General features: G+C 43.2%; 2 protein-coding genes across 6 annotated transcripts; one reads left to right on the top strand and one right to left on the bottom strand.

Annotated features, from left to right (window-relative positions):
• The first annotated feature begins 35,080 nt into the window (after positions 1-35,080).
• BBS4 (Bardet-Biedl syndrome 4) lies at positions 35,081-90,345 on the top strand. 2 transcript variants are annotated; one of them, XM_010340257.3, is made up of 17 exons: positions 35,081-35,136; positions 37,013-37,064; positions 54,697-54,776; positions 55,976-56,039; positions 59,315-59,426; positions 61,112-61,184; positions 67,165-67,218; positions 68,874-69,001; positions 72,164-72,218; positions 73,512-73,580; positions 75,168-75,320; positions 75,417-75,588; positions 78,919-78,988; positions 79,586-79,727; positions 80,226-80,427; positions 80,908-81,013; positions 82,130-90,345. In XM_010340257.3, exons 1-17 carry the CDS (start codon positions 35,113-35,115, stop codon positions 82,200-82,202), a joined length of 1,629 nt encoding a protein of 542 aa, XP_010338559.1. In that variant the 5' UTR covers positions 35,081-35,112; the 3' UTR covers positions 82,203-90,345. The 2 variants fall into 2 exon arrangements, with proteins under 2 accessions (XP_010338559.1, XP_010338560.1); XM_010340258.2 differs by lacking the exon at positions 82,130-90,345 and having other exon boundaries at positions 80,908-81,883.
• Positions 90,346-96,595: 6,250 nt separating this feature from the next.
• On the bottom strand, positions 96,596-138,868 carry ADPGK (ADP dependent glucokinase). 4 transcript variants are annotated; one of them, XM_074392696.1, is made up of 7 exons: positions 138,849-138,868; positions 128,668-128,893; positions 125,395-125,457; positions 105,921-106,041; positions 101,817-102,013; positions 101,070-101,168; positions 96,596-98,170 (listed from the first exon to the last, which is right to left on the bottom strand). In XM_074392696.1, the coding sequence occupies exons 2-7, from the start codon at positions 128,758-128,760 to the stop codon at positions 97,616-97,618; spliced, it is 1,128 nt and encodes a 375-aa protein (XP_074248797.1). In that variant the 5' UTR covers positions 128,761-128,893; positions 138,849-138,868; the 3' UTR covers positions 96,596-97,615. The 4 variants fall into 4 exon arrangements, with proteins under 4 accessions (XP_074248797.1, XP_003929705.1, XP_010338558.1 ...); XM_003929656.3 differs by lacking the exon at positions 138,849-138,868 and adding an exon at positions 138,247-138,557; XM_010340256.3 differs by lacking the exon at positions 138,849-138,868 and adding an exon at positions 138,247-138,557 and having other exon boundaries at positions 96,596-98,167.
• Between the last annotated feature and the right edge of the window lie 5,311 nt (positions 138,869-144,179).

The following is a 144,179-nucleotide window of genomic DNA, read 5'->3' as shown; positions in this document are numbered from 1 at the left end:
ACTGGAGTGCAGCGGGGCGATCTAGGCTCACTGCAACCTCTGCCCCCTGGGTTCAAGCGATTCTCGTGCCTCAGCCTCCCTAGTATCTGGGATTACAGATGCCCGCCACCACGACTGGCTCATTTTTGTATTTTTAGTAGAGACGGAGTTTTACCATGTTGGCCAGGCTGGTCTCAAACTCCTGACCTCAGTTGATCCACCCACCTCGGCTTCCCAAAGTGCTGGGATTGCAGGTGTGAGCCACTGCGCCTGGCCTCATTAACTCTTTTTAAAATTAAAAGTACATGGATAATACAATGTTAAATTTTGTAGAATCCTAAGTAATGAAAAGCAACACCTTCTCATCTTAAGTCCCGTAGTCCCTCTGCTCCCTCCACAGAGACAAATATCTTACCAGTTTGTTGTGTCTTCTTTTCCAAATTGTATTTCTAAACTGTGTCAATATAGCTTCCTCATATTTTTTATTTTTTATAGAGACAGAGGGTCTCACTGTGTTGCCTAGGCTGGTCTCAAACTCCTGGCCTCCTACATTGGCTTCCCACAGTGCTGGCATGAACTACTGCACCTGGCCTCCCCCTTAGTATTTTTTTTAAACATGAATGGAAGCATACTATATTTTCTACAGTTTATTTCTTTCTTGTAACTCTTTTTTTTTTTTTTTTTTTGAGACGGAGTTTCGCTCTAGTTACCCAGGCTGGAGTGCAATGGCATGATCTCGGCTCACCGCAACCTCCGCTTCCTGGGTTCAGGCAATTCTCCTGCCTCAGCCTCCTGAGTAGCTGGGATTACAGGCACGCGCCACCATGCCCAGCTAATTTTTTGTATTTTTAGTAGAGACGGGGTTTCACCATGTTGACCAGGATGGTCTCGATCTCTTGACCTCGTGATCCACCCACCTCGGCCTCCCAAAGTGCTGGGATTACAGGCTTGAGCCACCGCGCCCGGCCTTTCTTGTAACTCTTTTAACATCTTGAGGACTTTTACAGGCTGCATAATATGTCTTAGTATAGATGTATTTTAGTTTAAACAGTGACTATTGATGGACATTTCCATGTTTCCAGTATTTTTTTTCTCACAAACAATGCAGTATTATGCCTCTGCCCACATATAACATTGATTGCTATTGAGTGTATCTGTAGTATCAAGAATGGGCATGGTATTTCCTAAAGTGTTGGCTGGATTCTCAAGACTTTGTGGTATAGGTTTTGGAAGGACTGGACTCTTCCAAAGAGGCATAAGGTGCTAGAGACTTGCTTAGCAGGTGGCATCAGAACAAAGCTGACTATGGACCTTATCAGTACAAGTGATCAATTAAAACATTAAAAATGTAGAAACTCAACTGTAGCTCCTTCTTTATACATATATTGGGGATGTTAAAAAGCTACAGATGCCTGATTCCTCTTCTATGTCCTCAGCCCCCACCATAAAGATAGATAAATGGCCATTTTTTATATGTGCAGCACAGCTATATGATTTGAATGGTCTTGATAAGCAGGGTCACATTTGAGGAGATTTGCTAATGGAAATGAAGATCCATCTGTGATATAAGAAACATGTTCTATGTGACCTCTGGGATTTTCCTGTGAAGATAGTTTTCATTTGTTTGTTTTAGAGTGGCTCTCACTCTGTCACCCAGGCTGGAGTGCAGTGGTGCAATCACAGCTCACTGTAACCTTGAATTCCCAGCTCAAAAGATCCTCTTTCCTCAGTCTCCCAAGTAGCTAGGACTACAGGCGCATGCCACTATGTATGGCTCATTTGAAAAAGAATTTTTTTTTTTTTTTTTTGAGACAGAGTTTCGCTCTTGTTACCCAGGCTGGAGTGCAATGGCACGATCTCGGCTCACTGCAACCTCCGCCTCCTGGGTTCAAGCAATTCTCCTGCCTCAGCCTCCTGAGTAGCTGGGATTACAGGCATGCACCACCATGTCCAGCTAATGTTTTGTATTTTTAGTAGAGACGGGGTTTCACCATGTTGACCAGGATGGTCTCGATCTCTCGACCTCGTGATCCCCCCCCACCCAGCCTCCCGAAGTGCTGGGATTACAGGCTTGAGCCACCGCGCCCGACTAAAAAAAAAAAAATTTTTTTTTTGAGACAGAGTCTCACTCTCTTGCTAGGCACCAGGCTGGAGTTCAGTGGCACAATATCGGCTCACTGCAACCTCTGCCTCCTGGGTTACAGTTGTGCACCACCATGCCCAGCTGATTTTTGTATTTTTCGTAGAGACTGGGTTTCACCATGTTGGCCAGGATGGTCTTGATCTCTTGACCTCGTGATCCGCCCACCTCGACCTCCCAAAGTGCTGGGATTACAGGCATGAGCCACCGTGCCCAGCCAAAATTTTCTGTAGAGACAGGTCTCACTATGTTGCCCAGGCTGGTTTTGAACCCCTGGGCTCAAGCAATCCTCCTGCCTCAGACTTCCAAACAAGTGTTGGCTGGACTCTCAAGAGTTTGTGGTATAGGTTTTGTGAGAACTGGACACTTCCAAAGAGGCATAAGGTGCTAGAGACTTGCCCAGCAAGAGACATCAGAACAAAGCTGTTTGGGATTACAGGTGTGAGCCACGTATCCAACCTATTATGTTTTTTAAAAGAGATTGTTCTAATTATGTATCTAATTAAAGCGCATTATGTTTAGTGATTGCAATTTGAGTCCTTTCTTATTGAAAAAGGCCCTTGTGCCGGGCATGGTGGCTCACGCCTGTAATTCAAGCACTTTGGAGGCCAAGGCGGGTGGATCACCGGAGGTCAGGAGTTCAAGACCAGCCTGACCAACATGGTGAAACCCCGTCTTAAAAAAAAAAAAAAAGAAAAAGAAAAAAACCCTTGTACAGAAAGTGCTCTACCTTCCTCACAAGATCTGGGGTCAAAGGAGAGGTTTTGAAACATGTAACAATGGCTTCTAGTTACTGAATAAAGAATGTCATTTGCTCCTCAGAGGACCCCTTTCAGGGAGATTTTATATATTGGGAAACAGGCTCATGAGCTTTCTACAAACATCTTTGTCCTTAGGTCTTCCTATTTCAGTAATTGGCTATGCCACTCATCCAGCAGCCTTTAAAGCTAGAAACCTGGCAGTCTTCCTTTCACATCCATTTCCCTTTCCTTCGTTCCCCCATTTCCAATTCTGTGCTACTGGGGTTTTCTCCACTTCTAAACTTAAGAATCCATTTCCTTTTTCTCCATCTCCTTTGCCATCACTCTAGTCCAAGTGAAGTGTTTCATCATCTCGTTTGTAGTACCTTTTAGTTGACCCTAGATTATCAATTTTGTCACCCTCCCAATTCAGTCTCTACTCATGAGCTAACATGAGCATGTTAAATGTTCATTCTGACCATGCCATTCCTTGCTCAAAACTCTCTAGTGCCTTCCCAGTGTCCTTACAATAAAATTTCTCATACGGCCTGTGTGGATCTGCACTCCTACCTCTTCTCCTATTGCAACCAACTCTGTTACGTTTTTCTCTTTTCACACTGATCTTCATTCTGTGCTGCAGACTGGCTGAGTTTCTTCTATCCTCAGGGCCTTTGCACAAGTTCTTCCCTTGCCTTAGAATTCTTTCCTGGCCTACACATGTCTTTGTCCCCTTTCCCTAAGCTAATGCCTTACCCTTTAGGTCTCATTTGAAACATCTCTTACCCAGGAAAAACTTCCCTATCCAAACACGTCTAGATTGGCTCCCTGTTATTTGTTCTAACTGTTGTGTATTTCTCCTTCTTAGCCTCACAATTCTTGATATGTTGTACTCTTCATTTTCTTAGTTTCTATTATTGGAATAGATAACACATCCATATAGTACAAAATTCAAAGTGTACTAAAAGTATAGGATAAAAAGTCTTCTCTTCCCTGTCCCCTGCTACCCAGTTCTCCTCTTTAGAACCACTTTTAGCATTTTGAATATCCTTCCAGAAATGTTTTCTAAGTATTCAAGCAATTATGTGTATAATATTCCTCTTCATTTTTGCCTTTTTATTGATACAGATACTATATGCATTTTCTGCACTTTATCTGTTAATAATGTATCTTGGCAATTATTCTATATTAATATGTAAATAGTTGCCTCTTTTTCATGTGCCATATAGTATGGACTTATAATTTATTTAACTTCAATCTAGATTGGTTTTAGGCATTGGTTATTGCAAATAATGCTGCATTGAACACCTTTGTATGTAAAAGTCATTTCCCACATCTATGCCTATAAAATAAATTACTAGAATTGAAATAATTGAGTTAAAGATTATGTGCATTTTTAATTTTGGTAGTTATTGCCAAATTGCTCTCAGTGGAGGTTTTACCAATTCCCACTAGTGAATGCATGTGTCCTCACAATTATGTCAGTAAAATTTTTGTTCTTTGTCAATGCAAGAAATGGAAAGTATTCTCTCGGAAACTAACTTGCATGGTTTTTTTTCCTTGCACAATTATATTTTCATATGTTAAAAAGCCATTTGTATTTTTTGGTGAACTGTTCATAAAACTTTGCTTACTTATTATGTCTAACTAATTTGCTACACTCTAAACTCCCAATTCATACTTAAGTCTAGCCCTTGCAATTTAGACAGACAATCTGCCTCTTCAGTGGTTTCCCCACCAAAAAATCCACAGGCTCCTGAATTTCACATGGGCCTAGCAGTCTTACTGAAAATTGAAGTCTTAAGGTATCATTCATTTTATGCAGTGTGAGGCCTTTCACACTCTGAATTGTACCACTTTTGACTGACTTTTTCTTCTTTACTCTGTTCAGCACTGTGCCCTTATTAGCCAGAGAAATGTTTCCCTTTCTCCCAGGAAATGTTCTGACCTTACCCTGATCCCTCAAGGACTCTCCTTCTCTCCCAAATTAACTTTCAAGGGGTTTCTCCAACCTAAAATGGCACCCTTCCTGAAAAGATTTCTAGTGGATACCATTTTCTGTACCTCACTACAGATGTATTATTCTCCTTGGCTCCCCTCTTTCCACTTTGCTATGGCAAACCTTTTTTTCCAGAAATATATCAAATTAAATGAATGTCCCTTTTGGTGATTTTTGTTGGGATCCATGGTATTGATTCCTTCTAGTTTAGATAATTCCAGTGTGGCAAGCTTTTATTCCTAGCATACAGCTCATGAGGAGAATGTTATAGTCACTTGGTATTATTAATGCTAAAATAGTAAACAAGAACATAAAATTTGTTAGATTACAAGTAGATTTTTTTTCTAGGCCGGGGGCAGTGGCTCATGCCTGTAATCCCAGCACTTTGGGAGGCCAAGGCAGGCAGATTGCTTTGAGCTCACGAGTTCAAGATCAGCCTGGGCAACATGGTGAAACCCCCTCTGTACTGAAAATACAAACAAATTAGCCAGGTGTGGTGGCACCTGCCTGTGTTCCCAGCTACTGGGGAGGCTGAGGTGGGAGGATGGCTTGATCCTGGGAGGCAGAGGTTGCAGTGAGCCCAGTTCATGCCATTGCACTCCAGCCTGGGTGACAGAGTGAGACTCTATCTCAGATAATAATAATAATAGGAAGTAATGAATTAGCATGAATGAGAAAGGCATGATCTGCAGTCAGTCATCCCATGGTCAAAGACAGTGGATACCAACTCACTCTCAGAGTGAAGTACAGTCAGCCCAATGTGGGCAAACTGTGGTTACCACCCTATCATTGTCATCTGGGCTCATCGTGGCTTGCCCTTCAGGCCTTTCCTCTGACCTTGCCATCTCCAGGGAGCCCTCTTTGCTAGCCCAAGCTTGGGCTCCCCATCTCAGAACCATGTGCATTCTTGTCCTGGAGGTGTTTTTTTTTTTTTTTTTTTTTTTTTTTTTTTTTTTTGCCTGTGCCTCTTGGAGGGCAGGGGCCATCTGGGACACACCTGCATCCCAGCAGTTGCTAAATTAATGAACAAACAAATACCAAGTCTTTCACAATGTAACTTGAGAGTGGTGGTAGTGGTAGTGGCAGCTCCGTCTGGGGGATGAGACAAGGTGGAGTCTTAGTTTTGGGGGTGGCTTGCAAGAGAAGAGGAGAGACTATTAGCAGCTAAAGGAGTGGCCAGGGTGAATGCCAAGCATTTTCCTGATTGGGAGCTGTGGGTTTGTTTAAAGGTAGGGCTAGGAAAGGGGTGAAACCAGTTAGCAGGAGAGGTAGCTAGTGCTGGACTGGAAAGACATCTGCGGAGACAGGAGACAGGATGGCAGGAGAGGAGTTGGCCTAGGACAGAACAGGACAGCACTTTTTTGAAGATGGGCAGGCAGGAGGACAGGAAGAGGAGGGACTGAGAAACGACCTGAAGGTCCTCAGTCAGCTGAGAGAAGACCTGAAAGAGGGCCAAGTGGGGATCAGCTGCTGTTGGGAGCGGCAGTGACTCACATGGAGGGAGGATCAGGGATGGGGACTGGGCAGTGGTGGGGGAGTGGGGGATGAGGGGTGAGGAAGACATACTCACAGGGGATTGAAAGGCCCAGTGGCAACTTTGGGAAAGTGCTGGTTCCATCCTGGAGAGGAATCCGAGGGGAAAGCCTGATTGGATCCACAGCCCACTCAGAGGAAAGGGGTGCTACGGGGGTGCAGGAGGAAGAGCAGCTGGGAAGTGGGAGTGCCCGGGACTGGATCCAGCTGGAAAGGGGCAGATATGCTTCCACGATCAGGGTAGGGACCCTCTAGGAAGGGGGCATTTCGAGAGGGAGGTTGTCTGGAGCACTGGATGGGAGTCCTGGAGGTGATTTCTGGGAAGGGAAAGTCTGGGGCAGGGTTGTGAGGAGTCAGAGAAGAAACTGTGGGGTCCATTCCTCCCCTACAACCTGAGCCCTGGGTTCTGAGGACCCCAGGAAAGGGAGTTCAGTGGCACAGGAGGGTCCAGGGCAGGAGACAGAGAGCAGCCTCTCAGGTCTTCCTGGAAAGGAACTCTGACCACCAGTGTGAATAGTTATGCAGAAAGCTGAGCAGGCACCCAGCGAAATCTGGCCCCTCTCCTCTCCTGGAGTAAGCAGCCCCTCCCCTCTCCCGGGATGGGTGGGGCCAGTGGGTGTATGGGCAGCTTTCCTTGTGATGCCACAGGTCCCTCTGGACAGGCTGCTGCCTGGCCACACCTCTTTTCCCTTTCATCTTTCTCATCAACCAATGGGCTTGGAGCATTGAGGCCACGCCCCTATCCTGTGTTCAAATGAGGCCCTGTTACCCCTCCTCTGGCTCTGTCACACAGCTGCCTGGTAGGTGACTGGAGGTGTTTAGCAGTCCCGCAGGGATTGCGGTGATGTGGCCCCAACCCCGCCTCCCTCCCCACCCTACAATGTTAGAAGAAACCCCACAGAGCAAATTGGCTGTGGCCAAGAAAAAGGTAAAACGCACTAGGTCGTGGCCTCCCCTGCCCCACCCAGCTGCAGACCTCCTCCCACAGCAGGAACACTGCCAGAGTTCGTGCCACTCCTGAGGCACACCGGGTTGGGCCTCCCTGGTGCCTCTGGGGGGCTCCCTCCACCAAAATCTTGTCAGCTAGCACTGTGTCCCCTCACTAGCTAGCCCCTGCCCTCAACAGTCATCCCAGGGCGACTTTGGGCAGGTGACTCCTGGGGCTCCCTGCTTTAGACTCACCCCTCACCTCTTGCCGCCCCAATTCTTACCCCCTTGGGGTCTTGGGGCTTGTGTCTCCAAGGACCTGGGTCCTCCAGCCCCTGCCCTTGCCAGTTGCCCCTGGGTATCTTTGGGCCAGTGACTCCCAGGGCTCCCCGCTGCAGACTCTGCTCTCACCTCCTGCTGTCCCAAGCCTGACCTCCCTGGACTTGGGTCCTGGCCCTGCACCCACTCCCCGACTGTGGAGCTCAGTGCTCCAAGTCCATTTTTTGATAAGAAAGACTCAGGCATCATGTTGATGTGGCCCCCACCCCCAGAGAGTGGTGAAGTGTAATAACATCACAGACCCCTGTCATTACTGCCACGGGACTGGCCTTTGATCTTACAACCAGTCCCCTATGCGTTCTCATCCCATTTCTGGTTCTTCTGGTTGCAGCACAGATTTCCAGCTGAACGGGGAATAGGAACTAGGGACCTAGGAGTGAGTGGTTTCAGGCTGCCTCACTCCCTTAACATAGACATTGACAGTGTGAAAAGCTTACACTTCCCCTGTGAGCTCAAAACGTTAACAATGTCTCTGGGTGGCAATAGTAGAATGGGTTTGGTTTGGTTTGGTTTTCTCTCAGGCTTCTACTCTACAGAGAGACTTTAACTTTTTTTTTTTTTTTTTTTTCTGAGTTCTCCACCTCATATTCAAATTCTCCATGGTTTTTGGGACCAGACTGCCCTTTAGTCAGTGGTCTCTGGAATGAGATCTGCTCATCTTCTGTGGAACAGATCTTGGGAAACTGAACTTGACAGCTTGAATCTTCCTCATAATCATCTCAACCTGGGCTACTTTGAGTGCCACAGGATAAATGTGGGACGTCTTTCTGAAATGTCAGTTTCCCTTGATTCTCTTGAAAGAGAAAAAACACTAATGTAGTTAGGCATGACCGTTACATAGGGTGCTAAAAGAATTCTCTCTGAAATGAGGCTTGGGTTGTCCTCTTTCTGATAAATTCCCAGATTTAACAGAAAGGCTACCTTCTGCCATGAGGATACATTGATGTAAAAGTTTGAGAAGTGACCAGGCATGGTGGCTCATACCTGTAATCCCAGCACTTTGGGAGGCTAGGTGGGTGGATCACCTGAGGTCAGGATTTCAAGACCAGCCTGGCCAATCTGGTGAAACCCCATCTCTACTAAAAATACAAAAATTAGCCGGGTGTGGTGGCAGGTGTCTGTAATCCCAGCTACTTGGGAGGTTGAGGCAGGAGAATCACTTGAACCTGGGAGAAGGAGGTTGAAGTGAGCTGGATCACGGCACTGCACTCCAGCCTGGACAACAGAGCAAGATTCCATCTGAGAAAAATTTTCTTTGAGAGGTACTAGTGCACTTCTTAACACTAACAGATGTGTGAGGATGTATGGCTCTAAACTATACAGTGTATACTTCCTGCCTACTTAATATTTACTTTTCTACTTCTGCCTTTGAGTTTAGTCCCTAGCAGCTGCTGGTTCATGGCAAAACCCGAGCTTGGAGTCAGAAGACTGAGTTTAAGTTCCAGTATTGCTTTTTTTTTTTGTAAGTGATGATGTCAATCCCTGTCAGTCGCTAAGTGATTGTGACAACACCTCCTGCAGTTGGTGGTGGCATTAAATCAGATGGTGTATGAGAGTGTTTTGTAAAAACTGTAAAGGAGGATGTGGCTGTAGGGGCTGGTGGTCCTCATATTCCTGCTCTTCTTTCCCATAGTTAAAAGAATATCAACAGAGGAACAGCCCTGGTGTTCTGGGAGAGCATAGAGGAAAAAGCAAAAGAATGGCAGTAGCCCTGAGATAACCACTTCTGGTAGTTGCTGCTCACCTGGGGATGTGAGTCTTGGCTGGCCAGGCTCCGGGAGAAAGGGGGCTCAAGGGGCAATAGAGGGTAATTGTTAAGATTGTGGAAGAACTACCAGGTACTGGTTACGAATTCTGGGTTTGAATCCTGACTCTCCATCTGCTAGGGATATGATTTAGGGCACGTTGTTTGAGCAACTTTCACATCTGTAAAATAGAGGTCGTATTGTTTGACTTGCAGTTGAGACGTTTAAATGAGATTCGGTATTATTGTTTTTACGTTAATTCCTAGTACACCACCTGCTGTCAACACTCAGGACACCCAGGAAATGGTTGCTGCTGTTTGATTTTCCTCATCCCAGTCTCAAGGGGAAGCCAGGCCAATGAGAACTGCCACTTGCCATCAGCCTGTCCCTTTAGGAGTCACTGAAAGGGCCCCAGGGTGTGCTGAGGATAGCCCCAGGCACTAGGATTAAGAGAAGATCTAACTAGCTACCAGCTTGCTGGGTGACCACAGAAAAATCGCTTCTTCCCCTTGGCCTCCTGTAAGATGATACTGGATAAGATCAGTGTTTTTCAAACTTTTTTTTTAGTAGAGACAGGGTTTCACCATGTTGGCCAGGCTGGTCTCAAACTCCAGACCTCATGATCACCCGCCACGGCCTCCCAAAGTTCTGGTATTACAAGTGTGAGCCACTGCACCTGTCCTCAAACTTGGTTTTTAGCTGGAGCCCCCTTTGTTCAAGTGAACCCTTACTCAGAAGTCTGGTGTGCGTTTTTTGTTTGTTTTTGAGACAGAGTTTCACTCTTGTTGCCTGTTTTTGAGACAGAGTTTCACTCTTGTTGCCCAGGCTGGCATGCAATGGCTTGATCTCAGCTTACCTCCGCCTCCCAAGTTCAAGCAATTCTCCTGTCTCAGCCTCCCAACTAGCTGGGATTACAGGCATGCGCCACCATGCCTGGCTAATTTTGTGTTTTTGGTAGAGATGGAGTTTCTCCATGTCAGTCAGGGTGGTCTCAAACTCCCGACCTCAGGTGATCTCGAACTCCTGCCTCAGCCTCCTAAAGTACTGGGATTACAGGTGTGAGCCACCACGCATGGCAGAAATCTGTTTTTTTACATGGAGGTGCAGGTCTGGAGCTCTACCAGATTCAGTAATAAAACTATGCAAGTGTGTTTATTAAAAGAACACAAACTAAAAAATAGTTATGAGATTAAAAGAAGTTATAGGATGAGGCCCAGCACTGTGGCTCATGCCTGTAATCCCAGCACTTTGGGAGGCCAAGACGGGTGGATCACGAGGTCAAGAAATCGAGACCATCCTGGTCAACATGGTGAAACCCTGTCTCTACTAAAAATACAAAAATTAGCTGGGCGTGGTGGTGCCTGCCTGTAATCCCAGCTCAGGAGGCTGAGGCAGGAGAATTGCTTGAACCCAGGAGGTGGAGGTTGCGGTGAGCCGAGATCGCACCATTGCACTCCAGCCTGGGTAACAAGAGTGAAACTCCGTCTCAAAAAAAAAAAATAAATAAATAAATAAAAGAGTTCGAGAATAGCCTGGCCAACATGGAGAAACCCTGCCTCAAAGAAAAAAAAATGTTATGGGATCAAAAATGTTGTGGAAAAGTCATGGCAAAAAAATGGTGTGGCAAAAATGTAGAAAAAAGTTTTACGAAAGGTTATAAAAAAAGTTATGAAAAATTATGGGATTAAAGAAAAGTCATGGGATAAAATAAAAATAAAAGCAGGCCCCTGTCAGCAGGGCCTGAAGAAGTAGGCCTGGAATCTCCACCCCACCATGTCCCTACCACCCCTTTCCAGTCACCCCTTTACCATTAGGCAAGACAAGACCCCTGTCTAATGGGGGGAGACAGACCCTGTGCTACTGTGACCGGGGCTGAGTCCTTAAATTGCTGGATGATGATGATTGTTATTTAAGAGCTAGAGGCTGGTGAAGTTGGTTGATTTGGAGGAGGCCTAATGGCCTCCTTGCTCTCACCAAAGCATCTTTTCCCTCTTGGCTGGGGGGCTCCCATCTTCTTATTCAGAAAGGCATTTGAGGCAGGACAGTGGTGCTCACTGTGGACCAGGCGAGGGTACGGGCTGCTGGGGTGGCCCCCCTTCCCCAGTGTGGATATTGTATCTGTGTAACATTTTGAATATTCTGGGGGGAGGGGGAAGCCTGCCCCTCCCCACCCCGGTATCTACCTAGCCATTGTTGGAACTGGCACATGCGGAGAAGGTTCTAATAATTATTTGCAGCTGGGAAACTTATTTATTGATAGCAGAGGACAGAGGAAGGAGGCGGGATGGGTTGTGGCTCCCTGGTGATGTGACTCCTGTTTATTTTGCTTTTTATTTTGGAATAAATCGATTAAGCCACACTGCTGGGCCTGGTATAGTCCCGTTTCCCTCACTGGGTCCTGGAGTTTGTGCCCCTGAATGAGGAGCCCCAGAGTGTCTGAGCGTGTCCAGCCGGGTTGTTGGGGACCTTCCAGGCTGTTGGGGACCTGTGTGCTGCCTGGTGACACCTGGGGGACTTCCCGGGGACTGCGGTGGCACGTCCGGCCCTGACAACCAGCAGGCTCAGAAGCCTGATCCAGCGGTGGCCAGGAAGGCAGGTACCGGCACCCAAGGGCGCTGACTCCCGCCCACCCCCGGCGTCTGTCTCCCACCCCCCGCCTCCCTCTCCTGTCTGCGCCTGGTGGCCTGCGCTGTCTGTCCCTCCAGAGCGCCGGCTGCCCCGCGGGCTCCCTCCAGGCTGAGTGCGTGGCCCTCCTGCCCCCTCGTGGCCAGAGCCGGCTGCACGGGACAAGACCAGCTGCGCTCCAGGGGCTTTCCGGGAACAGTGGCCCTTGGAAAGGGTGGGGCCTTTTCACCGTGCCCAACAGCACCCCAAAAATGGCTTGGCCTTTTCCTTCCCCTGAACTCCACAGAAAACACAGCCAGCAGAGGACACATTCCTCGTCATCCAGAAATGGGTTTGATTCTCAGAGAAGGGACAGCAGGACTGGTGGAGACCATCAGCCACATAGCTGCCTACATAGCACCCTATGCTTGGCGGGGGCGGGAGGGATCGGGGGGCCTGGCTGTCCACACGCGGGGCATGACAGGGAGGCTCACTGGAGGTGGTGCACTTTGGAGGTGCGATGTCAGGGGACAGATACAGGTCTCAGTAAAGAGATTTGCTCTTTTAAAATTTCTGCACCAATTTGCCTATACCCAATGATGACATATAGCAACTTACTTTTCACTTTCTAAAGACAGAATATCATGGAAAGAGAACAAGCTGCCCTTCTATGAATATAACTCAATTGCCTTCTAGCCATAGGCTGCATGCTTCAAATTATTTTCAGAAATAAGAAATGAGTTGAGTTGAACCATCTATAGCTGTACACTGAAAGTTCCCACCGTAACCTCTAACACATATGAATCGACTTGCTTAATGTATGAAACCAGTGGAAATGGGATGAAAAGTCCTATTTTCATGCAAACCGTTGTGTTATGCACACAGTAGTACAGACACAGCCCTAACTACAGCCTGCCCTCCAGAAAACACATGTCTCTGTTCATATGGAAATGACACAAGGCTAGTGCCTGTCCAAATGTCATACAGCAAAACAGAAATGTCTCTGCAAAATTGGGAAGAGCTTTTTACAATGACTTTAACTTTGAGTGTGCTCTTTAGCAGAGGCTCTTCTCTTGATGAAGGAAGAATTCTATCAACCAGGATCACTGGGTAGAAGTGAATTTATAACTCCCTTTTTTAAGGCCAGAAGGGGCCTTAATTACATTGCTTCTATTTACAAAGGAGAGAACTAAAGTCCAGAGATAGTGAAAAATTTGGCATCTTTAAAGGATCCATCTAGCCCCTCCATGAAAAGAAAATACGCCAACATTGAGTTTCGTTCTAAACTTTTAGAAAGTGGTTAAAATGAAGGATATTAAACAAAAATACTAGGGTTTTTTTTTCCTATCTTGTTCAGTTAGTGTCAACATGCTACAAGTTTTTCATAATGGTTATTTATTTAGTTATTGTTTAAGAGATGGAGTCTTGTTCTGTCGCCCAGCTGCAGTGCAGTGGCGCAATCTTGGCTCACTGCAATCTCCGCCTCCCGAGTTCAAGCAATTCTCCTGCATCAGCCTCCCAAGTAGGTGGGATTACAGGCGCACACTGCCATGCCCGGCTAATTTTTTTTGTATTTTAGTAGAGACAGGGTTTCACCGTGTTGCCCAGGCTGGTCTCAAACTTCTGAGTTCCGGCAATCCACCTGCCTCTGCCTCCCAAAGTACACGGATTACAGGTGTGAGTCACCGCACCTGGCTGGATTAATTTTTATGATGATAAAAATTAACATACATTCTCATGGTATGACATTTGGGAAATTCCGAAACCTATGGAGAAGAAAATTTAAACTATCCTTAATCCCACAGTTTATTCATTTACTTATTTGGGCAACAAATGAAAGTGCACACCTTATTAAGAGCAGCGCATATGCCATGGCCGACTATTCAGAAATGACAGCCTCTAACTGATTCCCTTCCAACCCGTTTCTCAATGCACTACTAATAATAATTTTAAAATCATATTATTTACACTTTTGAAATCTCTTTTTCACTTAATATATCACAAGCCTTTTCCCAGGTTATCAAATAATATCCCAAGCTCTGATTTTAACAGCTGGATAGCATCACATTACATAAATTTACACTAATTTATTAAACCATTCTACTTGGGACATAAAAAGATGATCAATTTTTCAATATTATAAATAATGTTGCATATAATACTATAATACTCTTTGGCCACATATCTGATTATCTTTGAAAACTTTCCTAGAATTCAGATTGTTAGCTCAAAAGCCTTAAATATTTTAAAGATTTTAAATACACAATACTCAATCGCTTTCTTGAAAGAGTGTAATAGTTTTTTGTTTTGTTTTGTTTTGTTTTTGAGACGGAGTTTCACTCTTGTTACCCAGGCTGGAGTGCAATGTCGCGATCTCGGCTCACCGCAACCTCCGCCTCCTGGGTTCAGGCAATTCTCCTGCCTCAGCCTCCTGAGTAGCTGGGACTATAGGCGCGTGCCACTATGCCCAGCTAATTTTTGTATTTTTAGCAGAGATGGGTTTCACCATGTTGACCAGGATGGTCTCGATCTCTTGACCTCATGATCCACCCATCTAGGCCTCCCAAAGTGCTGGGATTATAGGCGTGAGCCACCGCGCCCGGCCAAGTGTAATAGTTTACCTCTACCAGCACCAAGAGTGTCTTTCAGTCATACAGCAAGGCCCACCCCTCAAAACAATGAGTATTAGCTTAAAAAAGAAAGTCATTGTCAACTGAGTCCAAATGGTTTTTCTTTTAATTTGCAATTGTTACTTGACAATGTAAATCAAACTTCCAAAGACCATTTTTTTCTCTTTTTCCGTAAATTATATATGCATACTTTTTGTCATTTTCTATGGAAAGGTAAATATTTCTTCTTAGCATTCTAGTCTTGATATTTCTCAATAAGGAATTTTTCTGACTGCATTCTGAGATCTGGCCTCCTGGCTAAGGCAGCAGGAGGTAGGATGGAGAAAGGGCGGGCGTCAGAGCCAGGCTTGTTCTTAGTCCTTCCACAATCACCGACGTGTGACCTGGGCCAACTCTTTTCATATCTCTGGGCTTCAGTTCCCTCCTCTGTAAATAGAAGGGTCTTAATTAAGATCCCTTCCAGTCCTATAAAAGGGAGTTATAGATCCATAGTTTAAAAGTTTCTTTCACTGTCATGATTTGTGATCAGCTTTGAAGGATGTAGTGCTAGTGGGTAAACATCAAACTTAAGCTTTTTCCCCAGTTCTAATCTACCACTCCCACCTACCACTGAGAAAGTCACTTCAACATTCTTAGCTTCCTAATATGTAAATGGAAACCTTGTTTTACAGATTTGTTGTAAAAATTATGTGAAATAATAGAAATCAGGCCAGGTGCAGTGGCTCACTCCTGTAATTTCAGCACTTTGGGAGGCCAAGGCTGGAGGATCACCTGAGGTCGGGAGTTCGAGACCAGCCTGACCAACACGGAGAAACCCTGTCTCTACTAAAAATACGAAATAAACCGGGCATGGTGGTGCATGCATGTCATCCCAGCCACTTGGGAGGCTGAAGCCGGAGAATTGCTTGAACCCTCGAGGCGGAGGTTGCAGTGAGCAGAGATTGTGCCATTGCACTCAAGCCTGGGCAACAAGAATGAAACTCTGTTTCAAAAAAAGAAAAAGAAACATTGATCAGGCTGATAAAAGAGAAACATTGGCTGGGCATGGTGGGTGGCTCAAGCCTGTAATCTCAGCACTTTGAGAGACCAGTGTGGGCAGATCACAAGGTCAGGAGTTCAAGACCAGCCTGACCATCATGGTGAAGCCCCGTCTCTATTTAAAAAAAAAAAGAAAGAAACATGGATCAGCTGCAGTTTCATGTTATTGTATAACTAGTTGAGAGTTGAAAGAATGGAGGCAGTAAAATGGATAAAGGAGGGCGTGGAGGGTTATAGAAGGACAAAAGAAAAAAAGTTTCAATAGCAAACTAGGGAACACTCATAATCCACTCCATTGTAGAGATGTTGGACTGACTCTTCCTTACCCTATTCATCCTTTCTCCTGTGGGTCCTATCACTGGGAGGGCAGTGTGAACTGTCAGTATCTCATAGCTAACCTCCTAAGACATCACCTCATGGTCAAACCCACAACGTTGAAGTAAATAAGACTGAGGACATTAGGAGGTGGGAGAAGACCCTGCAAGACCGGGAGTCAGGAGCTGCCCATTGAGATGCCTTTGAATTTGACTGGAAGCTGCTTTGCATTAATTCAGGCAAATTTCTTCCTTCCTTCCTTCCTTCCCTCCTTTTTCCTTTTTTCCTTCCTTCCCTCTTTCTTTCTTTCTCCTTCCTTCCCTCCTTCCTTCCTTCCTTCCTTCCTTCCTTCCTTTCCTCTTTCTTTTTTTTTTTTCCTTTCTTACTGTTTTCAGATGGAGTCTCCCTCTGTTGCCCAAGCTGGAGTGCAATGGTGCTGTCTCAGCTCACTGCATCCTCCACCTCCTGGGTTCAAGCAATTTTCATGTCTCAGCTTCCCTAGTAGCTGGGATCACAGGCACGCACCACCACACCTGGCTAAGTTTTGTATCCCTAGACATTTATGTATACATAAGTTGTCCACAATTTCCCCAGATACAGATGGAGAAATCAGAGGTCACTTACAATCAAGGTTGCCTTGTATTGATGCATATATACTCACCAAAGGAATTGGACTCTACCACCATAACTTTACAACTAAGGAGTAAAAGGAGAAATAATTTAACATCTATGAAGCACCTATAATATCTCAGACCTTGCACTATCAGCATTCACATAATAATGTCATTTAATTTCCACTCGATACTGTGAGGTGGGCGTTTGAGGATTTGCCTATGGTCATAGACTAGTGTGTAGCAAAATATGAACTGAAACCTAATCTCTCTGGCCCCGGAGTCTACTTTCATGCTACTACAGTATTAGTAAGCTTCACTTTGGAAGAAGCTCAATTTCCCCCAGCACACCTGGAAAGATGACATTGATCTGTCTACCTGAGTATGGCCACTTCGCTTTGTTAGCTTCACTCTAGTTTGGTCCAGGCAGGGCACATCCCCATAACGATTCTTCTCTAGGTTTCCTGAGACCTGAAGGAAATGAAACAAACAAGCAAGAATAAAGAAAAAGTGGGAACAGTATGTATGTACAAAGTCTGATCATGCAAAAGGAGTGTCAGTTACTCCAGGGGTGGAGATAGGGAAGTTTTTCAATCTCTAGTCCATACAGTTCCATATCATTTAATATTTTTTATGGATAAGTACATGTTACTTCTAAAAATAAACGTCTCCATTCAAAAGACAGCAGGAGGCCAGGGGCGGTAGCTCACACTTGTAGACCCAGCACTTTGGGAGGCCAAGGCAGGAGGATTGCTTGAGGCCAGGAGTTTGTGATCAGTCTGGGAAATGTAATGAGACCCTATCTATACAAAAAAGTTAAAAAAAATTAGCCAGGCATTGTGGTACACGCTGTCGTCCTGGCTTCTCAGGAGACTGAGATTCGAGGATTGCTTCAGCCCAGGAGGGTAACGCTGCAGTGAGTTAAGATGATGCCATTGCACCCCAGCCTGGGTGACACAGAGAAAACCTGACTTTAAAAAAATAGGCGAGAAGCCGGGCGCGGTGGCTCAAGCCTGTAATCCCAGCACTTTGGGAGGCTGAGGCGGGTGGATCACGAGGTCGAGAGATCGAGACCATCCTGGTCAACATGGTGAAACCCCGTCTCTACTAAAGATACAAAAAAAAAAATTAGCTGGGCATGGTGGCATGTGCCTGTAATCCCAGCTACTCAGGAGGCTGAGGCAGGAGAATTGCTTGAACCCAGGAGGCGGAGGTTGCGGTGAGCCGAGATCGCGCCATTGCACTCCAGCCTGGGTAACAAGAGCGAAACTCCGTCTCAAAAAAAAAAATAGGAGAGAAAAAAAGTGGGGATGGGAGTCTCAAACGGCCAAGGCAGAAATTGGTACTAAGAAGTGGGGTGCTGCTGTAACAAATAACTAAAACTGTGGAAGCAGCTTTGGAACTGGGTAATGGACAGAGCTGATAGAATTTGGAAGTGCACGCAGAAAAAGCCCACACTGCCATAAACAGGCATAAAGGGCAATTGTAGTCAGGGCTCAGAAGAGGAGAGCTGTAGAGAAAGCCTCAACCTTCTTAGAAATTATCTAAGTGATACTGGTCAGAAAGCTGGTAGAAATATGGATGCTAAAAGCCACTTTGATGAGGTCTCAGACAGAGATGGGGAGCACATTAGTAAAAAAGAGAGGGAGAGGTGGGGAGAGAAATGGCATATACCACCAAAAATACTCTAGCTGCAGCTGAAAATTTCTACTGCTTATTGGTCAAAAGGTGGTCAAACCAAATCTCTTAAATTCTAATTTGTTTTTCTTTTTGAGACAGGGTCTCACTGTCACTCAGGCTGGAGTCCAGTGGCACAATTACAGCTCACTGCAGCCTTGACCTCCCTGGGATCAGGTGATCTTCCCACCTTGGCCTCCCAAGTAGCTGGGACTACAGGTGCACACCACCATGCCTGGCTGATTTTTAAATTTTTTGTAGAGACCTGGTTTTGCCACATTGCCAAGGCTGGTCTCCAACTCCTGGACTCAAGCAATCCACCTGCCTCAGCCTCCCAAAGTGCTGGGATTATAGGTGTGAGTCACCATGCCAGGCCTTAAGTGCCAGTTTAAGACGGTAGGTTGACTACACATGTTGACTCCACTCCATTCATCCAGTAGCATCACTAAAATGATGATAAAGGAACTATTCACTACAAACCCAAAAAGTGGCAATGGAGACATCAGCAGACAGAAGGCGTTCAATCCATTTTGACAGAGAAAAAGCAGATAGGAGGATTTTGGCTGACTTGGCCAGGTGCAGAAGCTAGGACCAAGGGAGGTACCTATAGAGAGACAAAATGATGTTCTCGGGGCCAGGTGTGGTGGCTCAAGCCTGTAATCCCAGCACTTAGGGAGGCCAAGGCGGGTGGATCACGAGGTCAAGAGATCAAGACCATCCTGGTCAACTTAGTGAAACGCCGTCTCTACTAAAAATACAAAAAATTAGCTGGGCATGGTGGCGCATGCCTGTAATCCCAGCTACTCAGGAGGCTGAGGCAGGAGAATTGCCTGAACCCAGGAGGCGGAGGTTGCGGTGAGCCGAGATCGCGCCTTTGCACTCCAGCCTGGGTAACGAGAACGAAACTCCATCTCAAAAAAAAAAAAAGAAAAAGTTTGTCAGGCCAGGTATGGTGGCTCATGCCTGTAATCCCAGCACTTTGGGAGGTCGAGGTGGGTGAATCACGAGGTACAGAGTTCAAGGCCAGCCTGGACAACATGGTGAAACTCCACTTCTACCAAAAATACAAAAAATTGGCCAGGTGTGTTGGTGCATGCCTGTGGTCCCAGCTACTCAGGAGGCTGAGGTGTGAAGATTGCATGATCCTGGGAAGTGGAGTTTGCAGTGAGCTGAGATAGAGCCACTGTACTCTAGTCTGGGTGAAAGAGTGAGATCCTGTCTCAATTAAAAAAAAAAAAAAAGAGGCCGGGCATGGTGGCTCATGTCTATAATCCCAGCACTTTGGGAGGCCGAGGCGGGTGGATCACGAGGTAAAGAGATCGAGACCATCCTGGTCAACAAGGTGAAACCCCGTCTCTACTAAAAATACAAAAAGTTAGCTGGGCATGGTGGCACGTGCCTGTAATCCCAGGTACTCAGGAGGCTGAGGCAGGAGAATTGCTTGAACCCAGGAGACGACGGAGGTTGCGGTGAGCTGAGATCGCGCCGTTGCACTCCAGCCTAGGTAACAAGAGCGAAACTCCGTCTCAAAAATAAAAAAAAGAAACTAAAAAAAATGAAAAAAAGGCCCAGCATCTTTGCTCACACCTGTAATCCCAGCATTTGGGAAGTCAAGGCAGCCAAATCAATTGAGGCCAAGGGTTCAAGACCAGCCTGGCCAACATGGTGAAATCCCATCTCTACTAAAAATACAAACAAACAAAAAATTTGTTTTTCTAAGCTATGTTAATAATAAAACAAACAAAAAAGATTATTTAATATATTTGTTCATTTCATAGTAGCCCATGTAGCTCTCCAGTAAAAATAATTTACATAGTTATAATAGTGTACAGTGACTACTGATTCAATTTAAGAATGTTACATATAATTACTGTATACTGGAAGAGTAGTCAGAAGGGAAGTGGAGACATAGTATAAGAGCTAAATTCCCACCTGCAATAAAACTCAGTGAAGAGTATTATAAGCATTTTTTTTTTTTTTTTTTTGAGATAGGGTTTCACTCTGTGGCCCAAGCTGGAGTCCAGTGGCACAATTTTGGCTCACTGCAGTCTCCAACTCCTGGGTTCAAGCAATCCTCCAGCCTCAGCCTCCCAAGTAGCTGGGACTACAGACATACACCACCATACCCAGTTAATTTTTCTATTTTTGGGAGACAGGGTTTCACCATGTTGCTGAGGCTGGCCTTGAAATCCTGAGTTCAAGTGATGCACCTGCCTCAGCCTCCAAAGTGCTGGGATTACAGAGAGTTACCATGCCGGCATATGATAAGCATTTTGATTTAGAATTAGGGATGAAATACCAGGGGAAACAGCTACAAGAGCTGAAAACATGATTATAGGCAGTAGAACTGAGGGTGAAACAGGAGTTTGCTATTTATTTTGTCATTGCTTTTTCTTCCTTGGTACTTTCTGGTTTTGAAAAAAATTATTTGCGGCCGGGTGTGGTGGCTCACACTTGTAATCTCAGCACTTTGGGAGGTCAAATTGAGCGGATCACAAGGTTAGGAGTTCAAGACCAGCCTGTCCAATATGGTGAAACCCCATTTCTACAAAAATTAGCTGAGCATGGTGCCACATGCCTGTAATCCCAGCTACTCAGGAGGCTGAGGCAGGTGAATCACTTGAACCTGGGAGTCGGAGGTTGCAGTGAGCTGAGATGGTGCCACTGAACTCCAGTCTGGGCAACAGAGTGAAACTCCCCTCCGCCACGCCAAAAAAAAAAAACCACCAAAAAAACCATATATATATATATATATATATATATATATATATGTATATATTTGCATATATTATTAACCAAAAGCAAAGAAATTACAAGCAGAATCTGAGAAATAGAGCTGATCAAAGGGTATGCACAATGGTGATCAAAGGGTATCACCATTGAGCTTCAAGAAGTTGAGGCTGCAGTGAGCCATGATCATGCCACTGCACTCCAGCCTGAGTGACAGGGCAAGACCCTGTCTTTAAAAATAATATTATAATAGTAAAATAATAAATAAAATGAAAATTAAATAAAAATAGGGGTCTAGAGCTGGTAGAGAATAAACAGAGCTGTTTGGGAGAAAAGACCGGTTTCCCTTGTTGATACATGATCTGTGTGTCCCCTTTTCCTCCTCTTATTTTCCTTGGCATGCTTGCTCTGATGGACCTCTTCCTCAAGTGCCTCTTCTCTCTTACTTTCCCTATCTCATTATTTTCCTCAACTCATTATTTTCCCTCTTTCCTTTGCTAAAAGACTCTATCCCTGCATCTTATTCAGAGCACACTGACTAAGCTGGACAGGACTTACAAGAGAGAAGAGGTACTCACAAAATCCTGGATTCCTAAAACATTTAAATTACAGAGGTAGGTGAATATCAGAGTCCAATAGTCACATATTACACAGAGGAAAACTGAAGTGCCGAGAAGGGAGATAACTTGTGTCACTCATAGAAGGAATTTGTGGTTAACTTGGAATATGAACCTGCGACCCACTAGGACAGTTTCCTTAATTTTCTTTTCTTTCTTTCTTTCTTTTTTTTTTCTTTTGGCAAGTTCTCACTCTGTCACCGAGGCTGGAGTTCGGTGGCATGACCATAACTCACTGCAGTCTTGACCTCCTGAGCTCAAGTGATCCTCCTGCCTTAGCCTTCCAAATAGCTAGGACTCCAGGAGTGTGCCACCATGCCTGGCTAATTTTTTTGTTTTTTTATTTTTGTAGAGATAGGATCTCGCTGTCTTGCCCAATCTGGTCTCAAACTCCTGGACTCAAGTGATCCTCCTACCTTGTGCTCCACAAGTGCTGGGATTAGAGGTGGGAGCCACTGCACCTAGCCCTCGTTTCTGTAATTAACAGACCGAGCTCACTAGTTGGAGAGAAAGAGATTCCTGAAGCAGCCAATTAAAACACAGTAAGAGAAAGTAGAGCAACATGGTAAGAGAAATAATCTGACCAGGTGCAGTGGTTCACACACACCTGTAAAAGTTGTGGTTCCCAACACTTTGGGAGGTCAAGGCAAGAAATTCACTTGAGCCTTGGAGTTTGAGACAATCCTGGGCAATATGGTGAAACCCCATCTCTACAAAAAATAAAAACTTAGCTGGGCATGGTGGCCCATGCCTGTAGTCCCAGCTACTCAAAAGGCTAAAGTAGGAGGATCAGTTGGGCCTAGGGATTGGAGGCTACAGTGAGCCATGTTTGTGCCATTGCACTCCAGCCTGGGTGACAGAGCAAAACCGTCTTTAGAAAAAGAAAGAAAGAAAGAAAGAAAATAGGCTGGTGCAGTGGCTCACCCCTGTAATCCCAGCACTTTGGGAGGCCAAGGCGGGCAGATCACAAGATCAGGAGTTCAAGACCAGCCTGACCAACATGTTGCAACCCCGTCTCTACTAAAAATGCAAAAATTAGCTTGTGTGATGGTGCGCACCTGTAATCTCAGCTACTTGGGAGGCTGAGGCAGGAGAATTGGTTGTATCTGGAAGGCAGAGGTTGCAGTTGAGATCACGCCATTGCACTCCAGCCTAAGTAACAAGAGCAAAACATCATCTCAAAAAAAAAAGAGGGAGGGAGGGAGGGAAGAAGGAAAGGAGGGAACGATATAGTTATCAAGTAATTATGAGCCAGAGTTATAAACTAGCCAGATGGTTTTGGATTTGGGTAGAATGAAAATCTCAAGAGGTTAAAATTTTAAGAGGCAGCTCTTCTTTCTTACTACGGATTTTTTTTTTTTTTTCTTTTTGAGGTGAAGTTTCACCCTTGTTGCCCAGGCTGGAGTGCAGTACTCAATCTTAGCTCACTGCAACCTCTGCTTCCCGGGTTCAAGGTGAGTCTCCTGCCTCAGCCTCCCGAGTAGCTGGGATTACAGGCATGCACCACCACACCTGGCTAATTTTGTATTTTCAGTAGAGAAGGGGTTTTACCATGTTGGTCAGGCTGGTCTTGAACTCCTGACCTCGTGCTCTGCCCACCTCAGCCTCCCAAAGTGCTGGGATTACAGGTGTAAGCCACCTCGCCCGGCCTGTGGATTATTTTAAATGCACCAGATACTCCTCAAGATGTAATGTTATACTACAGATGTTATGGGGAGAAACTACTCAAATGAACAGACCAGTTCTCACACTGAGAACAGGAATAGAGAGTAGCCTATTTTGAGCCTGCCTTTTTAAAGAACACTTACATTTCAGGAAAATATCCAAAAATATGTTCAACAGGGCAACCCTGTTGGTATCAAAGACCTTCAGAAATTTCAGAGCGTAGGATGATGATAAGAAGCACCAAAGCAGAAAATACCTCTTTCTGCATGAGAGAAACCATCATTTCAGTGAGAGTGATGTTCCTTAACACGAGGAAGGGTCTCTGTTAAGCAAGTGAGGGGTAGAAGGAGCTGTTGCCAGCGCCCGCCAGAAGCATCTTGGTAACGAACTGCTGGCCCAAACCTTTACTACTTACATGGAACCGTGGACAGTGCCATCAGGGTTATCATGACGAATGTCTTCATATTCCTCATAGATTCCCTGCTTTTGCCTGCCATTGATATAGTCCAACCAAAGTTTAGGCTTTCTGCTCTTCGTTCCACTCTTACCCAGCAAGGGGAGTCTACAGCTTAATTCAGGTTTGACCTCAGCAGCTAGAGGAAAAGTGGTTAAACAAAATGAAGAAATTAGAAGCTGGGCCGGGCGCAGTGGCTCACACCTATAATCCCAGCACTTTGAGAGGCCGAGATGGCTGGATCATGAGGTCAAGAGATTGAGACCATTCAATATGGTGAAACCCCGTCTCTACTAAAAATACAAAAATTAGCTGGACTTGGTGGCGCACCCCTGTAATCCCAGCTATTCGGGAGGCTGAGGCAGGAGAATTGCTTGAACCCGGGAGGCGGAGGTTGCGGTGAGCCGAGATCGCGCCATTGCACTCCAGCCTAGGTAACAAGAGCGAAACTCTGTCTCAAAAAAAAAAAAAAAAAAAAAAAAAAAGAAGCTGATTTACCTTTAAAAATAACAATGTTAAGTTCTTTTCTACCGCAAGCTTTATAAATCAGAAACCATTCTGACTTCTCATCTCAACAGAGAGCCTACACATATCACACATCAGCATACATATATGTCTCCTAGAAAAGTTCTGTTATTAAAACTTGAAGGAAATAATGAGATCATGAATAAAGTGAACATTAAAAAGCATTTATCATTGATAACTTTTTTTTTTTTTTGAGACGGAGTTTCGCTCTTGTTACCTAGGCTGGAGTGCAATGGCGCGATCTCGGCTCACCGCAACCTCCGCCTCCCGGGTTCAGGCAATTCTCCTGCCTCAGCCTCCTGAGTAGCTGGGATTACAGGCTCATGCCACCATGCCCAGCTAATTTTTGTATTTTTAGTAGAGACGGGGTTTCACCGTGTTGACCAGGATGGTCTCGATCTCTCGACCTCGTGATCCACCCGCCTCGGCCTCCCAAAGTGCTGGGATTACAGGCTTGAGCCGCCGCACCCAGCCATTGATAACTTTTCATTCAGTCTAATATCTGTGTATGTATAGTCATTTATTTTTTTCATGTACTAATTCATCTATATATTTGTCAATCAATAAATATAACCTGACATGCACTATGACAAATTAGGTCTAAAAAAAAAAGGGATATCCTGATCCACACAAAATATAAAGATGAAGGGCCGGGCACAGTGGCTCATGCCTGTAATTCCAGTACTTTGGGAGGCTAAGGCGGGTGGATCACCAGAGTTCAGGAGTTCAAGACCAGCTGGGCAAACAGGGAGAAACCCTGTCTCTACTAAAAATACAAAAAATTAACCGGGTGTGGTGGAGGGTGGCTGTAATCCCAGCCACTCCGGAGGCTGAGGCAACGAGAATCGCTTGAACCCAGGCAGTGGAGGCTGCAGTGAGATGGTGCACTCTGGCCTGGGTGACAGAGTGAACTCTGTTTCAAAAAAAAAGAAGTGCAGGCCGGGCGCGGTGGCTCACGCCTGTAATCCCAGCACTTTGGGAGGCCGAGGCGGGTGGATCACGAGGTCAAGAGATCGAGACCATCTTGGTCAACAAGGTGAAACCCCGTCTCTACTAAAAATACAAAACATTAGCTGGGCATGGTGGTGCGTGCCTGTAATCCCAGCTACTCAGGAGGCTGAGGCAGGAGAATTGCCTGAACCCAGGAGGCAGAGGTTGCGGTGAGCCGAGATCGCGCCATTGCACTCCAGCCTGGGTAACAAGAGCGAAACTCCGTCTCAAAAAAAAAAAAAAAAAAAAAAAAAAGAAGTGCTATATGGAGGGCTGAGACCTGAGGTAGTGAGAGGCAGCAATGTATAACTTGAGTCATACTGTGGACTGACAGGATGGGAATAGCTAAGGGATTGATGTGGGGATGCTTGTCTGGTTTACTTGTTACTGCATTGTTTATGTGACTTTTCTTTTTTTTCTTTTTTTTTTTTTTGAGACGGAGTTTCGCTCTTGTTACCCAGGCTGGAGTGCAATGGCGCGATCTCGGCTCACCGCAACCTCTGCCTCCTGGGTTCAGGCAATTCTCCTGCCTCAGCCTCCTGAGTAGCTGGGATTACAGGCACGCACCACCATGCCCAGCTAATGTTTTGTATTTTTAGTAGAGACGGGGTTTCACCTTGTTGACCAGGATGGTCTCGATCTCTTGACCTCGTGATCCACCCGCCTCGGCCTCCCAAAGTGCTGGGATTACAGGCGTGAGCCACCGCGCCCGGCCTGTGTATGTGACTTTGATAGTACGTAGCTTCTGCTGTTGATGCTCAGTGAGAGAGATACCTTCAGCGCACACACACATTCTTCTGAAAAGGAGTAAGTTGGGGCGGGCGCGGTGGCTCACGCCTGTAACCCCAGCACTTTGGGAGGCCGAGGCGGGCGGATCACGAGGTCAAGAGGTCGAGACCATTCTTGCCAGGATGAAACCCCGTCTCTACTAAAAATACAAAAATTAGCTGGGTATGGTGGCGCGTGCCTGTAATCCCAGCTACTCAGGAGGCTGAGGCAGGAGAATTGCCTGAACCCAGGAGGCGGAGGTTGCGGTGAGCGGAGTTCACGCCATTGCACTCCAGCCTGGGTAGCAAGAGTGAAACACTGTCTCAAAAAAAAAAAAAAAAAAGAAAGAAAAGAAAAGAAAAAAAGAAGTTGCCGGAGAGTGTGTGAACCAGGACTCTCAGTGGCGCTGTACTCTCCAAGCGGAAGTGTAGACTTCTCAGCTCTTCTTCCCTGTGACCGGCTTTCAGGTAAATTTCCACCATATGGGTTCCTTAGAAATTCTGTAGCTCAGGAGAATAAATGCAAGGCTCCTATCCCGTAAAATCCAGTATTGGTCTTCCTCCGTGGGAGGCTTAGAGTCAGAACTCTCATGCAGGCACGACAGGGTGCATGGAGGAGGCCACATCATGCTTTTTCCAATCTGAGTTTTAGATCCCCTAAGACAACTGCACAGCTAAACATAATTAAAATTTAGGTTTTATGATTTTTGTTCCTTTCCTAAAAACCCTCAGTGACTCCTTTTTATCCAGAGGAAGCATATAAGCTGAATAAACATGAACTCTTTTCTCCAAACAAAACATTCTCCCCGGTGAGTAGAAAATCTTGTTTTCCTGTGTTACCTTGAACCAGAATGGTCTTTTGTCTTTTTTCTTTTTCTTTCTTTCTTCTTTTTCTTTTCTTTTCTTTTCTTTTCTTTTTTTTTTTTTTTTAAGGCAGAGTCTTGCTCTGCCACCCAGGCTGGAGTACAGTGGTGGGGTTTTGGCTCACTGAAACCTCCACCTCCCAGGTTCAAGCAATTCACCTGCCTCAGCCTCTGAAATAGTGAGATTATAGGTGCCTGTCACCATGCCCTAGTAATGTCTGTATTTCTAGTAGAGATGGGGTTTTGCCATGTTGGCCAGGCTGCTCTCGAACTCCTGACCTCAAGGGATCCTCCTGCCTCACCTCCCAAAGTGCTGGTATCACAGGCATGAGCCACTGCAATCAGCCTCTTTTAAAATTATTATTATTATTTTTTGAGACAGAGTCTCACTCTGTCACCCAGGCAGGAGTGCAGTGGTGCCATCTCAACTCACTGCAACCTCCTCCTGCTGGGTTCAAGTGATTCTCATGCCTCAGCCTCCCAAGTAGCTGAGATTACAAGCATCTGCCACCACTCTCGGCTAACTTCTTTTTTTTTTGAGACGGAGTCCTGCTTTGTCACCCAGGCTGGAGTGTAGTGGCATGATCTTGGCTTACTGCAACCTCTGCCTCCCTGGTTCAAGTGATTCTTTTGCTTCAGCCTCCTGCAAGTAGCTGGGATTACAGGCATGTGCCACCATGCCTGGCTAATTTTTGTATTTTCAGTAGAGAGGGATTTCACCATGTTGGCCAGTGTGGCCTTGAACTTCTGACCTCAAGCGATCCGCTGGCCTTGGCCTCCCAAAGTGTTGGGATTACAGGCAAGAGCCACTGCACCCAGCCCCCCATGTCTGGCTAATATTTGTATTTTTGGTAGAGACAGGTTTCACCATGTTGGCCAGGCTGGTCTCGAATTCCTGATCTCAGGTGATCTGCCCGCCTTGGCCTCCCAAAGTGCTGCAATTACAAGCCTGAGCCACTGCACCTGGCCTTAAATTATCTTAAGAAGCTGTTTCTGGCCAGGTGCAGTGGTTTATGTCGGTAATCCGAGCACTTTGGGAAGCTGAATGGGGTGGATCACCCAAGGCCAGAAGTTTGAGACCAGCCTGGCCAAAGTGGTAAAACCCCCTCTCTACTAAAAATACAAAAATTAGCTGGGTGTGGTGGCGTGTGCCTGTAATCTCAGCTACTCAGGAGGTTGAGGCAGGAGAATCGCTTGAACCCAGGAGGTGGAAATTGCAGTGAGCCAAGATCGCACCATTGCACTCCAGCCTGAGGAACAAGAGCCAGACTTCATCTCAAAAAAAAAAAAAAAAAAAAAAAAGAAGCAGCAGCAGCTGTTGCTAAGACTAGGATTATTTGGCTAAAAGTAACGAATATTCTGTTTTTTTCAGACAGGTCTCTTCACCTGGGCTGGAATGCAATAGTATGATAGCCTCAAATCCTGGGCTCAAGTGATCCTCATGCCTCAGTCTCCTGAGTAGTTGGGACAATAGGCACACACCACCACATGCAGCTGAATTTCATATAGACAGGGTCTTGCTACGTTGCCTAGGCTGGCCTTGAACTCCTGGCCTCAAGCAATCCTCCCACCTCAGAGAAGGATTAGGAAAGAAGCTGGGTCCAGAGACTCGCAGCTTTACAGGTTTCAAAGTATTATTTTTATTTTATTTTATTTATTTATTTATTTTTTTGAGACAGAGTTTCGCTCTTGTTACCCAGGCTGGAGTGCAATGGTGCGATCTCGGCTCACCGCAACCTTCGCCTCCTGGGTTCAGGCAATTCTCCTGCCTCAGCCTCCTGAGTAGGTGGGATTACAGGCACGTGCCACCATGCCCAGCTAATTTTTTGTACTTTTTTTTAGTAGAGACGGGGTTTCACCATGTTGACCAGGATGGTCTCGATCTCTTGACCTCATGATCCACCCGCCTCGGCCTCCCAAAGTGCTGGGATTACAGGCTTGAGCCACCGCGCCTGGCCTCAAAGTATTATTTTTAAATTATCCAAAATAAATGTGTAGTAAATAGTCTTTTTATAAATCTTTTTTTAATTGTTTCCTTAGCATATAATCTCAGAAATAGAGCTGATCAAAGAGTATGCACATTTTTTAGATTTAAAATGCCAGATGTCTTCCAAAAGGTGTTAACAAGTTACTGAACTGACAGTATATGACGGTACTATACAATCATTTATTTGTAAAACAAATCTTTATTGTCTAGAAATTATATATATGTATATGTGTATACACACACACACACACACACACACACACACATATATATATATATATATATATATATATATATATATATATAAAATCCTCCAGAAAAGATGCTGTTCTCTCATTTCCCCATTCTCTTCCTCTTCCACACCTCTGATAAAGGATATTATTATATCTTATTAAAACTTCATCCATCCAACTGGGCGTGGTGGCTCATGCCTGGGTGTGGTGGCTCATGCCTGTAATCCCAGCACTTTGGGAGGCCGAGGCAGGTGGATCATGAGGTCAGGAGATCGAGACCATCTTGGCCAACATGGTGAAACCCTGTCTCTATATTAAAAAAATGTGTGTGTATATATATATATATATATATATATATGTATATGCATATACATATATATATGTATATATATATGAAAAAAAGAGAAAAAAAACTTCATCCACACTGCATATGGTGGCTCATGCCTCATTCCTGGCACTTTGGGGGGCTGAGGCAGGCAAATCACTTGAGCTCAGGAGTTTGAGACTAGCCTGGCCAACATGGTAAAACCCAGTCTGTACTAAAAATACAAACATTAGCCAGGCATGGTGGCTGGTGCTTGTAATCCCAGCTGCTTGGGAGACCAAGTCATGAGAATTGTTTGAATCTGGAGGTTGTAGTGAGCTGAGATCGCACCACTGCACTCCAGCCTGGGTAACAGAGCGATGCTCTGTCTCAAAATAAGAAAAAATAAAAATGTTGGATGCAGGGGCTCACACCTGTAATCCTAGCACTTTGGGAGGCCAAGACAGGAGGATCACCTGAGATTGGGAGTTGGTCACCAGCCTGACCAACATGGAGAAACTAAAAATACAAAATCTACTAAAAATACAAAATCAGCCAGGTGTGCTGGTGCATGCCTGTAATGCCAGCTGAGGCAGGAGAATTGCTTGAGCCCAGGAGGCAGAGGTTGTGGTGAGCTGAGATCATGCCACTGCACGCCAGCCTGGGCAACAAGAACAAAGCTCTGTCTCAAAAAAAAAAAAAAAAAAAGATAAAGCCAAGCATGGTGGCAAGCCTGTAATCCCAGCACTTTGGGAGGCTGAGGCGGGTGGATCTTAAGGTCAAGAGATCGAGACCATCCTGGTCAACATGGTGAAACCCCGTCTCTACTAAAAATACAAAAAAAATTAGCTGGGCATGGTGGCACGTGCCTGTAATCCCAGCTACTCAGGAGGCTGAGGCAGGAGAATTGCCTGAACCCAGGAGGCGGAGGTTGCGGTGAGCGGAGATCACGCCATTGCACTCCAGCCTGGGTAACAAGAGCGAAACTCCGTCTCAAAAAAAAAAAAAAAGATAAAATGGAAACTTCATCCAGGTGTCCAGACAACACTTTAACGACGTATTCTCCTGTATTTTCAAGTTACGCGTTTATATAGCCATCTGCAGATACCAGTCAGCCTTTGTAAACCATTCCCCACTTAAGTTTCACCATCTACTGGCTTTTCTGTTAATCTCTTGAGGAAAGGTTTGGGATTGAGGGGTAATTCCTTTGTAATTTACAGAGGATAACGCCCTTGCAGGCTCTTCACTGCTGACTAAGCTTCCACTGGGCCCTCCTGACTGCAGCGGGTAGCACTAGACAGTCGTGTAAATGGACTGAGTCTGTAGAAATTTGCTCCAAAAAAGATGTAATGGCTTGTACTTTCTATACATTGTTTTGTGGACATAATAGGAGTTTCTCTAGAATATTTTTTGATCTGGTGGTTAAAGGAACCTTGGACATTTAGGCCCTGAAATAAATTGCTACTTTTTTTTTTTTTTTTTTGAGACTGAGTTTCGCCCTTGTTACCCAGGCTGGAGTGCGATGGGGCAATCTCAGCTCACCGCAACCTCTGCCTCCTGGGTTCAGGCAATTCTCCTGCCTCAGCCTCTTGAGTAGCTGGGATTACAGGCACGCGCCACCATGCCCAGCTAATTTTTTGTAGTTTTAGTAGAGACGGGGTTTCACCATGTTGACCAGGATGGTCTCGATCTCTTGACCTCGTGATCCACCCGCCTCGGCCTCCCAAAGTGCTGGGATTACAGGCTTGAGCCATCGCGCCCGGCCTAATTGCTACATCTTTGAAGGAAAAGATGAAAGTAGTTTCTTACACTTCAGCAAAGAGGACTTTGGATAATTTTGTTCTAGAAGCTGTATAGTCTCTGTAGAGGAGTGCTGGGGATTCCCCAAATCTGTATAACTAAAAGGCAACTGAAGAGAACAGAGAGTGACGTGTCAGATTGAGAATCAGTCTTTTGAAAGTGGCAAAAAGAATAGGTGTAAAAGAATAGGGTTGAAGATATTAGCTCTAATTCCTCTCTCTCTCTCTCTCTCTCTCTTTTTTTTATTGCTTGGGAATGATTTCTTCCTACTTAGACTGCCGGTGTTGCATGATAACCCTGGCCATGAATAGAGCTGGAATACTGAAAAATTGCATGAATCTAAGCATTGTGGGTCGGGCAGGGTGGCTCATGCCTGTAATCCCAGCACTTTAGGAGGCCAAGGTGGCTGGATTGCTTGAGCTCAGGAGCTTGAGACCAACCTAGTCACACGATGAAACCCCATCTCTACAAAAGATACAAAAATTAGCCGGGTCTGGTGGAATGCAGCTGTAGTCAGTCCCAGCTACTCGGGAGGCTGAGGTGGGAGGATCACTTGAGTCTGGGATGTGGAAGTTGCAGTGAGCCATGACCATGCCATTGCACTCCAGCCTGTACAACAGAGTGAGACTCTGTATCAAAAACGAAAAAACTAAGCACTGTGGATTAGAAATGAATAATTTTTCATCTTTACATCTGTTTTTTTTTTTTTTTTTTGAGACTGAGTCTCGCTTTGTCACCCAGGCTAGAGTGCAGTGGCACAATCTTGGCTCACATAGGCAAGGTGTTTAATGAATCCCTGAAAGGTGGAGAATTTAGCACCAGGCATGGTGACTGGTGCCTGTAATCCTAGCTACTTGAGGGGATGAGTTGGGAGTGTTAAAGGTGGGGGATGTCCAGGTTCTTGGTGTCTCGAACAAAAGATTGGACAAAATGCACAAACACAGTAAGGAAGGGATGAAGTGATTTATTGAACATGAAAGTACCCTCCACAGTGTGGGAGGGGCCTGAGTGCAACAGTTCAAGGGCCCTGTTACAGAATTTTTGGGAGTTTAAATACCCTCAGAGAATCCCATTATTTCTGGTATGCCTTATGTAAATAGAGAGGCTGAAGTAGACTTACAAAGTCATTTACAGCCTATGCCCTATGGAGAGAATATTTTCTGTTATAGCTGAAGTGTGAATAGGTCTTATGTTCCCTGGATCCAAACCAATTTTTTTTTTTTTTTTTTTTTTTTTGAGATGGAGTTTCACTCTTGTTGCCCAGGCTGGAGTGCAATGACGTGATCTCGGCTCACTGCAACCTCTGCCTTTTGGGTTCAAGCGATTCTCCTCCCTCAGCCTCCCAGGTAGCTGAGATTACAGGCACCTGCCACCATGCTCAGCTAATTTTTTGTATTTTTGGTAGAGACGGGGTTTCATCATGTTGGCCAGGCTGGTCTTAAACTCCTGACCTTAGGTGATCTGCCTGCCTCAGCCTCCCGAAGTCCTGGGATTAGAGGCATGAGCCATCTCACCTGCAAAAAATTTTTTTAAATAAATAAATGAAAGGCAGAGTATTTATCTGAAAAAACTTGGAGACTGACAGTCTCATGGAATTGTTATAAAGATTAAAAGAGAGAGTGTTACTGAAGTACTTAGAAGAGCTGTTATTTTATTTCTGTTCTTTCTCCTTTTATTTGGATAGATTATCATACTTGTTTCTTCTATGTAACTGTAGGGGTTCAGTCAGGCTGGTGGGAGATTGTAAAATTATAATAGTCACAAACCTTCTTGGAAGGCCAAATGGTTTTTGCCTTGGGAAGGAGGTTATGGCTGAAGGCAGCTTAATCCCCTTTCCTTGTGCAAATAACATAGAGTAGACACAAAAGAACGTAAGAGAGTTACAAGTTTATCTAAATAATTTGTTTACTCAAGTGGTGCTAAAAGTAACCTTTAATCATTCATGGCTGGATGGCTCTCCGGGAGGAAGAGGAGAGGAAGGTCCACCAGGGAAATTACCCTCTAATGGTGTTGACTCAAAGCCTTTGTCATTTAATGTGTGCTCAATAAAGGCCAGGCAGCTGCTGCAACTCTTTACAGCACTCTACCTGAGTGTCTGAGTGCCACAGACACACTAAGGGCACTTTTTCACTGAATATTGGTGTTTGAGTACATTATTCACTCCTTGTGCAGCTGGGGTCTGCAGGATGGACCCTGGCAGGTGGTGACCCCGATGTGATATGTAACTATAATTGTCAATGGGGTTCTCCTACCCTTAGAGGCCTGGAGAAACTTGCCTCAAATGCATTCCCAATTCATGAATTGGGAGAGGCAGATTTTATGTCTAAATTGCAAGGGCCAGACTTGAAGGTATGAATTGGGAGTAAAGTGAGTGCTCAGGTGCAGGGATACTCTGTTTTGCTCCTCACACAGCTCCCAGCACTTGAATGAATGAGGCTCAAAGAAACGACAGGCATAGGTCGTGCAGTAGTGTAATCCAGAACGCATGTTTTATTACAAAGCCCACAAGCTTTCCTAGTTTAGAAACACTAAGCATTTAATTCACTGCACCGGAGGCAGGCAGGTAATGGAAAACATCTGAAGTATGTTGGGAACACTGTGGTTAAAAGGTGAAGGAGCCGGGCGTGGTGGCTCACACCTGTAATCCCAGCACTTTGGGAGGCCGAGGCTGGGGGATCATAAGGTCAGGAGTTCAAGACCAGCCTGGCCAACATGGTGAAACCCCATCTCTACTAAAAATAGAAAAATTAGCTGGGTGTGGTGGCCCATGCCTGTAATCCCAGATATCCAGGAGGCTGAGGCAGGAGAATTGCTTTGAACCAGGACTCGGGAGGCGGAGGTTGCAGTGAGCTGAGGTTGCGCCACTGCACTCTAGCCTGGGCTACAGAGCAAGACTCCATCTTAAAAAAAAAAAAAAAGGCGAAGGAATATTTATCTACAGTCGCAGCCGCTATTGAGAATTGTTTCACTGCCTTGCAGAAACGCAGGCCCATTGTCGTCTCTTTATCTCAAGGCCGATTTCTTTTTTATATTTTTTTGAGACGGAGTCTTGCTCTGTCGCCAGGCTGGAGTGCAGTGGTGTGATGATCTCCGTTTACTGCAACCTCCGCCTCCCGGGTTCAAGTGATTTCCCTGCCTCAGCCTCCCGAGTAGCTGGGACTACAGACGCGTGCGACCAGCCTGGCTAGTTTTTTTTGTATTTTAGTAGAGACGGGGGTTTCACCATGTTGGCCAGGATGGTCTCAATCTCCTGACCTTGTGATCCACCCGCCTCGGCCTCCCAAAATGCTGGGATTACAGGCGTGAGCCACTGCTCCGGGTCTTATCTCAGGGCCGACTTCTTGTGAAGTCTCTCAACTTTTAAATATTTCCAATCAGAAAACCGGCTCAAATGCAGCCCTCAGGGAGTGTTTGCAAACTCTGGCGTCAACAAGAGCGGGAAGCTGCTAAGGCGAGTACCTCAATTTCTATGATAGCCAAGAATCGGGGAGACTTGCACCTAAGGCAAGAATGGGATTCTCCGCCCAAGGGTCCCGGAAGGAGGACTGAATTAAATGCAGATTAGAGTCAGGTCAGGGCACCGTGGCGGGAAGACTACGCGGCCATCCCAGGTCCAGCCAGCGCAGCCGAGGTACAGACCATGGACAGACCACGGGGTCGGGGGGGCGGTGTTAGGGGCTTCTCGGCATAAAGGCAGGGAGCGGCTGCGCATTTCCTCCCTGACTCTTTCAGAAGTGAGCCTTCTGTGGAGCAAACCCTAGCCCTCTCTCGATTCCTTAAGTCACTCCGCGATCCACTTCCTCCCCCGTCTCCCCACCGTCTTCCACAGTCCTACGACTTCCGCTTCCCTAGTCGTCTGGGAAACCGCCGACTTCCGGCCGCGCCGTGGTGGGCGGAGCCAAGATGGCGGAGGAGAGAGTCGCCACGGTGAGTGCTGAGATTCTCTTTAGTTGCCAGGCCCTGCGGGCAGGGCACGGGGAGGCGGCCAGGCAGCCTGGCGAGTGTCCTCTGTCCCAGGCAGCGGTTCCTGGAGAGAGGCGGAGCTGGGTGCCGAGCGGCTCAGGGTGGGCGGGGCGGGGCGGGGCCGTCCCCTTTCTTCTGTCCCGGGACCTGGTCGCCGGGGGCCGGTCTGGATCCTGTGCAGCGAGGATCCTGTTCTAGGACTGTGGTCCCTCTAGGGGTGCGCTGGACAGGGGAGGGAGACTTTTCACCCGTAATGGCTCTTACCCTAGTCCCATCTTGTCTCGGGGGTTTGGAAGTTAATCACTAGCACTTGTGTAGACAGTTTCTGTTAATCCCATTTCACGGGATTAACATGACCACAGCCTGGAAGCTTTCAGCCTAACTGCCTTCTGCCTGTGGAGCAGGGACCATGTTTTTTCTTTGGTGATTAAGTTTACGAAAGAACGGTTTTGGAATTCAGCTGGAGTCTGAGTTGGGCGGTAACTCCACAGAACTGCTAATACAGAGTAACCCCAATGAATGCAGGATGACCTGCTAGTCTCTATTTTTTTTTTTTTTTTGAGGTCTATATCTATAATTGGATCTAATTTCGGTGAAGTCCCAAGTGTGGAGCCTTGTTTACCTTGCTTTAGAATTGGGTTTCAAAGCCTGTTCTGTCCATTTGTTAGAATGATTTTAGTTATTCGGAATTTATTGTCTTTAGGAAAACGTCCTGGAAAACAGTAAAGTAGCAGCCTTTGGCTCATTTACAACTTAGTTTTGGCTAAGCGGCAAGTTAGTGTTATTGGCTAGAGCCTTTTGTTTGTTTTCTACTTTCATTTGCAGGGTAATCACGTTAGTCTAACTAGAACACTCTGAATATAGAAACTTTTTTTTTTTTTTTTTTTTTTTGAGACGGAGTCTAGCTGTTGTCAGCCCGGGCTGAAGTGCAGTGGCGCAATCTCGGCTCACTGCAACCTCAGCCTCCCAGGTTCCAGCAATTGTGCCTCAGCCTCCCGAGTAGCTGAGATTACAGGTGCCGACCACCACGACCAGCTAATTTTTGTATTTTTTAGTAGAGATGGAGTTTCACTGTGTTGGCCAGACTGGTCTTGAACTCCTGACCACAGGTGATCCTCCCGCATCGGCCTCCCAAATAACTATCCTTTCTTTGTTGGTAATCTGGTGATGTATTTTCTTCTTTGACTGCTTTTAAGAGATTTTTCTTGTCTGCAGTGCAGTTCTTTATGATGTATCTAAGTATGTATGTATTTTCATTTAATCTGGTCAGAAGTATTCCAAAATTAAGGATCGGTGTTGGGCATTACATCTGGAAAAATTTGAGTCATTATTTTTGTCTATGTCATGGTATGTCATAGGAAGTTGATGTAAGAAAAATCCATCTGATGGTTTTCTACGAAGTTACAGTGTAAAATAACTATCTCCCTGTTAGAACTGAGTGCTAGACAGGTTTTGTGTAGATGACCTCATAAGCTTCCTTTTTCCAAACAGTGATCACTTTTTTGGTTTGGCTGCTAAGGAGTATGGCATCAAGTGTAATACTAATAAGAGGGTTCTCAGAACTTAGTATATTTCTTATGCACATTTTACTATATACTATAATTATACATTCAAAATGCCCATTGTAAATATTATAAGTATGCATTATACATTGTTAGTAGTTTGGATAGCAAAAGTATTACCTGACAGTTGTTTTTTAAACTATATTCAAAATAACAGAGTGTGGATTTAATGGATTAATTGCATAATTGGTGAGCTATTGATTATTCTTGTTATTTGGATGTTTCTTTAGCAAGTTTATATTGTGGTGCTTCAATATAGACTATTTGTTTCGTTTCAGAGAACTCAGTTTCCTGCATCTACTGAGTCTCAAAAACCCAGACAGAAAAAAGGTCTGTATGCAATTTCGTTGTAGGTGTATATTTGCACAGATTTCTCTCTCTCTCTTTTTTTTTTTTTTTTTTTTTTGGGAGATGGAGTCTCACTTTGTCACCCAGGCTGGAGTGCAGTGGTGCGATCTTGGCTCACTGCAACCTCTGCCTCTGGGGCTCAAGTAATTCTGCCTCAGCCTCCTGAGTAGATGGGATTACAGGTGCAGGCCACCACGCCTGGCTAACTTTTGTATTTTAGTAGAGACGGGGTTTCAGCATGTTGGCCAGGCTGGTCTGAAATTCCTGACCTCAGGTGATCCTCCCAAAGTGCTGGGATTATAGCTGTGAGCCACTGCACCTGGCCAGATTTCTTTTTTTTGTTTTCTTTTTTCCCCTCTGAGATGGAGTCTCGCTTTGTTGCCCAGGCTGGAGTGCAATGCGCCATCTTAGCTAACTGCAATCTCTACCTCCCGGGTTCATGCAGTTCTCCTGCCTCAGCCTCCTGAGTAACTGGGACTACAGGTGAGTGCCACCACGCCTGGCTAATTTTTTGTATTTTTAGTAGAGATGGGGTTTCACTATGTTGGCCAGGATGGTCTTGAGCTCCTGACCTTGTGATCTGCTTGCCTAAGCCTCCCAAAGTGCTGGGATTACAGGTGTGAGCCACTGCGCCCAGCCAATTTCTGTCTCTTGTTGATTCTTTTTTATATTCTATATGGTTTCAGAATGAGTGTTGGGAAAAGAAGTAATAGTCTAAATCAGGCGTCCCCAAACTTTTTACACAAGGGACCAGTTCACTGTCCCTCAGACCGTTGGAGGGCTGCCACATACTGTGCTCCTCTCACTGACCACCAATGAAATAGGTGCCCCTTCCTGAAGTGCGGCGGTGGGGGGCCGGATAAATGGCCTTAGGGGGTCACATGCGGCCCGTGGGCCGTAGTTTGGGGATGCCTGGTCTAAATGTTCTGTCACATCTAGCTTTTATTTAATAGTTATTAGATGTTAGGAGTTTGGTTTGATCTGGAAATTTATTTAAATGGGGTTTGATTATTACATAAGTGTGTACTAATTTTCTGCTTCTGGAAAAACCACTCTGTGAAGTTCCAGGTATCTTTTTGCTGTTGGTTTCTAGTTTAATTCTATTGTGGGTAGAGAACTTACTTTATATGGTTTGTTTTATGGCCCACAGTGTGGCCTGTGTTGATGAATGTCCCATGTATACTTGGAAAGAATGTATATTCTGCTCTTGTTGGAGGTAGTGTTCTGTAAATGTCAGGTCAAGTTGGTTAATAGTGTTCTGTATGCTTATAGTTACAGATATTCATATTCTTACCTACGTAGATACTGACTGGGAGAGTGATAGAAGAGTGTTGAAGTATGCAAATGTAATTGTGGATTGGTTTGTTTCTGCTTTCAGTTCTATCAATTTTTGATACGTGTGTTTGGAAGATCTGTTGTTGGATGCTTATACATTTAGGATTGTTTGATTTCTTGGTAAATTGACCCTTTTGTCATTATGTAATATTCCTCTTCAACTTCTGATAATATTCCTTGTTTGTCTGATAGTAACATAGTTATTTTAGTTTTGTTTTGGCCAGTCTTTGAATGGTATCAATGTATAATTTTCTTTTCTTTTTATTTTTATTTTTTTATTTTCATTTTTTTCAATGTATAATTTTCATATGGTAAAATTCACTTTTTTTAGTACAAATTTTGAGAATTTCGACAAATGAAAACAGCCATGTAACCACTACCACCACCATAATCAAATTATAAAAGTTTAATTACTCCCCCCAAATTCACGTTTACTTTGTAGTAAACCACTTCTTTCATTCCCAATTGCTGGAAGCCATTAATCTGTTTCTTTCTTCCTAGTTTTGCCTTTCTCAGAATGCCAAATAAATTGAATCATACATTGTTGTTATTATTTTGAGAGAGAGGGTCTTGCTCTGTCATCCAAGCTAGAGTGCAGTGTTGTGATTATAGCTCACTGTAGCCTCAAACTTCTGGGTTCAAACGGTCTTGCCTAGTAGCTGTGTCTATAAGTGCATGCCACCATTCCTGGGTAATCTTTAACATTTTTTTGTAGAAACAGGGTTCTGGTTTGTTGCCCAGTGGTTTTGAACTCCTGGCTTCAAGTAATACTCCATCTTTGGCCTCTCGAAGTGCTGGAATTACAGGCATGAGCTGTTGAACTTGGCTCATGTAAGTTTTTCAGTGGCTTTTTAAACCTCATATAATGTTTTTTGTCTGTTTGCTTTGTTTTGAGATGGAGGCTTGCTCTGTCGCCCAGGCTAGAGTGCAGTGGCACAGTCTTGGCTCACTGCAACCTCTCTCTCCCAGGTTCAAGTGATTCTCGTGCCTCATCTTCCTGAGTAGCTGGGATTGCAGTTACCTGCCACCACGCCTGGCTAATATTTGTATTTTTAGTAGAGACGGGGTTCCATCATGTTGGCCAGGCTGGTCTTGAACTCCTGACCTCAAGTGATCCACTTGCTTTGGCTTCCCAAAGTACTGGGATTATAGGCATGAGCTACTGCACCTAGCCCAATGTAGGCAAGTATTAAGAAAACAGGAGAAATATCATCCTTCAGGATGAATGAACTTTAATTAACTAATTAAAAATCAAAGTAGAATTTTGAATACAAAGCTGTCATATTTTACTGTGAAATCGTTAAAACCTCTAGTTCAGGTTTTTTCAGCTTTGCCATGAATGATATTTTGAGCAAGATAATGCTTTGCTGGGGGAGTTGTCCTGTCTGTTGTAGGATGGTTAACAACATCCCTGGCATCTACCTAGTAGATGAAAGTAGCACTTAGTTGTAACAACCACACTTGTCTCCAGATGTTGCCAGTTGTTCCTTTTGGAACAAAATTGTTCCCACTTGAGAACCACTGCTCTGGTTAAGTAGTATAACACTTGAAACTAGAAAGCAGGAAGTTGGTAAGTGCATGAAGAATTCACATAAGAAGTTGGATTAGCAAGCAGAGAGACTTTGTTTGAACAAGTAGCCATTGGAGGCATTTTGACTGAGAATGGATGTTGCCCCTCCCCCTCCTCCTTCCCTCCTAAGCCTAAGAGGTCCATATCCTAGTTTGACTCTTTAGCCTTGAGAGTGGTGAGTGCCAACTGTGGAAGGGATAAACAGATTTCTATTTGGTATTTTTGTCCAAATATATCAGGTCGTTTTTTCAAGAACAGGCAGTGGAATTGTTGATCAGAACTACTTGATGGTTCTGAGAAAATAATATCCTACATGAGGCTACTGAAGCCCTCTTCCTCCCCATGGTGTGACCTTAGGTGACTTTCTTCTGGCTTTCAGTTGAAGATCTTACCCATCATTGAGGTGAGTGCATCGATTTACTGCTTGAGTCTATTTCCTTCCTTAAAGGAGTCTTCATTGAAAACTTGACCCATTTTGGGATGGCCATAGCTAAGGATGGGTTTTGTCCACAGCCTGAGACAATGTAGTCACTATGTGAGAAACTTGATCTCAGCTTGATATCTGCTATTAGAGTAATTTTTTAATAGAATAATTTAATATGGTAAAATATATATAAAATTTACTGTTTTTGATTGTGTAAGTCAGTGGCATTAAGTATATTTACAGAGTTGTACAATCATCACCACTATCTGTTTCTAGAAGTGTTTCATTAGAACTGTCTATTTCTAGAAGTGTTCCAAACAGAAACACCGTACCCGTTAAATAATAAATCTCCACGTCCTCTTCCCTCCCCAGATCCTGGTAATCTCCATTCTATTTTCTGTATCTATGAATTTGACTATTGTAGGTTTTTCATATAAGGTGAGTCACACAATATTTGCCCTTTTCTGTCTAGCTTATTTCACTCAGCATTTTCAAAGGTTCATTCATTTTTTGGAATATGTCAGAATTTCATTCCTTTTTAAGGCTGAATAATATTCTAGTATATGTATAGATCACATTTTGTTTATCAGTCTGTTGATGGGCATTTGGGTTGTTTTCCTTAGAATTTTTATATGTCAGTAATTCTTTTATTTATTTTTCTTTTTTACTTTAACTTCTGGGGTACATGTGCCGATCTTTCAGGATTGTTACATAGGTATACACATGGCCATGGTGGTTTGCTGCCTCCATCCCTGATCACCTACGTTAGGTATTTCTCCTAATGTTATCCCTCCCTAATCTCCCCACCTCCTGCTGTCCCTCCCCTAACCCCTCACCCACCAACAGACCCCAGTGTGTGATGTTCCCCTCCCTGCGTCCATGCGTTCTCATTGTTCAACATCCACTTATGAGTGAGAACGTGCAGTGTTTGGTTTTCTGTTGTGTCAGTTTGCTGAGAATGATGGTTTCCAGATTCATCCATGTCCCTGCAAAGGACATGAACTCATCCTTTTTTATGGCTGCATAATATTCCATGGTATATATATGCCACATTTTCTTTATCCAGTCTATATTTGATGGGCATTTGGGTTGGTTTCAAGTCTTTGCTATTGTAAACAGTGCCACAGTGAACATGCGTATGCATGTGTCTTTATAATAAATTGATTTATAATTCTTTGGGTATATACCCAGTAATGGGATTGCTGGGCCAAATGGTATTTCTATTTCTAGATCCTTGAGGAATTGCCACACTGCCTTCCACAATGGTTGAACTAATTTGCACTCCTACCTATGCCAGTAATTCTTTTTTTTTTTTTCCTGAACATCAGCCCTTGAGTTCCAAGTAATTTTTTTTTTTTTTTTTTGAGATGGAGTTTCGCTCTTGTTATCCAGGCTGGAGTGCAATGGCGCAATCTCGGCTCACTGCAACCTCCGCCTCCTGGGTTCAGGCAATTCTCCTGCCTCAGCCTCCTGAGTAGCTCGGATTACAGGCATGTGCCACCATGCCCAGCTACTTTTTTGTATTTTTAGTAGAGACGAGGTTTCACCATGTGGACCAGGATGGTCTCGATCTCTTGACCTTGTGATCCACCCGCCTCGGCCTCCCAAAGTGCTGGGATTACAGGCTTGAGCCACTGCGCCCGGCGAGTTCCAAGTAATTCTTTGTTTTTGTTTTGTGTTTTTTTGAGATGGAGTTTCACTCTTGTTACCCAGGCTGGAGTGCAATGGTGCGATCTCGGCTCACCGCAACCTCCGCCTCCTGGGTTCAGGCAATTCTCCTGCCTCAGCCTCCTGAGTAGCTGGGATTACAGGCATGCGCCACCATGCCCAGCTAATTTTTTGTATTTTTAGTAGAGATGGGGTTTCACCATATTGACCAGGATGGTCTCGATCTCTTGACCTCGTGATCCACCTGCCTTGGCCTCCCAAAGTGCTGTGATTACAGGCTTGAGATACCGCACCCGGCCAGGGTTTCACCATGTTCACCAGGATGGTCTTGATGTCTTGACCTCGTGATCCACCCGCCTCGGCCTCCCAAAGTGCTGGGATTACAGGCGTGAGCCACCGCGCCTGGCCTCCAAGTAATTCTTAAAGAATTTAAAGGTTGTAGAAATTGGGAATTTTGTAGATATGCTAGAAAGATGTCATTTCCTGTACTGTATATAATTTATTCTACAGACTAGTTGCTGTGTATATATTTGGTTTTCAGAAGTGATTTTATAGATTCTGTACATGCTCTTAATTAATCTTTTCCTTTTGCTAATTTTTGTTCTTGGGTATACAGAATTGTAGACTTACAAGGTAATTTAGTTGTTACCAAATTTACCCTACAGTCTACATGAAACCATTCTCACAGTCTTTGATAAGTAGTTACCAAATCTCAGTATTTTTACTGTAATAGTGAATGACTTTCATTGATTTGCTTTTTGAAAGAATAGTTGATCTTACTTGTCTCAGTATCCTTATCTCTGAGTCTCTTTGTCTATTGTAACCTGGCTTTTGCCCCACCACTCCTCTGATTAAATTGATGAGCTAAGCATTTCTTTTTTTTAAATTGAGGCGGAGTCTAATTCTGTCACTCAGGGTGGAGTGCAGTGGCCCAATGTCGGCTCACTGCAACCTCTGTTTCCTGGCTTCAGGTGATTCTCCTGTCTCAGCCTCCCGAGTAGCTGGGATTATAGGCGCACACCACCATGCCTGGCTAATTTTTTGTATTTTTAGTAGAGATGGGGTTTCACTATGTTGGCCTAAGATGGTATCGATCTCTTGACCTCATGATCTGCCTGCCTCGGCCTCCCAAAGTGCTGGGATTACAGGCATGAGCCACTGTGCCTGGCCCAATTCTGTTTAATTTTTGAGGAACAATGTTAACTTTTAATTTAATTTAAATGGTAGATAGTATGTATCTAATGTTTCCCAATTATTTTTAATTTTACTGCTTGTATGCCACATCTACCACCTCAAGTTGTGAATTAAAAAAAAAAATTAATGCTGGTAAATCTATAAATCTGAAGCATACACTCTGGAATTCTGACAAATATGTATTCTTGCGTAAATTTATTCATGTAATCATCAGATCAAATTAAACATTTTTATCACCTAGAAAGTTTCCTCACACCTCTTCCTAGTAAGTCTTCTGCTTCACTTCCCCAGATGCAACCACCATTCTGATTTCTGCTCCTATAAACTGATTTTGAACTTTCCTATAAGTTGTGCATGAACTTCATCAAAGGGAACCATGCAGTATTTACTGTTTAGCATTTGGCAACTCTTATACAATGTGGTTTTTGAGGTTCATCCACGTTGTTATATGTATCAGTAGTTCTTTTATTTAAAAACTGCTGTCTAGTATTCACCTGTATGAATATACCACCGTTTGTTGTCAAGTTTCCTGTTAATGAACATTTGCAGTGTTAGTAGTTTTTGAGTTTTGTGAAAAAGTTTCTATGAACATTTATTTATTTATTTATTTATTCGTTATTTATTTTGAGACAGAGTCTTGCTCTGTTGCCCAGGCTGGAGTGCAGTGGCGTGTCTGCCTCCTGGGTTCAAGCAATTCTTGAGCCTCAGCCTCTCAAGTAGCTGGGACTACCAGCGCACGCCCCCATGCCTGCCTAATTTTTGTATTTTTAGTAGGGACAGGGTTTCACCATATTGGCCAGCTGGTTTCAAACTCCTGACCTTGTTATCGGCCTGCCTCGGCTTCCCAAGGTGCTGGGATTACAGGTTCCAGCCACTGTGCCCGTCCTGAACACTTATTTACTGGTTTTTTTGTGTGTGTGCGTGTGGCATGTGTTTTCACTTGAATTAAGTGCTTAGGGAGTGGAATTGCTGGGTCATATGTGGACTGTTTGTTTTAACTTCATAACTGCCAAAGTATATTCCAAAGTGGTTGTACAATTTTATCCTACCACGAGCAATGTGTGAGGATTCTGTTTGCTATACATTCTTGCCACCATTTGGTACTGTCAGTCTTTTTCATATTAGACTTGCTGGTGAGTATATTGTGTTTTATTGTGATTTTAATTTGCATTACCCTAATAACTAATGATGTTGAACACCTTTTCATATAGTTATTGGTCATATCTTTTGTGTTGTGCTTGTTCAAGTTTTTGCCTGTTTTTAAATTGTTTTTTCCCCCTTATTACTGATTTGTGAGACTTCTGTATATATTCTGAATGTAAGTCCTTTGTCTGTTACATGTGTGGTAAATATTCTTCCAGCCTGTGTCTTAACACTTTCGTTGTATTAAGGTATCTTTTGATGATCAGAAGTTTTAATTTTGATGAATGCCAATTTACTATTTTTTTCTTTTATGATTAATGCCTTCCATGTCTTGTCTAGAAGTTGTGATCCTTACCCCGGAGCTGAGTTATGTGTCCCCTCCCTTTTCTGCGTTAATATTGCGGAAATTAATTTTTTGGTTTTAGAAAATGTCTAATCTAGCTTAATCAGTAATTTTTGATACCTTTCTATTGAAATATAGTATATATATAGAAAAGTACATACATAAATCATAACTATACTGTGCAGTGAATTTTTACAAAGTGAACATACCCATGTAATCACTATCTGGATTAAGGTGTAGAATATTATCAGTACCCTCCAGGCCTCCTCCTTATTCCCTACCAGTCATTAACCGTCCCTCCCAAAGGTTACTACCTTGTATTGAAATTCTGTCTTCTAGATCAGTTTTGCCTGCTGTTGAATTGAATTCAAATGGAATCATGCAGTACTTACTTTTTACTATCTGGCTTCTTTGCTTAGAATTATGTTTGTGAGATTCATCTATGTTGTTGCATGTAGTAGTGGTTGGTTGTTTTTTCCTTGTTATATATATTCCAGTATGAGACTCTACCTCAGTTTATTCATTTTATACTTGGTGAACATTTGGGATATTTTTATTTTGATGTATTCTGAATAATGCAACCATGAAGAGGTTGTACATGTTTTTGGTACACATACATACTTAGGAGTAGGATTTTCAGGGTCACCAGGAAGGCTATATTTAGAGTCAGTAATAAATATTAGCAAGCAATTTTTGAAATGTGGTTAATATAATCCCCATGTGTAAAATGAAGGTGTAGACACACACACACACACACACACACACACACACACACGCTCATATGCTTATATGTACATAGAAATTCCTTGAAAATACTCAAATTCTTCACCTCTGGTGAGGGGTAGGAATGGAGTGGGTCTTTTGTTTAATATCCTGTGTGCCCTTTGAATTTTGTTTGACTGTAAGTATGGTTTTTTTTTTTTTTTTTTTGGAGACAGAATTTTGCTCTTATTGCCCAGGCTGAAGTGCAATGGTGTGATCTCAGCTCACCGCAACCTCTGTCTCGCGGGTTCAAGCGATTCTCCTGCCTCAGCCTCCTGAGTAGGTAGGATCACAGGCATGTGCCACCATGACTGGCTAATTTTGTATTTTTAGTAGAGACAGGGTTCCTCTATGTTGGTTAGGCTGGTCTGGAACTCCTGACCTCATGATCTGCCCACCTTGGCCTCCCAAAGTGCTGGTATTACAGGCGTGAGCCACTGCACCTGGCCAGGTATTTTTTTTTTTTTTTTTTTGAGACGGAGTTTCGCTCTTGTTTCCCAGGCTGGAGTGCAATGGCGCGATCTCGGCTCACCGCAACCTCCGCCTCCTGGGTTCAGGCAATTCTCCTGCCTCAGCCTCCTGAGTAGCTGGGATTACAGGCACGTGCCACCATGCCCAGCTAATTTTTTGCACTTTTAGTAGAGACGGGGTTTCACCATGTTGACCAGGATGGTCTCGATCTTTTGACCTCGTGATCCACCTGCCTTGGCCTCCCAAAGTGCTGGGATTACAGGCTTGAGCCACCGCGCCCGGCCCAGGTATGAGAAAACCAACTGGTTATTTTAAAAAGTCATTTGAGGGCTGGGCATGGTGGCTCATGCCTGTAATCCTAGCACGTTGGGAGGCCAAGGTGGGTGGATCACCTGAGGTCTGGAGTTCAAGACCATCCTGGCCATCATGGTGAAGCCCTATCTTAAAAATAAAATAAAATAAAATAAAATTAAAAATCATTTGAAAATCTTGCTACTTTAGTATATTAAAAGCACTGCTTTAAAAAAAATAGAAAAGCTTTAAAATTATTATTATTATTATTATTATTATTATTTTTTTTGAGACAGAGTTTCGCTCTTGTTACCCAGGCTGGAGTGCAATGGCGCGATCTCGGCTCACCGCAACCTCCGCCTCCTGGGTTCAGGCAATTCTCCTGCCTCAGCCTCCTGAGTAGCTGGGATTACAGGCACGTGCCACCATGCCCAGCTAATTTTTTGTATTTTTAGTAGAGACTGGGTTTCACCATGTTGACCAGGATGGTCTCGATCTCTCGACCTCGTGATCCACCCGCCTCGGCCTCCCAAAGTGCTGGGATTACAGGCTTGAGCCACCGTGCCTGGCCCTAAAATTATTATTATTTTTGAGACAGAGTTTTTGTGTCAGACTGGAGTGTAGTGGTGCAATCTCAGCTCACTGCAGCCATCCCCCTCCCTGGTTCAAGAGATTCTCCTCCCTCAGCCTCCTGAGTAGCTGGGACTACAGGCATGCGCTGCCACGCCCAGCTAACCTTTTTTAAAATATTTTTGGTAGAGATGGGGTTTCATCATGTTGGCCAAGATGGTCTCGATCTTTTGACCTCGTGATCTGCCCCCCTCAGCCTGCCAAAGTGCTGAGATTATAGGTGTTAGCCAGCACTCCCAGACACTTTACAATCATTATAAATTTTGTGTTGCTCAGTTATATCTAATTGACAGCCCAAATATTTACATTTTAATATTAGAAAATTCTTTATCATTGGGCAGAAACTTGGTGTAGTTTAGTGGGTAACCTTGGATACTTGGGTTATAGTCCTGCCTCTTCCACTAACTACTTGTTGAATGTGGACAGTTTACTTAACCTTTAGGGTCTTTTTCTTTTTTTAAAGATGTGGTTTCACCATGTTGGTCAGGCTAGTCTTGAACTCCCAACCTCAGGTGATCCGCCCACCTTGGCCTCCAAAGTGCTTGGATTACAGGCATGAGCCACCATGCCCGGCCAACCTTTAGGGTCTTAATTTCCTCTTTTGTCATGTGGGAATATTTTCTGAATTGCATAACTCACTGGCCTTATGGGAATATTCAGTGGAATAATAAGGGGGAAAACACTTTGAGATACATACACACACACACACACACACACACACACACCCCTTTAACAAGGATATAATGTAATTATTAAATTTTGATTTGAGGAAATAAAATTTTAAATAATTTAAGATATAAAGTAAAACTGTTATTAGCTGATCTCTTTTATGACTTTTTTCTTCCTCATGACATTTTAAGCTAATGAGAAGCAAACAAACTGGATAGCAGCAATATAATTAAAAAATTAAAGCCAATTTCCAGCATGTATCCTTGAGTCAATACTGATTCAGCCCAGTCTCTTCTTCCTCCTCCATCATCGTTTATGTCCCTGAACAGAGTGGATGTTCCTCTTGATCCTGGGCCTGTTTGCCCTCAGATCCATTCCTTGCCTTCTTTTCTCTTTTTGGTCAGCGAGGAGCTGACCCTTGCAGGCTCCTTTTCTTCCCAGACTTCTGTGTCGGCAGTTTTCTGACTGGATTAGCAAGTGGAGGAACTGGCAGGAGATTAGAAGGCAAGAGGAAGGAGAAGGCAGGGCTTCTCTCCGCGACCTTCAGGCCTAAGAGCAGTAGTGGCTTTTTGCTCATGCAGACTTCTGATTTGTCTCACCATTCCCTGTTGGGCCTCTCGTTTCTTCCGTTGCCTGTGCTCTACATTAAAGTCCTTGTGTTTTAAATCGTCAAGTGGTTTTTTGTTAGGCTCTGACTGAGACAGGGCTCAAAATGATAGTAATGAAAATGTCTTATACTTATATTCAAGATTTGTTATATCTTTTGATGCCCTTCATATCCTACTGAGGTAGAAAAGTGTTATAATACCTATTTGGCATGAGGAAGTTAACGTTTATCGAATGACTGTTTTCAGATTCTTTGTTATTTTCCGGTGAAAATTATAGAGGGGATAAATGAGGCCCAGAGAAGTTAAATCACTTGCCCTAGGTCCCATAGAAGACTGGTATTGAATCAAGATTGAAATTCTCCATGTGAAAACTTTTATGTGCTACATTTCTTCTAGTTCTGGAAAAAAATCCTTTACCTGATAAGTATTTTTTTTTTTTTTAAGAAGGCTTTACTTGCAATGTATTTAGAAAAGCCTTAGTCATTTAGTAAACTTTTCAACTAAAAATCTGAATTATAATAGTTTTCTGCTTAGCTCTTAATATAGCTAGCATACCGTCCCTAGCATTAATCAAAGTGTAATGTAAAGGTTTGATTTTGAGCCTTAGCAGAATTTGAAATTCTTCTAAGAGAATTTAGCACCTAGGGCAAAGTACAGGGGAGAATTCTTGAGTTGTCATGTTGATTCACTTCTGGAATTGTTTAAAATATGTTAGGTGCGTCTTTAAAGGGGGAAAGAAGGGGAAGAGATGTCACAAAAGAGTAGAATGAGGCAAGAGAAGTGGCAAGGGAATGTTGTTGCTAGGTTGCCAGCCTTCCGCCCCCACTGTCTTGGTGATGGCGTAGGGGTAGTGTGGGAGCTGGGATATGAGAGAGGTCTTTTTTACAACTCACGAAGAGCCATTACCTTGTCTTCATCTGTCAGCTGGCTACGTGACCTCTGTGGTTACATAGGCTCCTGAAATGTAGCATTGGAGATGATCACTCTGCTTTGTTGCAAAATAGGGGAGATTGCTCTGCATTTACATGCCTATATTTTTTGGAGGATCTTTCAACTAGTGATTTTCATACTTGTGAAAGCATGTAAGAGCCAGTATCCCCATTTTTAGGGGGAGTTGGAGTGAGCAATGATTTGGAATGCCAGAAATTCAACTTGTACATTTACAGGTAAAATTCTAATTGTAAATTCAGATTCATAGACTCTAGGGATTTTTTTTTTTTTTTTTTTGAGACGGAGTTTCGCTCTTGTTACCCAGGCTGGAGTGCAATGGCGCAATCTCGGCTCACCGCAACCTCCGCCTCCTGGGTTCAGGCAATTCTCCTGCCTCAGCCTCCTGAGTAGCTGGGATTACAGGCACGCGCCACCATGCCCAGCTACTTTTTTGTATTTTCTGTAGAGACGAGGTTTCACCATGTTGACCGGGATGGTCTCGATCTCTCGACCTCGTGATCCACCCGCCTCGGCCTCCCAAAGTGCTGGGATTACAGACTTGAGCCACCGCGCCCGGCCTAATTTTTTGTATTTTTAGTAGAGACGGGGTTTCACTATGTTGACCAGGATGGTCTCGATCTCTTGACCTCGTGATCCACCCGCCTCGGCCTCCCAAAGTGCTGGGATTACAGGCTTGAGCCACCGCGCCCGGCTGACTCTAGGGATTTCTGAGGTATCCAGAATTCCTTCATCTTTGAGAATAAGTAGATGATAATAATAACAAAAATAACAGCAACAGGGCCTGGCACATGGCCCACACCTGTAATCGCAGCACTTTGGGAGACTGAGGCAGTTGGATCACTTGAGCTCAGGAGTTCAAGACCAGCCTGGCCAACATGACAAAACCCAATTTCTATTGAAAATAACAAAAATTAGCTGAGCATGGTGGCGTGTGCCTCTAATCCCAGCTACTCAGTGGGCTGAGACATAATCACTTGAACCTGGAAGGTGGAGACTGCAGTAGATCGGGCTCCAGTCTTTATGACAGAACCAGATTCCATCTCAAAAAAAAAAAAAGACCCAGCAACGATAATAGGTAACATTTCTTTAAGGCTTACTATGTACCAAGCACTATTTGAACCTCTTTATTTGGTAGGTAATTCAATCCTCACAACTCTATGAGGATGAATATTTCACTTCCCGACCCTTCTATTTAAAAGTAAAACTCCCCACCCTGTACTCAGTTTCTCTTTCCTGCTTTATTTTTCTCCATAGAAAAATAGCACTGATAAGTATAACATATTTTAGCTGGGTGCAGTGGCTCATGCCTGTAATCCTAGCACTATGAGAGGCCGAGGTGGGTGGATCACCTGAGGTCGGGAGTTAAAGACCAGCCTGGCCATCATGGTGAAACCCCATCTTTAAAACAAAACAAAACAAAACAAAACATATTTTATAATCTATCCTGTGTAGTAGCAGCCCCTGCCCTCAATTATAAGCTCCATGAAATCAGGGAGTCTGTTTTGATCACTGCTATATTCCCAGTGCCTAGAACATGCTAGGCACCCAGCAAATATTGGTTGAATGAATGAGTCTTAGTTTTACAGATGCAGAAACTATAAATTTCCCATGTCACACATTTGGTAATAGGACAATTATGTACACTGAAATGTTCTTTAAAATCTTTGATGGAGCTAAAATTCTTTTAGCTTTTGGACAACTACATCTCCAGGAATGTGAAATTACCTTTAGTACTTGGATTTGGTGGATTTTCCCTCTTCTAATCCCTAGAGTTCCATTTAATGAATGTTTGGGCCCTTGAGCTACCTTACAAATTGAACATTTTTTTCTCCAGTCTTCACTGAGGAAACACAAAATGTGGCTCGTCTTTCTTTCTTTCTTTCTTTCTTTCTTTCTTTTTTTTTTTTTAGACAGTGTCTCACTCTGTTGTCGAGGTTGGAGTGCAGTGGCACAATCATGATTCATTGCAACCTCTGCCTCCTAGGCTCAAGTGATCCTCCCAACTCAGCCTCCCAAGTCACTGGAACTACAGGCACGTGCCACTACTTCTGGCTAATTTTTTTGTAGAGATGGGGTTTCATCACATTGTCCAGGCTGGCCTCAAACTCCTGGACTCAAATGATGTGCCCACCTGGGTCTCCCGAAGTGCTGGGGTTACAGGCGTGAGCCACCATGGCTAGCCATGACTTGTCTTTTATTGTGAGATTTTAATAACAGGCAAGACTTGAAAATTAACATTTTATAAATTTTCTTTTAGACTACTTAGTGATATTATACTAAGTATCTAAGGTTTGTAATACTTAATGATAGTATAAACTCAAAAGGGTTCAGTGCCTCATTCTCTTTTACTCTTCCCTTTAGTAGATAGGTGACAGAGGAGTGGGTCATGCAGTTGAGACTTGGTCCAAGATTACTGAGTAAGTCCTCCTGTCCCAGAACTGTTTATTTATTTATTTATTTGAGACAGAGCCTCTGTCGCCCACGTTGGAGTGCAGTGGCGTGATCTTGGCTCACTGCAGCTCTGCCTCCCGGGCTCAAGTGATTCTCCTGCCTCAGCCTCCCAAGTAGCTGAGATTACAGACGTGTGCCACCATGCCCAGCTAATTTTTTGTATTTTTAGTAGAGACGGGGTTTTGCTGTGTTAGCCAAGATGGTCTCGATCTCCCAAGCTTGTGATATGCCTGCCTCAGCCTCCCAAAGTGTTGGGATTACAGACGTGAACCACTGTGCCTCACCCCCAGAAATACTATGGTATACTTCTTTATGTATTTCACACACACACACACACACACACACACACACACACACACACACACATCTTTAAGCTTGGTGACTCGTGCGGCTTTTTCAAAGGAAATTTAATTCTGGAAGCGGTTAGGCAGAATATGAATAACCAAGAGATCTGCTTTTTGGTGAGGCATAGGGGAAGAGAAGAAAGGAAACAAAAGTCTTAGAAGAATCTCAAATAGGCCTTGAAGACCAGAAGGGTGGTTCCACTAAGAGAATATGTATACTCAGAAGATGAAGAGTCAGTTGCTTAAAATTTTACTCTTTTTCTTGTTCCTGGTTTGTAAAATCATATCCATACTTTCTGTTATAATTTGTTCTTAAAAATTCCATTGATACTTCATATTCTTGGATAGCAGTGAGAACATTACTTCTTTTTTATTTAAAAAAATTTTTAAATTTTTTTTGAGATGAGGGTCTTCCTATATTTCCCAAGATGGTATCAAATTTCTGGACTCAACTGATCCTCCTGTCTCAGCCTCCCAAAGTGTTGGGATTACAGTTGTGAGCCAAGGTGTCTGGTCATACCTTTTAATTTTTGTGTTCAGGCAGCATTAACTCTGAATCACAGTAAGCATTTTTTTTTCTCCCTGGACATAGAAGTTTTTTTTTTTGTTTGTTTGTTTTTCTTTTTTTTTTTTTTCCAGATGGAGTCTTGCTCTTTCGCCCAGGCTGGAGTGTAATGGCATGATCTTGGCTCACTGCAATCCCCACCTCCTGGGTTCAAGTGATTCTCCTGCCTCAGCCTTCCAAGTAGCTGAGATTATAGACACCTACCACCATACTCAGCTAATTTTTGTATTTTGTAGTAGAGATGGGGTTTCACTGTGTTGGTCAGGCTGATCTCCAACTCCTGACCTCATGTGATCCAGCTGCCTTGACCTCTCAAAATGCTGGGATTACAGGTATGAGCCACTGCGCCTGGCCGTTTTTTGGTTTTCTTTAGGTTGTTTCTCCTTAGATTGTGGAACATCAAGAAATAGGTTACAATCATTTTCCTCTCTTCCCCTTGCTCTTCCCTTTCTTTTTTTTTGGAGGCAGAGTCTTACTCTGGCCCAGGCTCGAGTACAGTGTCATGATTTCAGCTCACTGCAGCCTCCACCGCCCTGGTTCAAGTGATTCTCATGCCTCAGCCTCCTGAGTCGCTGGGACCACAGGCATGTGCCAGCACACCCAGCTAATTTTTGTATTTTTGGTAGAGATGGGGTTTCACCATGTTGCCCAGGCCAGCCTCAAAGAAATAAGATGATTGGCCTCAAACTCCTGGACTCAAGTGATCTGCCCACCTGGGTCTCCCAAAGTGCTGGGATTGCAGGGATGAGCCACTGCACGTGGGCTCTTTTCCATTTTTAAAAATCAAGGACTGTCTCCAGCATATTAAAGTTCACAAAAGTAATATAAACATGTATGTCCTCACTGGCTAGGCTTAATAAGTAAAAAACATTTAGTCATGTTTACTTTAAAGCTTTTTATTTTTTTGAGAAATAAGCATTAAAGAGTTGAAGTCTCCTTTCTTTTTTTTTTTTTTTTTTTTTTCTGAGACGGAGTTTCGCTCTTGTTACCCAGGCTGGAGTGCAATGGCGCGATCTCGGCTCACCGCAACCTCCGCCTCCTGGGTTCAGGCAATTCTCCAGCCTCAGCCTCCTGAGTAGCTGGGATTACAGGCACGCACCACCATGCCCAGCTAATTTTTTGCACTTTTAGTAGAGACGGGGTTTCACCATGTTGACCAGGATGGTCTCGATCTCTCGACCTCGTGATCCACCCGCCTCGGCCTCCCAAAGTGCTGGGATTACAGGCTTGAGCCACCGCGCCCGGCTGAAGTCTCCTTTCTATCTTTTCATAATTCTGTTCTTCCCTCTTCCTTCCTTGAGATCTTCACCATTCTGGGGTTAATTTGGATCTTTCTACTCTTGTTTCCACAGAAAAGTAACTTCTTAATGAATTTTTACTGTATTTTAAACTTGCGTTGTTGGGGAGCCCAAGGACAGAACAAATTAAAAGCATGAAGGAGAGAAAAATAGGGGTCATGGCTTGAGAAATCCCAGGCCCTACCTATCGTCTGCCACCTTTGCGGGCCTGGAACGCCATAGCACAGTTGATTTCATTTCCCAGCTGCCTGCCCTCCGCAGCAGATACTTAGGTCCAGCTCTCCGGATTGTCGGATTGTCGGGGGACTCAGGACTCTTCGAGGAAAACCAGCCAAATGAGATCAAAAGTTGGGGCTGGGGCAGGGAGGCTGAACTTAACGGGACCTGGTGGCCCACCAGAGGTGTTACCGGGTTTCCTTTCTGTTTCGTATTCTATATTCAGCACATATTATCTATCTATATAACTATAACCACACGCCGTGCACACACCCGCTGCCACACACTATAGGAGTCAGTAAACAAGGTGCAATATTTTCATACTGTTGGCCAGCTACAGGAAAAAAAAAAAAAGACAAAGGAAGATTTTATATTTTTTTTCCTTTGAAAAGACAAAGGAAGATTTTATGTATTTCAGGTCAAGTCATCTTTTGATGAGAAACTGACATGACAAGCTTCAAAAACTTGAGATATATATTGAATGTGTAGTAGTAGGACAAATACCTCTTTGTTTGATAATCTATACATTTTTGATACAGTATAATATATTCTTGTAGTAAATAGCATGAAAATTTTCATGTGATATTGCCGTATGTTTATGGTTAGTTTAGACATGAGGACAGTGCTAAAGGAGAAAATCTAATAACTGTGTTGTTTGTTTTGTCAAAATATGCTACCTAGCTCCAGAGTTTCCTATTTTGGAGAAGCAGAACTGGTTGATTCATCTTCATTATATCCGGAAAGATTATGAAGCATGCAAGGTAAGAGATTTCCATGATAATGAAAATGAGAGGCAGGATGCTGGGTAAGCAGCTAGCAGTTGCCTTCTGCACAGAGTGTGGCAGTTTATATCTCAGTGATGAAATATGAATTCCTTTTTCCCATACTTCATCTACTGCTTATCTTTTGCTGTTTTAGTGATGCTTAGCATACAACTTCAAAATTTCAGTGGCCCCCAACAAAAAGATATTAATTGCTCATGGGCTTTCAGATCAACTATGTGTTGGCTGGGTTTGACTGCAGGCTGTGGATCAGTTTCAGGTGTGTTCCGTGTGTCGTCTTAGGTCAAGACCAAACAACTCTCTGCCTCTGGTGGAGGCAGATATTCAACTCAGCATATTATCTTAACTTTTTTATCTTTGGATAGATGAAAAAATGGTATTTTGTTGAGTTTTATTTTTAATTTTTCCTCTTATTGCAAAGTTGATCATCATTTGTATATTTAAAAACCATTTGTATTTTCCTTTCTCTATATCTTTGGTTACATATCATATATGTCACAAACTTGCAGGCAGACAGTGGTAGTACTAATACACAGAAGGTATCCTTGGTGTCATCTTTTTTGGCATCTAGAGCTTTGTGACCCATCTAAAGTTTTTAATTTATACCGGTGGCACTTATACCTATGGCAGTTCACAGAACTGATTCATACTGGTATGACAAAGATTCATAGTAGTTTAGTTTTGACACCACTGACCTGAAGGCGGATACCAGTATGAATCTTGAAAGGTTCTCTTTCTTTTTCTTCTGTGATATTACTTGGAAATCTTTTCATACTTTTCTTAGCTTGTCTAGTTAAATTTTAGACAGGGGTTGGCAAACATTTTCTGTAATGGGCCAACAATATTGTAGGCTTTGTAGGCCACATACAGTCTCTACTTCATATTTGTCATCATCTTATTTTTTATAACCCTTTAGAAATATAAAAACCACTCTTAGCTTGAGAGCTGTACAAAAATAAAAAGTGCCTGTAGGCCCCATAGTTTGCAAATCCCTCTTTTAGAATAAGTAATCATAACAAGGGAGTTGACATTTTAAGAAACTGAATGAACTCGTACTTTACTAGGCATTATTAATACTCTAGATTTTTTACATATGATTATTGTCCACATCTACTTTTTCGTAAATACACCTGAATAATCTTAACCACTGCTCAGAAGCCTTTTCCTTCCTCTTTCAGGCTGTTATCAAAGAACAGCTTCAGGAGACTCAGGGATTGTGTGAATATGCTATCTATGTCCAAGGTAAGACACATACTTCTTGTCTTCTTGCTAGAGAAATACACTTTTCCTAGATTCTTGAAAAAGAGCAGGCAATTTAAGAAATAAATTCAAATACAGCCACATACCACTTAACACTGGAGATACATTCTAAGAAATGTGTTACTAGGCAATTTTGTCATTGTGTGAACATCACAGAGTTTACTTACGCAAATGTAGATGCATGATACTGTACTATATACATAGGCTGTATGATACAGTCTGTTGTTCCTAGGCTATAAACCTATATGAGCATGTATTGTACTGAATACTGTAGGCAGTTGTAAAACAGTGGTAAGTGTATGTAAACATAGAAAAGGTACTATTAAAAATATGGTATGAAAGATAAAAAACAGGCCGGGCGCGGTGGCTCAAGCCTGTAATCCCAGCACTTTGGGAGGCCGAGGCGGGTGGATCACGAGGTCGAGAGATCAAGACCATCCTGGTCAACATGGTGAAACCCCGTCTCTACTAAAAGTGCAAAAAATTAGCTGGGCATGGTGGCACGTGCCTGTAATCCCAGCTACTCAGGAGGCTGAGGCAGGAGAATTGCCTGAGCCCAGGAGGCGGAGGTTGCGGTGAGCCGAGATCGCGCCATTGCACTCCAGCCTGGGTAACAAGGGCAAAACTCCGTCTCAAAAAAAAAAAAAAAAGATAAAAAAACAGTACACCAGTATAGAGTGCTTACCATGGATGGAGCTTACAGGACTGGAAGTTGCTCTGGGTGAGTTAGTGAAGGCCTACAATGTTATTGTATACTACTGTAGACTTTATAAACATTGTACACTTAGACTATACTAAATTTATTTAAAAGTATTTTTTCTGCAATGGTAAATTTTTACTTTATAAAGTTACTTAATGTAACTTTTTACTTTATAAACTAAAACTTTTTGGTTTTTTTGTAGTAATACTTAAAACACACATCAGCATTGTACAATATGTACAAAAATAGTTTCTTTATGTCCTTATTCCATATGCTTTTTTCTTTTTCTTTTTCTTTTTTTTTTGGTAGAAACAGAATCTCACTCTGTTGCCCAGGCTGGTTTTGAACTGCTGGGCTCAAGCAGCCCTCCTGCCTCAGCCTCTCAAAGTGTTGGGATTACAGGCATGAGCCACACATCCGGCCCTTTATGCTATTCTTAAAACTTTTTGTTTTTTTACTTTTAAACTTTTTTTGTTAAAAACTAAGACACACACACTACTGCAGTGGTAATACTAACATGCAGAATGTATCCTTGGTGTTGTCTTTTTTGGTATCCAGAGCTTTGTGACCCATCTAAGGTCTTTGTGACACACACATATACATGTGCTCGTGCTTAGGCCTACACAGATTCCAGATTATAAATATCACTGTCTTCCACCTCCTTATAGAAGGTCTTCAGTGGCAGTGACATTCATGGAGCTGTCATCTCCTATAATGATACCTTCTGGAATACCTCCTGAAGGATCTGCCTGAGGCTGTTGTACTTTTTTTTTAATAAATGGAAGGAGTACACTCTAAAGATTAAAACGTATAGTATAATCAATACATAAACCAGTAGTATAGTCATTTATTATCATTATCAAGTATTATGTTCTTTATACATGATTGTATACGCTGTACTTTTATGTGACTGGCAGCACAGGGTTGTTTACACCAGTATCACTACAGATAGGTGAGTCATGCAGTACACTGTTTTGATTGCTATGATGTCACTAGGCAATAGGAATTTTTCCTCTTCATTATAATCTTAAGGGATCATTGTCATTTGTGCAGCTGTCAACCAAATGTCATTACAGGTGGATGAGTGTAAATGTTCCAGAAAGGTTTTATTCAGTATTATCTTTTTATGAAATCTGAATATATATATATAATTATTGTGTTGGATTTGACTCCAGAAATGACTAGTACTGTTAAAAAACTTGCTGTCAAGGCCAGGTGTGGTGGCTCATGCCTGTAATCCCAGGACTTTGGAAGGCCGGGGTGGGGGGATCACAAGGTTAGAAGTTCGAGACCAGCCTGACCAACATGGTGAAACCCCCGTCTCTACTAAATATGCAAAAATTAGCCAGGTATGGTGGTGCATGCCTGTAATCCCAGCTACTCGGGAGGCTGAGGCAGGAGAATCGCTTGAAGCTGGGAGGTGGAGGTTGCAGTGAGCCAAGATTGTGCCATTGCACTCCAGCGTGAGCAACAAGAGCGAAACTCCATCTCAAAAAAAAAAAAAAAGCAAAAAAACAAAAAACAAAAAAACCTTACTATCTTTACTCATCCATTTTTCAGTTTCTGGCTAGTGTTTTTTGGAATGGATGCTTAAGATTCCTGCCTAATACAGTGATTTCAGGGCCAGAAGATGCTTTTGCAAGGATTTCTTCTTGTCAAACTAAAAGAGATGAAGAAGAGCTTGAGGACTGTTGTAAGGTGAATCAGGATGAGGGGAAGAAGCCTAGAAGAAACAAACAAGATAAAGCAGAGCATAAATTCAGCTCATCAAAAACTAAAGATAAGGACCACTGATTTAAATTTTACTCTTCAGTGCCGTAAATAGCATTCTTAATTTTCCCAGAAACTTTCTTTTTGACTCTTGGGTGTAAATGAATGGTTTTGTATACCATTCATTGTGTTTGTAGTCTTCAGATTAACATATAATTTTCTGATACGATTGGTAAGATATTGACAAATTGAGGACATCATGGCAAAAATGCTCTTATTCTCAGTGTCACAAGTATTAGACTTTCAGTGCCTGATAAATTCTTCTGAAAACATAGGCCTAGGAAAAACCACTGGTTCTTATTGGTTGTTATACTGACAACTGAAGTCTGAAATGTTACTGTATTCTTTGCCAGAATCTCTGTATTGAACTTGAGGTATTGATTCCATTTGCCCAATTTGGGGGTTCACTCTGAAAACGATCAGGTGGAAGTCAGTTATGATAAATGAAGCATCTGATGGGGAAGCCCCAAAATGTTCTTAATGTGAAGAGTTTGTGTGATAAATTGCAAAGGAACTGATTATCTATGTGATGGATCCTGGGAGTAGAGAGAGAAGTAGGTAGGTTTGAGCTACCTTACTAGTAAGAGTTTAGCTTGTCAGCAGTTTTGGTTGTTGTGTTGGCCTGTCCGAAGTTGTATCTGATTGTATTAAGGATACAGCTATCGAAAGGATTTACTTGATGTTGTTTCCCAGTTTCCTCTTCTCCAATTTTTCTGACCCCAGCCTTCCCAGAACATGGTTTTACTTATTTATTTATTTATTTTTTGTATTTTCTGTTTCTTGGCAGCATTGATATTTCGCCTGGAAGGAAACATCCAAGAATCTCTAGAGCTCTTCCAGACATGTGCCATTCTTAGCCCTCAGAGTGCTGATAATCTCAAGCAGGTGGCAAGATCTTTGTGAGTATTGGTAGGCTGGAGGCCCTAGGGCACTCACAGAGAACAGTGTAAAATGTTAAGTGTAGCCTGCTGCTGGCAGCCACATCAGTCTGATACACACGTGGGGAATGGTTTAATAGGTATAATGGGATTCACTCTGAAGAGCTTGGATTAATTTTGAAATTTGAGAAAATGAGATAGCTAGTGTTGGGGAATTAAGTATTTCAAACACTGCATTCTAGTTTGATGGGAGAACTGATATTGTTTATCATGTAAATAGAGACACCTTGTGGCCTAAGTCTTCTAAACTTACTGGCATCCATGGAATTTGTCTCGTCTGCTCTTCCAACACTTAACATGACATTTGTCACACCGTAGGTTTTTGTTTTGTTTTGTTTGTTTGTCTTTTTCCTTGAGATGGAGTTTTGCTCTTGTTGCCCAGTCAGAGTGCAATGGCACAATCTCAGCTCACCATAACTTCCTCCTCTTGGGTTCAAGTGATTCTCCTGCCTCAACTTCCTGAGTAGCTGGGATTACAGGCATGTGCCACCACGCCTGGCTAATTTTGTATTTTTAGTAGAGATGGGGTTTCTGCATGTTGGTCAGGCTGTTCTTGAACTCTCAACCTCAGGTGATCCACCGCCTCAGCCTTCCAAAATGCTGGAATTACAGGCATGAGCCACCATGCCTGGCCGTCACACAATAGGTTTTTAGTAAGGACAGATAATTCCTGACTTCTGATGGTTCAACTTACATAATTTTTCAACTTTACGATGGTGTGAAATTGATATGTATTCAGTAGAAACTGTACTTCAGGTATCCATACAGCCATTCTCTTTTTCATTTTCAGTGCAATATTCAGTAAATTACATGAGATATTCAACATTTTATTATAAAATTGGCATTGTGTTAGATGATTTTGATCAACTGTCAGCAAATGTAGTTAAGAAAGTGGAGATAGGAACTCTGTGGAACAGAACAAGTGTTCTGAGCATGTTTAAGATAGAGTAGGCTAACCCTGTGGTGTCTGGTAGATTAGATGTATTACATGCATTTTTGAATTACATTATTTTCAACTTACAATGAGTTTACTGGGATGTAACCTCATCATAAGTTGAGGAGCATCTGTATTTGTTGAGTGAATGTCCTGTAGATTCCTAGATGGGAAGAATTGCCAGAGTCTTTATAAACAACTAGGTAGCCCCTTTTCAGTCCTTTGTTCCATATCTCCACTTTGTTAGCTACATTGCCATTTGTACCTGCGTTGTTTTCGCAGAGCTTGGCTTTCCCCATTTCATTCTAAACTCATGATCCAATATCAAGGAAAGAGACTTGGTCTTGGAAGGAAAGGACATGTCCATAATGGGTGATGATAAATGATGGTAGTTACTGTTTAACATCATTTGGCTTATTTCCTTTTTGGTCTGCATTTATAGCACATTGTAGAAAAAAATTCCCCAAGACTTTCACTAAAATTGGTATAGAATGAGACCGAGGCCTTGGAACAGCTGCCACAGCAATCTCTAGTAAGAAAGCTTCTGCTGTTAGTGTATAGCAGCTTCACTGGCCAAACCAGCAAAACCAGCTCATGGAGAAAAGGCTTCTAGAATTCTCTGCTGGATGAAATATGAGTAAAATGTGGGACTAGTAGGGTTAGTCTTCTAAGAATTTTGAGATAATAATTGTGGAAAATGTATCTTCTACAGATTTCTTTTGGGAAAACATAAAGCTGCCATTGAAGTCTATAATGAAGCAGCTAAACTCAACCAGAAAGATTGGGTAAGTAGAGAACTTTCAGTTCTTTCTTATTAGTAAACATGCTGATGGTTCCATTTATCATGTGGCTGTCTTATTTTTGAATTCGTACATTTCAAAAATGCCTTGATTTTATCCTCATACTTGATTGATGATTTGTCGAAGTACAGGATAAAAAACCATGTTTCCTCGGCTGGGTGTGGTGGCTTATGCCTGTAATCCCAAGGGAGGCCGAGGCAGGCAGGAGTTCAAGATGTCAGGAGTTCAAGATCAGACTGGCCAACATGGTGAAACCCTGTCTCTACTAAAAAATACAGAAATTAACTGGGCATGGTGGCTCATGCCTTGTAATCTCAGCTACTTGGGAGGCTGAGGTAGGAGAATTGCTTGAACGGACACTTGGGAGGCGGAGTTTGCAGTGAGCTGATCGTGCCACTGTACTCCAGCCTGGACTACAGAACGAGACTCCATATCGAGGAAAAAAAAAAACATGTTTCTTCATAACTTGGCAGGCATTGCTGCATGATTTTCTAACAGTGTGCTGGCAAGCAGCCTCTTAACAGTGATTCTTGTTGATGACCCCTAGAAGCTTCGGGCATTTTTTTCATCGTTGGAGTTCCATAATGGCAGAATAGGCATCGAGTTGTGTTTCATGTCTTTTTCCCATCCCCATCTGTGTGACATTCAGTTGGCTCTTTCACTCCGAAGACCCTTGCCTTTCTTTGGGTCAGGGTCTTTGAGTAGTTCTTTATTTTTCCCCTCCCCTTCCCTTTGTATCAGTTGGGGGTTGTGTGTAACTGCAACTGAAAATTTGATTAAACATTGGCTTTACAAATTAGGGGTTTATTTTTAAATTCTTATGAAACAAGATGTCCAGATACGTAGTTGCTGGCATTGATTTGATGGTCTAGGATGTCAAGGCTGCGAGTTTTTCCTCAAGGTTACAAGAAGAATGTTGCATCTGGCATCACATCTGCATTCTAGGAAGGGAGAAAGAGAAAGCAGCGAGGAGAAAAGGACAGAGCCTGTGTTGGGAAAGCACAACTTTCCCAGAAGCTCCCCACAGACTTCCCCTTATGTCATATCAGTTCCCCTTCTATCAGGAAAGCTGGTAAATGTAGTTTTTAATCTGGTCACATTGCCAGTCTAAACAAATAGGGTTCTATTAGTAAGGAAAAAGAGAAGACTAGGCAGCAGGTAGAAAACTAGCAGCATCTGCCACGCTGTTTTCCGTTCTCTGTGATATGTTCTCTTCACTCTTCTCCACAACTCTTAACTTGCCTCTCGGTTTCTACTTCCTTGACCTTTTTTTTTTTTTTTTTTTTTTTGAGACAGAATCTCACTCTGTTGCCCAGACTGGAGTGAGTGCACTGGCACGATCTCGGCTCACTGCAGCCTCTCTCTCCCAGATTTAAGTGATTCTCCTGCCTCACCCTCACAAGTAGCTAGGATTGTAGGTACCTGCCACCATGCCTGGCTACTTTTTGTATTTTTAGTAGAGATGGGGTTTCAACGTGTTGGCCAGCCTGGTCTCCAACTCCTGACCTCAGGTGATACACCCACCTTGGCCTCCCAAAGTGCTGGGATTATAGGCGTGAGCCACTGCACCAGGTCCTTTTTGTCCTTTTATTGTACATTCAGGGAATTTATTCAGTCTTACCTTCCAGATCATCATTTTCATTTTTAACTATTTGTATTCTGTTATATAGTCTATCCATCCAATATTTATTTCATTTCCTTTTATTGTATTTTTAATTTCCAAAAATCTTGTCTTGTCTTCTTGTAATAGCCTCACCAATATCTCTAATTCTTGAAGTTCTGTTCTGCTTCCCAGAGTTACCATTTTCTTCCTCTCTTCATTTTGGTTCTTCTATTTTATGCTGTTGGTGTTTTTTCAAGCATTTGATGATTCTTGGAGAGACATTCATATCTATGAATGAAGGATTAGATTTATTAGTACACTGAATTAGCATGGATTTCCTTTTCATTTCTTATGGGGCACTATTATTTTTGAAGTGTGTTCAGTTTGTCAGTTGCTTTCCCTCTGTACGTCTGAAGACTGAGTTGATTCTTTATGCTGTGGAGTATGTTATAGCTAACAGCCAGAGTGAAGCTACAGATAAAGAAAAATTCATATACTTTTAATTCAGTTGGTTTTTTCAAAAAAGGAGTATGTCTGCTATATGCCAAGCACGGCTTTATGCCCTGGAGATGCAAAGACGGATTGGTGGTTTGTACAATGATCAACTAGAATAGGAAATACAGGAAGCAGGAGGAGCAAGTTTTGGAAGAACGTGATGGTAAGAAGTCAGAGTTAACTCCTATCTTTCGGAGGATTTTGGACATGATAAGTTTTAGGTTGTGTGGTGATATCTAAATTGAGGTGTGTCCAGTATGGTTGGATATAGAAATCTGAAACTAAGTGTTTTGGAGTAGAGATGTACATTCTGAGTCAACAGCACAAAGGTGGTAATTGAAACCATTCGATTGGATGACATTACCCTGCAACAGGCTGAGGATGGAACCCTGGAAAAAAAGTTTTTTACTTTTTATTTATTTATTTATTTTTTGAGACAGCACAGGAAAAGTTACTGCTTTAATGCAGGGATGAAGCCCTGCACTGTGTGGGGGCCAGGACCCTGGGATGGCCAACACCACAAATGGTCACCACACAGGCCAGCGAGGAGCCAGGACCCACCAAGAATCCCTGGAACATCCCTGGGTGCTAGGAGTTTTTAACTTTGCTTTCTAAACTTTTTTTTAAGAGACAAGATTTCCTAGGCTGGAGTACATTGGAGTGATCATAGCTGACGATAACCTCCAACTCCTGGGCTCAAGTGATCCTCCTGCCTCTGCCTCCCAAGTAGCTAGAACTACAGGTGCATGCCACCATGCCTGGCTACATTTATTTTGTGGACATGAGGTCTCATTATGTTGTCCAGGCTAGTCTCAAACTCCTGGCCTCAAGTGATCCTCCTCCTTCTACTTCCCAGAGTACTGAGATTACAGGTATGAGCCATTAAAAACCAGTTTTGCAAGACTGAGTGGAATAAGAGAACCCATAGAGGTAGATAAGGAAGAGGTAAAACAGGAGAACTCAGTGTCACGGGGAATGGAACATGTTTCTTAATTTATCCAGTTGGTTGAAAAAGCTAATTTGGTATTACTGACTCATTTGGGCTAACCACCCCATTGTTATTAGTAGATGTGGTCATTCACAAAACAGCCATTCTTTTTTTTTTTTTTAATTTTTTTTGAGATGGAGTCTCCCTCTGTCACCCAGACTGGAGTGCAGTGGCATAACCTTGGATCACTGCAACCTCTTCCTCCCGGGTTCAAGCTATTCTCCTGGCTCAGCCTCCTGAGTAGCTGGGATGACCAGTGCATGTCACTATGCCCAACTAATTTTTATATTGTTAATAGAGACGGGGTTTCACCATATGGGTCAGCCTGGCCTTGAACTCCTGACATCATGATCTGCCCGCCTCGGCCTCCCAAAGTGCTGGGATTACAGGCGTGAACCACTGTGCCAGGTGCCCCCGTCCCCCCCCTTTTTTTTTACTTTTTAACTTTCCTTTAAAATTTTCCCCTTCATGGCATTTTTTTCTTTAAAAAAATTTTTTTTTTTTTTGAGATGGAGTTTCACTCTTGTTACCCAGGCTGGAGTGCAATGGCGCGATCTTGGCTCACTGCAACCTCCGCCTCCTGGGTTCAGGCAATTCTCCTGCCACAACCTCCTGAGTAGCTGGGATTACAGACAGGCACGCGCCACCATGCCCAGCTAATGTTTTGTATTTTTTTTTTAGTAGAGACGGGGTTTCACCATGTTGACCAGGATGGTCTCCATCTCTTGACCTTGTGATCCACCCGCCTCGGCCTCCCAAAGTGCTGGGATTACAGGCTTGAGCCACCGCGCCCAGCAGCTTAAAAAATTTTTTTAATGATTTTTCATTTTATTTTAATTAACAGCCCTTTTCTACCCTACGTATTTTATAAGTACCTGTAGAAAAACTTGTGGTAGAGTGTGGTGACTCACACCTATAATCCCAGCACTTTGGGATGCTGAGGCGGGAGGATCACTTGAGCCCAGGAGTCTGAGGCCACCTGGGGAACATAGAGACCCAGTCTCCAGGAAAGCAAAAAAATTAGTAGTCGTGTGTACTTGTAGTTCCAGCTGTTCTAGAGGCTGAGGTGGGAGGATCGCTTTCGCCTGGGAGGTTGAGGCTTGCAGTGAACTGTGATTTTTGTCACTGCACTTCAGCATGGGAAGCAGAGCAAGACCCTGTCTCCAAAAACAAAACACCCCAAAACAAAAAGGAATACCTAGCTCTACTTTCTTTGACTCATCAGGGTATTCCGCATACAACAGGGCAATAGTAATTCCTCCTGCTATTATCTTATTTGACTTTTAGAACAGCTGTGTTAAATAGGGAGGATTTCCCCCATTGACGAGTGAGGAAGCTAAGGCTTTGGATGATGGAATGTCTTGCTGAAGGGCAGGAAGTTGCTACAGTAAGGTAGTTGCTGAGCCAGAATTGGAATTCAGGCCTGTGATCTAGGATGATCTATAAGATTCCTCATCTTAAGACTATGATCTTTCCATTGAACCAACTGCCTTTGTAAGATGTTTGCCGGATTCCCTTACCTCCTGAAAGATAGGATTTGACTCTGATTTGTTCCGTTCCCCTTTGCAAATTTTCTTTGTTTTCATGTTAAAGATTTTAAAAGGTCAGAGGTTAGCTTTCAGGACATCTGTGTATTTACTTACTTACCTTAACAGTTCCTACTGCAGAGCAGGACATTTAAAGGACAAGAAAGGCTTTATTTCTGCCTTGTCTCTCTCCATGTATGCATTCTGATAGCGTGGCAAAGATGGAAGTATGCAAGTTTTGAAAGTAGGCCTGAGTTCAAATCCCAATGCGCTGTAATATGGACATGATTTGAGTTGTGATTGACTATAAAATTTTTTTGAAATGTGAGACATTTGTGAGATAATTGGAAATTTGAACGTAATTGAATATCTAATATCAAGCAATCACTCATTTTTTTTTAGTATGATGATGTGGGTATATTTAAAAAAAGGCCTTATCTTTAGAAATACGTAAGTTGGTCTTTTAGTGAAGCAGAATTGGAATGCTTCAGCAACCATGGTAGCTACTTTGCCTTTTTTGCTTCATCTTTTCTTTCTGTAGATCAAAGGTTGGCAAACTTCTTTTTTTGTAAAAGGCCAGTTAATAAATATTTTAATTTGTACAACTGCATACAGACTGTTGCAATGACTTAACTCTGCAGTTCTAATGCAAATGAGCCATACAGAAACAGTGGTTGTGTCTGCGTTCCACTGAATCTGTACTTATAAAAAAGGGCAGGGAATGGATTTTGCCCAAGGACCATAGTTTTCTCATCTTGCAGTCTAGACTTCTGCAGATGGCTCCAGTTACATGTATTCCCTGCTGGTGGACTCCAGGTGGTGCCATCAGTCCTCAAGGTCCACAGACCTAGTGAACTTTAGTACTTGCAACTAACTAGCTCTCTTCCAATTCCAGATTCCTAGGGAAAGGACTTCAGTTGAGTCAAGTGTCACTATCCAGCTGTCTTGCCTTAAAGGTGGAAATGTGGTGGCTAGCAGTCCTCTCAGCAGGGGCTGTGGGTAGTCTCTCCTGAGAAGAAGGCACAAAGGGTATGGGGTGATGGGCAACTCTTAGATAAGAAAGACAAGGGGATGGGCTGGGTATGTGCCCCAGGGTGCCCCATAGATCCAGGAAGATCACCTGTTTATTCTGCTTTTATTTCTTATAATCCATATTTTTTAAACTGAGGAACTAATTTTTAGTAAATATATTTGAGTATGAACTCTAATAAAAAGCTGACTGTAATGCATGGTTTAAAGTTTAAACCTTGCTGAGCAATACCAATCTCTAGATGCCTGTTGTTTCACTCTAATACTTATTGTGGAATTACACCTAAGTTGTTTCCCTTTTTTTGTGTGTGTGTGTGTGCCTAGGAGATCAGCCATAACCTAGGAGTTTGCTACATTTATCTGAAGCAGTTCAACAAGGTAATTTATAAAAGTGGTGATGGGTTTCACTGAGAGTGTACTTGCTGTTAGAGTTACGTCGCTCATTTTGTATTATCCTTGGTGCTTGCAAATGTTTTTGGAACTGAAAATTAAAATTACCTTTATACATTTATTTCTGTTTTAATTTTCACTTGTCATTATTCATCTGTTTTCTGCTTTTAATAAGAACATTGAAAGTTCTAGAAATATGAGAGAATGGAAGGTTTTTTCCTTTCTTTTTCTCTACCTCCAGTTTAATTTCCCAGTATAGAAACAAATGCTTAATAAAACATAAATATCAAAAAGTGGACCCTTAAGTCTTAAAGGTATAATCATGAGCATGTGAGTGATCTAATATCCTTACAGCAACTGATTTTAGTTTTTAGGGCCATTGAATTTTAAGTGGATCTGATTTCTGAGTTTTAAAAGTTTTTAGTTATTTTCCATGATGAGAATTTATATTTCATTGTGATTAAGCTATAGGCTCCTATATCAGAGAAAACAATTTGAGCTTACCTTGATATTCAGGTAAGGAAAAGTATATATCATAATTGAGGAATAGACAAAATTACTGAGAGCTCTAAAATGTAGTGATGGGAGCGTTGGGTAGTTTCCTTCATAGAGCTCACACGTGAAGTTATATTCTCCTTTCTCCAGTGCCACCAGGACTGAGAATCTGAATTAATACCCATTGGACAATGTTTAGTTTGTATCAATTTGCAGACTGGGATAACATAATCTATCTCACACTGGTATAAAAAAAATGCACATTAGCAATTGGGTTGTAAAAGTAACTTTTCTCTTGAGATAGATAATAAACAATATATGTACATAAAATACAAGGGACCCCTACAGGGTCCCTTAGGTTTTGTAGATGGATCTACAGTTTTATATACTTGATTAGGAGATTTTTCTCTTCACAGACAATTTCAAACATTCATATTTCTATTCACAGCATTATTCTGAGTCAGGGGAAAAGAAGGATTAGTCTTTGGTTGGACCTATACTAAGAAGAAATAGATTTTACTGTATAGCTAACAGGCTAGGCAAATACAATACTTGGCATTTATATAAATACTTGTTGGATCAGTGAATGACTAAACACCTTTTTGTTTACTAGGAGGTAAACTCCTCCAGAGCAAGGAGTTGATTGTATTAATTCAAATATATCTAGTACCCAGAACAGCAAGCCCTGAATGAATACTTGTTGGGTGAATAAATGAGAACAATCTCTTTATTCATTTATCATCACATTGGTGAGGAAATGGGGGCCCAGCATAGAGAAATTTGTGCATTTGGTCAGTGTTACAGCTGGGATTTAGTTTAGTGGAGTGCACTACATGTACTATGATGTCTCTTTTGACTTACGAAGTATGAGTCATAGGTATGAATATCAAGCAGTAAACATTCAGAAAGATTAATCATCTTGCGTAAATTCTTCCACGTAGCCTCAGAAGCAGATATCCCATGTTGCTAGCTGTCTTTTCAACAAGGACAGTTTTGGTATGTTTTGGTCTTTGGGTAGTGGGGGCTCTTTGCTGAAATGTGATGTTCCTATGTCAATACAGCAGCAACTGTCTTTACATTAGCCATATCAAGTTACAGTTCTTTCCGTGGTAGTGATTTGGTATTCTTTGCTTTGTCAAACTTGTCAGGCACAAGACCAGTTGCACAATGCCCTGAATCTTAATAGGCATGATCTGACTTATATAATGCTGGGGAAGATCCACCTGCTGGAGGGAGACTTGGACAAGGCCATTGAAATCTACAAGAAAGCAGTGGAGTAAGTGTATCTGTTTCCTTTAGAACAATGAGAAACTAATATGTTTGATTAATTACTTATTGTATGAGTTAAAGGTGAAGCTGAGGTTTAAGTTAAGAGCTCCTGATGGCTTCAGTAAGGTAGACTGTGTTTCTTTCTCACCTCTCAGGATGGCTGCTGCTTTAGTTTAGCTGGGCAGCTCTATTCTACAAGGTGAGCCAGGGATCCAGGTTTCTTCCTTATTAACTCACCATTCCTTAGATGGTTGATGCCGAATGTAACATCCACATAGGAGGAGATGGTATGGGAAGCTAAGTATGGAATAAGCATCTGGCAATACTTTTATATTTCCTTTTGAGACAGGCTCTTACTCTGTCACTCAGGCAGCTCACTGCAGCCTCAACCTCCTGCGCTTCAGCGGTCTTCTCACTTCAGCCTCCCAAGTAGTTGGGACTACAGGCATGTGCCACATGGCCAGCTTTTTTTTTTTTTTTTGAGATGGAGTCTTGCTCTGTTGCCAGGCTGGAGTGCAGTGGCGTGATCTTGACTCACTGCAATCTTTGCCTCCTGGGTTCAAGCGATTCTCCTGCCTCAGCCTCCCAAGTAGCTGGGATCAGAGGTGTATAACACCATGTCCAGCTAATTTTTGTATTTTTAGTAGAGATGGGGTTTTACCATGTTGGCCAGGATGGTCTCGATCTCTTGACCTTATGATCTGCCTGCCTCGGCCTCCCAAAGTGCTGGGATTAAAGGAGTGAGCCACCCTGCCTGGCCTATCCTGCTAATTTTCAGAAACGTTTTTGCGTTGACAAGGCCTCGCTATGTTGTCCAGGCTGGTCTTAAACTTCTGAGCTCAAGCAATCCTCTTGCCTCGCCTTTCCAAAGTGCTGGGATTACAGGTGTGAGCCACCGCACCTGGGCTTGGTAATAAATTTCACATGACCCAGAAATTGCACACATCGCTCCTGCTTACATTCCATGGTTCAAAACTAGGTGATAGTTGCAAGAGAAGTAGGCAGATGCACACTCAGGAAGAAGGAAATAACAGATTTAGGAGTTGGCTGACAGTCTGCCATTTTGGTATCATATGTTAGCAACAGATCTTCTGTTTTCGGAGATATTATTAGGGACAGAGATCTCCTGATTCAGTAAAAAAACATAAGAAACATTTGGCCTTATTAGCATGAGACCAGTATCTTTTTTTTTTAAATATCACTAGGGTAATAAAAACTTCTTTTGATAATGGAACTAATTGGCTTTCCCATGATGGTGTTTCGTGTTTTCTCTCTAGAAACACATGCTCTCTTTTCTGTTTAGGGCCTTGTCTCGTTTCTTTCTTTCCTTTCTCCTTCCTTGCTCCCTGCCTGCCTTTCCTCTCTCTCTTCCCTCCCTCCCTCTTTCTTTTCTTTTCTTCCTTTCCTCCCTTCCTTTTCCTCCCTCCCTTCGTTCCTTTCTTTCATCAGAATCTCCCTCTGTCACCCAGGCCTGAGTGCAATGGTGTGATCTTGGCTCACTGCAGCCTCTGCCTCCTGGGTTCAAGCGATTCTTATGCCTCCGCCTCCTGAGTAGCTGGGACTAGAGGAGTGCGCTGCCATGCCTGATTTATATTTGTATTTTAGCAGAGACAGGGTTTTACCATGTTGGCCAGGCTGGTCTTGCAGGTGTGAGCCACTGCACCTGGCCTTTCTTTTAAATGGGATAGCTGTAGCAAACTGCTTTGTCTCATTTGTTTGGTCACTTAACAGAATGTCTGGTCTATGGTTCAAGGTTTATTATTCCTAATAATTAGATTCTGAACTAAACTTAGATTTCTATTAATTTATTACCTTTGTCTTCTACCATGGTAGTACATTTTCTGGTTATGTCAGTCACAACACTGCTTTCTGAATTTTTTTCAACCACATTTTGTGTCTAAAAAGACAGAAAAATCACTTGGTTTGTAAGCTACAGAAGTGACTTTTGTCATCAAGAAGCTGTATATATGGGCAACTAGTAAGGAGCATGTAACATGTTAAGTGCCTCTGTGATGCTAGGTAGTAGCCCTGACCCCTGACCCCTGCCTTCTAGAGGTTGGCTCTTTGAGATTAGGATACATAAATCCCAAGGGGGACATTCTTCCAGTAACCGATCAAGGACTTCAGTCACTAAATTTCCCAAGAGAGAAATGTGGACAGCTAAAATTTGAAGCCTTACTGAGAAGATAAGAGACCACTGTTCATGACCTATAGCTTTGAAGAGAATAGTCATGTTATAGTGGGGGACCAATACTGCTAGAATTACGGAAGTTACCTGGCTTTGGGGAGGGCCGTGATCAAAATGGATGTTTATTATGGCAGAAAGTGAAAGGCAGACTCCCAGTTGAATTGAAAAAGCTGTTTGGTCAGCTCAGGCCTTCTCTGGCTGGGGCCCTGCATCTTCTGGATCAGGTCTTCCTAGAAGTAACCAGCGTCCTGTATTGTTCCTTAGAAGCAGGAGACATTGTTCATAGCCCTTTGGTGTTTTACTGTTGCAGCTGTCTGATGATCCTATAGTTAGATCATCCCAACTCAGTGTTGCTTTGGTTTTGTGACAAAGACATATTAGTGAGGGATTGAGCAGGCAGACAATACTTTGCTTAGATCAGCATTTACTTCCAAAGGTCAGTAGCACCTTCTTTCCTAGGATTGGTATGTATCTTCCTTCTTTTGTTTCGTTTGGCTACTTAGTATAGCTTTCTGTTTAAGTGGAGAGAAGAGCATTAGGGGCGTTGAGATCCAAAATTACATAGAAAATTATGCTGCCTGGCATTGTGAACACAATGAGAATAGAAAAAAAGATCCCACAAGAGAGGACTGGTGAAACTATGTATGCGTTCTAGGCTGACTTGGTTTATAAAGCATTGTTCTTTAATTTCATTAGTGTGACCAAGACAGTCATGCAAAGCATTCTTTCTTAGGACTTTTACTCTAAGAAAGGAGTCTGAATTCTAAGCCCCATTTCTTTCTTGCTGAGCAGTTCTCCCTATTGCCAGGGTTGAGATGATCTACTTTTGATGGCAGTTCCCAAATTGCCTTCAGGGATCTCCACGGGGAGCAAGAGGTTCAGTGGGGCCTGTCAAGTGTTACACAAGGATACATTACCATGCATGTGTCTCCGTGTTTCTCATTCACATCTTGTTTCCCCCTGAGCATCTCTATGTTGCAGGTTCTCACCAGAAAATACAGAACTTCTTACAACTTTAGGATTACTCTACTTACAGGTAACGAAAACTCTTGACTCATTCATGCATTGATGTTAGAAATGCTTTTGGGTTTGTGTGTCTGGTGGTTTTCCTGCATTTTGGTGTTTACCTTACTAAAGGTCAAAGTACATGAACTACACTCTCTATTTGATAGTCTTTGCTAAAGGAATTAATTTCTGCATTTAAATTGGAAGTAATTCTATTTTACCTTAGTGCAATTATAATTCTTATCTAGGCTGGGCGTAGTGTCTCATGCCTGTAATCCCAGCACTTTGGGAGGCTGGTGGATCACTTGAGCGCTGGAGTTAGAGACCAGTCTTGGCAAAATAGGGAGACCCTGTCTCTACAAAAAATAAAAAAATTAGCCAGGCATGATGACATGTGACTGTAATCCCAGCTACTTGGGAGGCTGAAATGGGAGGATTGCTTGAACTTGGGAGGCAGAGGTTGCAGTGAGCTGAGATTGTGCCACTGCACTCCAGCCTGGGTGACATAGCCAGACCCCATCTCAAAAAAAAAAAAAAAAAAAAAAATTCTTATGTAACCGGGGAAACAGCATATATGAGAAATAACTCTAGTGTTGGGGGGGTTGTTACTTTGTTGTAAGGAGAGAAACTGATACAAGCAAGTACTTCTTAAGGCTTTGGGGCAAAGCCATTTCTGTTGATCTTTCTTCTCAGCCAGGGCCTTATTGGAAAGAGAAGGCAAAACATACTTTATCTAGAATAAGAAGTCTTCTGTCCCCTCCACATTCCTGAATGTGAATGGGATTCTTGTAGCTAATGGATTCTCTGGCTGACGATCCAGGGCCAAGGTATCCAAGAGGCCTTTCCCCATCTCCAACATACACATTTGCCAAGTTCCTTGTTCAGCTGATTCTGCCTTCAGAATCTATGGTGGCCTTTATGTCAATTACGTTTTTCCTTAAAAGGAATTAGGAGCTTAACCCTGGGTCTTCCTGGCCTTTGGCTTGGGAGGTTGGCCCCATGGGAGATGAGGATACCCAGCTCACTTTCTGCCAAGAGGCATCAATTTGGAACAGTACTAGTGTGGCAGAGATGGTTCCTATCAAATAGATACTTTGACCTTATCAGGGGACAAATTAACGAAAATAGAAGGAAAACCATGACTGTGGGGATATTTAGTTTTTTTTTTTATTATCTGGTAACTGTAGCTGCGTGTTTTTTTTTTTTTTTTGGTCAAGAGAACTCAAAAACGCCAGGGCATTTCTGTTCTGGGTGTAGTTGACCAGACTTTAACTGCCATCCCCTTGCTGATATAAATTGTCTTTTTTTTTTTTTCCCCCCCAAGCTCGGCATTTACCAGAAGGCATTTGAACATCTTGGCAATGCACTGACTTATGATCCTACCAACTACAAGGTATCGCAGGCTGTGAAGGCTCTGGCCTTCATATAGGTGGTCCCATTGCTCCTAGAGGTGATCTGACCCTGGAAAGCAAAGGAATAGCTTCTTCAATTTGAATACCTGAGGAATAGAAAAAATATAAATAAAAGGTGGCTCCTCTTATTTGAAAATCTTGTCAAGTATGCTCAACTTCTAAAAATGCACATTTGTTATAACAGACGTGTAAGCCCTGCAGAAAGCAACATCATAGTGCTACTAAAACTTAGGTATTAACATAGGAAATTAGCAATGCCTTCACAACTATTGTAAAAAATAAATCTGCTGGCTTGTTGGCTTATGCCTGTAATTCCAACACTTTGGAATGCTGAGGCAGGAGGATCACTTGAGGCCAGGAGTTCAAGACCAGGCTGGGCAACACAGTGAGACCCCCATCTTTACAAAAAAAATTATTAACCAGGCATGGTGGCACACAGCTGTAGTCCTAGCTACTCAGAAGGTAAAAGAGGAAAGATCACTTGAGCCTAGTAGTTTGAGGCTACAGTGGGCTGTGATGGCACCACTGTACTCTAGCCTGGGTCAGAGTGAGATCCTGTCTCTAAAAAGAAATAATAATAATGATGTTGAAATGACTTCTAGAGTCCTGATTTGATACTACAATGTTTGTCTAGATGTGACTAGGAATGAGAAGGGATAGCATCAAATGGATGAATATCATTGAGGAGATACAGCAAGACAAGCTGTTTATTGAAGGATACAAACGGAATTCTGATTTAGGAGTCATACTAGCTTGTCAGCTCCCCATCTTGATACTTTTCCTTAGAGAAATGAAAGGACTGGGCTTGTGAAGCCTAAAGCTGACTCACCCTCTGTTGTATGGTAGAAAGAAATGTACCTTAAGTAGTCATGTATGGGTGTATTTCAGGTGTCTATAACACTTGGTGTACCAAATAAAGGCTGCAGAGAACAGATTAGTGGAATTTTTTTACTTACAGGACCCTGGTATTCATTCTGAAATACTGACTTTCCTGGCTAGAAGTAGGAAACAAATTAGATGGGTAAAGCAAGAAACATTTTGTCTTTTTTTTTTTTTTTTGAGATGGAGTCTCACTCTGTCACCCAGGCTGGAGTGCAATGGCATGGTCTTAGCTCACTGCAATCTCTGCCTCAGCCTCTTGAGTAGCTGGGACTGTAGGTGTGTGCCACTAAACCCAGCTAATTTTTGTATTTTTAGTAGAGATGCGGTTTCACTATGTTGGCCAGGCTGGTCTTGAACTCCTGACCTCGTGATCTGCTTGCCTTGGCCTCTCAGAGTGCTGGAGTTACAGGCATGAGCCACTGCGCCTGGCTCTGTGTGTGCGTGTGTGTGTGTGTGTGTGTGTGTGTGTGTGTGTGTGTGTGTGTGGCCATAGTGTAGGGTGCAAGAACATGTCTCAGGAACATTTGTCCCAATAGCTTGGATACATTATTTATGTCCCTGGAAGAAATTTTTCAGTCCCATCTGTGCTGCTGGGCCTGCTGAGTGTCTGTAGACTCAGGAAGGCTGCCTCACTGCGATAGCCTTTTGGGAATGACTGAATTACTTTCTACGTGCCATGTTTTCAGGCCATCTTAGCAGCAGGCAGCATGATGCAGACCCACGGGGACTTTGATGTTGCCCTCACCAAATACAGAGTTGTGGCTTGTGCTGTTCCAGAAAGCCCTCCACTCTGGAATAACATCGGAATGTGTTTTTTTGGCAAGAAGAAGTATGTGGCGGTGAGTGTCCCTCATGTTCTTTGCATTCATACATATGATTATTGGGTCTGCTTAGCTTGTTCCAGTCCCTCATTGAGTGCTGCTTCTCTCCCATAGGCCATCAGCTGCCTGAAACGAGCCAACTACTTGGCACCCTTCGATTGGAAGATTCTGTATAATTTGGGCCTTGTCCATTTGACCATGCAGCAGTATGCATCAGCTTTTCATTTTCTCAGTGCGTCCATCAACTTCCAGCCAAAGATGGGGGAGCTCTACATGCTCTTGGCAGGTAAGAAACATTTATATGGAAAAGTCTGCCATCTGTACTGAGGGAAAAATGGATTAGAATCTTAGGAGATCAGTGGCTGTCTCATAGGAGCTTCCCTTGGAGATCCTATATGAATCTGTATTACTGTCCTGGAGCATGAAGAAATAGAAAAAGAGGACAAAGGAACTTGGTTGTTTCTGACTTGGGGCAGTTTCATTCAGAGAACAACAGGTTAAATAAAGATCATCCCTTGTTCACTTTTTACCAATTTTTTTCCTCTTGCCTTGACAATTCATTTATGTATATATTGAATCCAACTAAGTTCCAGATAGCAAGTGTTAAGAACTTGGGTTTTAGGTGGGGACCCTGCCTCTGCTATTTATTGTATGTACCTAGGGCTGGTGTGAGGATTGCATGAATAATAGTGGTTTTGTTGAAATACTGATTTTTGACTACTGTTGGTTTGATTGTGGTTATATAACTGGTCTCTTATTATCAGGATTGTTGTTACTATAATTGGCCCCTAGGTGGTAGTTCCAAGTCAAGCGACCTTGTACTGAAACCCTTATCTCTTCTGAGCATGTTACACAGAATGCCTTTCTCTTCCTGAAACTCCATTTTATGCCATGCAAATACTAAAATTTATCAGAAGTTAGAATTAATCACTTTAAAAACGATGCATAACCATTTAAAGTACTGACTAGTTTTCCTTATAGCCTTCCAGTCTCATTTACTTAACGAATGTAAAACCCAGAGCAGATTTCCAAATCCTCATTTGGCAGTGGTCTTCCAGCGGCTTTTTATTCCTTATTGTGGGGTTCTTATTTATAAGAGAAAGCTTACAAAAGCAGTTGAGTCATAGTTATTTGAGGGTTGTCTGAATAGAAAGATAATTTTTTTTAAAAAAAACATTTTATTATTTACTCAGATATGGTATGGGCAACACATCAGAAGACAACTGCCATTGGAAAGATAGTCTGTTACAATACCTGAGAAGGAGGGCATGCCACAGGATGCAGGGCCATATGGGGAGGCACGGGGTCAGTTAGGAGGTGGAGGGAGCAAGGGGTATGAGAAGAAATGCCCTCCCTGGGGCAAGACCGATAAAGCAGGCTAAGCAGATTGATTGATTGGCAAATTTGAATAATTTCAGTGGGCTCTGGGTTATAGGGCTGTCTCTAGGTGTCTGGTACCTGACCCTCGGTGACTAAGACTGGGGAGTATTGGCCCAGTGTCAGAGCCAGATAAAGGAGGCAGTTGAGAATATGGACTCTGTATTGGTTGGTCTGCATACAGAGGGCAGTCTTGTAGGGATTATATCTAGGAATAAACTGACCCTGGGAGGGGTAGTCTTCATAGGGTCAGTAAGGCCTCAGATGTCAAACCATCGGGATAAAAAGGCTAAAGTAGGGTGTGGTGGTATGCATCTGGAGTCCTGCCTACTTGGGGGGCTAAAGCAGGAAGTTTGCTTGAGCCCAGGAGTTGGGAGTCTAGCCTGGGCAACACAGACTCCATCTCTCTTTTTAAAATTGTATTTTAGGTTCAGGGGTACATGTGCATTTTGTTATACAGGCACATGTGTCATGGGGGTTTGTTGTACAGATTATTTCATCACCCAGGTACTAAGCCTAGTGCTCAATAGTTTGTTTTTTTCTGGTCCCCCCACTTACCCTCCACCTTCCCCTCTACCTCAGATAAACTCCATCCAGTGTCTGCTGTTTTCCTCTGTATCTCCATGCGTGTTCATCATTTAGCTCCGACTTATAGTGAGAACATGCAGTATTTGGTTTCCTGTCCTGCATTAGTTTGCTAAGGAGGATGGCCTCCAGTTCCATCTACGTTGCTGCAAAGGACATGATCTTGTTCTTTTGTATGACTGTAGTATTCCATGGTGTATATTTACATTTTGTTTATCCAGTGTACTATTAATGGGCATTTAGGTTGATTTCATGTGCTGTCATAGTGCTACAGTGCACAAAAATGCATGTGTCTTTATGGTGGAACAATATATATTCTTTTGGACATATTCCCAGTAATGGGATTGCTGTGTCTAATGGTAGTTCTGTTTTTAGCTCTTTGGGGAATTGCCACACTGCTTTTCACAGTGGTTAATTTACACTCCCATCAACAGTGTATAAGCATTCCCTTTTCTCTGCAGCCTCGCATCTGTTACATTTTGAGTTTTTAGTAAGTCATTCTGACTGCTGTGAGATGGTGTCTTATTGTGGTTTCGATTTGCATTTCTCTAATCAGTGACAGAGCTTTTTTTCATATACTTGTTGGCTGCATGTATGTTGTCTTTTGAAAATTGTTTGTCCTTTGCCCACTTAAATAAGGTTGTGTTTTTCTTGTAAATTTGCTTAAGTTCCTTATAGATCCTGGACACTAGACCTGCACGGTTTGCAAATGCTTTCTCCCGTTTTCTAGGTTGTCTGTGTACTGTGTTAATAGTTTCTTTTGGATAGCTGGATTCTGATGGGACATAGAAATGTAAACAGCCACGACGTAAGGCATAACAGCAATGCCAACTTTACAAAACAGAGATGGCATTCACACTGGACTCTGAACAACAGCTAGAATGGAATAGCACAGAATGGCCGAGGAGCCACTGTGAACCAAGGCATGCAGCCACGAAACTGCAGTGTCCCTTGCTGTTAGTGGGCAAAAGTGTTAGAGAATATGATGGGAGATGAGTCAGGAAAGATATTCTGGGGTCAGATTATGGATGTCATGAGTACAGTGCAAAGTCTTTACCTTAGAGGCCATGTTTGTCCAACTGAATTCCTAGATCTCTTCTTAGGTGCGTGGTAGGAGTGAGTGCATAGCTGGTGAGGTGGTGGAATGGGCATGGCTTCCAGAGCAGCTGTTTCCGTTTTATATCTTAAGTGTCAAGGAAATAACTGATTTTAAAACGTGGGGAGAGTGTTTTATTGCTAAATAAAAACTTAAAGATCATGGTTATAGATATGAGGAGCCAGTGAGGATTCCTAAGTAGGATGGACACGTGGTTACTTTGTAAGTCAGTGAGATACCTGGTGGCACTGTGGAAAGTGGAATGGAGGAAGGTGGGGGCATTGGCACTGGGGGATAAATGGAAAGCCTGGGACTACTTGGGCCTGAACAAGGGCAGTGTCGGAAACGAAACTGCAAAAAAAAAGGATGCAGAGAACTCGGCAACTGCTGGACTATAGAAGGGATCGCTGAAGATGCAACAGGCATCTGAGCTGATGGATTTAGTAATCTCTGGTGCCAGGAGCTGAGAGGGGGAAAAAGTTTGCTTTGAAGGCAGTCTTAATGTTCCTTTTGTTTTCTAAGTTGAGCTCTCCAGCTGCAGTGCTTTCTCTGTTGCAGTGGCTCTGACCAATCTGGAAGATATAGAGAATGCCAAGAGAGCCTACGCAGAGGCCGTCCACCTGGATAAGTATGTGGTTTGTTTAGAATGGTACTGGGGGGGGGTTGGACTCTCCAAAGGCATGAAGTGGTGCCATAGCGTCAGCCCAGCTGTTCCTCTATGGCAGTACACGGCAGGCCTCAGTGTGGAAGGATGTGGCTCCTAAGTACGTGGTGGCTCAGTAGGAACTGACACTGAGAAAATGTTTCCAGTCCCAAACTGAGTAATCGGGAAGCCAGAGAAAGTCAGGGCTGGCAGTGGGCTTGGGTTGCTGATAGCTATGGGCTAGCTGGAATATCAGTGGGACTCTGGGCTGTTTAACTGAAGGTAAACTTGACTCTTCCAGGATTTTACTCCACTGGCATCTGCTACACAGCAGGGTAGAGATCCCTTTTTCAACCCTGGCCTAGATGGTCTCTGTTGAGGGCTGAGATGTCAGACTTGGTCCTAATACCAGCTTTGCTCGTTAGGCCATTCATTCCTTGATTCTTCTCCACAGGTCTGCTTAGCCTGGAGAAATCTCTACTTAACCAGTTTTGTTTTGTTTTTGTGTAATGAGAAGGATCTCTAAATGACCATTTGTTGCAGAGCCTGCGGTTCCATAGAGTCCCTGTCTGTCTGCCACAGGTGTAACCCTTTAGTAAACCTGAACTATGCTGTGCTGCTATACAACCAGGGCGAGAAGAGGAGCGCCCTGGCCCAGTATCAGGAGATGGAGAAGAAAGTCAACCTACTCAAGGACAGTAGCTCTCTGGAATTTGACTCTGAGGTATGTCTTTTATTAGTTCCCAAGAGTCTTAAGTAAGCTCTCAGGAGACTTAAGCCCAAATAATCCAAATCCAAGGTATTACACATCTATGGCTCTTCTGGCTGTGATGTTCCGGGCAGCATCAGTTCATCAATAACAGCCTGAGAAAAACTTTCCTAGAATAATAAAGGAAATTCAGGCTTACTGAATCCAACTCATCAAAGTTGAGGTCTGTGTCTATCTGTCGCTTCCTCCTATTTCACTTCTTGTAGTAAATGCAGTTTAGCCCAGTAATCCACCAGGCTTGAATTTTTGGGTTTTGAGCTCCTGTGTGAACCACCCTGTCATCCATTAAAGGCGATCTATATTCTCTGCTGTTTGATAAGTACTTCCTGCCTCAACTGCTAGGACAAGGAGACACTATTTCGGCTAAAACCCCGGGTGGAAGACCAAAGAAGTGGGTTGGCTTGTCTCTAACGGTCATGCTTTTGATTCTTTTACTTCTTTTGCGGGCACAAGATGGTGGAGATGGCTCAGAAGTTGGGAGCTGCTCTCCAGGTTGGGGAGGCACTGGTCTGGACTAAACCAGTTAAAGATCCCAAATCAAAGCACCAGACCACTTCAACCAGCAAACCTGCCAGTTTCCAGCAGCCTCTGGGCTCTAATCAAGCTCTAGGACAGGCAATGTCTTCAGCAGCTGCATACAGGACACTCCCCTCAGGTAGGATCATGCAGAGCTCCATGAAAGCCTAGCAGGTACAAGCCACATGTGTCAGCAATGAGATCGTATCTTTCAGAGAGGTACTCTTCAGACTCATAACATGTCCAATTTACTTTTGGCCACAAGGGGAGAAAAAAACCACGATGGCCAGATGGGCACTTGTTTCCTTAAGGTGGGCTATGTAGTAGGTAACAGCTGCTCAGACTTGGTTGGATGGTCAATACACTGGTCTATTCAATTTTAGCAATATGTTACTAAGTATATCCTGTTATGCTGTGTTGAAAGATTTCTTTCAGTCAAGTTTGACTCATTGAAGGCAAACTTGACTGTTGCTTTCTCAGTCGTAGTCTTCCCTCATAGCTAATGGGTCAGTCCCACTAGTTCCAGAAAATATGAGGTTTCCTCTTGAACTCTAACAGCAAAAAATGATTTCTTCTGAAATTGTGGAACTGAGGATTCAAGTTTTTATTTTGTTACTAGGTGCTGGAGGAACATCCCAATTCACAAAGCCACCATCTCTTCCTCTGGAGCCAGAGCCTGCCGTAGACTCAAGTCCATCTGAAACATCCGAACAAATAAGAGAGAAGTAAGAATAGAATGACCCCAAAGTAGTGTTTTTTTGGGTGAGGATAATGCTGGATTAGGAAAGGTGACATGACACAGGCAGAGTAGCAGTCACCACAGAATTAAAACACAGAACACAGTGTGTTTATGATCACAAGGAGCCAGCAGATGAACCTAAGATCCTTCCTTCCTACCTGGTACTAGCATTTGAGATCGGAAACCCTCCATTGCCCCATAAGCCAGGAAACGGTGAAAAGACAACATAGTTCAAGAACTGGGAACAAGAGGCTGTATGTAGTTCTCAGTAAGGTTATATGATGCAGTTTGCTTTCAGAAGGACATTTATCCCCTAGCTGACTGACCCCTTCCTTAGTTCAGGGAACAGCTGGGACAGACCTCTGCTGAGTAGCCCTGTGATGACAAAACTTGGGTTTAACTGGGACGATCCTCAGGTTGTGGGGTTTATTAGTCTCCAAGGCAAACACAAATACCGTATTAATAATCCAACTTTAATAGCATAAATTTAAAAGAAAAAATAAAAGCTCTGTAAGTTGAGGCCCAGCCTGGTGAGTATTACAGCTGCCTTTGCCCAAAGGGAATCCAGAACAAGTCCCTCCCTGTATTTGTTCTTGAGAGGAGTCGGTCTAGAAGCCAGATCCTATCAGTATCATGAGGAGCAGCCCAGGGCTTGTCTGGCTCAGCACCAAGGATTCTAAAAGGTTTCTTAGACAAGTAATTGTTATTGAAGACAGTCAGTGAAAACCACTGACCAGATGCTGTCAACATTCTATATCTTTTTTTGGAATAAAGATTATGTATCATTCCTTTGGGGAAAATTGTTACTCAGGTATAAAAACAAGAGATTACAATAAAAACTTAAAAGAACCTATGATCACAGTCTTCCCTGTTTCTAAGCCTATTTTGAAATTGGAGTTGGAACCTTAAGGCCAAGTTCCTGCTTGGTACAGGCATGGCCTCTGCAGCAGCCCTGATGCTGCAGCTTTGATGTAGATGTAGGCCAGCAATTTGGTTACTAAGGGCCAGTCCCCATTTTGCACTGAAAGTGCCCTTTAATCACCATAATTTAAAGATAGAAAACTGACCTACTGCCAAACCAAACTACGTTATTTTATTACAGGGTCTGTTTTGACATTGAAGCAGCAGCTAGAACTGAGGAAGAGCCCCTTCATTTCTTGCATCGCAAAAAGTAACAGAAGTGATGCTCTTGTCATTCAGCTGGTAGTATGTGGCAAACTTGGATTTGTACCCTGAACACTTGAGAACACTTGTATTAGCATGGAGTCCAGTGCATTGGAATGAAATGGTCTATGAAACTGAAAAGGTCTTGGTGAAAAATGAGATGGAGAGGAGAGATTTAGGAGCTAAAATCAACAGGAATTGGGGATTGACTGGATGTGGCAGGTTAAGAATAGGCTGTGGGTTGGGTACCCGTTTTCGGGGCTTAGATAACCAGAGACAATAAAGGAATATTGATTGAGGGTTGGTTGTAGAATCTAGTTTTGGATGTTTAAGATATCCAAATGATGATATCCATCAGACACCTGAATAGCTGGATTTCAGGAGTGAAACCTGGTTTGAAGATAAAGATTCAGGAGTAGGCCAGGTATGGTGGCTCACAACGTGTAATCCCAGCACTTTGGGAGGCCAAGGCCAGAGGATCACTTGAACCTAGGAGTTTGAGATCTGCCTGGGCAAGATGGCTCAGACCATGTCTAGGAAAAAAGTAAAAAGTTAGGTGTGGTGATATGTGCCTGTATTTTCAGCTGTTTGGGAGACGGAGGCCAGAAGATCACTTGAGCCTAGGAATTTGAGGTGGCAGTGAGCTATGATCATGCTACTGCACTCCAGCCTGGTAAAGAAAGCAAGACCCCCATCTTAAAAAAAGAAAAATATTTTTTTTAAGATTCAGGAGTCATTTAGATTTTGGGGATCATCAAAACCATAGATTTGAAAGGAGTCATCCATGGAAAGCTAGGAATAAGTCAACAGGCAACCAAAGAAGGAAAATAAGTATTTAGAGGGAGAGGCAGAAAAGCCCACAAAAAAGACAGAAGCATAGGATACAAGAGAAAAACGAGGAGAGTAGTACTATGGGAAACCAAGGAAGAAAGATTTGGGAAGGGAATGGTCAGCCTCATTGAACCCTTCCAACAGAGGTACTGTCTCCTCATTTTACAGAGGAGAAAGCTGAAGTTAGGAGAGGCAAAACAAATTTTCCAAGGTAAGTGGCAGGACCAGGATTTAAATCTAGGTCTGGATGCAAAGCTCTTGCTCTTTACCATCAATAGTCAAGCAGTGATGTACCTTTGATAAAGACTTGAAGACTGAATGAGTAAGTACTGGACTACTACAAAAGCTTTTGGATATAGAGGCAAGAGAGGTTTTTCAGAGGACAGAACCATATTCATTATGCTGATCTCAGAAACTTTTAATATTTGGGGACAGAAGGGTAAAAAGATGGTCTTTTTTTCTTTAAGTATAGCATGGTGAAATGAGAGAATAGAAGAGCAGGGCTTTTGAGTTTTTCCACACTCCTTGGGGGCTAGATGGTGCTTTGCTTCCAGGACAGCAGTCAAGAAGCAATGCTCTCCACATTATTTTTTTTTTTTTTGAAGAAAATCTAGCTGGGTGCGGCGGCTCACACCTGTAATCCCAGCATTTTGGGAGGCTGAGGTAGAAGGATCACAAGATCAGGAGAGATTGAGACCATCCTGGCTAACACAGTAAAACCCTGTCTTTACTAAAAATACAAAAATTAGCTGGGCATGCCTGTAGTCCCAGCTACTCCGGGGGCTGAGGCAGGAGAATTGCTTTGACCCGGGAGGTGGAGGTTGCAGTGAGCTGAGGTCATGCCATTGCACTCCAGCGTGGGTGACAGAACGAGGCTCCGTTTAAAAAAAAAGAAAAAAAAAAATCAGGCCCAAATTAAACTCTACTAGGGTGTGTAGGGCCAGTTCTTTTGGGCATGTGAATTTGCAATTTTTTTTAAGATGGGGTTTCACCATGATGGCCAGGCTGGTCTTGAACTCCTGGCTTCAGGTGATCCACCCACCTCGGCCTCCCAAAGTGCTAGGATTACAGGCGTGAGCCACCGCGCCCGGCTGTGAATTTGCAATTTCTCATTCACTCCGGTGAGATAGGAGCTATTCTAATTCCTAGTATGGGGGTTGGTTGCTCATGTCATCAGAATGTTTAACAGAATTAGGAAAATGAAACCGAGAATATAATCATAGCTATGGATGTGGTTTTAGATTATTGAAAAAGAGAGGCAGGAAAGTAGAAGTATGAACTAGCAATGAGAAAAAAATACCCTTCTTGCTGAATAATATTAGAGAAAACTGTGGATTCCAAAGACAGTAAACTTTGGAGTATGTTACTACGATTATTTTGTTTTCAAGGAAAGATCACTATTGTCTGATAATGGCTGAGTAGCTCATGTTGGACCAGTCTTTCCACAAATAACAAATGTAGTACATGTGGGTAAATATAAAATACTCTCTTGGTTTAACTTTTAAAAAATAGGTATGATTGTTCAAAGAAAAAATACCACAGTGTATTGTGAGGCTGAACATAAATAAAGGTAACATAACAACTATAAAGCATATATGGTTGCAACATTTTGATATTTTATGTAGTGGGGCACAAAACTAATGCTAAATAGTTTGTGAAAAGTTGAGCATGGTCCTAGCCAGAGCAATCAGACAAGAGGAAGAAAGGGCATCCAGATCAGTAAAGAGGAAGTCAAAGCTGTCGTTTGCTGTTGACATGATCTGATACCTAGAAAACCCTAATGACTTCCAAAAAGCTCCTAGAACTGGTAAGTGAATTCAGCGAAGTTTCAGGATACAAAATTAATATACATAAATCAGTAGTCCTGCTACACACCAACAGCAACCAAGCCAATAGCAACCAAGATAAGAAATCAAGAACCCAACCCCTTTTATAATAGCTACAAAATAACAAAAGAATAACAACTTAGGAATATACTGAACTAAGGAGGTGAAAGACCTCTACAATGAAAACTACAAAACACTGCTAAAGAAATCACAGATGATAAACAAATGGAAATACATCTCATGCTCACAGATGGGTAGAATCAATATTGTGAAAATTACCATACTGCCAAAAGCGTTCTACTAATTCAGTGCAATTCCCATCAAAATCCCAATATCATTCTTCACAGAATTAGAAAAAACCATCCTAAAATTCATAGGGAACCAAAAAAGAGCCTGCATAGCCAAAGCAAGACTAAGTAAAAAGAACAAATAATGGAGGCATCACATTACCTGACTTCGAAATATATAACAAGGCCATAGTCACCAAAACAGTTTGGTACTGGTATAAAATCAGGCATGTAGACCAATGGAACAGAATAGAGAATTCATAAATAAAACCAAACACTTAAAATCAACTGATCTTCGGCAAAGCAAACACTAAAAAAGTGGGGAAAGGATGCCCTATTCAACAAATGGTGCTGGGATAATTGATTGGCAAGCCACATGTAGAAGAATGAAACTGAGTCCTCATCTCTCACCTTATACAAAAATCAACTCAAGATGGATCAAAGACTTAAATCTAAGACCTGAAACCATAAAAAATTCTAGAAGATAACATTGGAAAAATCCTTCTAGACATTGGCCTGGGCAAAGACTTCATGACCAAGAACCCAAAAGCAAATTAAACAAAACAAACAGTGAGACTTAATTAAACTAGAAAGTTTCTGTACAGCAAAAGAAATAATCAGCAGAGTAAACAGACAACCCACAGAGCAGGAGAATGCAATCTATACATCTGAAGAACTAATATCCAGAATCTACAAGGAACTCAAATCAGCAAGAAAAAAAAAAATCCCATCAAAAAGTGGGCTAAGGACATGAACAGACACTTCTCAAAAGAAGATATACAAATGGCCAACAAACATGAAAAATTGCTCAATTTTTTGGCTAAAGATTATGGTACCACCTTACTGCCACAAGTATGGCCATAGTCAAAAAAATCAAAAAATAATAGATGTTGGTATGGATGTGGTAAAAAGTGAATACTTTTACATTGTTGGTGGGAAAGTAAACTAGTATAACCACGGTGGAAAACAGTGTGGAGATTCCTTAAAGAACTAAAAGTAGATCTACCATTTGATCCATCTGTACCACTCCTGGGTATCTTACCCAGAAGAAAAGACATCATTATATGAAAAAGATACTTGCACATGCTTGTTTACAGCAGCAATTTGCAATTGCAAAAATATGGAACCAGCCCAAATGCCCATCAATTGATGAGTAAGTAAAGAAATTGTGGCTCACGCCTGCAATCCCAGCACTTCGGGAGGCCAAGGCAGGCAGATCACCTGAAGCCGGGAATTTGAGATCAGCCTGGCCGACATGGTGAAACCCTATCTCCACTAAAAATAGAAGAATTAGCCAGGTGTGGTGGCTCACGCCTCTAGTCCCAGCAAGTCAGGAGGCTGAGGCAACAGGATTGCTTGAGCCCAGGAGTTTGAGGCTGCAGTGAGCTAGGATGGCACCACTGCACTCCAGCCTGAACAACAAAGGGAGACCTTGTCTGTCTCTGTCTGTCTGTCTGTCTGTCTCTCTCTCTCTCTCTCTCTCTCTCTCTCTCACACACACACACAGAGCAACTTATAAGTCAATAAAGAAAAAAGAAATAGAAAATATTTTGAACTAAATGATAATGAAAACAAAATGTGTAGGATTCAGTTAAAAGCAGTGCTTAGAGGGAAACTCAGAATTGTAAATGCCTCTATCAGAAGAAAGGAGAAAATCAGTGATACAGGTTTCCGCCTTAAGCTAGAAAAAGTAGAGAAAAATAAACCCAAAGTAAGCAGAACAAGCAAACATATTAAAGAAAAATTTGAGAAGCCCCAAATTCTATGGGAAAAAAAATTATGATAAATCCCACCTATAGCTGGGTGCAGTGGGTGGCTCCTGCCTGTAATCCCAGCACTTCGGGAAGGGAGGACTGCTTGAGCCCGTGAGTTTTCGAGACTAGCCTGGGTAACAGGGAGATCTACATCTCTACAAAAGAATTAAAAAAATAAAAAATTAGCAGGGCATGGTGTCACATACCTGTGGTCCCAGCTACTTGGGAGATTGAGGTGGGAGGACTGCTTGAGCCCTGGAGATTGAGGCTGCAGTGAGCCACAATTGTGCCACTGGACTTCATCCTGGGCAATAGAATGAGACCCTCTCTTTAAAAACAACAACAACAACAAAACAATCCCCAGCTAAACTGATCAAGAAAAAGACAAATTACCAATATCGGGAATGAAAGCAGGTATAACATTACAGATTCTGCAGACATGAAAAAGATATGGGAATGTTATGAGCAATTTTACAATAATAAACCTGACAAATGCAACAGACAAACAAATGCAATAGATAAACATCTGAAAAATACAAAATACCGCTGGGTGTGGTAGCATATGCCTGTAATCCCAGCTACTCAGGAGGCTGAGGCAGGAGAATTGCTTGAACCCGAGAGGTGGAGGTTGTGGTGAGCCGAGATCCGCCATCGCACTCTGGTCTGGGTGACAGAGCAAGACTCCATCTCAAAAACAAACAAAAATACCAAAACAGAAACAAGATGAAACGTAAAATCTTAAGTCCTTTTAAAGAAACTGTATTTGTAAATCAAAAGTTATCCTTTAAAGCAAACTCCTGGCTCAGATGATTATGCTGGTAAATTCTGTCAAACATTTATGGGGTTAAATAAATTCAACCTTACAAAAATTTTCAGAAAATAGGGGCAACTACTTCTTACTTATATGAGGCTAGCATAACTCTGATATCAAAACTGGACCGAAGACATTATAAAACAAAACTATAGACTATTACCCTGCATGAACATAGTTCAAAAATCTTCGGCAAAATATGAGCAAATCCAGCAATACATAAAAATGTGAATACGTAAATCATGACCAAGTTGGAGTTAACCCAGGAGCCTAAGCTTGGTTTAGTATGGCGGGTGGATCACGAGGTCAAGAGATGGAGACCATCCCGGTCAACATGGTGAAACCCCGTCTCTACTAAAAATACAAAAAATCAGCTGGGCATGGTGGCGTGTGCCTGTAATCCCAGCTACTCAGGAGGCTGAGGCAGGAGAATTGCCTGAACCCAGGAGGCGGAGGTTGCGGTGAGCCGACATCGCGCCATTGCACTCCAGCCTGGGGTAACAAGAGCGAAACTCCGTCTCAAAAAAAAAAAAAAAAAAAAAAAAAAGAAAACCAAAGTACTCACATGCATTATGAAAAGTCGTATCATTTTAGTAGATACAGAAAAAAAAAATTTTTTTTTTTTTTGAGACAGAGTCTTGCTCTGTCACCCAGGCCAGAGTGCAGTGGTGCAATCTCAGCTCACTTCAACCTCTGCCTCCTGGGTTCAAGTGGTTCTCCCACCTTAGCGTCTCAAATAGCTGGGACCACAGGTGTGTGCCACCAGGCCCAGCTGATTTTTGTATTTTTTGGTACAGACAGGGTTTTGTCACGTTGGCCAGGCTGGTCTCAAAGTCCTGGCTTCAAGTGATCCATGTGCCTTGACCCCCCAAAATGCTGGGATTGCAGGTATGAGCCACCACACCTGATAAGCAATTTTTTTTGAGAAAGTTCTCACTGTTGCCCAGGCTGGAGTGCAGTGGTACAAACGTGGCTCACTGCACCCTTAAATTCCTGGGCTCAAGTGATCTTCCTGCCTCAGACTCCCAAGTAGCTGGGACCACAGGCATGCGCCACCATGCCCAGCTAATTTTTTTTTTTTTTTGAGATGGAGTTTTGCTCGTTACCCAGGCCGGAGTGCAATGGCATGATCTCGGCTCACTGCAACCTCCGCATCCTGGGTTCAGGCAATTCTCCTGCCTCAGCCTCCTAAGTAGCTGGGATTACAGGCACACGCCACCATGCCCAGCTGATTTTTTGTATTTTTAGTAGAGACGGGGTTTCACCGTGTTGACCAGGATGGTCTCGATCTCTTGACCTCGTGATCCACCCGCCTCTGCCTCCCAAAGTGCTGTGATTACAGGCTTGAGCCACCGCACCCGGCCCTAATTTTTTTTTTTTTTTAAGAGATGGTGTCTCACTTTGTTGCTCAAACTAGAAAAAAAATAAATTTTTATAAAGCCATCAATGCCATGTATGGTGATTCACACCTGTATTCCAGCACTTTGAAAACTTAGAGGCAGAAGGATCACTTGAAGCCAGGATTTCAAAACCAGCCCAGGCAACACGGTAAGACCCCATCCCTATAAAAAAATTTACAAGAAAAATTAGCTGGGTGTGGTGGTGCATCTTGTGGTCCTGGTTACTTGAGAGGCTGAGGCCGGAGGATAACTTGAGCCCAAGAGGTTGAGGCCACACTGAGCCATGATCTGTGATCATGTCACTGCACCCCAGCCTGGGTGATGGAGCAAGAGCCTGTCACAAACAAAAATCCTATCATGTGACCTACCTGATAAAGGACTGTAACACAAAAAATAAAAAGAACTTTAAAAACTCTACATTAAGAATACAACCTGAGGCTGGGTGCAATGGCTCATTCCTGTAATCCCAGCACTTTGGGAGGCCAAGACAGGCAGATCACTTGAGGTCAGGAGTTGGAGACCAGCATGGTCAACATGGTGAAACCCCGTCTCTACTAAAAACACAAAAATTAGCTGGGCATGGTGGTGCACACCTGTAATCCCAGTTACTTGGGAGGCTAAAGCAGGAGAATCACTTGAATCCAGGAGGCAGAGGTTGCAGTGAGCGGAGATTGCACCACTGCACTCCAGTCTGGGTGACAGAGCGAGACTGACTCAAAACCAAAGTAACAATCCGATTAGAAAAATGGACTAAAACCCCTCACCTCACCAAAGAAGATATACAGATGGCAAATAAACATACTTTAAAATGCTCCATATCCTATGTTATCAGATAAATCCAAATTAAAATTAAATTCCGCTACACACCTATTAGAATGCCCAAACCCAGAACACTGACACCATGAGACGCTGGTAGGGAGGTTGAGCAACGAACTGTCATTCACTGATATTGGGAATGCAAAACGGTGTAGCCACTTTGGAAGACAATTTGGCAGCTTCGTACAAAACTAAACATGCTTTCAATCTTAGAACTCAGCGGTCACACTCCTTGGTATTTACCCAAAGGAGTTGGAAATGTATGTCCACACAAAAACCTGCACGTGGATGTTCACAGCAGCTTTATTCATAGTTGTCAAAACTTAGGGGCAACCAAAATGTCCTTCAGTAGGGGAATAAATGAATAAACTGTAGTACATCAGACAAGACTACTATTCAATTCCAAAAAAAAAAAAAAAAAAAAAGCCATCAAGCCCTAAAAAGACACATAGGAAACTTAAATGCATATTACTGATAGAAAGGAACCAATTTGAAATGGCTACATCCCACATGATTCCAAAAATATGGCCTTCTGGAAAAGGCAAAACTATAGAGACAGTAAACAGATCAGTGGTTGCCAGGGGTTAGTTGGGAGAGAAGGCTGAACAGAACACAGAAGGTTGTTAGAGCAGTGAAAATACCCTGTATGATACCACAGTGGTGGATGCATGTTGTTATATTAACACAGTTGTCCAGGCAGGGTGCGGTGGCTCACACCTGTAATCCCAGCACTTTGGGAGGCAATGGTGGGCAGATCACCTGAGGTCAGGACTTCAAGACCAGCTTGGCCAACATGCTGAAACCCCGTCTCTATGAAAAATACAAAAATTAGGTGGGTGTGGTGGCATGTGCCTGCAATCCCAGCTACCTGGGAGGCTGAGGCAGGAGAATCGCTTGAACCTGGGAGGCAGAGGTTGCAGTGAGTTAAGATCATGTGTGCCATTGCACTCTAGCCTGGGTGACAGAGACTCTGTCCAAAGCCATAGAAGGTACAAGACTGAAGCCTAAATTATGGACTTTGGGTGATAAAACTGTGTCCATATACATTTATCAGTTGTAACAAATGTACCACTCTTGTGGGAGAAGTTGATCGGGAGGCAGGCTATGCACGTGTTGGGGTAGCTAGTATATGGCAAGTGTCTGTATTTCCTCTCAATTTTGCCGTCAACCTAAAATTTTACTACTCTTCTCAGCCACTGAGAAAGTTAAAAACAAAAACATCATAAACATTCTCAGCAAATCAAGAATAGATGGGAACATCTTGAACATGATGAAGGGAATCCATGAGAAAAAGAATGCAATAGGTATCATATTTAGGAAATATTGACTACTTTGCCCCTAAGATCACGACCAAGGCAAAGATGTTTACTTTTTGTTTTTTTTTGAGATGGAGTTTCACTCTTGTTGCCCATGCTGGAGTGCAATGGTGTGATCTCAGCTCACTGCAACCTTCACCTCCTGGGTTCAAGGGATTCTCCTGCCTCACTTCCTGAGTAGCTGGGATTACAAGCACCTGCAACCGCGCCCGGCTAATTTTTGTCTTTTTAATAGAGGCCGGGTTTCACCATGTTGGCCAGGCTGGTCCCTAACTCCTGATCTCAGGTGATCCCCCACCTTGGCCTCCCAAAGTGCTGGGGTTACAGGCGTGAGCCACCACACCTGGCCAAAGATGTTTGCTCTTACCACTTCTATTGAGGATTTTACTGGACTAGACATCTGGCCAGTGCAATAAGGCAAGAAATAAAAAGGCATAAAGATTAGAAAGGAAGAAATAAAACTAACAGATGACATGCTTATGTAGAAGATCCTAAGGAATCCTAAAAATAAATAAATAAAGTGACTCCTGAGTAGCTGGGATTACAGGCACCCACAACCATGCCTGGCTAATTTTTGTATTTTTAATAGAGACAGGGTTTTACCATGTTGGTTGGGCTGGTCCCGAATTCCTGACCTCAGGTGATCCACCCGCCTCGGCCTCCCAAAGTGCTGGAATTACAGGTGTGAGCCACCATGCCTGGCCAAATCCTCAGTGGATTTGGCAAGGTCACAAGATACAATGTCAGTTTACAAAAATCAATTGTTTTATATACTAGCGAGGAACAATTTTTAAAATGAAATTTTAAAAAAAATCACAAAAGTGTAAACTACTACTGATGTGAAATACTTAGGAATTTAACAGACTACCCGTAAGACCTCTACTCTGAAAATGGATAAAGCACTTGAGTGAAAACAGAAGGTCATTATAGAAATACGTATGATGTTCATGCATTATAAGACTAAATAAGATAAAAATTCTTCCTAAATTCATCTATGGATTCTTGTCATAATCCCAGCAGATTTTGGGGTAGAAATTGACTTGACAAGATGGCTCTAAAATGTTATGGAAATACAAAGGACCAGGAACATGGAAAACAACCAAAACTGGAAGACGTACACTGCCTTACTTCAAGACTTACTATCACAGCAGGCACGTGGTACTAGCATGAAGACAGAGCAATAAAACAGAAGCGAGTGCATACGCAGACCTTACACTTACACAGTCGTTTGATTTTTGATAAAGGTACCAAAGCAATGAAATGGGAAAGTAAGTCTTTTCACCCAATGGTACTAGAAAAACTGGCTAGCTGTATGCAAAGACATCTGGGGATGGGGGTTGGGGAGACGTACAACGTGGTGGCTAGTTAACAACAATGTATTACTGAAAACTGCTAACGGGAGATTTCACGTGTGCTCACCACAGAAAAAGTAGCTGAGTCAATGCCAAATTAGCTCCGTATAGCTATATAGCTAATGTATAACTAATATATACATATCTCAAAACATGCTATACATATTTTATATATATATATATATATATATATAAAATACGTTTTATGTACAAAGTGAGCCTATATTTGTGACGTAGGCACAGTCCAATATTGATATTTCTTTGAACATAGAGAAGAACATTAAGACATGAAGAAAAAGGATATCAAGCCACAGACTTGGAGAAAGTACAAAACATATCTGACAAATGACTTGTATCCAAAATATTTTGGATAAAACTCCTGTAACTCAAAAATTAAAAAAAAAAAAACCTAACAACCCAAACAACAATATATATAAAACAAACAGCTCAGCTGGCGGGGGCGGGGTGGGGGGAGGCAAAAATTGGACACTTCACCAAAAAAGATACATAGTCAATAAGCACATGAAAAATACGTCATCAAGGAAATACAAATTGAAACCATGCTGAAATACCACTGTATACCCATCAGAATGGGTAAAATTAAACAAAACTCCAGATGTTCATGAGGAAAGAAAAGCATCCACAACTGTCATACGCTGTTGTAGGGAGTGTAAAATAGTCCAATCATTTTGGAAAAAAGGTCTTTCACCCGGCAATTTCACTCCTATAGGCTTTTACTCAACAGAAATGACAGTATGTCTACACAAACACTTGTTGATAGCAACTTTATTCATAATTCCAAAGTGGAATGCTCTGTACTCACAGTGGAATACTATTCTAGCTATAAAAAGCAACCAACTACATGCAACATGGATTGCTCTAAAAATTACTATGCTATGTGGAAGCAGCTTTATACAGAGGACTAAATACTGAATGACTTTTTTTTTTTGAGACGGAGTCTTGCTCTGTCATCCAGAGTGCAGTGGCACAATCTCAGCTCACTGTAACCTCTACCTCCTGGGTTTGGACAATTTTACCTCAACCTTCCCAAGTAGCTGGGATTACAGGCGACTAATTTTTGTATTTTCAGTAGAGACGGGGTTTCAGCATGTTGGCCAGGCTGGTCTTGAGTTCCTGACCTCATGATCCACCCACCTTTGGCTCCCACAGTGCTGGGATTTCAGGCATAAGCCACTGCGTCTGGCCATGACTCCATTTTTAAGTTGCATTCCAAAAACAGGCAACACTAATGGTGAAAAACAAAACTGGTTGTTCTGGGGCGTGAAGTGTGGGGTGGGGATGACACAAAGGAACTACCTAGGGTGATGGAGACTTTATTTTTGCTGCTCCTTGCAGATGAAGACTAACTCATAGGCGATGTGCTTGGGGTTGTCCAATCTGAATATTTTTCTTTTTTTTTTTTTTGAGACAGAGTTGGCTGTGTTGCCCAGGCAGGAGTGCAGTGACATGATCTTGGCTCACTGCAACCTCCACCCCATGGGCTCAAGCAGTTTTCTGGTCTCAGCCTCCCTAGTAGCTAGGACTGTAGGCGCACACCACCACACCCGGCTGATTTTTGTATTTTTAGTAGAGACTGGGCCCGGCCCATTCTGAATCTTGATAGGTACTTGGGGTAGGTAGGTATATACATTTGTCAAAACTTACCTGGCCGGGTGTGGTGGCTCACACTTGTAACCCCAGCACTTTGGGAGGCCAAGGTGGTCAGACCACCTGAGGTTAGGAGTTCGAGACCAGCCTGGCCAATGCGGTGAAACCACGTCCCTACTTAAAAAAAAAAAAAAAAAAAAAAAAAAAGCCGGGCGCGGTGGCACTTTGAGAGGCCGAGGCGGGTGGATCACGAGGTCAAGAGATCGAGACCATCCTGGTCAACATGGTGAAACCCCGTCTCTACTAAAAATACAAAAAATTAGCTGGGCATGGTGGCACGTGCCTGTAATCCCAGCTACTCAGGAGGCTGAGGCAGGAGAATTGCCCGAACCCAGGAGGCGGAGGTTGTGGTGAGCCGAGATCGCGCCATTGCACTCCAGCCTGTGTAACAAAAGCGAAACTGTCTCAAAAAAAAAAAAAATAAAATAAAAAAATAAAAAAAAATTAGCTGGGCGTGGTGGTAGGCACTTGTAATCCCAGCTACTTGGGAGTCTGAGGCAGGAGAATGGCTTAAACCTGGGAGGTGGAAGTTACAATGAGCCACTACACTCCAGCTTGGGTGACACAGCAAGACTGTCTCAAAACAAAAAAAACCTTGCCAAGTGGCACACTTAAAATTTGTGCATTTCCACTATATAAACATTTAAAAAATGTGTGGTTTCGCTATATAAATATTTTTACCTTAAAAAGACCAGAAAACAAAATGTTAAATTATTACAAGTCACTTTTCAATGATTTAAAATAGTTCTAAAGAGACCCAGGAAATGTTTAGCCTAGTTATAACTGACAATTATTTAACTCTTAAATATGTGCCCCATACTGTGCTAAATATTCCACATGGCAGTCTCCTTTAATCAACAACAGTCCTATGAAGGTAGGTACCATCATTAACCCCATTTTACAGATGAGCAAAGGCAGGCTCAGTAAGGGCAACTTGTCCAACATCATGTAATACTTACCGTCTCAAAACCTTGTGTAGAATTTGATTTCTTCTCAAACTTGCCAGGAGAGAATACAATGCAAACCGGTGATGATAAGGATTATTCTGGGCTGTACTCTTACCTCTTGCTTGTGCTTTGTGCGGTACAGCTTTTCTTTTCCCCATATTTTAAATTGATTTCAAATGAAAGCCAGAGGGAGCGTACCAATGGTTTTTAGGAAGACTCACTTTTCACCAGGCATCCTTTTTAGGCCAGTGGATTTTCAAATGTTTCTTCATATAAAATCCTATGTAAAATACCAAAGCAAAGGGTTGAGAAACCTGGAACCCCAATCTGTTCAGCTTAACCTCTACCCTTCCAACTCACCTCTGTGTAATCTGTCCTATGTGATAAATACCCGTCACACTCTTGCTTCTATTGCTTAGATACTTCGCAGAAAAGATGGGACATTCTGCAGGGGGACATATGTATGTTCAAATGTATATACACTCATTTGGACATACAGTCATAGATACTTTACAATAAATGCTTACTTTTACTTACCTTAGTAATGTATGTGTTTTTATACTTTCTGTGTTAACTACCAAGTAGATTTAGCAGCTATTAGTTCAAGATCCATTATTTGAAAAACACTGCTCTAGGATATGTGCTGACTATACTCCCTAACTAGTCTTTACTGGCATCACCAATTAAAAAAAAAATGGAGAAGCTGTTCAGAATATACACTCAGGGCCAGGGGCTGAGGAGTCAACTTAGACCCTAAGAAAAGATCATGTGGAGAACGCTTCAGGACTCCTAGTACTCTTCTTAGGTTTAGAGTATAAATATTTCAACTCTTCTTGAGAAAACAGAAATCTCATACAAGCCTAATAAAAATAGGCTAGAAGGTTATTTTTAACTTAACTGGGAGACAGAGAAGGATGAGGTAGCAGCCAGAGATTTCCTTAATTTGAGCCTAGAATGCAGCTTGTAACTCAAAGCTACATTCTAGGCTTAAATTTTCTTTGATAGAGTAATGAAGCTTTCTTACCCAAAGCAGGGAAAGGGAGGTCATAAAGAGCCTGAGGGTAGCTTTGAGATTCCAGAAGCTGCTGTGAGCCTGGGGGGAATGAAGACCCAGGCCCGCCACCTGCATCTGCATATTGTCCTTTGAACAAGCTGAAAAGGCTCACCATGCTCTCAAACTGCTATGCTCCAATTCAGCTTTAACTGGACTACTTCACACTAGTACTTTATCTCACTCTCAACCCCAGAGGACAGGCCTAGAGCTCAGGTTCAGTGTGACTGACTGCAAGCACCTCAAGAGCAAAGTAACACACACATCACAATGAAGATTAGAATGGTTTTCGTCATACCTGGTTCCAGAGTGGTGATAGAGACAAAAAACCAGTTACAGACAGGATTCCTGAAATGTCAATTGTTTTAATATATTTAAAAGCACAGAGAAGTCTTGATTTATAAAAAAATAAATATGTAACATGACAAGTTGGTTAATGATCCTGGAGCTCTTATTAGGTCAAACTCTTTAATGATCAATGAAAACATAAAACATACATGATCTGTTATACACACACACGAGCATATTCCAGTTGTAAAAAGCAAATTCCTTGAAGGTTCAGAATCAACAAAAATCAGTCTTTACTGCAGAAAGCACATCCAGAACTAGGCAATGAGGTTCAGCCCAGGCCTCGTGAGCCTTTTACCAGCCAGCCTACCAACTACAGAGCCAGGACAGGAAAGTCCAATCCTTCATCTGATGAAGCCACCCAGGCTTCCAGTTAACTGCAGAATGAACGAGCCCCTCAGAGGCTCCCCAGCCACTGCTGCCATCACAAAGCACAGGAGGGACTGTTTCATCCTTAGTGGCTCTGTCCTAAATTTTGAGAGCAGAAAACTGAGAATCAGGTATGCTCCTTAAATATTGTCATTGTAACGCTGAATGGAAATCATGATCCTTGCCCATGAGCACTGAGCTGAGACAGAGGAACCTCACACGAAGCTTTCCTAGAGACCAGGGTGCTGGGCGAGTGGGCGAGCACTTCTCAAGTGGGCAAGGAGGGAGTGCTTTTCTCCAGCTGATATGCTCTCAAGGGTGAAGAAGTTTGGCTTACAATACTTGACGGCACTGCATAAACTGGGGATTTAGGAACTGAGTTTTTAGCCTTGTGACACACAACATAAAAAACAAAAATCCAGTCTCATAGCTAAATTCTGATTAAAACCTGAAATGTTTTTATGGAGTCGCCAACAGGCTGGAATGTATCTGATACAGTTTAATCTGCTTTTATTTCTTTGGCTGTCTTCCAGCTAGATTTACAAACAGTTCCGACACCTTCGATCCTATTTTCCATGCAACTTTCTCCCTGTAATTCTTAAGTTGGCTAGTTCTCCTTCCTCAGAAAAAATTACCCTAACAATCTTCCTAATAGTGAGAGTGTACTTCTGAATAGAAGAGTCCTTCGGCTGAAATGGCATCTCCAAGGCCTACAGTTCGAATGGGGTCTTTACACACCAATACTGGTGTGAAGTAGAAGGATATTCCCTCTCTGTGCCATTCTACTACTGGCTTGTTTGGGTTTAATACAATCCTGGAGCCTGCCTCTGAATGGGAAGTCATGAACTCTTGGGGTGCCCTCAGAGATACTCGGCTGGTGTCTATGGTTTCTGTGGCGCAGGCCTGGGTCCCAGCCACGCGAGCTCCTGCAGCCACGGCTGCCAGCTGGTTGGCCCAGTGTCCATCCACAGTTGCCAGGATGTGGTAGACCAGCGTGTGGAAATGGATCCTGGTGAGGTCCGAGGCTCTGCTTTTACTCCTCCCATGTTCTTTCAAGATCCAGAAGAGGATGTCACTGACCATGCCCACATCAGGAACACCGTTCCAAGAAGAGAGAGACGAGTGAGGTCCAGATGCTGACTGGGTGAGAAATAACAGCTCCTGTTCATTCAGCCCAAGGGAAGTCACCGCAGGAAAGACCTGCTAACAAAAACAAAGACAGGTCTCTTTCTGATGGAGACAACCTGGCTCCTAAGATGTCTTACGACATAGCCAGTGACTAAATAACAGAACAAAGGCAGGTAGCTTTCTTCCTTGCCACAGGACTCCCTGGCCCTGAAGTCACTGTTTTAGCTATCACACCTGTCTCCACCTTATCATTTGGGAGAAACTGGAAAGTTGCAGTAACACTGTTTCAGACCCGGTCTCCTGTGATATGCCACTCTAAGGTAACAGGCAGAGGTGTCCACATTTTGTGTTTCTTTCCGTGATCCCTAGCTTCTGCCTGTGCACACACAGGAGATACTCTTGCCACTGATGGGGCATGGCTCTCAGTTCCTGAGTGTCAGCAGCATTACCAGGAAAATGGAGACCTCGAGCAACATACTGGTCAGGGTCGCGATGATTTTTTTCTACAAAACACCAAGAAGCAAAAAGAATACCGTTTCATGTTAGAGCTAAGGTTTTTAAGCAGCTGTGGGTTAGGAAGAATTGAGCAATAACGCTGCATGGAAAAGATTACCACAGGAGCCCCTGTTTTCTACCTGATGGGGAACCACTATATCTACCCCCGTCTGTCTTTCTTAGCACTTCCTTCCTTAGAACCAGAGAACCACACCTGCAGGAGTCCTTGTACGTGTGTGCACATTTCTAACATGGTTTTAAACATTTCATGCCCTACATCTTTGTTGGTGCAACAGCAGCTTTCATTTCCTGCATGTTCTTCTTGGGCACTGAGCTCAAGGCTTTATTTCATCCAATTCTAACTGTAACCTAGGAAGGAGGGACTGCCTCCATTGTACAGACTGAGGCTCAGAAGGGTTAAGTAGATAGTTACAGAGAAAATGAAATAGAAATGGCTCATATTTTTTTAAAGGTGAGAAGAAAAACGCAAACAAAAGCTATACTGAGAAACACCGAGAGTGAGCCTGACGTGAACTAATGGACTTCGAGTGCTGATCACGTGCCGGTGTAGGCTCACTCGCTGTAACAAATGCACCACTCTGGTGGAGGCTGCTGGTACTGGGAGAGGCTAAGTGTGTGAGCAGACTGGGAACATATGGGAACTCTCTTGCATTCTGTTCTATTTTCCTGTGGACCTAATTACTACCGTAAAAAAAAGAGTCTATTAAAAAAAAATCCAAACTACAGCCGGCCCTCCATATATATGGGTTCACCCAACCTCAGATGGAAAACAGTATTCAAGGACGTGGAACCTGCAGATACGGAGGGCCAACTTGTCTTATCCACAGGGCCAATTGCAGGACTTAAACATCTGCAGATTTTGGTATCTGGGAGGGGTTCTGGAACACCCCCCCCCTGCCCCGCCCCAATGACAAGGGATGACTGTATACTGAAATGCCATTTTTTCACCTGTCAGATATGAATGCAAATTTTAAATAACATTCTGGTAGCAAGGATATGAGGGAGCAAGCATTTGTAATTATTGCCAGTGGGAAGTAAACTGGTATAATTCTCATGGAGGGCAATCCAGCAATCTCAAAATTACAAATGCTTTCTTAGGCTCCAATCCAGCTGTTCTACTTCTGAGAATTTCTCATACATATGGATTGCTCCCAGGCAAAATAAAATCATTTATAAAGTTGTTCACTGCAGCACTGTATTGAACAGCAAAGGGCAGTGAATAACCAGTATGTCCATCAAGAAGGTCCAGGCTAAGTAAACAAAGGTACAGCCACACATTCGTTTTAACCACGTGGCTGTGAAAAGACAGAGGATACTCTCCATGTTAGTGACGCAGGAAGATCTCTAAGATATATTTAGTGAAAAAAAGAACAAGTACAGAATAGTATATTCAGAAGGCCATGCTATCTTTTTGGGTGAAAGGGGATGAAAAAAATCAGAATATATTTCTGTATTTTATTACACTTGTACAAAAGAACTCTGGAAAGAAACAGACGAAGGGTACAAGTAGGGAAGGGGAGGAGTAGGAAGGAGACTTTATTGCATATCTTTTCATAGTTTTGTGTGTGTGTGTGTGTGTGTGTGTGTGTGTGTTTGAGACGGAGTTTCGCTCTTGTTACCCAGGCTGGAGTGCAATGGCGCGATCTCGGCTCACTGCAACCTCCGCCTCCCGGGTTCAGGCAATTCTCCTGCCTCAGCCTCCTGAGTAGCTGGGATTACAGGCACGCGCCACCATGCCCAGCTAATTTTTTTGTATTTTTAGTAGAGACGGGGTTTCACCATGTTGACCAGGATGGTCTCGATCTCTTGACCTCGTGATCCACCCACCTCGGCCTCCCAAAGTGCTGGGATTACAGGCTTGAGCCACCGCACCCGGCCTGTGTGTGTGTGTGTGTGTGTGTGTGTGTGTGTTTTAACCAAATGAATATATTACCAATTAAGAAGGTTAACTAACAGTAGATTACCAGGTGTTCATGACGCCCATGAGTGCAAGGCTGGCGAACCCAGGTCTCCAGAGCTTGTGTCCTGAAGCCTCACCTGCTCGAATTTATCCTAATTGCTGCTGCTGCCTAGAAGCAGACGGTGAACACCCAGAAGCCTGAGAAACGAGTAAGAATCCCCCAAAGTTTCTTTTCTTTGAGCTTCCTGAAATTCAACTGAAAGCAGCTGAGCTGGCCTTTCAGTTTTCTCCATTCACTTTCAACCTTCCCATTCCAGAGGAGAAATATGATCAACAGATCTGTCAGTTACACTGCCATCATTCTAACCTGGTAGGAGACACTGTTTCAGAACAGTCCTAAATCCTTATTTGGATTTCCATGGATTTGGGTCTGAGTGACACAAACCTACATGTCAGTGAGCCAGTCCCTGAGCCCAAACACATGGTCCCAGCGCACAAAAAAGCTTCTCTGCAAGGCTCTGAGAGGACTGGGGCCAAACGATGGTCCCATGTGGTTACCTGATGCACAATGCTGCTCATGAGCTCCCTATTGGTCATACTGGCCAGCTCTAGGTGAACTGGAATACCAGTGGGGATATCAGAAATGGAGGTTACAACCTGCAAAGAGAAGAAGATAAGCACTGCCATTAGAAATAGAAGGAAGTCAAGAAAGAGGCAAGAAAAGATCAGATCCTGAGGCAGCTCCTCTTAGTAATGGCCTTCTTTGCATGCTCATGAGAGCTGCAAGCAATGTGGGTCCCCCACCGCCTGGGGACGAGGGACACGTTTCCCACCAGGGAAGCCTAGGCTGTGCAGAGCCATCAGGGATACGGATTCAGAGATGACAAAGAAATGTCCCTATAGACTCATGTGGCCAGGCTATTCCTGGGACCTAACAGAGCTGTTCACTTCGACTGCTGTACGAATCTGTGGGTCACAGCATAGCTGATGTGAACTGAGATGATACAGATATAACACAAAGGACACAAACTACAAACCCTGCAGCTTGCAGCCATGGTCGGTTTAGCATAGGATGCAGAGGCTCAGGCACGAAGATGTTCTGACCTGTCCTACTCAAGCTGCTGCCCACGTCTGAAGGGATACAGTGAGGTGCCTCACTGCAGCAGGAGGGAAGCTCCACGGCCAGCTGCCAAGACATGTCCCTGGGAGGCCAGGACCTAAGGCAAGGCAGCAGACGCCAAGAGAGGCTGGAACCTGAAGAAACCACCAGCTGAGATCTGTGACATTCTTTAACGGTGCCATTACCTCCAAGAGTCGCTTCCTCTGGAGCTCCTTGCTTTGTCCCTCCATCATGTGCAATCCAGAGAGAACCACCAGGTCTGGCTGAAACTCCTCCAGGCTAGCCACAAACACCTCCAGCATATTCATGGCCCCGTTGGAGAGGTCGTGAGAGAAGATGAATCGGTTGGCATGCGGAGCTTTTAACTGGCCCCACTCCTCCCCTGGAAAAACCCAGTCAACACAATAGGAAGAAAAGGAAGAGGCTTTAGGTCTCCTAGCTGCGGGAGCACTTTCAGGCACCTCACAGGAGCCTTGGCTCCAAGCAGGCTGGTTTCTGGCTGAGGAGACCCGGCAACAATGGTCAGCATGGCACTGGAAGAAACAAACCAAATACCTGAACCCAAACCCAACCAAGAAACAGAAAGTATGGGTGCTGTATGACTTTTTTAAGGTAGTTCTCTCCCCGAGTTCCAGGAGAGCCCTACTGTCCACTGAGCTCTCAAACACAGGAGAGACAGTACAGAACAGCAGCATGACTTCCAAACACCAGCACACAGTGCGCAGCACGCACACCCAGCAGATAGCACAGGCTGCCATTGTAAGCACATTCTTCCTCACAGCAGTGCCCTGAGCATCTTTCATTTAGTTGGAACTTAAGCAGGCTGAATTCCTTCCCAACAGCCAAACTCACTGCATCTCTTCTTCCCTGCTGCCCGCCAGTGGATTCTGGGCACCTGATCCAAAGGGTCAGATTATCTGGCTGCTCCAGTTGCTTCTCTGAGTTGCTTTGGAGGAATGACTGGTTAAGACCAAGTTCAAGTGCTAGCTCTTCCCTAAATGTGAAGCCTTCCCTAACTCTACCACCCCTAAGCAGACTTGATTACCTCCTTTCGGGGCCACCACTCTACCCTAATACAGGACTGAATACATAATTTTGCAATTACTTTTTTTTTTTTTTTTTGAGATGGAGTTTCGCTCTGTTGCCCAGGCTGGAGTGCAATGGCGCAAGTAGCTGGGATTACAGGTGCCCACCACCAGACCTGACTAATTTTTGTATTTTTAGTGGAGATGGGCTTTCACAATACTGGCCAAGCTCTTCTCAAACTCCTGACCTCAGGTGATCTGCCTGCCTCGGCCTCCCAGAGTGCTGGAATTACAGGCGTGAGCCACTACGCCTGGCCCGTAATTACGTTTTCAGGTGTCGATCTCCAGCAGTAAACTGTGAGCTGAGGACAGGGCCTGTGCCATCTTCTATCATATTCCTTCGGCCTCATGCTGCGCCAGGCATACAGCCATGGGAATGAATTAACAGAAGAACAAGAGAACAGACTGATGACCTAAATACCCATGACAAAAAATACGGGTAAGAACTCCAAATCCAACATTCTGCAAGTCAAGGAAGACCCTGTACAATGGGAAAAATACTTTACACTGATATTTTCCAGAGAGGAAGACATGGACTCAACCCTTGAACAGTGACACTGCCAGGAGACATGACCGAACTTAACCCAGGAGAAAAGAGCCACACAGTATTCAAAATAAACGGATTTCTTCAGGAAGTGACAGAGGCAAACACAAACAGGCTTCCACAAGGCGTGGACGCGAAGGACCGTGCAGAGCTCCCTGCTGTTTCCAAAGGACACGGGGTGGAGGGGTGGCCAGAGAAGCAGATGGGTGGAATTCTGCCTGGAATGGTAGGTAGCGCCCCCCTTTCCTCACAAGGTGTTGTATTCATTTCTGCAAGCAATCTCTTTTCTCAATGTATCATTCTGCCCTTAGCCAGTAAGTCAGCAAAACCTCTGTGTAGAGTCTCACTGGATTCCCAGCCCAAGCCTGCAAACGGGCTTCTCTGGGGAGGCCCTGGTGAGAGAGAATGTGATTTTAAAAAGTGGACCAATCCTTTTGGAATTTCCCCATTGAGGTTACAGAGAAGCTGGGGATGGATTTCTGTTGAGAGTTGAGCCCAGGGCTGCTACCACCAGACTAGGATCCCTCCTGGGGCCTAGGAAAATGTCACCTCACAAAGTTTAACGGAAGTCCACTGCTTTGTACCCAGAAAAATAAGGCATGGGAAAGAAAAACTGAAGTGTGGAGCTTATAAACCCAAGGATGGAGACACTCTCTGTGAGGTGAACTGTGCGGTCTCCTTAACTACACACAAGGCACAGGTGTCCAATGTAACGCCAAAGTCTTGATGAAGACATAAGACTCTCCACTCTGTTGTCCCCAGGGAAAATGACAGAAACCAGGAATCACAAAGGTCCCCAGTTCATGCTGTGGGTGCCAAAAGAAGTGAGATGAATCTGGAACTCACGGCAGCAGGTCCTCAGAGCTCATCTTTAGCTATTCCAGACCCTTCCAGTCCACAGGCAGGTCATTCTTTTCATCCAAGCTGTTCACAAAGTTTCCGCACACTCATCAACCTCTTAATCCTTACCACAATGAAGGATTAATTCTTTAAAAACAATCACTCTTAATTCCCATTAGGGAAAAACTAAAGCTGAGAAATTCAAAACTTGTGTAGCATTAAGTATGAACTGCCTACATCAATAGTGTATCCCTAATTTTCAGACCCTACCCTTCTTTAATTCCCAACTGATTCTAATAAGCACCTGAGAGCCAGAACACGTTTCTTCTACCTGGAGAAAGGCATAATTCTTAAACAACATAGTTCATGCCTTCCGTTAGTTACTCATTCTAGTAGAGAAGATTGTCTTTTTTTTTTTTTGAGACAGAGTTTCACTCTTGTTACCCAGGCTGGAGTGCAATGGCGCCATCTCTGCTCACTGCAACCTCCGCCTTCCGGATTCAAGTGATTCTCCTGCCTCAGCCTCCTGAGTAGCTGGGATTACAGGCGTGCGCCACCATGCCCAGCTAATTTTTTGTATTTTTAGTAGAGACGGTGTTTCACCATGTTGACCAGGATGGTCTCGATCTCTTGACCTCGTGATCCACCCACCTCGGCCTCCCAAAGTGCTGGGATTACAGGCATGAGCCACTGCGCCCGGCCTTTTTTTTTTTTGAGACGGAGTTTTGCTCTTGTTACCCAGGCTGGAGTGCAATGGCACGATCTCGGCTCACTGCAACCTCCGCCTCCTGGGTTCAGGCAATTCTCCTGCCTCAGCCTCCTGAGTAGCTCGGATTACAGGCATGTGCCACCATGCCCAGCTAGTTTTTTGTATTTTTAGTAGAGACGGGGTTTCACTATGTTGACCAGGATGGTCTCGATCTCTTGACCCTGTGATCCACCCGCCTCAGCCTCCCAAAGTGCTGGGATTACAGGCTTGAGCCACCGCACCCGGCCCATAAGATTGTCTTAATTGACGTGAAAGTAGTTCACTGAAGAGTATTAAGTGCTGCTTTAAGGTATCAATTAGTCTGTTTAGATGCTTGAGTCTTTAAAGTGAATTAATTGTATTGAATCAGAAACTCAAGAGTCTGAGTTCGGAGCAGAGGGAAAAATACAGCAGCATATACACAGAATCAAAGTATGTCCAAGTATTTCAGATTCTCTCAGAAACCAGATGCCTAGTCCATGTAACACATACAATCTGCTGGGAAGGGGGTATCAGATGCACGGGATGTGGATTTAGCAACATTAGAACATCTGATGGGAAACAATATAGTACTGCTAAATACAAGACACTTCCACTCACACCCCCAAGGAAAAATAAAATGCTGCAGAGAAACTTGCCAGAAGCTTGGAATCAACCCCAAGCAGCTTGAACAGCCAGTCAGAAAGGCCTAGGGCAGAATCCAGCACAGAGTTGAATGGATGCTACCTGCCTTTCTCTTCTTAGTAATAAAAGAAAACTTTATATATGTGTGTTTAACACATTTTCATTTTTATTTGAGACACTTGCTTTCCTACAGCCTAATTTCTCTTGGTTTAGAGCAATTCTGTTTGTAGACCTGGGAATTTTCTTCCATGTTGTAAAACTCATCAGTCTCCCTTGAGAGAATGGCCAGTATCACTTCAGTAGAACCAATAGGTCAGGAAACCTTCAGTATGGCAAAAGCAGGATCCTACTTATTTACAAAGATAAATTTCTGGCATGGTCACACCCCAATCTGACAATACACAGTCCCCTGACTGGTCTTGCCACCATTACTTACTCATTTTCTTACCTGATTGATATTCTAAAATGAGGTGGAATTCATCCACTTCCTGCAATGACTCTGGTGGAACAAAGACATTGTCATCAAGAAGCTCATGTAGCTTTGGACCAACTGGACCGCAAAGAAGAACCTGGAGACGAGCAGCACAAAGTCTATCAGGAGACCTGTTCCCTTCCCCATAGAATCTCAACAGCACCCCAGGACAGTACGTTCAGGCTGATTCTAATCATTTCAACAAACTATTGGAATCCAAATCTAATTCTGAAAGCTGTAGGTTTGGAGGTATGCAGAAGGCATGTCACCAGGGCTATGGCGTGTGGAGGGTATGGCCATAATGCACCCAGAACTGAGAGGCTAACAAAAGAACTGTGTCACAGCCATCAGGCACCTACGCAGCCACTGCATCTCATCTCCTCTGCTGCGGACTGCACATTGTGTCCTCTCCACATTTAGATGAAGCCCAAACCCCCTGTGGCTTATTTGGAGATAGGGCTTTTAGAAGGTAATTAATGAGTTCATAAGGGTCAGGTCCTAATCAGATAGGACTGGTGGCCTCATAAGAAAAGAGATATCAATCTCTCTCCCCCAACTGCACGCACCAAGGACAAGACATGTGAAAACACAGTGATAAGGTGGCCATCTGCGAGCCAGGAAGAGACCTTTCACCAGAAGCCATATCTTGCCAGAATCTTGATCTAGGGCTTTCCAGTCTCCACTGAGAGAAAATAAACTTTTGTTGCTTGAGCTATTTTGCTACCGTGACAGCCCAAGCAGACCCTATCCCTGCTTTCTTTCTTCACTCACACCTTGTGCAGGCAAAGAGACATGGGATATTGTCTGCCCAAAGCTGCCTGATGAAAACAACTGTTCCAATATGAGATTTTTTCTTTTTTTTGACAGAGTCTTGCTCTGTCTCCCAGGCTGGGATGCAGTGGTGCGATCTTGGCTCGCTGCAACTTCTGCCTCCTGGGTTCAAGCAATTCTCTGCCTCAGCCTCCCCAGTAGCTGGGATTACAGGTGTCCACCACCATGCTCGGCTAATTTTTGTATTTTTCGTATTTTTAGTAATTTTGTATTTTAGTAGAGGTGTTTCACCATCTTGGCCGGGCTGGTCTCCAACTCCTGACCTTGTGATCCACCTGCCTCGGCCTCCCAAAGTGCTGGGATTACAGGCGTGAGCCACTGTGCCTGGCTGGGTGCCTGTAATCCCAGCCACTCAGGAGGCTGAGTGAGAGAACTGCTTGAACCCAGGAGGCAGAGGTTGCAGTGAGACAAGATTGTAGCACTGCATACTCCAACCTGGGTGACAGAATGAGACTCCATCTCACACACAGAAAAAGAGCATCCCAACTGAGAGAGTTCAGGGGAAGGTGCTCTGCAACTTTTCCAAAACCTTTTTCTTCAACTCCAACTGGGGACTGCCTCTGGCTAGTCTCTCTAGAAGCCATTTCACATCTGTTCCTGTTCCTCAGTGCCAATGAACTACTGTTTTTGCCACACCATTCAAGGTCAGGCTAGCAGACTCAAAACCACTCAACAATGAGGACTGCACTGAGATTTAAAGGAAAGTCCCCAGAGACTATCAGCACTTCTTCAAGGTTTTGTTTTGTTTCGTTTTTCATTTTTTGAGACAGAGTTTTGCTCTGTTGCCCAGGCTGGAGTGAGATGGGGCAATCATAGCTCACCACAGCCTTGACCTTCCAGGCTCAAGCAATCCTCCTGCCTCAGCCTCTAGAGTAGCTGGGACTACAGGCAAGAGTCACCCCCATCTGGCTAATTTTTTATTTTCATTTTTAATAAAGACAAGGCCTCACTATGTTGCCCGGGCTGGTCTTGAACTCCTGAGCTCAAGAGATCCTCCCGACTCAGCCTCCCAATGTGCTAGGATTACAGGCATGAGCCAACATTCTCAGCCTGTTTCAGATTTAATACGTCCCACTCAGAAGCTTCAAAAGGCATTAACTTGCTAATTAACTGCTTGTTTATAGACTGCTTTGTACAGAGGTACTTTTGTGTTATCTAAGAAATCCCAGTTTCTGGATAAAAATATACTCTTCTCCCTGTTCTGCCTTAACACATGCCCATTACTTGCCAATTCTGAAAAAATCTTGCCCCAACCACTTTAAGCCCTTTCTCTAATTCTTGGCTAGTGCTTCACTTCCAAGATGACACAATAAGGGCCACAGGCCATATTTCCCCTCCTGCCTGAAACAACAAAAAGACAAAATATATGAAAACAGTGGTTTTCAAAAGATTGTATGGATATTAGACAGTAAGGGATGATCCCTAAGAAACAGGAATAAACTGGCCAGGCACGGTGGCTCATGCCTGTAATCCCAGCACTCTGGGAGGCTGAGATGGGCAGATCACTTGAGGTCAGCAGTTTGAGACCAGCCTGGCCAACATGGTGAAACCCTGTCTCTACCAAAAATATAAAAACTTTAGCTGGGCGTGGTGGTGCACACATGTGACCCCACCTACTCAGGAGGCTGAAGCAGGAGAATTGCTTGAACCTGGGAGACGGCAAGCCAAGATTGTGCCACTGCACTCTAGCATGGGCGACAGAGTGAGATTTTGTCTCAAAAAAAAAAGGGAATAAATTTAGTAAGCCCTACAAATGCCTCAGCATATTACTGTAAGAGCATTTCCAGATATACAAAACCTGAAAGAATTTATCACCAGCAGACCTGCGCCACAAGCAATGTCAAAAAGAAGTCCTTCTGGCAGAAGGGAGAATGACACAAGATAGAAATACGTTTTTGGGTTTTTTTGGGGATGGATCTTTGCTCTGTCGCTCAGGCTGGAGTGTAGTGGTGTGATCTCGCGTCACTACAGCCTCCACCTCCTGGGTTCAAGCGATTCTCCTACCTCAGTCTGGGATTACAGATACACACCACCACGCCTGGCTGATTTTTTTTTAATTTTTGTATTTTTAGTAGAGGTGGGGTTTCACCATGTTGGGTGAAACATGCTGACCACACCAGGCTGCTCTCGAACTCCTGACCTCAAGTGATCTGCCTGCCTCAGCCTTCCAAAGTGCTGGGATTTCAGGCGTGAGCCACCACGCTCAGACAGAAATATGGATCTAAACAAAGAAATGAAGAGCAGAAACGGTAATGTTAAATAAGTACATAAGATTATTTTTCTTACTATTTAAATCTCTTTAGGAGATAACTGAAGAAAAGTACTAACAAATGTAGTGTGAGGTTTATAGCACGCAGAAGTAATCTATCACAATAACAGCATAAAGGCTGGAGTGGAGAAAGCAGTACAGGTGCACCTCATTTTATTGTGCTTCACTTTACTGTGCTCTGCAGATACTGCAGGTTTTTACAAATTGACAGTGTGTGGCACCCCCTGTGTTAAGCATGTCTATGGGCACCATTTTTTCAATATGTGCTCACTTTGTGAGTTCTCACATTTCAGTTTTTCACTGATTAAATCTGTTATGGTGATCTGTGATCAATGATCTTTGATGCTACTACTGTAACTGTTTTGGGGCACCACAAATCATTCCCACATAAGATGGTGAACTTAATTGATAAATATTTTATGCGTTTTGACTGTTCCATCGAGGCTATTCCCACCTTCATGCCTCTCCTTGGGCCTCACTAATTCCCTGAGAGACAACAATATTGAAATTAGGCCAGTTAAATACCCTACAATGGCCTCTGTGTGTTCAAGTGAATGGAAGAATTGCACATCTCTCACTTTAAATCAAAAGCTAGAAATGATTAAGCTTAGTGAGGAAGCAAGTAGAAAGCTGAAAAAAGCCTCTTATGCTGTTAGCCAAGTTATGAATGCAAAGAAAAGTCCTCGAAGGAAATTAAAAGTGCTACTCCGGTGAACACATGAACGTTTTAACAAAACCGAAAACAACAGCCAAAAAAGAAAGCAAAACAGCCTTATTGCTGATATGGAGAAAGTCTGAAAGGTCTGGATAGGAGATCAAAGAAGCTACAATATTCCCTTAAGCCAAAGCCTAATGCAGAGCAATGCCCTAAGTCTCTCCAGTTCTACGAAGGCTCAGAGAGATGAGGAAGCTGCAAAAGAAGTTAGAAGCTAGCAGAGGTTTATGAGGTTTAAGGGAAGAAGCTGTCTCCACAACATAAAAGTGCTAGGGGAGGCAGCAGGTTATCCAAAAGATCTAGGTAAGATCACTGATGAACACGGCTAAACAACAGATTATCGATGTAAACAAAACAGCCTTCTTTTGGAAGGTAATGCCAGATAAGTGCATAAGATTATTGTAAGAATATGCCATCTAGGACTTTCAGAGTTGGAGAGCAGAAGTAAATGCCTACCTTCAAAGCTTCAAAGAACAAGCTGACTCTCTTGGTTGGGGCCAACCTAGCTGGTGACTAAGTTAAAGCCAATGTTCACTGACCATTCTGAAAAATCCCAGGATCCTTAAGTGTTATACTAAATCTACTCTGCTTGTGTTCTATATACAAATGGAACAAAGCCTGAACGACGGCATACCTGTTTACAGTGTGGTTTAATAGGTATTTTAAGCCCACTCTTGAGACCTATTGCTCAGGAAAAAAAAGATTTGTTTAAAAATATCACTGCTTGCCATAAAAAAGGGTAAATTCATGTTCTTTGCAGGGACATGGGTGAAGCTGGAAACCATCATTCTCAGCAAACTAACACAGGAACAGAAAACACACACCGCATGTTCACTGGTAAGTGGGAGCTGAACAGTGAGAACACATGGAGACAGGGAGGGAAACATCGCACACCAGGGCCTGTGGGAGGGGGGAGGGGGGAGAATAGGGGAGGGGCAGCATTAGGAGAAATACCTAAGGTAGATGACAAGTTGATGTTTGTTACATAGTGTATACCTATGTAACAAACCTGCACATTCTCTACATGTATCTCAGAACTTAAAGTATAAGAAAGAAAAAAAAAAAAAAAAGAAAAAAAGGGTAGTGTCTACTAATGAGTAAAACTGTGAGCCTTAGGAACCACCTATAGACTCACATTCGGAGGTCATATTATCTGTTAGCAAATAATTACCACAGGTTAAGGCACTAAGTAAACAATCATCTTATATTAAAAAAATATATATATATATCACTGCACAGTGACAGTTTACCTAGTCACCCAAGAGCTCTGATGGAAATGTATTGGGAGAAGGATGATGTTTTCATGGCTGCTAACACAACATCCATTCTGCAACCCATAAATTAAGGAGGAATTTTGACTTTTTTTTTTTTTTTTTTTTTTTTTAGAGACAGGGTCTGGCTCTGTCACCCAGGCTGGAGTATAGTGGCTCGATCTCAGCCCACTGCAATCTCCGCCTCTTGGGTTCAAGTGATTCTCATGGCTCTTGAGTAGCTGAGATTACAGGCATGGACAACCATGCCTGGATAATTTTTGTATTTTTAGTAGAGATGGGGTTTCACCACGTTGGCCAGGCTGGTCCCAAACTCCCAGCCTCAAGTGATCCACCCACCTCAGCCTCCCAAAGTGCCGGGACTACAGGCATGAGCCACTGCACCTGGCCGGAATTTTGACTTTCAAGTCTTATGATTTAAGAAATACATTTCACGAGGCTATAGGTGCCATAGATAATGATTCCTCTGATGGATTTGGGCAAAGCAAACTGAAAACCTCTGGAAAGAATTCACATTCTAAATGCCATTAAGAACATTTATTATTTATAGGAGGAATTCAGCATATCAACATTAACAGTAATTTCAAAGAAGTTATTCTAACCCTTTTGGATGCCTTTGAGAAATTCAAGACTTCAGTAAAGAAAGTAACTAAAGATGTGGTGAAAATAGCAAGAGAACTAGAATTAGAAGTGGGGCCTGAAGGTATGACTGAATTACTTAATTTTCATGATAAAAATCTGAACAGATAAAGAGTTGCTTCTTATGGATGAGCAAAGAAACTGGTTTTTTGAGATGGAATCTACTCCTGGTAAAGATGCCACGAATACTGTTGAAATGACAACAAAAGATTTAGAATATTACATATACTTAGTTGATAATGGCAAATAGCAGAAGGGTTTGAGATGACTGACTCCATATTTTTTTAATGGGAACTGACTCTAACTTTTAAAATTTTTTTAATTTTTCATTTTTAGAGATAGGAATTCACTCTATCACCTAAGCTGGAGTGCAGTGGTATCATAGCTCACAGTAGCCTCAAACTCCTAGGCTTAAGAGATCTTCCTGCCTCAGCTTCCCAAGTAGCTGAGACTATAAGGACAAGCTACCATGTCCAGCTAATTAAAAAAAAATTTCAAGGCCGGGCGCGGTGGCTCAAGCCTGTAATCCCAGCACTTTGGGAGGCTGAGGCGGGTGAATCACGAGGTCAAGAGATCGAGACCATCCTGGTCAACATGGTGAAACCCCGTCTCTACTAAAAATACAAAAAATTAGCTGGGCATGGTGGCGCGTGCCTGTAATGCCAGCTACTCAGGAGGCTGAGGCAGGAGAATTGCCTGAACCCAGGAGGCGGAGGTTGCAGTGAGCCGAGATCGCGCCATTGCACTCCAGCCTGGGTAACAAGAGCAAAACTCCATCTCAAAAAAAAAAAAAAAAAAAAAAAAATTTCTTTTTTAAGAGATGGGGTCTTGCTATATTGGCCAGGCTGGTCTCAAACTCCTGGCCTCAAGTGATCCTCCTGCCTCATTCTCCCAAAGTGCTGGATTACAGGTGTGAGCCACTGTACCTGGCTTGATTCCAATTTTGAATGAAGTTCCACTATGGGTAAAATGCTATCAGACGGCATCACATGCTACAGAGAAATTGTTCGTGAAAGGAAGAGTTAACTGATGTGGCAAACTTCCTTGGTGTTGTATTTTTAGAAACTGCCACAGCCACCCCAACCTTCAGCCACTACCCTGATCAGCCATCAACATCAAGGCAAAACGCTCTGCCAGCAAAAAGATTACCCCTGTCTGAGAGCTCAGATTGTTAGCATTTTTAGCAAGAAAGTACTCTGAAACTGTGTACAATGTTTTTTTAGATATAATAGGACTGCATACTTACTTGATTATAGTACAGTGTAAACATAACTTTTATTGCATTGGGAAACAAAAAAAAATTCACGTGATTCATTTCATTGCAGTATTTATTTTATTGCAGTGGTCCAGAACCAAACATGCAGCATCTCTGAGGTATGCCTGTACAGTTATAAAGTTCTTACAGTATACATGGTGGTATATCAATTGAAAGTAGACTGTGAGCCGGGCGTGGTGGCTCATGCCTGTAATCCCAGAACTTTGGGAGGCCACATCACAAGGTCAGGAGTTCGAGACCAGCCTGGCTAATATGGTGAAATTCCATCTCTACTAAAAATACAAAAATTAGCCAGGCATGGTGGCGCGTGCCTGTAATCCCAGCTACTCAGGAGGCTGAGGCTAGTGGGTTGAGCAGCCAGTGTCACAGTCTGAGATGAACCCTGATTGATCCAGCCCAGTGGAGGAAGGGCACAACCCACCACTAGAGGGGTGGGACTGGGCTACACGCGCTCAACCCACTAGAGTCAGAGCTTCAGCCCTCTGGGGTTTGTAGGGGAAGGCAGGGACCCGCCCAGCCGAACCCGCTGTCTCCTTTCAGCTTCCTCTCTCTCCTGTCATGGGGTAGGGGCCTGCCCAACTGCTCCTGCTTACAGCTCCCTCTCTCTCGGCGGTGGGAGGGGGCACTAGCTCAGTCCGCCAGCTCTTATTCAACTCCGCACTTGTAACTGCCCAGCAATTGACTGGCAAAGATACCCTGTTCTGTGTATTGCTGAGGCTTTGGGGGAAGCACTGTATCTGGACCAGAGTTCTACTACAAGGACACGTGCACACGAATGTTCATTGCAGCACTGTTTACAATAGCAAAGACCTGGAACCAACCCAAATGCCCAACGATGATAGACTGGATAGGGAAAATGTGGTACATATACACCATGGAATATTACGCAGCCATCAAAAACGATGAGTTCATGTCCTTTGTAGGGACATGGATGAACCTGGAAACCATCATTCTCAGCAAACTGACACAAGAGCAGAAAATCAAACACCGTATATTCTCACTCATAGGCGGGTGTTGAACAATGAGAACACATGGACACAGGGAGGGGAGCACTACACACTAGGGTCCGTTGGGGGGAAATGGGGGAGGGACGGGGGGGTGGGGAGGTGGGAAGAGATAGCATGGGGAGAAATGACAGATACAGGTGAGGGGATGGAAGGCAGCAAACCACACTGCCGTGTGTGTACCTATGCAACAATCTTGCATGTTCTTCACATGTACCCCAAAACCTAAAATGCAATAAAATAAAATAAAATAAAATAAATTAAAAAAAAAAAAAAAGAAAAAACACAGGAAGCCTACGTAGCAACCGGGCTGCTTTCTTGACATCCCAGCAGCCCCTACAGGTCAGCGGAAGAGGCGGGCCTAATCTCCCAGTATAAACAAAAAAGAGGCAGGAAGCTTCCCTAGTAACCTGAAGGAGTCCCTAGAAACCCAGTAGCACCTCCACAGGCAGACAAGCGACCTCATCAAGCAGCTCCCTGACAACACTGCCAGGTAAATCCACAAAGATGAGAAAAAACCAGCGCAAAAAAGGTGAAACTGAAGACCAGAACACCTCTTCTCCTTCAAGGGATCACAACTCCTCAACAAGACAGGATCACAACTTGACTGAGAAGCAGTGTGACGAAGTGACAGAAACAGTCTTCAGAAGGTGGATAATAACAAACTTTTCTGAGCTAAAGGAACATATTCTAATTCAATGCAAAGAAACCAAAAACCTCGAGAAAAGGTTAGATGAAATGCTAACTAGAATAACCAGCTTAGAGAACATAAATGACTTGATGGAGTTGAAAAACACAGTACGAAAACTACATGAAGCAAACACAAGTTTTAATAGCCGAATTGATCAAGCAGAAGAAAGGATATCCGAAATTGAAATCAACTCAACGAAATAAAAGGAGAAGGCAAGACAAGAGAAAAAAGAATAAAAAGAAATGAACAAAGCCTCCAAGAAATATGGGATTATGTGAAGAGACCTAACCTATGCTTGATCGGTGTACCTGAATATGATGGGGAGAATGAATCCAAGCTGGAAAACACGCTCCAGGATGTTATCCAGGAGAACTTCCCAAGCCTAGCAAGGCAGTCCAAAATTCAAATTCAAGAAATACAGAGAACTCCACAAAGATATTCCTCAAGAAGAACACCACCAAAGCACATAATCGTCAGATTCACCAGGGTTGAAATGAAGGAAAAAAATGCTAAGGGCAGCCAGAGAGAAAGGTCAGGTCACCCACAAAGGCAAGCCCATCAGATCCACAGCGGATCTCTCAGCAGAAACCCTATAAGCCAGAAAAGAGTGTGGGCCAATATTCAATATCCTTAAAGAAAAGAACTTTCAACCCAGAATCTCATATCCAGCCAAACTAAGCTTCGTAAGTGAAGGAGAAATAAAATCCTTTATGGACAAGCAGATTTTGTCACCACCAGACCTGCCCTACAGGAGCTCCTGAAAGAAACACTAAGCATGGAAAGAAGCAAGTATCAGTCACTGCCAAAGCAAACCAGTGGGCAAAGACCAAAAGTGCGATGAAGAAAATGAGTCAACTAATGGGAAACAAAACCAGTCAGTAACAAAATGGCAGGATTAAATTCACACATAACAATATTAGCATCGAATGTAAACGGCCTAAATGCCCCAATCAAAAGACACAGACTGGGGACATGGATGAACCTGGAAACCATCATTCTCAGCAAACGGACACAAGAGCAGAAAATCAAACACCGCAGCATGTTCTCACTCATAGGTGGGTGTTGAACAATGAGAACACATGGACACAGGGAGGGGAGCACTAAACACTGGGGTCTGTAGGGAGGAAATAGGGGAGGGACAGTGGGGGATGGGGAGTTGGGGAGAGACAGCATGGGGAGAAATGCCAGATATAGGTGATGGGGAAGAAAGCAGCAAATCACACTGCCATGTGTGTACCTATGCAACAATCTTGCATGTTCTTCACATGTACCCCAAAACCTAAAATGCAATAAAAAATTAATTAATTAAATTTAAAAAAAAGACACAGACTGGCAAACTGGATAAAAAGTCAAAACCCATTGGTGTGCTGTATTCAGGAAACCCATCTCACATACAAAGACACACATAGGCTCAAAATAAAGGGATGGAATAAGATTTACCAAGCAAATAGAGAACAAAAAAAAAGCAGGGGTTGCAATCCTAGTCTCTGATTAAATGGACTTCAAACCAACAAAGATCAAAAGAGACAAAGAAGGACACTACATAATGGTAAAAGGTTCAATCCAACAGGAAGAGCTAACTATCCTAAATATAAACGTTCCCAACACAGGAGCACCCAGATACATAAAGCAAGTTCTTAACGACCTAAAACAAGATTTAGACTCCCACACAATAATAGTGGGAGACTTCAACACTCCATTGTCAATATTAGACAGATCAACGAGAAAGAAAATTAACAAGGATATCCAGGACTTGAATGCAGAGCTCCACCAGGCAGACCTAACAGACATATACAGAACGCTCCACCCCAAATCCACAGAATATACATTGTTCTCGGCACCACATTGCACTTACTCTAAAATTAACCACATCATTGGAAGTAAATCACTCCTTAGCAAATGCAAAAGAACAGAAATCATAACAAACTGTCTATCAGACCACAGCGCAATGAGACTAGAACTCAAGATCAAGAAACACACTCAAACCGCACAACCAATTGGAAACTGAACAACTGGCTCCTGAATGTCAACTGGATAAACAATGAAATGAAGGCAGAAATAAAGATGTTCTTCGAAACCAAGCAGAATGAAGACACAACTTACCAGAATCTCTGGGACACCTCTAAAGCAGTGTCGAGAGGGAAATTTATAGCAATAAATGCCCACCAGAGAAGAGAGGAAAGATCTAAAATCAACACCCTGTTGTCAAAATTCAAAGAGCTAGAGGAGCAAGATCAAAAAAACTCAAAAGCTAGCAGAGGAAATAACCAAGATCAGAGCAGAACTGGAGGAGACAGAGACATAAAAAAACCCTTAAAGAAAAATCAATAAATCCAGGAGCTGGTTTTCAAAAAGATCAACAAAATAGACCGCTAGCCAGATTAATAAAAAAGAAAAGGGAGAAGAATCAAATAGATGCAATAAAAAATGATAAAGGGGATATCACCACTGATCCCACAGAAATACAAACTACCATCAGAGATTACTACAAACAGCTCTACTCACATAAACCGGTAAACCAGGAAGAAATGGATAAATTCCTAGACACTTGTACTCTACCAAGACTAAACCAGGAGGAAGCTGAAACCCTGAACAGATCAATAACAAGGGCTGAAGTAGAAGCAGCAATCAATAGCGTACCAACCAAAAAAAGCCTAGGTCCAGATGGGTTCACAGCCGAATAGGAGCCAGTTCCATTCCTTCTGAAACTGTATCAAACAATACAAAAGGAGGGAATCCTCCCTAACTCATTTTATGAGACCAACATCATCCTGATACCAAAACCAGGCAGAGACTCAACTAAAAGAGAAAACTTCAGGCCAATATCCATGATGAACATCAATGCAAAAATCTTCAGTAAAATACTGGCAAAAAGATTGCAACAGCACATCAAGAAGCTTATCCATCACAACCAAGTAGGCTTCATCCTGGGGATGCAAGGTTGGTTCAACATACACAAATCCATAAATGAAATCCATCACATAAACGGAACCAAGACTAAAACCACATGATTATCTCAATAGATGCAGAGAAGGCCTTTGACAAAATTCAACAGCCATTCATGCTAAAAGCTCTCAATAAACCTAGGTATTGACAAAACGTATCATAAAAAGATAAAAGCTATATGATGACAAACCTACAGCCAATATCACACTGAATGGGCAAAAGCTGGAAGAATTCCCTCTGAAATCAAGCACTAGACAGGGATGCCCTCTCTCACCACACCTATTCAACATAGTATTGTAAGTTCTAGCCAGAGCAATCAGGAAAGAAAAAGAAATAAAGGATATTCAATTAGGAAAGGAGGAAGTCAAACTGTCTCTATTTGCAGATGACACGATTGTGTATCTAGAAGGCCCCATCATCTCAGCCCAAAATCTTCTCAAACTGATAAGCAACTTCAGCAAAGTCTCAGGATACAAAATAAATGTGCAGAAATCACAAGCATTCAAGGCTGGGCATGGTGGCTCAAGCCTGTAATCCCAGCACTTTGGGAGGCCGAGGCGGGTGGATCACGAGGTCAAGAGATCAAGACCATCCTGGTCAACATGGTGAAACCCCGTCTCTACTAAAAATACAAAAAATTAGTTGGGCATGGTGGCGCGTGCCTGTAATGCCAGCTACTCAGGAGGCTGAGGCAGGAGAATTGCCTGAACCCAGGAGGCGGAGGCTGCGGTGAGCCGAGATTGTGCCATTGCACTCCAGCCTGGGTAACAAGAGCGAAACTCCGTCTCAAAAAAACAAAAGAAATAAAAAGCATTCCTATATACCAATAACAGATAAACAGAGAGCCAAATCAAGAGCAAACTCTAATTCACAATTGCTACACAAAGAGAATAAAATACCTAAAAATACAACAAAGGATGTAAAGGACCTCTTCAAGGAGAACTATAAACCACTGCTCAATGAAATAAGAGAGGACACAAACAGATGGAGAAACATTACATGCTCATGGTTAGGAAGAATCAGTATCGTGAAAATGGCCATACTGCCCAAAGTAATCTACAGATTCAACGCTATCCACATCAAGCTACCAATGAGCTTCTTCACAGAACTGGAAAAAAATGCTTTAATCTTCATATGGAATCACAAAAAACCCCGCATAGCCAAGACAATGCTAAGCAAAAAGAACAAAGCCGGAGGCATCACACTGCCGACTTCAAACTATAATACAAGGCTACGGTAATCAAAATAGCATTGTACAGGTACCAAAATAGAGACATAGACCAACGGAACAGAACAGAGACCCCAGAAGAACCACCACACATCTATGACCATCTGATCTTTGACAAACCCGGCAAAAACAAGCAATGGGGAAAGGACTCCATGTTTAATAAATAGTGTTGGGAAAACTGGCTAGCCATGTGCAGAAAGCAGAAATTGGACTCCTACCTGTCACCTTACACTAAAATTAACTCCAGATGGATCAAAGATTTAAACATAAAAACTAACACCATAAATATACTAGAAGAAAACGTAGGCAAAACCATCCAGGACATAGGCATAGGCAAGGAAGGACTTCATGACTAAAACACCAAAGCAATGGCTATAAAAGCCAAGATAGACAAATGAGATCTAATTAAACTCCAGAGCTTCTGTACAGCAAAACAAACCATCATTAAAGCGAATTGGCAACCAAAAGAATGGGAAAAAATTTTTGCAATCTATCCATCTGACAAAGGGCTAATATCCAGAATCTACAAAGACCTAAAACAGATATACAAGAAAAAAAACCCATGAAAAAGTGGGTGAAGGATCTGAACAGACACTTTTCAAAAGAAGACATATATGAGGCCAACGAACATATGAAAAAATGCTCATCACCACTGGTCATTAAAGAAATGTAAATCAAAACCACACTGAGATATCTCATGCTAGTTAGAATGGCAATCATTAAAAAATCTGGAGACAACAGACCCTGGAGAGGATGTTGAGAACTAGGAATACTCTTACACAGTTGATGGGAGTGTAAATTAGTTCAACCATTGTGGAAGACAGTGTGGCGATTTCTCAAGGATCTAGACCTAGAAATTCCATTTGACTCAGCAATCCCATTACTAGGTATACACCCCAAGAACTATAAATCCTTCTACTATCGACACATGCACACATATGTTCATTGTGGCCCTGTGTACAATAGCAAAGACCTGGAACCAACCCAAATGCCCATCAATGATAGACTGGACAAAGAAAATGTGGTAAATATACACCATGGGATACTACACAACAATAAAAAATGATGAGTTCGTGTCCTTTGTAGGGACTTGGATGAATCTGGAAACCATTATTCTCAGCAAACTGACACAAGAACAGAAAGCCAAACACCAAATGTTCTCACTCATAGGTGAGTGTTGAGCAACAAGAACACGTGGACTCTGGGAGAGGGGCGTCACACACTAGGGGCAGTTGCAGGGGGAAGAGGAGAGAGAGCAGGGGGTGGTGAGGGTTAACATAGAGAGAAATGCCAGATATAGTATGCATCTAAAGTAAAATAAATTTTAAAAAATAAAAATAAAATTAAAAAATACACTTTAAGTAAAAAGATGCAAATAGATTAAAAGCACAAGGATGGAAAAAGATATGCCAGGCCTATACTAGTCAAATAAAAGCTGGAAAGGCTATGTCAATCAAAATAGATTTCAGGGCAAAGAATATTACGAAATGATTTTATTTATTCCTAGTAATTATAGAGAAATGAATTCATGAAAGGGATATAACAATCCTAAACTTTTATGTACCTAATAACATAGTTTCAAAATACATAAAGCAAAAGCTTACAGAACTACAAGCGAAATAGACAAGTGTCCACAATAATTGGAGATGTCGACATCCCTCTTAATAATTGATAGATCAAACACACACACACAAATCAGTAAGAATATAGAAGACTTGAACACTCAGCCAACTTTACCTAACTGACATTTATAGAACACTTCACCCAACAACAGAAAGGCTCATGTATATTCCTGAAGCTTTCAAGTATACACAGAACCTCACCAAGATAGACCATATTCTGGGGCATAAAAATGTCTCAAAAACTTAGAATTCATGTCATAGAAAGCATACTTTCTGACCATAGTGGAATTGAAGTAGAAATCAGTAACATAGCATCACATTGGCCATGAAATAAAGAAAAAAGAGAAAAGTAAAAATAAATAAATAAAATAAAAAATTGAAATCAGTAACAGAACAACATCTGGAAAATCCTCAAATATTTAGAAACTAAATAACACACCTCTAAGTAGTCCATGAATAGCTATTAAATGGTACATCTCAATAAAACAAAGGGAAATAAGTATTCTGAACTGAATGAAAATAAAAATAATGTATCAAAATTTTGGGGATGTAGCTAAAGCAGTTCTTTTTTTTTTTTTTTGAGGCAGAGTTTCGCTCGTTACCCAGGCTGGAGTGCAATGGCGCCATCTCGGCTCACCGCAACCTCCGCCTCCAGTGTTCAGGCAATTATCCTGCCTCAGCCTCCTGAGTAGCTGGGATTACAGGCACGCGCCACCATGCCCAGCTAATTTTTTGTATTTTTAGTAGAGACGGGGTTTCACCTCGTTGACCAGGATGGTCTCGATCTCTTGACCTTGTGATCCACCCGCCTCAGCCTCCCAAAGTGCTGGGATTACAGGCTTGAGCCACCGTGCCCGGCCGCTAAAGCAGTTCTTAAGGTGAAATTTATAGCCCTAAATCCCTATATGAGAAAACAGGAAAGGTCTCAAATCAATGACTGTAGCTTCTTACCTTAAGAAATTAGAAAAAGAAGAGCAAGTTAAATCTGAAGCAAGCAAAATTCAGTGAAACACAAAAACAGAGAAAAATCAATTAACCAAAAGCTCATTACTTATTAAAAAAGAGCAATAAAACTTATAAACCTCTAGCCAAACTGATCAGGAAAAAAAAAGAAGATACAAATGACCAATATCAGGAATGAGAAGGAAAACATCATTACAGATTGTAGAGATCTTAAAGGAATCATAGAATACCATAATTAACTTTATGCCAATAAATCCAGTACCTTAGCAGAAACGGACAAATTCTCTGAAACATATAAACTACTAACCCTCATTTTAAAAAAAAGGAATCTGGTTTTCGAATTTTCAGAAAAAAAGGAAAAATGAAAATCTGGATTTCCCTACATCTATTAAAGAAATCAACGTTATTTAAAACCTTCCTACATAGAAAACCCTGGGCCTCGAAGTTTCACAAGAAGGCTCAAATTCTATAAACATTTAAGGAAGGCACAATACCAATTCAACACAAACTCTGTTTTAAAAATTGAAGAGAGGGCCAGGCGTGGTGGATGAATCCCAGCGCTTTGGGAGGCTGAGGCAGGGGGATCACTTGAGGTCAGGAGTTCAAGATCAGCCTGGCCAACACAGTGAAACCCCTTCTCTACTAAAAAAATACAAACATTAGCTGGGCATAGTGGCGAATGCCTATAGTCCCAGCTACTTGGAAGGCTGAGGCACGAGAATCACTTAAACCTGAGAGATAGACACTGCAGTGAACTGAGATCACGCCACTGCACTCCAGCCTGGGCAGAGCAAGTCTGTCTCAAAAAAAAAAAAAAAAAAAAAAAATTGAGGAGAAGCCCACTGTGGTGGCTCACACCTGTAATCCCAGCACTTTGGGGAGGCTGAGGCAGACGGATTGCTGGAGCTGAAGAATTGAGACCAGCTTGGCCAACATGGTGAAACCCCAACTCTGCCAAAAATACAAAATAATTAGCTGGCTGTGGTGACATGTGTCTGTAGTCCTAGATACTCAGGACCTTGGCTAAGGTGGGAAGATGGCTTGACCCCAGGAGGCAGAGGTTGCAGTGAGCCGAGATCATGCCACTGCACTCCAGCCTGGGTGACAAAGCCAGAACCTGTCTCAAAAAAATAAAAAATAAAAAATAAAAATTGAAGAAGAGGAAACACTTTCCAACTCATTCTACAAGGCCAGCATTGCCCTGAGAGCAAAACCACAGACATTAAAAGAAAAATATAGACCAATATTCTTCTCGGACATTGATGTAAAAATTTTAAACAAAATTTTAGTATATTAAATATAAAACAATAATGAATATATCAGAACAAAGTAAGCTTTATCCAGGAAAGGCAAGGTTGGTTTAATATGTGAAAGTTAATATAATTACCATACATCAAACTAAAAAATGAAAACCACACAATAACCTCAGTAAATGCAGAATTTAACAAAAGCAGCATTTGACAAAATAGAATAGCTGTTCCTAATTCTTGGCTAAATTCCACAAGTATATTTTTTAAAGGCATGGTTCCTCTCCTGAAATTTGGCTTTTATTGTATCATTCCATTAAAACTGCCTTTACTATATTCACCAGCATCTATTTCTGAGATACAATATAGCATGGCTATTAGGAGAATGGACTCTGGAGCTTGACTACTTGAGTTCAATTCCCAGCTCTACCCATTACTGATTTTCACCAGTTTTAACTTCTCCATGCCTCATTTTTCGTATCTGCAAAATGGGGATAATAAAAGGACTTCCCTTATAGGGCCCTGTGAAGAGTTAAGTAAGTTCATACATATATAAAGCACCTAACTTAAAACAGTGCCTAATATTTGGCCAAAAAACAAAAACAAAAACAAAAAAACCTGTAGAAGGAAGTGCTAGCTAAGATTACCACCTCTGGAAAATACCTAGTTCTTAATCTCTGTAGTTCTCAGATGATCTCTCAGGCCACACTGAGAAGCATTTCAGCAAGTTAAAACGAGTCTCTCTGAGAGTGCATACCGAGTGGTGAAGCAAAAGCAGAGCCTGACACTTGAATCCTGGCTCCATCACGTATTAGCCAGGTGACCCTGGGCACCTTACTTTGCCTCTCTAGACCTCTTTATCTTTGAAATCATAAGATTGTTGTGATGACTGAGTAACAGAATACTTTTCTTCCCTCAATCTCCTACCAAGGCTGGACTTGTTTTATTAAAATGCCTTCCAATCAGACTGGTACCAGGACCAGCTTCTCCAGAGACCAAGAGCAAATGCTGGTCCCTAGGGGAGGTCAATACTGAAAGGTCAATCTTGTACTTGGCCATGACTTCCAGGGTATCGTCTTCCCAGAGGCCAGAATTATTTCTGAGGGTCAGGAGGGTAGCCTCTTAGAAACCCATGAAAACTCCTGGGATTCTGATGGGAATGGCCTGGTCTCTCTCTAAAGGGCTCATGATCAATCTCCTTTTATTCTACCCATTAGCTGGTAATATTTCCCAAGGTCAGCCCCGGAATTTATAATTTTCTCTATTTGGGAGTTAATTACTATTTATAAACATAATGACTGCAAGTCTGTATTTTCTTTTTTTTTTTTTTTTTGAGACAGAGTTTCACTCGTTACCCAGGCTGGAGTGCAATGGCGCCATCTCGGCTCACCGCAACCTCCGCCTCCTGGGTTCAGGCAATTCTCCTGCCTCAGCCTCCTGAGTAGCTGGGATTACAGGCACGTGCCACCATGCCCAGCTAATTTTTTTATATTTTTAGTAGAGACGGGGTTTCACCATGTTGACCAGGACGGTCTCGATCTCTTGACCTCATGATCCACCCGCCTCGGCCTCCCAAAGTGCTGGGATTACAGGCTTGAGCCACCGCGCCCGGCCAAGTCTGTATTTTCTTATTCTTTCTTAAAAGTCTATTTTCTACTCTAATATTTCATGAGAACTTAATTCCTATTAAAATATGAATGTTCACATTTTAATATCCTCTTAAAAGGGAAAGCACATCTACCACCAGGTAAACAGCATGGCTCCATACGAATTTTTCCCTGAAATTGCTGATGACCTATCCATATTACTGAGTTCATCTCTGGGTTTTGGGTCCACCACTTGGACCTACATTTCTATTTTTATGCTGGCCCCCCAAAACCAGAAGTCTGTTCATAGTCCGTTCCCTACTGTTGGCAGTCACAACCATTTCTGCACTGAGCAAGGTTATTTACTCAGGAATCATCTTCGTTAAATCTCTTCGTTCCCCACGTATGGTCTAGTCAAGGCACCGCAGTAGGTTTTAGAGATACACGTGTCTCCTTTCTGGCTGCTCTAATCCAAACCTCAATCATTTTACAGCATAACAGTGATAACTTTCTTGCTAGCCTCCCCACTCAGGCCTATTGTACTCACAGCAAGAAAAACTTTTTATTCAGGTGTTATTGTGAACATGGCAACAACTTTTAATTCTACTTACGCCAAACAATTTAAGTCTTGAAGACACTCCCCGACTGACTGTCATCTAGTGGCTTTTTTTGGCACTCTGGATCCAGGCTCTCCCACATGGCCAACTATGTTTTCTCTCATCGCTTGTATAATCCTCAGTCTCAAGGCCCACATGCTCCTATTACGTGATATGGTATCTAAGAACATGGGTTACTGGGTCAGACTGCCCGGGTTAAATTCCTCGTTCCATTACTTATCAGTTGTGAACCTCTCTCTTAATCAAGTTTCCTCACGTAGAAAGGAAGAACAGCAGCAGTACCAACTAGCATGACAGGGTTGTTGCAAGGATTAGATGATAATCCATGTAAAGCACTAAAGACAATGTCAGGCACACAGCAAACACTCAGGAAGTATCAGTTACTACTGACTTCCTACTATTACTGCTTCCTAACAGAAGACCCAGGGTCTGGTACATAGCAGGTACATAGCAAGCTGAATCAAGAACAGAAACCCATTCTTTCTCCTAAAATTATTCAAACACTAGTGAGAGGCACAGGTTTTCAATCTGAAATTTTGACCTACCTTTAAATCTGAGTTGGCTGCAAATTTCTGTCCAATTAAAGCTGCATTTCCTCCTACATAGTGCTGTAAGAGAGTTCAAGGCTTTTAGACAGTATTTTAATACAACCACATCACCCAAGTTTAATCATTATTTATTTAAAAAATTTACAGACCATTTTTCTAAAAACATTTTGAGATGATTTTACATCAAAGGATACAGATTAAGTTAATGGAACACAGAAAGTGAGTTATAAGGTGAAGAAAATAAATATGACAACCATGAAAATTAGTCTGATTGCTTTAACTATAGATCAGATTCAGCTCTGAGCTTACAAGCAGCCAGAACAGACATAGGAAACATAAAAAGTGTGGACAGGGCTTGGCTTTTCTTCTACATTGTAGTCTTCTAAAATGAAGAAAAATGTCACTACCCTGTGGAGAATCATTCACTAGATGTTATAATAAACTAAAATCTAACCCTTGAGTGAGGCACATATGGGCTTTATCTAATCCATGCGTTCTTTACCACCTTCATCTCCTGCCCTTCCCCCTTCCACATCCTGCTGCTTATGGCTCTCCGAGTCAGCCCTCCTCTGTCTCTCTGCCTTTGGCACGTGCTGTTTCCTTCCATTAGGACACTCTCCCGCCGGGCATGGTGGCTCATGCCTGTCTGTAATCCAAGCACTTTGGAGGCCAAGGCAGGCGGATCACCTGAGGTCGGGAGTTCAAGACCAGCCTGACCAACATGGTGAAACCCTGTCTTTTAAAAAAAGACGTGGGACCTTTAAGGACATCCTCCCCTTCTCATATACTAGGCAAATCCCTGATCACTTTCCAACAATCAGCTGCAGTTATTAGTTATTAGTCACCTATTATGTAATGCCTTCCTGTTACCCTTTTCCCAGTGACATCTCAGTCTTCACACTGTCCTCACCAGGTAAGATTACAGATCTCTTCCTACCCCTTATAACTTGAACAAACCTCTAACACGGCTCTTGTCCCCTTGGGCTACTATCGTCTGGTCACAAGACTAGCTCTTTCGGGGCAGGGACTGTCAATTCTTAAGTGTTCAGTAGATGTTTGTTGCTAAATTTTGAGAAATGAAGAAACACACTGATGTGTTGGGAAATATAAAGGTTTTCCTGGGAGTAAATTCTAAAGATAATGGGCCCTAATATAGGACAGCATTTTCCCTTAAACACCACATCTCTCAGCTGAGGACCTGGAGAACAGATTCAGGGCTGGTGTTCCACGCTGCTGACTAAGGATGAATCCATGTGCCAGAAATCTGACACATAGGAGATAAGGTTACTTTCTATTACGAAAGCTGAAAAACCTCATCAATAGTGTTGACTGGGTTGAATGCTACTATCCCACCTTCCTAGTCCTCAGCCCATGCAGAGGCATAGACTAAACCAGGGGTGTCCAACCTTTTGGCTGCCCTGGGCCACGCTGGAAGAACTATCTTGGATCACACATAAAATACACTAACAATAATGATAGCTGATGGGCTATTTAAAAAAAAAGGAGGGAGGGGTATACATCTCGTAATGTTTTAAGAAAGTTTACGAATTTGTGTTGGGCCACATTCAAAGCTGTCCCGAGTTGCAGTTTGGACAAGCTTATAGTAAATAATTTTAGATGGTAGACATCACTCTCATCCCAATTTTGTGCTGACTAACCTCTGAATTCAGGTGGGACAGTAACAGCTTTTAGGAGACAAATTTAAAACTTTTTGTGATATGCAGGCTGAAATTTGGCCTTTTAACATGTCAGCCTTAATGTTTTATTTAACCATGATAGCTAGAATTTACTAAAAAAAAAAAAAAAAAAAAATCTTGGGAAAATAGTAAGATATCTACAAAGCGGATTTCAGAATTTTCACATAATGGTTATTAACTGCTGTTTATCAGTCAACCTGCCTTAAACTATAAGGAAGTGAAAAAAGGCACACCCTTAGTGAAATGGGGTTTTACAATGTTAAGAAATAACTTGGACCATCACAAAGCTAAAGTTGCTGTAAAAGTTTTTTTTCATCAAGAAACAAAGGCAGAATCAAGAGAGAAATTAAACTAGTGGTTTAAATTCTATAATTATAAAGACTTTTGAGCAGTGGGCTCGTCTTCATATAGAACTATGGAGATTCTCTCGTAAGAGACAAGAATCTCACTACTAAGCTCAGCTGTCAAAATGGTAACTAAAATCTTAACTTGCTATCTCCTTTAGAAACTCAGCTAATGCCCATGTCCATTTCTAATGTTCAAATAGGTACCTTCAAGGACAAAAAACTTTTTATTTTTTAAATTTTTTTGAGACAGGGTCACACTGTGGCCCAGACTGGAGTGCAGTGGCATGATCATGGTTCACTGTAGCCTTGACCTCCCAGCCTCAAGTGAGCTTCCCCCAGGCACATGTCACCATGCCCAGCTCATTGTTTCTATTTTTTTGTAGAGATAGGGTTTCACCATGTTGCCCAGGCTGGTCTCAAATTCCTGGGCTCAAGCAATCCACTTGCCTCAGCCTCCCAAAGTGCTGGGATTACAGGCCTAAGTCACTGTGCCCAGCCTAAAATCTTCAGTCATCAAAATAAAAGCAGTCACAAAGGTTTGCCCATGAAAGGTGCCAATTAAAAACGGCATTTTAAGAGCTTCCCTGGCTAGAACTACCAACCCAGATGGGGCGCCCAGCCAAAGGCAGGTTTAAATGAGGAGGAAAAATGAGGTGGGGTGCAAGGCATGGGAGATAAACAACCAAAACTCAGCCTCAAGGGGCATGGGGGTACATGCAGGAGCAGGCATAGCGGGGTGAGGTAGGAAGAGCCATGGTTGGGTCTCTAGCCCCAGCACTGCCTCTTATTCCATGTGAGCCTCCAGGAAGTGCCTGGACCATGCAGGGCTTTGTATATAATCACCAGGTGAGCTTGGAAACGACTAAGGTTCTCTCTAACTAACAGATTCTACCCTGCAGACCAGTAGTTCTCAAAATGAGGTTCTCAGACCTAGAAGATCAACCAGAAAACTCACTGGAAAGGTAAATTCTTGGGTCCCATCCCACATCTACTCAATCAGAACTCTGGGAGTAGGCCCAGAAATCTGTGTTTCGACAGCCTCTCCAAATGATTCCGATGCATGCTCGAATCTGACAACCACCAACTAGACCAGCAGTTTCAATCAGGAGTGATTTTGCTCCTCTCCTCTTCAAACCGGAATGAAAAGTTGCTTGCTTGCTTCTAGGAACCATAGGCAAAAGGTATCTTTTCCCACCTTTAATTTACTATTGCTTAACCAAACAGACCTGGGCTCCTGGGAATTCTGATGCAACCTGGGCAATGTCATGAAAAGTTTCCTTATCACTGAAGAAGCGCTCAGCAGCTGCTCCCTTCCCCATGAAGTGAATGAAGGCTTCTTCCAGATCATTCCTTGAATGTAGAACGCTGTGATCTTTCCCATTCCCAGGACTAAGGCCAAGTGCCTGCAAGAGCTTCACCCCCGAGAGCACCACATCAACACATGCATTGACTCTGCAAAGAGGAAAAACACTGTGTGAAAGGAAACAGCAGACACACTGAGTAGCTCTTTTGCATTTAACAAAAAAATGTTTCTCAGAACCATATTCAACAGAAAAACAGCAGAAGTAGATCTGAAACCTGAATTGGAAATAGCACATGGCAGGAAGAAAATTACTTTAACTGGATGTATGTATTAGGATCAGAACACAGGACACTTCAGTAGTTTGGCAAACTTTCACACTAGTTACAAAGTGAGAAAGTAGGTGCTTACCATTTCAGAACAAAGCTACTGTAAAAAAAAAAAAATGTGGCATTTCTGAGAAAACGCTGGCAGAGCCAAACTGCATTCATGACGGCTGTGTGACTTGGGCAAATCACTAATTTTGCTGTGCCTCGTTTCCCCATACACAAAATGGCAATAATATGAGCATTTAACTCAAAGAGCTATGGTTAAAAATTAAATAAGTGAACATATACTTAGGAACAGTGATTGGTACAGAGCAATCAAAATACATGTTTCAGTCAAAGGCCAGGTATCACACATTTTCCCTCCAAAGACAAATGAGGATGGTGGTAACACAGAATGAGTTCCTAAACGCCGGAGTTGTCTCAGCTGAAACCCTGTCTCTTCGAGTTTAGTGACTTACAGACTTTGGCACACTCGCAGCATTGTAACAACTCACCCCTTGGTTGGACTGACCCAGCAACATTAAAGAGCTGCCACTCCTTGCCATCAAGCTTGCCACTTGATGGAAATTATAAAGTACAGGTTGAATCCCTTATCTGAAGTGCCTGAGATCAGAAGTATTTCTGATTTTGGATTTTGGAATATTTACATATACAAAATGAGATATCTTGGGAATGGAACCCAAGTCCAAAAACACAAAATTCATTTACATTTCATATACACCTTATACATATAGCCTGAAGGTAACTTTGTTTTAAATCATTTTGTGCAGGAAGTAAAGTTTGTATTAAGTACTTCTGTGTGAGTGGAATTTTCACATAGAAGTACTTAATATATGATAGTGGCATTATGTAAGTGCCTCCAGAGTTCTGGATTTCAGAGCATTTTGGATTTTGGGTGCTCAACTTGTCCTAAGGTTGTCTGGCATGGCCTCTCCTATGTGTGCATGGAGAAGGTCTGGTTTATATTTTCAGGGGTTCTTTGCTAAAAGTCATCCCTTTTTAAAAGAGAAGGTTCAAATAATTAGGGTAGCTAGATGAAGTCTTCCTGCCCCTGCCCCTGTCACGGTCATCTTTATTCCTGCCTCTGCTTACCGGGATGTCATTCTGGCCAGTGAGGCTGGATTACTATACAGGCAGCTCCCAGCCGGCCAACTGAGATGGCCCCTAGTGACACGGGTGACTGGGCTTCAGATTTAATTCTGAGCAACTCTGAAACCAGAAGGTAAACTCATTAATAAAAATGTCCCAATGGATGGATTTTGGTGTAAAATACATAGTTACATTTCCTGTCTAGTTTCCTTCAAAAATGAAGAGGAATGAGACTGGGATGAACAAGAGGAACAAACGGACTGCATCCTCATTATAAGGGTCCTTTTTATTAATTTTTCCCCTAGGGATTCATGTTTTGAAAGGAGTTTTGCCTATCAAACAGCATTTAAATGCTCAGTTTCTTGTTCAGGACATACATAATGACTCTGATCAACTGGTGAAGCATAACCTAAGAGTTACTAGGCCTTTCAGTGCATAAAACATGTAGCTACTCTAATTGTTTGGCCCTTCTCTTTAAAAGAGGGATGACTTACAGTAAAGAAACACTGAAAATATAAGCCAGAACTTCTCTGACATACACAGGAGAGGCCATACTGGACATGCACGTGGCAGGTGCTTAAAGATATGTTTAAAATATCTTTCGTTTCACAGCCTTACAGGTTAAGAAACCAAACACACCTTGCAAACTGGTCTCAATTCCACCTCAGATAGGGTGCCCTTTATTTCTAATGAATGTAACATTAGATTGGTAGGCAAAATCAGGAATGGAAGTATCTCTAGCTCTCAATCCCAGTAGGTTCCTAAGTTTCAGACAGTGAGGACTTAGACAAGGAGGGATACCATTCCTCCAGACAGCCCAGTCTAAAAAAAATTGTATCCAAATGGATTTGGGTCCCGAGACTCAAGAGTAAAAGTTCAGGCCAGGCGCAGTGGCTCAAGCCTGTAATCCCAGCACTTTGGGAGGCTGAGGCGGGTGGATCACGAGGTCAAGAGATCGAGACCATCCTGGTCAACACGGTGAAACCCCGTCTCTACTAAAAATACAAAACATTAGCTGGGCATGGTGGCGCGTGCCTGTAATCCCAGCTACTCAGGAGGCTGAGGCAGGAGAATTGCCTGAACCCAGGAGGCGGACGTTGCGGTGAGCCGAGATCGTGCCATTGCACTCCAGCCTGGGTAACAAGAGCGAAACTCCATCTCAGGAAAAAAAAAAAAAAAAAGAGAAGTTCAAAGACAGAGGGAAACCTGTCTTTGAAAATAACTACTTCAAAAACTATAAACACCTCACCCTCCACATCTAGTCCTGCTGAGATTTTAAACACTCTCCTTAAAGATGAGAATGGGGAAAGCTGTTTCCAAAAGTTATAAAAGAACAAAAAGAAAAGGAACAAAGTTCAGCATATTTTATAACACAAAGCAACACCCAATTAGTTCCATAACTCCAAACTAATTTTGAGTTAAAAGACATCACTATCACGAAACATTTTCCATCCTTCACCTAATCACATCAGGAATACTAAGGGAAAATAACCAGTTTTTCAGACTGGTTCATGGTTTACTTGATGACTTCTTATAATAATAATAATAATAAAAAAAAAAGGGCAGAGCATGTTGGCTGACACTCGTAACTCCAGCACTTTGAGAGGCCAAAGAGGTTGAATCCCTTGAGCCTAGGAGTTCCAGACTAGCCTGAGCAACATAGAAGATCCCATCTCTACAAAAAATACAAAAATTAGCCAGGTGTGGTGGTGCATAACTGTAGCCCCAGCTACTTAGGAAGCTGAGGCAGGAGGATGGCTTAAGTTTGGGAGGCAGAGGTTGCAGTGAGCCAAGATGGCACCACTGCTCTTCAGCCTGGGTGGGAGAGAAAGACCCTTTCTCAAAAAACACTGAACATCTACTACGTGTCAGATGTCAAACAAGTATTTTACATGTACTTTCCATGCCATAATATTTTACCAGAGCAAGAACCTTTCTCTGCACTTACCTCAACTCAATAGCATCCCAAAATGTAAAAAGCGTATTACCCAAGGTGCTGTATTATCAAGGGTAAATAAAGGGACACATATAGAATCAGAAGACTTTTTGGCCAGAACCACCATCTTCCAGTAATTTGCCAAAATGACAAACACAAAGGAAAAGAGGAGAGGCCCCCGATATATGTTCTCTAGACCTTTTAGAGAACATGGAGCTGTCCTTTGGCCATGTATATGTGAATCTGTAAGAAATGTGATATTGAAGAATCAAGGGAATGGGTACTGTTTAAAAAGGAATACCCCACAAGGGTTACCGTGGCAAAACTGGAGGAGTCTACAATGTTACCCAGCATGCTGCTGGCATTGTTGTAAACAAACAAGGGCAAGATTCTTGCCAAGAGAATTAATGTGTATACTGAGCACATTAAGCACTCTAAGAGCCAAGACAGCTTCCTGAAATGTGTGAAGGAAAATGATCAGAAAAAGAAGAAAGCCAAAGAGAAAGGTACCTGGGTTCAGCTGAAGGGCCAGCCTGCTCCACCCAGAGCAGCATACTTTGTGAGAACCAGTGGGAAGGAGCCTGAGCTGCTGGAACCTCTTCCCTATGAATTCATAGCATAATAGGTGTTTAAAAAAAAAAAAAACCCTCTGGACTGTTAAAAAAAAAATCAGAGGACAAAATTATGCTCATCTGACATGCAAACAGAATCTCATACTTCATAATTTCCAGTATTTACAAAGGTAGGGGTGGGTGTGTGTGTGTGTGTGTGTGTGTGAACTTGTACAAGAGTCTGGTTACTAGCTATAATCTCTCTCTACCTAAGGAAACGGGCTTAGAAGTACCACTTGAAATTTGAGCTTAATAAATGGGGAAATTTTCACTAAAATGATGGTTATTAGATACTGAAATGGTACACAAAGAAAGATTGTGCGTATTTTACAAGGAGAAAGTTACATTACTATAGAGGTCTGTCATGCTTAGAGTCCATGGATTTTTACCTATTTGGGCTTTAATCCTACACAAAGGAGGAAAGACCAAATAAACAGTTTATTTTTTATTTGCTTTTAAAAAATCAATTCCTTTTATTTATGCAGTAAATCTTTAATGAATGATTAATGATTCAAATGTTCAGTCTGAATACATGAACCAGACCAAGTACTGTGGCTCAGGCCTGTAATCCCAATACTTTGGGAGGCTGAGGCAGTAGAGATTGCTTGAGGTCAGGAGTTTGAGATTAGCCTGGGCAATACAGCAAGACGCCCTTCAATCCATTCCACCCCCCCCCCCACCCAAATAATCTCACACTTCAGTAAAAAGTGTGTAAGAGAGGACAGTGTCATTTTGGAGAAAACATAGATGAAACAATTGGAAGACAGGTCAAGATAATAGATGCTGAATGCCAAAAAGAGTTGGGGCGGGGGACTGCCAGAGAGGGCATAGTTCTCCCTTCTAGACTGTAACTGTCTCTAAGGCAAGGACGATGTTTCCTATCTCCTCCCTTTTTAATCACCTGTAAATGTTTTCTAAGGTTTTCTCTAGCTTTACATTATGTGCATCAGCTGTTTTAAGAGCTAATTGTAATCGTTAAAACAGAACTGTCAAGGGTGATGGGGAGGCTGGGCAACTGTCCCTGGGCTGAACCTTAGCTCCTGCATCTAGGCAGAGAAAGGCGGCTGATCTTTAAGAAGCACCCCATGCTAGGCAGACATTTTCAGATACATTACACCTATTTGCAAAACGCTGTAAGATCGCTCATTAGTCATCACTGCTTTCAGCTGACAAAAGAGAGGCTGTAGATTAACTCACATTCCAAAGGCCACAGACAGGCGGAGCTGAAATTCAAACCCAGATTTATCCGATATTGAAGCCCACATAGGAAGTATGCACAAAGTTGTACACAAAGGGACTACCTTGTGTTTGGACACCGTAAGAATGATTTAGCTAGAATGGAGAATTCATACAGGGGAGAAGATCAAGATATGTTTCAAGGGTCAGGGTGAGGCCAGTTCTAGGGGCAAGGAATATATTAACATGAGGGTTTTACCTTTTTATTTTTTTTTGAGGAGTTTCGCTCTTGTTGCCCAGGCTGGGGTGCAATGGCACAATCTCAGCTCACCGCAAACTCTGCCCCGCAGGTTCAAGTGATTCTCCTGCCTCAGCCTCCCGGGTAGCTGGGATTACAGAAATATGCTACCGTGCCCAGCTAATTTTCTATTTTTAGTAGAGACAGGGTTTCTCCACATTGGTCAGGCTGGTGTCAAACTGCCAGCCTCAGGTGATCCGCCTGCCTCAGCCTCCCAAAGTCCTGGGATTACAAGCACGAGCCACCATGCCTGGCAGCTTTCATCGTTTTAAAAATCAATGAACAACAGGCACCAGCGTCTGATTTAGAAGAAGTTTCCTAGAAGCTCCTTAAAATTCCTCCTATCCTTTACTTTTATGACCCCTTTCCGCCAGCCCCTTAAATACTGGTGCCTCCCAGAATTCCACCCTTACCATTTTTACCTTCTCCTCTTCTCTTGCTGGGTGATCCTATCCTGTCTCTGGCTTCAAGCTAAGTGTCAGTGTCTCCAAACTTTGCAACCCTGTTTCTCAATATAGTCCTAAAAACCAGCTTCTCATTTTCAGTAGCTGACAAAGCAGCCTCATTAGAAACCCCACAACAATGTATGTACATCTCTCTTCCTCTGAAATCCAATCTGTCTTCTTCCACAAACTTGACTCTTCTTCTTAATGGCAACAACATGGCGTGAACATAGAACCAGAAATGGGAAAGAACATAGAACCAGGCTTCAACTGGCCCTCTGGCATTTGAAGCTACAAAATCTTGGGCAAATCCATGTGTGAAGACTCGGTGACAATATCTTTTATCTGCCTCCCTCATAAAGTTGTGTTAGTCCGTTTTCATAATGCTATAAAGAATTGCCCAAGACTGGGTAATTTAAAAAGGAAGGAAGTTTAACTGACTCACAGTTCAGCATGGCTGGAGAGGCCTCAGGAAACTTACAGTCATGATGGAAGGTGAAGGAGAAGCAAGGTAGGTGTCAGGAAGGAGACGCCAAGCGAACAGCAGGGAAGAGCCCCTTATTAAAACCAACAGATCTCGTGAGAATTCACTCACTATCAGGAGAACAGCACGTGGGGACCGCCCCCATGATTCAATTACCCCCACATGGTCTCTCCCTTGATTAGATTATTGGGATTACAATTCAAGATGAGATTTAGGTGGGGACACAAAGCCCAACCATATTAGTTGCTATAAGATATTTAATACTGGGCTGGATGAGGTGGCTCACACCTGTAATTCCAGCACTTTCAGAGGCTAATGCCTGAGTTCAGTAGTTCGAAACCAGCCGGAGCAACTTGGCAAATTCTGTCCCTACCAAAAATATAAAAATTAGTTGGCTGTGGTGGTACATGCTGTAGTTGAAGCTACTCGGGACACTGAGCATGACAGGTCAAAGCTGTAGTGAGCTTGATCATGCCAACGCACATTCCACCCTGGGTGACCGAGTGAGATGCTGTCTCAAAAAACAAAAACTAAACAAGATATCTAATACCAAAAACCTGTCGTTTCTGACTGCCTTTCTTTACTCCACCACATCCAACCTATTATTCAGGTTATTTTCAAATCTCACCTCTTCTACATCATTACCAAGTCTGGTTCAGGGTCCTTTCTCCCTTTACACAAACCCTACAATGGCCTCTTAAACCAGTGTCAGGGTCTCAAGTTATTTCTTCATATGAATCACATTAAATTGCATTTTGGGTGTGTCTCTAGGGAAGTCAAACTACAACCTCGAAATGAGATTCTGATACAAGTACTGCACCTGCTCCCACCCATCCCTCCTATATTCCCATCTTTGGGCTACAGATCCTCTTTTGGTAATAGATGATGAAAAGCAGTGAAACAGGTTAGAACCACTGCTCAAAATCTACCCTTCACATTGCCACCAATTCTCAACAAAGAACTTGCCATCAGTTAACTGCTTATAAACCTTTATGGCTTCCCTATCACATACCCTGACATGGGCCCTTCACAACCTGGTCCAACCCTTCATTCTTAGCATCATCTCTTTACAACCCTCTACCATGATTCTTGCTCCAAAACAGGTCTGACTTGTTCCCAAACCATGTACTTTCTCATATTTGATTCTCCTGCCTAAGTGGACCTGTTCCCACTTTTGCTTGGAGAAATTTCGTTTTTTTTCTTTAGGGTCTGTTCCACGAAAGTCACTATAGAATATATTTTCCAAGATGGTCGCAATAAGACGTCCCATTCCACATGTTCTTTTCACAATGTGACAGTGATGCTCCTCCCATCAAGGTTTGTTCTATGTCCCCTCCCTTAAAACCAGGTGGACCCGTGACTCTGGTAGAAGAGTGCCTATGTTGTAAAAGGCAATTAAGGCTTGTGCCTGGTCCTCGTGGGTCGTTCCCCTGGCCTGCCCCCATTCATATGTTGAAACCCTAATTCCCAATGTGACTATATTTGGACATGGGGCCTTTAAGGAAGTAATAAAGGTTAAATGAGGTCATATGAGTGAGCCCTATTCCATAAGGACCTAGTGTCCACATAATAGGAATAAGAGACACCAGGAGTGTGCATGCGCAGACTAACAGTGAAAAGCCAGCTGCCTGCAAGCTAGGAAGAGAGGCCACATCAGAAACCAACCCTGCTAGCACCTTGATCTTAAATTATCAGCCTCCAGATCCATGAGAAAATAAATTTCTGTTGTTTAATCCACCTAATTTATGGTATTCTGTTCTAGCAGCCCAAGCAGACTGATGCGATAATATGTGTTTCCAACAAGTGAGGCAGGAACCTTGCTTCACCCATCTCAGTACCTTGAGAACCTAGCACGGATCTAACACTCACCATGTAGTTGGTGGATATCTGCTGAATGAATGCGCATAAAGCAGGAAGGACAATTTAATCTCAGCACTTTGGGAGTCCCAGGTGGGAGGTTCACTTGAGCTGAGCTCAAGAGTTCGAGACCAGCCTGGGCAGTAAGGACTGGACTCTACTAAAAAAAATTGGCTGGGCATGGTGGTGCTTGCCTGTTGTCCTAGCTACTTCAGAGGCTGAGGCAGAAGTGATTGCGCCAAGGGACTCTAGCCTAGGTGAGAGAGAGAGAAAGAGAAAGAGAGAGAGAGAGACAGAGAGAGAGGGAGAGAGAGAGAGACAGACAGACACAGAGACAGACAGACAGGCACAGACTGACCCTGCGTCCAAAGATAAAAAATTTAAAGAAATTATAGCTAACATTGAATGCTTTTTAAAGCAGGCACCGTGCTAGATAGATTACATGAATTATGTCATTAAATCTTCTGGACAAGTTTGCTTTACTTTACCCCTCCTGGCCCCAACAATCCAGAGAAAGTAGTAGGCTACATGGCAGAGGGCCTGCTTTTGTGTGGTGGTTATACATTAAGTCCGAGGTTACAGCAACAAAGGCAAATCGAACTTAGGGACTGAAGTTAGTGTTTATAACACAAATACTATAAAGGGAATAACTACGTCCCCGAGGAAGAGTACAAAGAAAGGAGGCACTGTGATTTGGAAGAACCTTAAATATGCAATGTCACTGAAGTCGGGAAGGAAAGTGTTTCACGGAGAAGGGCGTGTTCAATGCGTGGAAGCCTGCAGAGAGGAGAGAATGAAGACTCAAAAAGGCAAATCAGAGCGGAGTTGCAGTATTCTGGTGTGGTTTCTAAACTATACGGCGTTACGAAAGAAAGTGGGTAAAGGCAGAGATCACTCATCTTCAAGAAGTTCAGAAGTAAGAGGAAGAAGAGTGGGTAAGGTGCAATCTTTGACTGCAGAACAGCAGCCGCCAGAGGAGAAGGGGCTAAAAGTTGAAATGAGGAAGAAGGCTCGGAGAAAGGTGTCAGGCAAACCGGGATTAGCAAGCAGCTATTAGGGCTGGTCCTACCGGGATGAGAGAAAGGCGTAGAGGCCAGCCGAGTGGAAAGAGCAGCGGTGACGAACCGGTTCAACTCAGACGTCCGACGCTTCTCGCCAAGGGGCCAGCGCGGACAGCAGCGCCTCCCGGGGACCTCTGGGGAGCCCAGTTTCTGCGCGGGCTCCGCCCGATCTCCAAGGCAAACCTCGGAGGTTCAGAGACCCAGGCCCCTCCGGCACTCACCCCACTGCCACGCGGCGCCAGCGCCGTACTGGCCGCACGATAAGCGCGTCCCAGGCGGCCGCCAACCGGCCCTCGGGGGAGACGGGTCCCGAGGGCGCAGACGCGGGTCCCAGACACAGCGAGCTCCAGAAAGAGCGCAGCGCCGAGCCTGGCAGCTCCGGCTCCAGCAGGAAGACGCAGCCCACGGCCAGCGCCAGGAAGCCCGCGTACGCAGAGCCGCGCCACAGCGCCATGGGGACCGAGGCGCCGCACCTGCGCGAACCGACTCCTTTCTTAGCCCGCGCCTCTTCCGGGCTCGGCGCACGCCGATGTCGACACAAGCTCTACGTCACATGGGCGCGCCACGGGCCCCCTCAAGGGGCGGGGCGACAGGCGGCGCCGCGACGCCGCGGGTGGGGATCCTCCGCCTCAGTCCGAGTCTTGGCATTGCGGGGTCGCGGTCCCGGAGGAGGTGAGACAATCACAGTTGTCCCAGTCCGGGCGCTGCATTTCCCCCCCCCCCACCCCCATTCCCGGAACTCCAACCGTATCCTCAAATAGAGGGATGGGAATCCATTTGCTTTCCCAGTAAGACAAAACAGATTATGAAGAAGCGGACAGACCTCGCGTTGATATTCAAACCAGCCGATGTCCCCATTGGCACGGATCACAGTCCCTTTTTTTAATCCGACCCTTCGCCCCGTGCTCATCCTCCCTCGTTTACTGGACTCGTCTTCCTCCCGGCCCGGTGTTTAGCGCTTCTGAGACGGATAGGCTTACAGGCCTTGACCTCCGGCCGCGACCCTCAGCCGCTAAAGGACTTCGTGGAGACCGAGGAAAGCCTGCAGAGATCGGCCGAGATCGACGGCGATCCTTCTCTTCTGGAGAACCAGATGCCACATTCAAACCTTAAAATAACCCATTTGGGGGCGCTGTTCCCTTGAACAAACCCAGGAACGTGTACACAATCTTGCGCACACCTCGAGAGTTACGGATCTGGGTTAAGAAAAGCTGGTTTCTTTTGTTCCACCTTGGTGACATCACTTAAACGCAGCCCTGTCCTCGTTGGTACGACCTGTCTGTGCATGAGGCTAGGTTGAGGGACAATGACGCTAGGCTTGGTACCAGCTCATTCTCAGCAACCACCATGCCCAGCCTAGTCTTGTTCCCTGGCCTGTTTCCATTTTTCCAGTTCTGTTGGCTTCTGACCTTGGCTTTGTGTCTAGTTTTACACGGTGACCCTGATCTTTGGACTTGGCAGTGAAACTTTATTTCCCTAACTTTGATCTTGGGCATTAGTCTTCATTCTCCCCAGCCCCACCTCATCAGCACTCCCCATCCTGGTCATCTACCTTCCAAGCAGTCCATCCTACCCGGCCTACCTGACCATGCCATCATCCCTTTCTACAAAGATGTTTGTCAGGTTTCCATATGCAAGCCTGGAGCCTGAAAGTCTGAAGTCCTTCTTGCCTCGGGAGCTTCCACAGAAAGCCCCTCACCCAGCCCTGCCACCTTAACTGTTCTTATGATAATGTAAATACCTCTCACCCAACCCTGCCATTGTAACTGAACTTGTGGTCATGTATACTCCTTGCCCCTATCCCCACCACTGTAACTGAACTTACTCTGCAACAGCGACCCCCCAAAAAACTACCCAAACCTATAAAACCAACTCCTATCCCACTGCCCTTTGCTAATGCCCTTTTCAGCCTTAGCTCACCTGCACCCAGGTAAATAAACAGCGATGTTGCTCACATAAAGCCTGTTTGAAAGGTCTCTTCGTTCAAAGCATGCATTTTTCAACCATGTTCACACAGGAAGAGATTTGGGCTACCTTGGAAAAGAAGCCAAGGAGCCAGTGAGATCTGTGTGAAGCTATGAAAGCCATCTTCCTGAGTTGCCTGTCACTTCTCTCTCCTCGGGGAGACATGCCAGTCAGTTCCCGGAAAAACTGCTCCTTCTTACAACCCTCAGCTGTCAGGTTTCCCTCCAACCCAGAGGGGACTGAGCCAGCACCTGACTCCAAAACAGTGAGTCTGCAGACTGCCTAGTGACCATTTCCCTCTATTGAGAATTTTAACCAAGTGTCTGGTGTGGACCCACAAAGTCATGCAAGGCTGGAGGGCAGAACCAGTTAAATGTGTTTCCAAGGTGAAGTTTTGGGGAGCACAGGAAGCTGAACTGTGGAAAGGCCATGTAGTAGAAGGATCTACAAGACGAGGAGAGTGCTCCACATTAAAGTGTTGTGGACAGAAACCTGCCTGGGGCTTTCTCGCTCCCACCTGAGGCTGCTAAACTTTCAGCACTTTGCACCTAGTTTTTCTGCTGTTTTCTAAGTTGGCCAGAACTTTTGATTTAGTCACAGAGACAAAACAATAGCAGTTGAACAAAGTGGAAGTTTATTTCTCATGTAAAAGTCCAAATGGGGTGTTGGCATGTTGTAGGCTGTGGCAGCAAGCTTGGCACCCTCTGGTTGCTATGGGGGCTGCTCTGGGCCTCTTGCTGGTTGGTCACTCAGTGTGGGTTTGCATTGTGGGTGAAGGGGCCAGACAAAGAAAAGAGAGAGCTGATCTCAATGCCAACTGAGAACTGAAGAGTCAGGAGCCACAGGAGGTGAAGAACAGAACACCAGGGACAGTTGCCAGGCCTGGTGGAGCCTGATGTGGCTTCTGGTCACATACATAGTCACAGGCCCCTTAATTCCTTCTCATCAGGGGCTCAGTGGCAGGCATTCACTGTTTGGTACCACAGTTCCTCTTGAAATATCTCCTTAATGAAAAGCAGTCATTTCAGATTCTGATCATCTGTCTGTTCTGAGAGTCTGGAATCCTTTGCAAGCCAATTGTTTCTCTAGAAGTTAGGTTTCTGGGGACAATTAAAACAGCCCCAAGTGGGCAGCTGTGGCTCCATTGCCTAGGCTGAAGAAAGAGGAAAGGGCAGGGCTGGGCTGGGCAGGCCTCAAGATACCCCCTCCCCAACCCAGATTGCTTCCAGACATGGCCTTTGCTATTGGTTCTCTCTCCTTGGACCTTGAAATGAATGTAGAAAAGCAATTTGGTTCCAGAAAATTCAGAGACAAATGGAGGCCTCAGGTGTCCCACCCAAGATTCTGACCTGAAAGGCCAGAGAGCAGATCCCATATTAACACAAAAAATTAGCGGAGTCCTGTTAGCTTTCAAATTAGCTGAAAGTTTTGGCTTTAACATAAATACCCATCAGCACCACCCCTGGGATCCGAAAGGTCTTAAGGGGCACATTTGTTCCCACAGTGGAGCAGAAAATGAAGTGAGACCAAACAGTCCTTGTGAAAGCTGGGCTTACCCACTTTCCCTGCAGCTCCAGGCCTCTGGGGTTTCAGCCAAGCTGTTCTTTGAAGGCCACACTGACGCCAGGGGCGCAGCCCACCACAGGCCATACCCAAAGGCCAGAGTCAGAGCACAACTTTGAAGGTTACAGAATACTCCAGAGAGACAAAAGAGATGGAATAAAGGATCCCAGCACCCAAAAAGAGAAGGCTTTGTGTCTGTAGCCATAGCCCTCGGCAATCAGACATCCTCCTCCTTAATGTGAGGTTAAGAGGGGACTAGAAGTGCTCAGAGGATGGACTGCCTCTGGCCAGTGCAGGGGAGAGGCAGGGGTGTTGAGGCACAGGAGCCAGATGAGAGGAAGGTCCACAGCAAAGCAGTGAGAAGAACGTGAGAGCTTCTTGATAGTCATAGAACTTCCTAGACAGACTGGGAACCAGGATTGTAGCTTGAGGGGACATGACAACGTGGTGGCCCTGAATTTTCACTTTGGAGTGAACTGCTTTGGACCAGGAAGAAGCGCTGAGCCTAGGAAGGCAGGAGGCACAGGGCTGTGTGGGCTTTTGTTTGGCAGGGACCTATGAGCTTCGCAGGGCAAATGAATCAGGGGGCAGGATATAGCACACGCCTCCACCCCCACAGTGCTCTCTTAGCCATCTCAGGCTTCCCAGAGCCCTTCACACTCACAGGCCTTCCTGCGTGGGTTCTCTTCTGCAGGCTGCGTAAACCAGTCCTGTGGTAGACCTTGTAGCATCTGCTGCGGTGATCTGGTTTGTGTTTCAGTAATACTTGCAATGATTTGGAAGGAAATGGGAAGTTTGCCTTCGAACTACTTTTTCTTACTGATTCAAGAACCCTGGCAGTTCTACAACTACCTAGCCTAAAACCACAATAATGGACAAATAAATAAAAAGGAAGTAAAAACGTTTAACAGGCATGGCCTGGCAGCATTGCCAGAGAGTCCTCAGGGACCCAGGCTTGTTCCATTCCTAGGGCGGACAGCACAGAAGAGGCAGTACATCTTAACAAAACAGGGTTCTGGAAGAAGGGAGAGGTGGTGAACGGTTGTTGCAAGCAATCAATAGCTTATACTTCAATGGAAAGAGGGTCGGATTTGATACCTGGTCGAGAATCTTTACTTCTGTCACCCACTATCTCTGTGCCTTCAGGTAAGTCATTTAACTTTTCTGTTCTTCAGTTTCCTTATGTACAAAAGAATTCCTACTTTGCAGAATGGTTGTGGGAGGTAGAGTTATCTTAAGACAGTCTAGCACAGTGTCTGCTACATGTTGGAATTCAAAACACTCCCTGCTGTCGCTATGGTCGGTTCTGGGAGCTATATTTAATTTTCTTCTTAGCCTTGCTGGTCTGTCACTCTCTTACTATAGGGAAGACAGCCATTTTTGCATAGGTCACTATGCAGCAGCAGCCTTTTCTATTTTTTGTCTGCTCAACATCTATATAATATCCACTGAATGAAAATACTAAAATTTATCTGTTGTACTATGAATAGACCATTGGGAGTTTTCCCAGTTTTTTACTATTACATACAATGTTGCTATGGACATGTTGTGGTGCATGTGTATAGCGATTTCTTCAGGGTAGAAACTAAGTAACATTTCTGGGTCATGTGATATACCTGTCTTCAACTTTACTGTGTAATGTCCGACATCTTTCCAAAGTGGTATACCAGTTTATCTTCCTGCTGGCAGCATATGAGAATTTCAAAGCTCTGCTACACTCCAGCAGATTCTTAAAGTTTTGTCATTTTGTAGGCGTGTAGTGGTATCTTACTGCGGTTTTGACAAGTTTCTATTTGTTGGTTAGTTGCAAGTGTCTTGCCTCCCACCCAGTCATTTGTATATTCATTCTCCTTATAATATCTTTAGTGAATAGAGTTCTATGAAAAATTATTCTTATGTACGTGTTTTTGTAAAGGATAGGATCTATGTTGCCCAGGATGGTTTTGAATTCCTGGCCTCCAGATATCCTTCCACTTCTGCCTCCCAAAGTGCCAGGATTACGGTTGTGAGCTACCATGCCCAGACTTTCTTGGAATGCCTTTGTTCCCCAGATATTGGGGAATGCAAATTGCTGACCCACAAATGTGCTCAGTTTTTTTTTTTTTTTTTTTTTTTTTTGAGACGGAGTTTCGCTCTTGTTACCCAGGCTGGAGTGCAATGGCGCGGTCTCGGCTCGCTGCAACCTCCGCCTCCTGGGCTCAGGCAATTCTCCTGCCTCAGCCTCCTAAGTAGCTGGGATTACAGGCACGCGTCACCACGCCCAGCTAGTTTTTTGTATTTTTAGTAGAGACGGGGTTTCACCATGTTGACCAGGATGGTCTCGATCTCTCGACCTCGTGATCCACCCACCTCGGCCTCCCAAAGTGCTGGGATTACAGGCTTGAGTCAGTTTTTAATGTAGTTAATGTTTTGTTCTTGTTTATTGCTACTTTCCCCTTATCATTTGTTACTTACTTAAAAAATCTTCCAGATCATGAAGGTATTTCCCTGTATAACCTTCTAAGAGCTGTAGGCTTTCACATTTCATGTTTAGGTATTTAATCCACCTTGGAATTGATTTTTGTGTGTTGTGAGAAGAATGCTTATGATACCCAGTTGATCCAGTGCCTTTTACTGGTCATTTCTC

The sequence above is a fragment of the Saimiri boliviensis genome, chromosome 2 (assembly GCF_048565385.1).
Source record: "Saimiri boliviensis isolate mSaiBol1 chromosome 2, mSaiBol1.pri, whole genome shotgun sequence".
In the NCBI taxonomy this organism is placed as follows: domain Eukaryota; kingdom Metazoa; phylum Chordata; class Mammalia; order Primates; family Cebidae; genus Saimiri; species Saimiri boliviensis.
This window is presented reverse-complemented; position numbering and strand designations above follow the sequence as displayed.

What these genes read in the sequence shown, in the direction of transcription:
- BBS4 (XM_010340257.3), top strand. Translation starts at nt 35,113, where the DNA reads ATGGCGGAGGAGAGAGTCGCCACG. An exon ending in AAGATTATGAAGCATGCAAG is followed by an intron (nt 54,777 to 55,975) that starts GTAAGAGATTTC and finishes TTCCTCTTTCAG; the next exon opens with GCTGTTATCAAAGAACAGCT. An exon ending in ATGATCCTACCAACTACAAG is followed by an intron (nt 73,581 to 75,167) that starts GTATCGCAGGCT and finishes CCATGTTTTCAG; the next exon opens with GCCATCTTAGCAGCAGGCAG.
- ADPGK (XM_003929656.3), bottom strand. Translation starts at nt 138,479, where the DNA reads ATGGCGCTGTGGCGCGGCTCTGCGTACGCGGGCTTCCTGGCGCTGGCC. An exon ending in CAGAATTCCCAGGAGCCCAG is followed by an intron (nt 125,458 to 128,667) that starts GTCTGTTTGGTT and finishes ACTCTCTTACAG; the next exon opens with CACTATGTAGGAGGAAATGC. An exon ending in CAGCCAACTCAGATTTAAAG is followed by an intron (nt 106,042 to 125,394) that starts GTAGGTCAAAAT and finishes GCTCGTCTCCAG; the next exon opens with GTTCTTCTTTGCGGTCCAGT.